This window comes from Cololabis saira, chromosome 12 (genome assembly GCF_033807715.1).
Source record: "Cololabis saira isolate AMF1-May2022 chromosome 12, fColSai1.1, whole genome shotgun sequence".
Classification (NCBI taxonomy): domain Eukaryota; kingdom Metazoa; phylum Chordata; class Actinopteri; order Beloniformes; family Belonidae; genus Cololabis; species Cololabis saira.
Window position 1 is genome coordinate 44,326,405 of NC_084598.1, and position 144,179 is coordinate 44,470,583.

General features: G+C 42.0%; 4 protein-coding genes and 1 non-coding gene across 5 annotated transcripts; 4 read left to right on the top strand and 1 right to left on the bottom strand.

Moving 5' to 3' along the window:
• Positions 1-3,964: 3,964 nt before the first annotated feature.
• LOC133457516 (collagen alpha-1(XX) chain) lies at positions 3,965-76,240 on the top strand. The gene is made up of 42 exons (XM_061736861.1): positions 3,965-4,099; positions 15,881-15,981; positions 19,731-19,835; positions 23,066-23,209; positions 31,621-31,782; positions 34,342-34,488; positions 36,466-36,633; positions 37,526-37,645; positions 38,939-39,103; positions 39,388-39,540; positions 41,565-41,737; positions 42,463-42,592; positions 45,672-45,817; positions 45,905-46,034; positions 46,790-46,929; positions 48,215-48,341; positions 48,430-48,569; positions 50,022-50,154; positions 52,220-52,365; positions 52,478-52,607; positions 54,428-54,544; positions 54,710-54,856; positions 55,021-55,077; positions 56,266-56,304; positions 57,186-57,324; positions 57,682-57,824; positions 58,603-58,712; positions 60,239-60,397; positions 60,472-60,549; positions 61,426-61,512; positions 61,618-61,671; positions 62,055-62,150; positions 62,244-62,297; positions 65,460-65,513; positions 65,598-65,651; positions 68,121-68,192; positions 68,292-68,327; positions 71,289-71,355; positions 71,453-71,641; positions 71,713-71,790; positions 71,890-72,051; positions 73,677-76,240. The coding sequence occupies exons 2-42, from the start codon at positions 15,885-15,887 to the stop codon at positions 73,703-73,705; spliced, it is 4,677 nt and encodes a 1,558-aa protein (XP_061592845.1). The 5' UTR covers positions 3,965-4,099; positions 15,881-15,884; the 3' UTR covers positions 73,706-76,240.
• Positions 76,241-95,123: 18,883 nt separating this feature from the next.
• Positions 95,124-96,548, bottom strand: LOC133456442 (E3 ubiquitin-protein ligase TRIM35-like). The gene has a single exon (XM_061734918.1). It carries the CDS (start codon positions 96,546-96,548, stop codon positions 95,124-95,126), a length of 1,425 nt encoding a protein of 474 aa, XP_061590902.1.
• Positions 96,549-99,826: 3,278 nt separating this feature from the next.
• Positions 99,827-107,596, top strand: dpm1 (dolichyl-phosphate mannosyltransferase subunit 1, catalytic). The gene is made up of 8 exons (XM_061735096.1): positions 99,827-99,993; positions 101,969-102,068; positions 102,355-102,388; positions 102,601-102,677; positions 103,729-103,754; positions 104,360-104,455; positions 105,201-105,384; positions 107,183-107,596. Exons 1-8 carry the CDS (start codon positions 99,854-99,856, stop codon positions 107,285-107,287), a joined length of 762 nt encoding a protein of 253 aa, XP_061591080.1. The 5' UTR covers positions 99,827-99,853; the 3' UTR covers positions 107,288-107,596.
• Positions 107,597-113,842: 6,246 nt separating this feature from the next.
• Positions 113,843-130,984, top strand: adnpb (activity-dependent neuroprotector homeobox b). Its single transcript, XM_061736874.1, has 4 exons — positions 113,843-113,972; positions 122,223-122,339; positions 123,586-123,678; positions 127,432-130,984. The coding sequence occupies exons 2-4, from the start codon at positions 122,232-122,234 to the stop codon at positions 130,366-130,368; spliced, it is 3,138 nt and encodes a 1,045-aa protein (XP_061592858.1). The 5' UTR covers positions 113,843-113,972; positions 122,223-122,231; the 3' UTR covers positions 130,369-130,984.
• Positions 130,985-138,104: 7,120 nt separating this feature from the next.
• On the top strand, positions 138,105-138,295 carry LOC133457582 (U2 spliceosomal RNA). Its single transcript, XR_009783871.1, has one exon. It is a non-coding gene; the product is annotated as a U2 spliceosomal RNA (small nuclear RNA).
• Positions 138,296-144,179: the final 5,884 nt, after the last annotated feature.

Here is a 144,179-nt window from a genome sequence, read left to right on the forward strand (position 1 = left end):
TTTTTTTTCTCCAAAACTGATAATGTAATACTTGACAAATAATGTAATATATATGTTCATTTTCAGTCCAGAGTTCTACATTTTGTGTTTTAAGTATCTAAGAATGTTATATACGCTGGATTTGAAACACCAGAATGAATATTGGGTTAAATTGCAGACTTTGAGTAGGATGTAATAAATTCCCAATAATGTAATAAGGTATTACATTATTGGTAAAAATGTTATTACAATATCCGTCAGGATATTTTATTACATTATTGGTGAAGTTATTACTTTATTGGGTTTTATTACATTTTTGATTGAGTTAAGTGCAAATGTTATTACATTTTCAGGAAATTATTACATTATAGGAAATTATTACATTATAGGAAATTATTACATTATAGGGTGGAAATGATTACATTAAAGGGTGGAAATGATTACATTATAGGGGGCTACAAGAATCTGTAGCCTCCCAAATTATGTTTAAATATCTTAAATTATGTCTCAGATGTGACCATTTGTGTTGTGGTTTGAAGGTGAAGGTTTTGTCACAAATATGAGATAAATAAATTCTTAAACTCCCCCTCATTGACCAACCTGTGTTCTCTTAAAAAGTGTTAAAATTCGTGTATAAGTTGTTATTTATCCACATTTATTTTGCTTGTTCAACTTGAGCTTTAGGTGACGAGTTCAGGGCGTGAAAATGACTCTACAGACCACTAGGGTCCAGATCCAGACCTGCAGGTCCTCTACAGACCACTAGGGTCCAGATCCAGACCTGCAGGTCCTCTACAGACCACTAGGGTCCAGATCCAGACCTGCAGGTCCTCTACAGACCACTAGGGTCCAGATCCAGACCTGCAGGTCCTCTACAGACCACTAGGGTCCAGATCCAGACCTGCAGGTCCTCTACAGACCACTAGGGTCCAGATCCAGACCTGCAGGTCCTCTACAGACCACCAGGGTCCAGATCCAGACCTGCAGGTCCTCTATAGACCACTAGGGTCCAGATCCAGGTCCTCTACAGACCACTAGGGTCCAGATCCAGACCTGCAGGTCCTCTATAGACCACTAGGGTCCAGATCCAGACCTGCAGGTCCTCTACAGACCACTAGGGTCCAGATCCAGACCTGCAGGTCCTCTACAGACCACTAGGGTCCAGATCCAGACCTGCAGGTCCTCTACAGACCACTAGGGTCCAGATCCAGACCTGCAGGTCCTCTACAGACCACTAGGGTCCAGATCCAGACCTGCAGGTCCTCTACAGACCACTAGGGTGCAGATCCAGACCTGCAGGTCCTCTACAGACCACTAGGGTCCAGATCCAGACCTGCAGGTCCTCTACAGACCACTAGGGTCCAGATCCAGACCTGCAGGTCCTCTACAGACCACTAGGGGCTGGATCATATAGATATGCTATACAAGACTCTCTCAGAAAATGAGAATATTGTGATAAAGTCCTTTATTTTCTGTAATGCAAAAATGTCATACATTCTGGATTCATTACAAATCAACTGAAATATTGCAAGCCTTTTATTATTTTAATATTGTTGATTATGGCTTACAGTTTAAGAAAACTCAAATATCCTATCTAAAAAAATTAGAATATTCTAGAATCTTAATCTTAAACTGTAAGCCATAATCAGCAATATTAAAATAATAAAAGGCTTTCAATATTTCAGTTGATTTGTAATGAATCCAGAATGTATGACATTTTTGTTTTTTTAATTGCATTACAGAAAATAAAGAACTTTATCACAATATTCTAATTTTCTGAGACAGTCCTGTAAAAAACAAAAAAAAAATGTTTAAGTTAGGAAAGGCAGATTTACTGGAGTTATGACCCCCTACATAACACAATAACTGCTGCTATCAAAGTTGTGAAAGATATTATTGAGGCACTGGATTGCAAAAAATACTGTGCAGCTCTATTTATTGACGATTGGCCAATCTCAGCATACTGTTAATTGGTTTTCTAACTTCCTGTCTGACGGATCCCACTGCGTCCATTTTGCTGGATCTTCTTCCTCGTTCCGCCCTGTATGAAAAGGCGTTCCTCAGGGCTCAATATTGGGACCGTTGCTGTTTTCCATTTATGTAAACAATCTACGTGACAATGTATCCAATGCTGCATTCCATTTTTATGCAGATGATACGCTCATATATCGTTCATCCCCTTCTGTAGTGCAAACCCTTGAATTCTTGCAGTCTGATGTTGTTCAGTCCCATCTGACTCAGTTCAGACTGGTACTAAATGCAGGTAAAAGTCAAAAGTGATGGTATTTTCAAATGGCAAACGGTTCCCATTGAACATTCCTAAAGTATTAACGACTCATGGAATTGAACTTGAAATGGTCACAACATATAAGTACTTAGGAATTGTCATTGATGAGAACTTGTCTTTTAAACCACATAGAAAAACTTGTATCCAAACTTAAAATGAAATTGGGTTTCCTCTTTAGCAACAAGTCTGGTTTTTCCTTGTAAATTAGGAAATATTTGATATCAACCACTTCCGTTTCTTTACTGGATTATGGAGACTTGTTGTTCATGAACGCACCTTTTATTTGAAAAAGCTGGACACTGTTTATCATTTATATCATTGTGCCGTACGTTTTATTACAGGATAAATCTTGTTCACCACTGCACTTTGTATGCAACTGCAAATTGTCCTAATCTTTATCTGCCCGCAGACTTTCTCCATGGTTAGTTTTTATATATAAATCTCTTCTTGGGCTGGTTCCTACTTATCTATGTTCATACATGTGTAGAGACGCTAATCCTTACGACCTCCGCTCACAGGAAGTTCCTCCATGTTGGTTCCTCGAGCCGACACTGAACTTGGGAAGAAAGCCTTCAGATTTGCTGCTCCTGGTGCTGCTACTGTACCTTCAGAATGACCTTCAGAATGACCTTCAGAATGACCTTCAGAATGACCTTCAGAATGACCTTCAGAATGACCTGAACCTGAACTCATCACTCTGGGGGAATTTACTTGCATTTTAAAGGATCCAGAAACTAGTTCTCTTGGTCAATGTGATTGTTTTTAATGGAATAGAACTGAAACGTTTTCCATTATACAGACCTGTCGTGTTCCTGGGTTTATGTTGTATGTTATTTGTGTCCCTGACCAGGCCAGCTGACAGTCCTGCCGGGGCCCCGCACAGAATAATCTAAGATGGGCCCCCCTGCGCCCGGATCTCTTCCTCTCCTCTCCCTCTCCTCTCCCTCTGCTCTTCAGGTTTTTCTACAAGCTAATGGACGTTAACATTAGAGCTAGCCAGTTAGGTTAAGTTACAAGGTTGGTAAACGTTGTAACTGTGTCTTACCTTGCTCTACACTGACTTTATTAATTCCAGCTTCACCGTCACCACCTTTTTAAAATATTTGTGTAGAGAATCTCTGAGGCCTCTATTTTCTTCTTCTCTTCTTCTCTTTTCTCTTCTTTTCTGAGCACCGGACTTGTGCTGGCCGGACATTTTGACCATTCTAATGGTTGAATTAAATGATAACGTCAAATTTTGATCAGCGGCCGAACCATTTTTGTGTTGGGGGTTCTTGACCACAAGGAGAATTTTATGTAACTTAAATATTACATATTTTTTCCACAAATAGGCATATTTTGAAACATTTTGAAAAATAATTCCATAATCTAATGAGAATTGAAGAAAAATAAAAATAAATTATTATTATAATTTTTTTTTTTTTTTTCCAGTTCTGGGCCCCCAGTTAACTTTTTTAACAATAAACACTGGACTTTAACAAGATACCAGCCACCCCCCCCCCCCCCCCCCCCTAAATAAGGACCTTAGAAAAGCTGGAGACGCCCCTGTCTTAGCCACGCCCCCATGGTGAGCAGGCCACGCCCCCTCTCGTCCCAGTGACTCCAGTTTCCTCCCAGAGATGGAAGATCTGCTCCCACAGTCGAGCTGGAGACCCGAGGACCCCCCAGCACTGGACCCCCCAGCCGTGGACCCCCCAGCACAGTTCTCGCGAGAGTAGCTGCCAGGTAGGAGCTCACCTGGCCGGAGCCGCTGCGAGGGTTAGGGTTCCTCTCAGGTTCCAGTTGTGGAGGATTGTGCTCCGGAGGATCCAGCTCTGCGACCTCAGACTCCAGGTGAGGAGCCGGGAACACTTTAGAAGCAGATTGGGGAGAGAAAAGAGAGGAAAACACACCTGAGAACACCTGAGACCACGTGACCAGGAGAAGCTGCGATCCGACTCTTTGAACTTTTGTGGTTAAAAACCAAAACGTCAGAGTGAAACTATGTTCATGTCGTTACCAGATAATAATTCCTGCTTCTTTAAACTTTAAAGAATGTAGTTTTTCTATTGATAAAAAATCTTGTGTGGTTTATTAAGTGACGTTTAGACATCACTGAGGCCGCACCTTTAATAAAACTAAAACCTGAACCACAAACCCTTTGATTTGATTTGAAGATTTTATTTCGAATATGCATAAAAAAGTGTACAAAAAAGTGAAAAAACAGAATACAAATATTTGTATATGTGTGTATATATATATATATATATATATATATATATATATATATATATATATATATATATATATATATATATATATATATATATATATATATATGGCACATATATAAACAGAACTTAACTGTCCTAAAAACGGGGTAGAATTCTGACACGGTGCGTTGTTGTTGTCTTTGTTTGAATACATTTATTTAATTTCATTGTTGGTTTATAAATGTGAAGATTTCATTCAACGTGTTAAAATATATATTATTTGTTTATGTTTGCAGTTTTTTCACGTTGTCTGTTGGAAAAAAATACCTTCAGATGTCAGTGTGTATACAGTATATCTACCATTTAAGAAGCTTTAGGAACAGTTATAATATATATATATATATATATATATATATATATATATATATATATATATATATATATATATATATATACATATACACAGCACTTCATATAATATTAATTCACCAACATGCTCGAAATGGAGTAGGAATGAAGTAAACACTTATCCAGTCCTACCCCTGAATCTTATGTACATTCTTACATATAATAAGACGAGTTTCAATAACTGTTCAATACAGTGATAAAATACTCAATTATATGTAAATATAAATATAGTCAAAATCAAGGCAAACAAAAGAAAACAAAACAAACGCCCAGCATTTAGTTGTGCTACTATGTATGTAATAATAGAAGTAATTATAATATACAGTATTACATTATCATTACTTCACTATAATACTACAATATAATAGAGAACAATAGACAGCAATGATACTTGAATAACTATATAAGAGTAGATATGCTATATACTGTATATACACACTGGTTCATATATTTACCTCTAATTATATACATAAAAATTACTATAAATTTATATCGACATATCTACATTTAACTATAAATCAGTATATATTAATAGAAATATAGATACACAAATACTGTACGTATAATAAAACTCAATATATCCATATACATACCTACATATAACATATCTATATCCATAATATACATCTATGTATCTACATATATTAATAAATGTACACATCTACATGTTTATTCACATCTTTATTTTGAATTGAATGTTTCTTTGTATCTTTTTTTAAATTGTGATATGTTTTGACTTTTTTTTTTAATAACAGTTATCCGACTTGAATTCAGACCTTATGCCACTTTTATTTCCTTTTATTCCTCCCTCGATCCCTCTGAGCGAGGAGGAGGTGAAAGTGTATTTATTATTTATTTGACAGGGACAATGCAGTCAAACATCGATACAAACTTGCAGCTGATTTGATGCATGTAGAGTTTATAGCTAGTGCTAATTCTCTTCCACAACATTATTTCAGAACAATATAAAATTCATATCCATCAATTAAAAACACCATACAATTCAATAATGCAATATTGCATTTACATGATATAAAACCTTCCCTCACTCACTCTCCCACACAAATATACACACTATTTACAGATGAGTAAAGTTTACATTTTTCTTTAAGCAGGTTTTAGTTTTGGTGATGAACATGTTAAACTCTGAGATGGATTTAATTTCTGAAGGCAGTGAGTTCCAGAGTTTACAGCTGACTGTCCCAAAGTCGTTCCTGCAGGACGGGATTTAGTGGTTTGAGAGGTTTTCTGGTCAATCTGCTGCTGTTTTGTCTCTCAACAAATCGACAAAGTGGCTCAGCTGCAAAGTTGTTTATACACTTAAAAATTAATTTAAGAATACATAAATCACTAAAGTACAGAACAGTATTTGGGCCAGCCAGGAGAAAAATTAAAATAATATTTTAGAGTAGAGGAAGATTTTTTATTCATTATGCACTTTGAGAAAAAAGTCTAAATGTCGAGAAAAAAGTCTAAATGTCGAGATTAACGTTGAAATACAATTTCAAGAATAAAGTCGAATTTTTTTTGAATAAAGTCAAAATTTCGCCTTTTTTCTCAACATTTTAACTTTATTCATGAAATTTTTACTTTTTTCTGGACATTTCAACTTTTTTCTCGACATTTCGACTTTATTCACAAAATTTTTTCTCAAAGTGCATAATAAAAAAAAAATCATCCTAAATATCCAAAATATGATTTTTATTTTTCTGCTGCCTGGCCCTAACACTCTTCCGTACTAAAGCTTTCAAAGCTTAGTCAGTTATATTTTTTGAGGATGTGCAGTGGTGGTACCAGTTAAAGTTTGATTATTCAGAGAACAGATGTGTTTGGCCGCTGGAGCTGCTGGAGCTGCTGGAGCCCAAACTGTCCTACAGCAAGAGATGTGTGAGAGAATCCCAGCATGTAGAGCAGAGGGAACTGGTGAGGTATGAACTGTCTGAGTAATTTACAGCAGTTTAAATGACTCTGTATTGATCTAAGGACCTTTCTGAGGTGTGATCTCATACCAAAGGGCTCCCGGGGCCCCGGCCCTCGAACTGCAGCCGCTCCCGGTTCCTCCCACCGCTGGAGACGTCCAAGCTGCAAATAAATCAGGCATCTATGCAGCCGCCGCTGCTGACGGTGCACCCTGGTCCAGCGCTGACGGTGCACCGCCCCGGTGCTGACGGTGCACCGGCCCGGTGCTGACGGTGCACCGGCCCGGTGCTGACGGTGCACCCTGGTCCAGTTCTGGTCCAGCGCTGACAGTGCACCCTGGTCCAGTTCTGGTCCAGCGCTGACTCAGCACCGGCCCGGTGTTCTGTCAGTCCATGCTACCCGTCCAGAACCAAGAACTGCTACTTTGTGGTTCTGCACACAGTGGATTTTCAAAGTTTGATTGCCACTCCCATCATTTCTTGTATTCCTTCTGTCTACACTGCAATTTGTTTGTTTGTGTGCCTTTACTTTTTATTTTTTATTTATTTATTTATTGGCTTTGTCTCGAACACAACAAAACCCAATCAAATTAAAAGCATCAGAATAAAAAAAAATAAAAATAAAAGCAAAACAATTTAACAGTCTCATTCAAAAATAAAACACACAGCAAAACAATGTGTTTGAGAGGGAACAGGAGGAAGCAGAACGCTTATTTAGTCCTGTCCCTTCCTCACAATATCATATATAAACTATAAAAATTAAATAAAATTAAAAGAAAAGAAAAAGAAGAAAAGAAAAGAAAGGAAAAAACAAAATAACAAAAAATAAATAAATACAACACAAACAATCAATAAGCAATATCAGTAATTATAATCATAATTGAACCGGTCTCCTCAATATCCTAAATTCCAGAGTCCAATCTCCCAGTCACCTCTACAATGATCCACGAACAGCCTTGAATGCAGGCAGTTATATTTGTATCATATATAATCCATTCACAATAAAACAAAATAATAATCAAAGAAATACATATGTAATGTAAATTACTTTCCTTAGAGGTCCCCATTATTATACTTGTCAAGAATTGCTTTCTTGTATGTGTTTTTAAACTGTATAGAGTTAGTGCTATGTTTGATTTCATCATCCAGATCATTCCACAAAGTTACCCCACAAACTGATATGCACATAGTTTTAAGAGTAGTGCGTACACATGGTTGTTTAAAATGTAATTTTCCTCTTAGAAAATATTGTCCTTCTTTAGCTTGAAACATTTTTAGAATGTTTTCAGGCAGTGTATTATTTCTTGATTTGAACATTATTATTGCTGTTCTAATTTTCACTAAGTCCATAAATTTCAAAGTCTGTAATTTAAGAAATAGAGGATTGGTGTGATGGAGATACCCAGCATGATTTATTATCCTTACTGCTCTTTTTTGCAATGTGCATATCCTTTGTAAGGTGCTCTTGTAAGTATTACCCCAGATTTCAACACAATAGATCAGATATGGTAATATGAGTGCACAGTACAGATTGTATAGTGTTGTTTGGTTCAAGATGTGTCTACATTTATTCAGCACTCCAATACTCCTTGCCATCTTAGAACACAGATACCTAATGTGGGCCTTCCAGCATAACTTGTGGTCTATTAAGACACCCAAAAATTTGTTTTCATAAACTCTTTCTAATACAACATTATTCATTTCTATTTGAACATCTTCATTCATTTTACGATTTCCAAATAACATAAATTTTGTTTTCTTCAAATTCAAAGATATTTCAAAGATCAAAGATAAAGAAATAATAAGAAATACTTTTATTTCTTATTATTTTATACTTATTACCAATCCAAAAACAGTGATTACAAAATGGATAAATTGAGGTATAAGTCTGGTCTGGGGATCCATTCAAATGTCAAGATTCGATTCAATTCCAGTTCTTAAGATTCAGAATCCATTATCAAGATTTTATTCCGATATTGATTTGGGTTAGTGTTATTAAAACAGTTTTTTTTTTCTCAAACATATTTTTATTGAATTTTCCCACAAAAATAGATGCACATACAAAGACACGGCAGAACTGTGAAATGCTCAGGCATCCAAGCCCCCATTTTAGCCCTCCCACCACTCCCCCACATACAACAATAAGTCAGGTTGCACAAAGGTAAATGCTGTGTAACAGTAGATGGTCCATCATTCCTGGAGCAATAAAAAACAAAAACCGTAGCTGGAAGTCAGGTTTCAGTTTAAGGCGAATAATGAAGTGAGCAGCAGAAAATACATATGAAGGGGAGAAAACTTATCTCCAAACATACCCTAAATCATTTATTTAAAGAAGGAAACCATAATAATGTTAATACTAAGGGGATTTAAGTAGGGATGGTATTAAAACAGTTTTTTGAGCTGTTGCATGAATTATATGACTGTAGTTCTGCAACATATTAATACTAGTATTACATTGAGATTCAACAGCAAGTATTGCAGCTAATGATGCTGTAAGGACCAATCAGCTCCCAGAATGCTGATAGAACTGAAACAGAAACATCGTGGGGCAGAATTACCAAACAGATCCAGGGAGGAAACAGAGACGGATGAAATCAGTTTTATTTTTTCCCACATTCCGTTTTAATTTGTTCCATTTTTGGTCTATTTTGGTTTTACATTTTTGAGAATTTGGTTTTTAGCATTTTATGCAAATGTAACCCCAAGACTATATAAAGTAATGAAATATAGACAATTTATGCAATTATAACTGAAAACTTGAATGTTTTCAAACCTTTAAACATATTTAAAGGCAAAAACATGGTAGTAGTTATTCTGGTGTCCAAAAAAACATTCCTTTTTTGGGCATAAACAAAAAAATACCAAAAGTTGTAATGATAAAAAAAAATTGATCTTTAGACATACGAATCGAATTTTAGGAATTAATATAAGAATCGATTTAGAATCGGAAAAATGACGGCCTGGTAAGAGACAAGGAAGTTGTTTAGGGAGTAAAACGCAGTAAAGGAAGTGGTTTAGGGAGTAAAACACAGTAAAGGAAGTGGTTTAGGGAGTAAAACAGTAAAGGAAGTGGTTTAGGGAGTAAAACGCAGTAAAAGAAGTGGTTTAGGGAGTAAAACGCAGTAAAGGAAGTGGTTTAGGGAGTAAAACGCAGTAAAGGAAGTGGTTTAGGGAGTAAAACGCAGTAAAGGAAGTGGTTTAGGGAGTAAAACGCAGTAAAGGAAGTGGTTTAGGGAGTAAAACGCAGTAAAGGAAGTGGTTTAGGGAGTAAAACGCAGTAAAGGAAGTGGTTTAGGGAGTAAAACAGTAAAGGAAGTGGTTTAGGGAGTAAAAAACAGTAAAGGAAGTGGTTTAGGGAGTAAAACGCAGTAAAGGAAGTGGTATAGGGAGTAAAACACAGTAAAGGAAGTGGTTTAGGGAGTAAAACAGTAAAGGAAGTGGTTTAGGGAGTAAAACGCAGTAAAGGAAGTGGTTTAGAGAGTAAAACACAGTAAAGGAAGCGGTTTAGGGAGTAAAACACAGTAAAGGAAGTGGTTTAGGGAGTAAAACACAGTAAAGGAAGTGGTTTAGGGAGTAAAACACAGTAAAGGAAGCGGTTTAGGGAGTAAAACACAGTAAAGGAAGTGGTTTAGGGAGTAAAACACAGTACAATTGTAGCTCTACAAAGGTAGAAAACCATTAGGGAGCATTTTTTGATAGGGTAGAAAAAAATCGACAGACAGACGCTATCGGTTTATGCAGCGTTAGCATTTTTGGACAAAGGCAAACTCCATGTTGTCTGATTCTCACATCCCTTAATAAACAGTTTCAGTTTCTTCCATCAGTTACTGCTCAGACTCCCTTTAGCAAAGACTAACCGATACAAACACTCCTTTGTTCCTCCGCTATTGTTCTTTTAAATGCCAGAAGGAAAAGGTAGTGGGTGAAAAAGCCTTCCCTCTTAAGCTTAGGTCTGTACTGTGATGTGTAACCTATTGTAACTTATTATGTATATTTTATGTATATTTAACATTGTGTGCTTCTCCTGTCGCGAAATTAATCGCCCCGTTGGGGACAAATAATGTAATTGATTGATTGATTGAAAGCAGCAGAACTGGACAGAACAGCGGTGCCGGTCCAGCTCTGGCTCTTCTGCAGCTCTGGCTCCTCTGCAGCTCTGGCTCCTCTGCAGCTCTGGCTCCTCTGCAGCTCTGGCTCTTCTGCAGCTCTGGCTCTTCTGCAGCTCTGGCTCCTCTGCAGCTCTGGCTCCTCTGCAGCTCTGGCTCTTCTGCAGCTCTGCCTCTTCTGCAGCTCTGGCTCCTCTGCAGCTCTGGCTCTTCTGCAGCTCTGGCTCTTCTGCAGCTCTGGCTCTTCTGCAGCTCTGGCTCTTCTGCAGCTCTGGCTCTTCTGCAGCTCTGGCTCCTCTGCAGCTCTGCATTCATACTGTTTTTTACCCGGAGCCCCAGAAAGCAGATACAGTAACATTCAGAACAAGTTATCTGCTGTTTGTCCTCGGGGAAGTTTGAAGGTCAAACAGAGTTCAAGTTGTTTCATGTCGTGTTTCCTCGATGAGGTCACGCCGACGATGGAAGAGGCAGAAACGCAGGAGGGAGAAAATATCTGAATGAAATATCTGAATGGAAATATCGGTTCAGTTGAAACAACACAGAAATGCAGTGCTGATGAGTCACAACCAAGATTTACAGGCGTGAAGATGTCGCTCAGATCTTCTTCAGATCGTTCTCAGATCTTCATCAGATCTTCCTTAAATCTTCCTTAAATCCTCCTCAGATCTTCCTCAGATCTTCCTCGGATCCTCCTCAGATCTTCCTCGGATCCTCCTCAGATCTTCCTCAGATCTTCCTCAGATCTTCCCCAGATCTTCCTCAGATTTTCCTCAGATCTTCCTCGGATCTTCATCAGATCTTCCTCAGATCTTCCTCAGATCTTCCTCAGATCTTCCTCAGATCTTCCTCAGATCTTCCTCAGATCTTCCTCAGATCTTCCTCAGATCTTCCTCGGATCTTCCTCGGATCTTCCTCAGATCTTCCTAAAATTAGTGTTGTCCCGATCACGGCATTTTCAAAACATTGGTATCGGCCAAAAAAGTATCGGGACATACCTAGTTATTAATGTTTTTAATATATATTTAATCGTTTTATATATCGTTGCATTTAACGTCACTTCCGGCCGGCGTCCGGAAGTGGCGAAGTAAGCGAAACCAACATGGTTTCCATGTTTGAATTGTGAAATGTTCTATCTGTTCATGTTCATTAAGATGCTGCTATTCATTTCATCCATTCAGAATGTTGCACTAAGGTTAATTTAAAAAGTGTTTTAATTTCCTTGTGTTTGTGAGTTTGACTGGATCTCATTCAACTACCTCTTTTGGAGTTAAATTTATTTATTTTTGTTATTGCACTATTCTGCACTTTTTGTTTTAGTTTACAATTTCATGTTTTTACATTTTGTGGCACCAGAGCTTTGTTGAAATAAATGTCCATGTTGTTTCCAATGGACAATAAAAGAAACTTGGGATAATTTAGTTTTAGTCCTCTTTTTTTTTTCTTTTTTTTTTTTAATTCATTGCCAAAATGTATCTGATCGGGAAAAAGTATTGGAAATGTATCGGGAGCCAAAAAAAGTGATCGGATCTGGAAAAATCAGGGCCGGCAGATACTCAAACTCAAGTGATCGGGAGCTAAAACATCCTCATCGGGACAAACCTACCTAAGATTGTTTGAAAGCGGAGCAGAGTGCTGATCTGCTGATCTGCAGGAAGAAACCATCTCTGTGACGGCGGTTTTGCTGAGCGTCTCTGCGGCTCCGACCAGAACCAGAACTGTAAATAGTTTGGATGTAGAACAGTTTTAGTTCATATTAGAGTCTGCAACCCAACCCTGAGCTGATGAAACCGGACTCCTTACCGCAGGTTCAAACCGGGTCAGGCTTAGTTTAAAGACATAATTAGAGGTTCTGCTGGGTCCCACTCTTTTCCCTGTTTATTCCTGTTCGTTGTCGTTTACGTGGCATCTGGTGGAGAAGGAAAATAAACTGCTATTCTAGCAGCATTATTTATGATATTTGAACATTATTATTATTATTACTATAATTATTTCTAGCAGTAGTAGTAGTATTATTATTACTATTGTTATTATTATTACTACCATTATTATTGTTACTATTATTATTACTATTATCATTATTATTAGCAGTATTATTATTATTATTATTGCTACTATTATTATTGTTACTATATTATTATTATTATTATTATTATTATTATTATTATTATTATTATTATTATTATTATTATTATTATTATTATTATTATTATTATTATCACTAGTATTATTACTATAATAATTATTATTAGCAGTATTATTATTATTATTATTATTAGCACTATTATTATTATTATTATTATTGCTACTATTATTATTGTTACTATATTATTATTATTATTAGTAGTAGTAGTATTATTATTTCTATTATTATTATTATTATTATTATAACTTCTATTATTATTATTGTTATTATTACTACCATTATTTTTATTATTATCATCATCATCAGACCTGCTGTGTTCTGTTTTCTTTTTTACTGTGGAAAAGATCCTCCTGCTCCCTTTACACAAACTTGCTCCATTTAAGTTTTTATTTTTCTAAAACTACTCTGTGCAGCTCCGGGTTCTGACTGTGTTACTTGTTGATATTTAGATTGTATTCTCCGTTCCCGCCCTAATAGTTTCCTTGATTCCCGTCTCAGACTCATAAATCGGAGCTCCAGCTGCTGGAGCGACGGCTAGAGCAGCTTCACACGGAGCAGGTTTCACCCTCTCATCTTCACTTCCTGGGCCGAGCCGCCGCTAACATCTGTCAGACGGAGCCGCTAACATCTGTCAGACAGAGCCGCTAACATCTGTCAGACGGAGCCGCTAACATCTGTCAGACGGAGGCGTGTTTCCTTTACGGCCTCTTGAACCCGGTCCTCCGTGTCATTAGTCGTGTCGGTCTGTGATGCAGATCTGCAGATCTGCAGAGCTGCAGGCGGGTGTAACGCCGTTCCCACGGGAAAACCGGACGGGTTAAACTGCCTGTACATTTATGTGTGTGAGTGTTTGAACTATAATTTTGTTACAAAAATCTGCATTTTTACTGGAAAACATGAAAAAAACACACGTTTTCTGTGTTTAAGGGCATTAATCACTCGTTCAGTTCTGCAGACTAACGTCAGAGACGCCGGGTTGTTATTCGCGTCTTTGTCCGTCTTTAGAAGAAAGGGGTGTTTCCTGCGTCGTTAACAAAACATTAAGGGTTATTATATAGTTATTATAAGTTATTAGCAGGATGTCCAAGTAATTTGCTGAATAGGCTCCAGCTGATCCAAAATGCAGCAGCACGAGTACTGACAGGAATTAGCAGGAGAGACCACGTCTCTCCAGTGTTAGCGTGCTACCTGTAAAATTCAGAATCCAATTTAAAATTTTATTACTTGCATATAAAGCCCAAAACGGCTTAGCTCCGCATTATTTGCAAGACCTGATAGTGCCTTTTGTTCCTGGCAGAGCTCTCCGCTCTCAGAGTGGCGGGCGTTCTGCTATCAGGCACCACTACTATGGAACCAACTTCCAATCTGGGTTAAGGAGGCTGACACCACCTCCACCTTTAAAACTAAACTTAAAACCTTTCTGTTTAGTAAAGCCTATAGTTAGTGTTTAGTAAACCTCTAGCTGGTGTTGGTAAATCTCTAGTTAGTGTAAACTCTAGTGTGTTAGAGTCAGTAGTCATAGTTGCAGCTATAGAACAAGACTATAATAGTTAGTCTCAAATATAGCTTCGCGGTAGATATGCTGCTATAGGCCTATGCTGCAGGGGGGACCGACATAAATATCTCATAGCTATCGTTTTTGTCCATCGTCCCCCCCCCCCCCCCCCCCCCCCCCGGGTCATCCTGTTGCTGCTTACACCTGCCTGCAGTGTCCATCTGTACGTCAACATCTGTACTTTAACATCTGTATGTCTGCATCTGTATGTCTGCATTTGTACATCAGCATCTGTACGTCAACATCTGTACTTTAACATCTGTATGTCTGCATCTGTATGTCTGCATTTGTACATCAGCATCTGTACGTCAACATCTGTACTTTAACATCTGTATGTCTGCATTTGTACATCAGCATCTGTACGTCAACTTCTGGACAATAACATATATGTACGTCAACATCTGTACATCAACATCTGTACGTCAGCATCTGTATATTCACATCTGTAGCTCAACATCTGTACGTCAGCATCTGTACGTCAGCGTCTGTACGTCAACATCTGTACGTCAGCGTCTGTACGTCAACATCTGTACGTCAGCGTCTGTACGTCAGCATCTGTACGTCAACATCTGTATGTCAGCATCTGTACATCAACATCTGTACGTCAACATCTGTACGTCAACATCTGCACATTAACATCTGTACATCAACTTCTGTATGTTAACATCTGTACGTCAGCATCTGTACATCAACATCTGTACGTCAGCATCTGTAGCTCAACATCTGTATGTCAGCATCTGTACATCAGCATCTGTACGTCAACATCTGTACGTCAGCATCTGTACGTCAACATCTGTACGTCAACATCTGTACGTCAGCATCTGTAGCTCAACATTTGTACGTCAGCATCTGTACGTCAGCATCTGTACGTCAACATCTGTACGTCAGCAGCTGAGCCAGTTGTCCAGTTCTTCTTCTACGGTCTGTAGTTGGAACTTGGTATAAGTCGCATGCAGCTGCTGAAATGAAAGGAAACCATGGCAACGGACAGGAAAACAAACATGAGCTTAATCTAAAAACAATCATTTCTTGGACTTCAGGATCAACGGGTGACGTTACGGACGGTTTCTCCGGTGATTTACAACCTATAAGCAACCCTAAGGAAAGGGGTGGGGTTAGTTACTGGCCCCGCCCCCTAAAAACCGGCTGCTGTAAAGACGTTGTTGAACCAGATTTTCAGCCCCTTCATGTGTTATTGAACCTGTCAATGACTGATAATCACATTGATTACCGTCATAAGAACGAGTGAGTAAATGAAACGCAGCATTGATGATCTGTTCTCTCCGTCCAGGCTCATGTCCCCCCCCCTCCTCTCCTGGACGCCGCCCCCCCTCCGGCTGATGCTGCTGCTGCTCGCCGTCCTGCTGCTGTCCTCAGGGGTCCATGGACAAGGTACCGGGTCTCCACCTACACCTTTACCTGTGACGGTCGTGCGGTAGCAGAAGGGATTGATTCAAATGTCAAGGATCGAATCTGATTCTTAAGAATCGTGTTGTTACACGTGTTACAGCTGTAGTTACACATGTTACACCTGTTGTTACACATGTTACACCTGTTGTTACATGTGATGTTACACCTGTTGTCACACATGTTGTTACACATGCTGTTACACCTGTTGTTACACCTGCTGTTACACATGTTGTCACACATGTTGTTACACTTGTTGTTACACATGATGTTACACCTGTTGTTACACATGTTGTTACACATTGTTACACTTGATGTTACACCTGCTGTTACACATGTTGTCACACATGTTGTTACACATGTTGACATGTTGTTACACATGTTGTCACACATGTTGTTACACTTGTTGTTACACATGATGTTACACATGTTGTTACACATTGTTACACCTGCTGTTACACATGTTGTCACACATGTTGTTACACCTGTTGTTACACTTGTTGTTACACATGATGTTACACATGTTGTTACACATTGTTACACCTGCTGTTACACCTGTTGTTACACATGTTGTCACACATGTTGTTACACTTGTTGTTACACATGGTGTTCCACCTGTTGTTACACTTGATGTTACACCTGCTGTTACACATGTTGTCACACATGTTGTTACACATGTTGTTACACATGTTGTCACACATGCTGTTACACATGTTGTCACACATTTTGTTACACTTGTTGTTACACATGTTGTTACACATTGTTACACTTGATGTTACACCTGCTGTTACACATGTTGTCACACATGTTGTTACACCTGTTGTTACACATGTTGACATGTTGTTACACATGTTGACATGTTGTTACACATGTTGTCACACATGCTGTTACACCTGTTGTTACACATGTTGTAACACCTGTTGTTACACATGCTGTTACACCTGTTGTTCCACCTGTTACACATGTTGTTCCACCTGCTGTTACACATGGTGTTACACCTGCTTTTACACATGTTGTTACACGTGCTATTCCACATGTTACACATGGTGTTACACCTGTTACACTTGTTGTTCCACCTGTTGTAACACCTGTTGTTACACCTGTTGTTACACCTGTTACACATGGTGTTACACCTGTTGTTATACATGATGTTACACCTGTGGTTACACATGTTGTTACGGATCTTGTTACACCTAATGTTACACCGGTTGTTCCACCTGTTGTTACACCTGTTGTTACGCCTGTTGTTACACCTGTTGTTCCACCTGTTACACATGTTGTTCCACCTGCTGTTACACATGTTGTTACACATGCTGTTACACCTGTTGTTACACATGATGTTACACCTGTTGTTACACATGTTATACATGATGTTACACATGGTGTTACACCTGCTTTTACACATGTTGTTACACGTGCTATTCCACATGTTACACATGGTGTTACACCTGTTACACTTGTTGTTCCACCTGTTGTAACACCTGTTGTTACACCTGTTGTTACACCTGTTACACATGGTGTTACACCTGTTGTAACACCTGTTGTTACACCTGTTGTTACACCTGTTACACATGGTGTTACACCTGTTGTTATACATGATGTTACACCTGTGGTTACACATGTTGTTACGGATCTTGTTACACCTAATGTTACACCGGTTGTTCCACCTGTTGTTACACCTGTTGTTACGCCTGATGTTACACCTGTTGTTACACATTGTTACGCCTGATGTTACACCTGTTGTTACACATTGTTACACCTGATGTTACACCTGTTGTTACACCTGTTGTTACGCCTGTTGTTACACCTGTTGTTACGCCTGGCCCCACGTCTGAGGGGGACTGATCGGCTCCCTGGTTTACTACGTTTCCTGGAGGACCGGCTCAGCCATCGCTGAGCTAAAAATAAAGTTCAGAAGCTGCTGTTTTCTCCTCCGATCTCAGAGACAACAGAGACTCTGTCCGTCCGTCTGGAACTGCTGCTACTGCTAGGAAGTCTGTCGGACCCCGAGCCTTTAGCTTCAGATCTTCTGAAGACCCCCCAGACCCCGGAGACCCCCGGACCCCCAGAGAACCCCGGACCCCCCGGTCGTCTCAGACACACACTTTCACACACAGAAGTGATGAAAGCGGCGTTCTGTGGTTGGTGACGGTCATTGCTTCCGTTTACGCCCCCCCTCCATGCATACAAGCCCCGTCTCACTGTAACTGACTCGACCTTTGGCTCCGGGGCCTCAAACCGCCGTCCTGTTCCGGACAGGGCCGGCTTTGACGGGCACGGGGGCAGAGGACGGGGGGACGGGGACATGAAAGAACGCGCTTGTTGGGCAACTAAAACTGGAAATTATGTAAATGAGGTCGGAACAAGAGCCGGACTTGACTGGAGGAAGAGGAAGTGAGCGGTGAGACCTCCGCTCGTCTCCAGAACTCCCACGACGGCGGTTCCACCTCCTCATGTAAAGCCCCAGGGACCACGAGTCCTCCAAGGCCCTGTCCCAATACTCCCCCTACCCCTAGTTTTCATCCCTACCCCTAAATTTTGCGCATTCCCGTGAGGGTAGTGGTGTCGCAATTCCTCTTTCCACCTAGGGGGAGTGACGAAAAGTAGTGTAGTGGCTATGAATCTGTCCCTACGGATCAAGTGTTTTCGGATGCACACTAGTTGACCTAGGGCCAGAAACATTTCCCAGAATGCTTTTCGTCGTCATTGGACTGAATCAAAAAAAAACATGGCAGACATTTCTTATTTTTTAGTGAATAAAATCAATATTTTGAGTTAGTTTCTGCATAAAAATGCATTTTGATTACATTTCTAGCGAGAAATATATATTTTACCTTCATAATATTCACTCAGTGAATGTGTATAATCACTCGTTTGCCCGTTGTTACGAAGTCTTTTTCAAACCTCGCCAGAATAAAGGCTGATTTATGGTTGCGCGTTACACCACGCAGAGCCTACGACGTAGGTTACGCGGCGACGCAAACCGTACCCTACGCCGTAGGCTCTGCGTCGATTTAACGCGGAACCATAAATCAGCTCCAGAGCCGGCAGAAATCCCGAAATTTTCGGAGCAAATTTTTTAACAGGCGCAGCTACAACTGTTAGATTTCATCTATTAAACCAACATTTATCTTCCTAAATGATTTATTTCAGCTAGTGGTAATTCTCCACAGAGCTGCAGGTTTCTCCGACGGTGCAGGTTGACCCGGCGATCACGTTTGTACTCCGGCTGCTGCTGCTGTTACCATGGTAACAGCTGCTGCTGCTGCGCCCCGGACCGGCGGCTCTTCTCATCTCCGAAAACATCGGGTCAAATTTCTTAACAGGCGTTATTTGGATAAACTGAGCCCAGGTTGGGGATCTTAACGGTTACTTTTACGCCTGAAAAAATATTAAAACTTAATAAAGTGGCATATTAACAGCGCTACAGCGGAAATTAAAACAGCTTTTGGCTCTCAGCTTCCTGATTTTAGGGGTTGTGCTGAAAGTAGGATTAGTGGGAGTTTTGGGACAGACCTGGGAAGATTTCAAGGGCCCCAAAATCTGTCACTTCTTTTTTAGGGCTAGTGAAAGAAAGTAGGGGGAGTATTGGGATTGGGCCCAAGTCCTCTGAGTCCTCCCAGTCCCCTGACTGTCCTCTCCTCTTTGACACCCAGGTCGCCTGAAGCTGACGGTGGTCTCCCAGTCCCCCCAGTCCCCCCAGTCCCCTGACTGTCCTCTCCTCTCCTCCCCAGGTCGCCTGAAGCTGACGGTGGTCTCCGAGGACCGGCTGCAGATGAAGTGGAAAGAGGCCGACGGACCCGTCCAGGGATACAAGGTCCGGGTCCGAGCAGTTTCAGGTGGGACCGTCGTGTAAAAACCTCCAACTGTCCTTATTAACGTCCATATATATATATATATATATATATATATATATATATATATATATATATATACATATTATAACCTACATATAGATACAACCTAATATAAACCTAATGTGTGTGTGTGTGTGTGTGTGTGTGTGTGTGTGTGTGTGTGTGTGTGTGTGTGTGTGTGTGTGTGTGTGTGTGTGTGTGTGTGTGTGTGTGTGTGTGTGTGTGTGTGTGTGTGTGTGTGTGTGTGTGTGTGTGTGTGTGTGTGTGTGTGTATATGTATATTAATTAAGTAATTATATACATGTAAATATATTAATTCAGTAATGATTTAATAAAGTTCATTTTGTCCATGACTATATATATATATAGATATATATATATTGGATATATATATATATATATAAATACCGTATTTTCTGGACTATAAGCCGCTACTTTTTTCATCATCTCTAACCGGAATTACAATCAAAACTAAGACAAAATAAATGCAAAGAAGAATCTGCTACTTCTTCTTCAGCAGATAGAAGTAGAAGCAGATTTCAAACAGATAAATAAATAAACAAATAGCGGTTATTTTCTCTTGTTTCTGTCCCGTTTTAATCAGCAAAGTTGCTGCCGTGTTAAAAGACACTGTTAGGAAAGATCTATTTAGGTACAAACATGTACATCATTTACAGTTCAAAATCCTTCTGTACATGTAGTAAATATCTAATCTAACAACGTATATATCTGCGGCTAAATATCTTCTTTTTTTTTTTTAATAGGGCGGATGCGGATTATAGTCCAGAAAATACGGTATATATATATATATATATATATATATATATATATATATATATATATATATATATATATATATATATAGACAATCTAGATAGCGTATATAGACAGCTGGAAGTGCCCGTGAGTGTTTGGGTTAAACACCTGTTGCCTAGCAACAGGTGATGGGAGGGGCTTCCACTTCCTGTAAAACTCCACCAACTGTTGCTGTTGAATTTTAATATAAAAACTGAAAATCTCATCATCTGCAAAACATAATATCAAAGGAATAAAGATCCAGATCTTCTGAAGGAATCTCTGTCTGCAGGAGACGTGTGTGGTTTTTAACAATGATCTGTTTTTAACTGGTGTTTAGATTTGGTTGTCTGTTCATCTAAAAAAGTGTTTGTTGAAGTGTTTTCCTTCCTCTCGCGACGCTCCCTGTTTTCCAGATGATTACTCTGATAAAATGTCACTCCTCCTCCTCCTCTCGTCTTCCTCTCCATCTCTCATTCCTGCCTCCTCTGTACCGTCTTTGTTCGTATTGTTTTCTGTCTGTCACGCTCTTATCTTCATTCCTCCCGCCGGAGCTCGGCCCGGGCAGGTCGGAGAGAGGGAGAGAGGGAGAGAGAAGGAGGGAGAGAGAAGGAGAATCCAGACCTGATGCCTGAAGGCGAAGAGCAGGGCACAGAACGATGTGGGAGGTTTGCTGAGATAAAAGTGCAGGTTTCAGATGAGGATCTTTCAGATCAGGGGTCGGCAACCCAAAATGTTGAAAGAGCCATATTGGACAAACATGGATTGGAAAAACACAAAAAACAAATATGTCTGGAGCTGCAAAAAATGAAGAGTCTTGTATCAGCCTTAGAATGAAGACAAATGGCGAAAGTTGAAATGTCGAGAAAAAAGTCGAAATGTCGAGATTAATGTTGAAGTACAATGTCGTGAAAAAAGTCGAAATGTCGAGAAAAAAGTCAAAATGTCAAAAAAAAGAAGAAAAAAAGGAGAAAAAAAGGTCAAACATTTTTGAAAAAGCTCCAGGAGCCACTAGGGCGGCGCTAAAGAGCTGCATGCGGCTCTAGAGCCGCGGGTTGCCGACCCCTGTTTTAGGGGATGTGGACCCAGAAGAGCCCGGAGACCCGGCCCACCCCAGAACCAGATGTGGGGGGGGTATCAAATTTAATTACTCTATTTTTGTAAATGATATTCCTTATATAAAACCCCACCTTTTTAAAAAAGCCTTTTCCTGTTGATTTTATTCATGGTTGATTTTAACTTGTAGCACTTTGAGATTTGTTTTTAATGAAGAGTGCACTAGAAATAAAATGTATTATTATTATTATTAGGGCAGTGCGAAGGCCCTATTGTATCTGTAGGAATTCTAGTTCTCGTTCTCGTTTTTATTTTTTCGACGAAATGAAGGTCTTTTTTCCCCCTAAACGTGCCCCAAAAGTCACCAAATTTTGCACCAAGCCAGGCCTGGTGATAAATGTGATATTTATTGGTTTGCATTAATGGGCGTGGCCTAACGGCTCAACAGCGCCCCCTAGAAAACTTTGTGCCTCAAGCCCCACGATACGGTTTGACGTACATGCACGAAAATCGGTACAAACCTGTATCATGTCGCAACTTAAAGAAAAGTCTCTTGGCGCCATGGCCGAAACCCAACAGGAAGTCGGCCATTTTGAATGAATCGTTTAATGTTGGCGCAATTTATGCCATTCCTTCGGCAGTTAATACGGCCCGAACCGTAACGTGCACCCAGGTGTGTTATACATCAAAATGTGCGTCTCCATCCTGCGACGACGCACATTACTTTTTGGTGCAAATTAGCCCCGCCCCTTCTTCTGATTGGTCGATATTTGATAGTTCCTATTTTCTGCCATATTTTTTGAATGGTTTGACATAAAGAATCATGGGTGGTGTCATCGGACTTAGTTTTGAGTCCTTGATCTTTATGGGTGAAAATTGCATGCGCGAGGGCCCGTTCATCGCTGCTTGCAGCTTTAATTATTATTATTATTATTACTACTCATTTTCGTGACTATGTTACCAATATGAGACGTCCAGGACAGAGTTTCATCTGTAGTAACCCTGTACAGTTTAGCCTCCCTGACCTGTTCAATATCAGTATCATTTAGTGAGAGAGAAAGTTTATGATCCGATCTTAAGGCATATTTCGAACATAGCATTAAACATTTGGTTTTAGAAACATTCTATTTCAATTAGTTTTCATGAACCCATTCTGAAACCAACATCATTTCCTTTTGAAGTTTATTGACCTGTTCAGAGTTTAAGCCTGATGCAAAAATGGTGGTGTCATCAGCATAAATCACCCTGGAACCAGGTTCCAGAACCAGGTTCTTGGTTCCAGAACCAGGTCCTGGTTCCAGAACCTGGTTCCTGGTTCCAGGTCCCAGTTCCAGCCTCTCACCCTCCTCTTCTCCCCCCAGAACTCCCCCAGCCGGAGCTGATGCTGACCACCCTGCGGGGCCGGGCCACCGTGGCGGGTCTGGACTCCAGCCAGGAGTACTGGCTGCAGGTGTTCGTGCTGAACGGAACCACGGAGAAGCTGCTGGCCAAACGCCGCTTCACCAGTAAGAACCCGGGCCGGGGGGACGGGGGTTCTGCTGGACCGGTCAGATTTTTAAGGCTTCCTCCTGTCTTAACATTTAAACCAGAACAATGAACAAAGACCTATATCCAATCATAATAAAATGATTCTACATTATTTGCATTTCATAACCACAATGTGTGTAAAATTAGGAACACTGACTACGTTTACATGCAGTCAAAATTCAGGTTATTGCTAATATTCTGGTTACTGAAACATTCAGAATATTCCGTTTACATGTTAATTAATCATTCAGGATATCTGGATCAAACCAGCGACGCACGGAGAACGTGATGACGCAATTACCTTCATTTCCGCTTCTTCTTCCTGTATCCAAATTCAAAACTACAACAATAACAGCATCACGGTGGATAATCAACAGCTCAGTAGAAGTTGTTGTGTTTCTCGGCCCTGTAGTTCTCCAGCGGAGCTTGATCTGGTCTGGGTTTCCTACAAATGCTGCTTCGCGCAACTTTTCTCTCTCCTTCTTGTAAATCTTCTATCCCGGTACTTTCTACCGTCTACAAATGCAGAAATGTTCATATCCTTCATTACATTTATGAAGTGATTAGTCTCCTCCTGGTCTTGGTTTCTCCGTGTTTAGAAGAACTTCCTGGACTCAAAAGACCAGGATTCCTTGTGAAGAAAACAGATTCCTGTTCCGTTTGATGGGGATATTCCGTTTGGTGTTTACATGACCCAATATTCAGGTTTTAAAAGGAGTAACCCAGGGGTCATATTGGGGTTTTTAAAAACCCCAATATGAGCAAATTCGGGTTATTCAAAGGGGTTATTGGTGTTTACATGGCCGTGCAAATTCGGGTTATTGCCAATATTCGGGTTAGAAAAGGGTTATTGATGCTGGAAACACAGTCAGTGACTGCGTTTAGTATTAATATGTACTAGTACTAATATAGTATTAATATGTTGCAGAACTACAGTCATATCATTCATGCAACAGCTCAAAAAACTGTTTTAATAACACTAACCCAAATCAATATCAGAATCGGATTGAATCAAATCTTGATAATCGATTCTGAATCTTAAGAATCGGAATCGAATCGATTCTTAACATTTGAATTGATTCTTAACATTTGAATTGATTCTTAACATTTGAATTGATTCTTAACATTTGAATTGATTCTTAACATTTGAATTGATTCTTAACATTTGAATCGATTCTTAACATTTGAATTGATTCTTAACATTTGAATTGATTCTTAACATTTGAATTGATTCTTAACATTTGAATTGATTCTTAACATTTGAATTGATTCTTAACATTTGAATCGATTCTTAACATTTGAATCGATTCTTAACATTTGAATTGATTCTTAACATTTGAATTGATTCTTAACATTTGAATGGATCCCCAGCCCTGGTTTTCAGCGCATGAACCCAGAGCGAGGTGAACTCTAAATCTGCTGCGTTTACGTTTCCATGTAGCAGCCGGGATCGTAGGAGGAACCAGAAATACCTCCGGGGCTCGATTACAGGCTGCTTCTGGTTCTGGTTGTGGTCGTGGCCAACTGCACCCACGGGAGCCCGATTTAGAGGCCCGGCGGGGCACGGAGGGACCGGGACCGGGGCCACGCCCCCTCCCGGTGGGCCCAGAATCAATTTAAACCTGAACCAATACCAGTACTCGAGTTGTAAAAACAATCAGGGGGGATGGAGGATTTTATCATATGGGGACAGATAATTTGTGCTGATTACAAATAATATAATATATTACAAATAATAGCAGTGACCAAAACAGCTGCAGAAATACTGCAGGAATGACATAGCAGCAGTTAAATGCAGCCTTCTGTAAGCTTTAAATATCCACTGGGCTTACATCAAATACATCAAAACACAACAATAAAAAACACTTTTCTGAACTTATCAATATGACTCTGTCCTTCACAGGATAAGTAACATGGATCACTGCAAAAACTCACAATCTTAACAAGAATATTTGTCTTATTTCTAGTTAAAATGTCTCATTTTAGTCAAAAAATCTCATTACACTTAAAACAAGACTCATCACTGGAAAAAACAACAACTTTCACCTGTTTCAAGTAGATTTTCACTTGAGATAAGTAGAAAAATCTGCCAGTGGAACAAGATTTTTTTGCTTGTAATAAGAAGATAAATCTTGTTCCACTGGCAGATTTTCCTACTTATTTCAAGTGAAAATTTAATTGAAACAGGTGAAAATTGTCAAATAAGTTATTTTTCTGGTGTTATTTTTCTGGTGATGACTCTAAATGTTGAAATAGCAGTAAAACCATTTATTTAATTTTTATAGGTTATATAGGATATGATATTGTGAGGAAGGGACAGGACTAAATAAGCGTTCTGCTTCCTCCTGTTCCCTCTCGAACACATTGTTTTGCTGTGTGTTTTATTTTTGAATGAGACTGTTAAATTGTTTTACTTTTTTTATATTTTGATGCTTTTAATTTGATTGGGTTTTGTTGTGTTCGAGACAAAGCCAATAAAAATAAATTTTTTTTTTTTTTTAAAATAGCAGTAAAACCACATTCATTGATGAAATGAAATAAGGGATGGAAAGGAGGGATGGAAGTTTTACAGGGGGGATGATTTGGACCGTTTTTATTTCAGGGGGGATGATTTGGACCGTTTTTATTTCAGGGGGGATGATTTGGACCGTTTTTATTTCAGGGGGGATGCCACCCCCCCTCATCCACCCTCATCCCCCCTCATCCTCCCTCAACTCCAGTACTGACTAATACTGACATTGAATGTAAATAATATTTCCGTTGAACAGGTTTATGAGACAAATGTGTTGGGTGTAATTTTAAATCATAATCTGGTCCAAACAAACTGATTCTGTAGTTTGTAAAATGGTAAGAGGCTCTAGTCACTAGTGAGAAGAATCTCTAAATGTTTATCTCTAAATGTTAGGAGACATGGAGGTTTTGAATGCTTTGGTTTCTTCACAACTGGATTATTGTTTTGTAGTTTGATCAAATACTTCAGTTAAGAATGTGAAGAAATTACAAGTGGCACAAAATAAAGCTGCACGTTGTGCTTTAATGTGTCTTTATAGTTCTAATGTTTCCAGCAGCAGAAGAATCTAGGCTGGTTATCTAGAAGACAAAGGTTTACTTATACTTTATACTTTATACTTACATTTTCTGAGAAATATACTGGTGACACGATCTCCTAAACAACTGTATGACAGATTATACTCTCATTTTATCACCATGGTTACAGTAGAACTAGATTATACTCTCATTTTATCACCATGGTTACAGTAGAACTAGATTATACTATCATTTTATCACCATGGTTACAGTAGAACTAGATTATACTCTCATTTTATCACCATGGTTACAGTAGAACTAGATTATACCATCATTTTATCACCATGGTTACAGTAGAACTAGATCATACTATCGTTTTATCACCATGGTTACAGTAGAACTAGATTATACTATCATTTTATCACCATGGTTACAGTAGAACTAGATTATACTATCGTTTTATCACCATGGTTACAGTAGAACTAGATTATACCATCATTTTATCACCATGGTTACAGTAGAACTAGATTATACTATCGTTTTATCACCATGGTTACAGTAATGACATCAGAAAGGAGGTTCATACCGAGGGTTTGATACAGAGAACTTTGGTGGAACTCTACACCGGTTCATATTCCTCATGCAGCAAAGATTGGTTTAAGTTTCAGTTGAAACTATATCTTTTAAAATGTAATGAATTATGATTTTACATTTAGAAGGAACAGAATTAAGTTTGAATAGAATTACAGGTAGTGTAAACCAATCACAATAAAGGTGAAAAGTGGTCAAAGAATTCTAAGATAAGGTCATTTCAGGCAGGTATTGGTTATAAAGGTGTTTTATTTGATTTAATTTCTATGTATTTATGTCTGAGAATGATGGTGATTTAGTTTTATCCTCTGTGTTGTTTGTGACTAAGGGAGTTGTGTCTATTATTGTTGTGTTTGTCATGTACAGGACTGTCTCAGAAAATTAGAATATTGTGATAAAGTTCTTTATTTTCTGTAATACAATTTAAAAAACAAAAATGTCATACATTCTGGATTCATTACAAATCAACTGAAATATTACAAGCCTTTTATTATTTTAATATTGCTGATCATGGCCTGCAGCTTAAAAGGAACCCTGGCTATTAAGACATGTAGTCCCTAATTAGCCACAATTGTTCTATTATACTAAAATATGTTGTTAGAAACACATAAAATAATCTAATTGCTTTAAAAATCTACAATGTTTATCACATATTTTGACCTTTTGACCTGCGGGAGGCGCCATGTTTTACCTGCGCAATGCATTCTGGGGGCGATGACGTAGAGCGGTGGCTCTGGGAAGATAAGCCGCGTTAGTTTAACTGGGACAGGTATCTAAAACATAGATGAGCAGCTCTCTCCCGGCCGTGGAGGCTGACGAGGGAGCCCATAAGACGTCTCGGTTCAGGCAAACTGGATCAAAGTTCTGTGATGCACGGGAGATCTGCAAAAATGATCAAAGTCGTGCGCATCTTACCAGTGCATTAGCCTACGGCGTAGACGGCGTTGCCTACGGCGTAGACGGCGTAGACGGCGTAGGCTACGGCGTAGACGGCGTAGCCGGGGCTGCGCCTGCAGCGCACTGCCATCCGCTCTCCGCTCTCGCCGGGATGGAGACGCCGGTGGGCAGGATGCACGTTTGGGTGGGCATAGCCCACCCCTGCCCCCCCTAAAACCGACTTTGACGAAACGGGAGGCGCAGACTTCGCTTCAAATAGGCAAGAACATCTTTATTTAATTTAATGACGCCAGATCTGGCTGGGGTTTTTATTGTAGCATCGGTTATCTGCTGGTTGAAACGTGTGGTCTGTTAGTCTATCTGAGTTTTATGGTGTTTTTATAGTTCATGCTTTATGGTGCGGCACTTTTTTTTTCTTTTTTTTTACTTTTTTGTAGGTGCGCCGTCCCCTTAATGTTTAGCTGTGTTTTGATCTGTGTTTCTGGTGCTCCGTCACCTGTTTAGCTGTGTTTTCATCTGTTTCTGGGTGTCAGAACAGTGTACGGGGGTTAGCAGGAGCCACCGTCTGACGTACTACCCAGAATGTAAACAACAATGGCGACCTACATGTTAAATTATATTTTCAAATTTTATAAAAACGAAGACATCTTAAAGGTTTTTTATATCACATTGTTATAATTGATACCAACATTTATCTTTTAAGACCTACATGTCTTAATAGCCAGGGTTCCTTTTAAGAAAACTCAAATATCCTATCTCAAAATATTACAATTACAATTTTCAGCTGTTTCAAGTAAATTTTCACTTGAAATAAGTAGAAAATCTGCCAGTGGGACAAGATTTATCTTCTTATTACAAGCTAAAAAATCTTTTCTACTTATTTCAAGTTTACAATTTAAGATTAAGATTTCCAGAATATTCTAATTTTTTGAGATAGGATATTTGAGTTTTCTTAAGCTGTAAACCATGATCAGCAATATTAAAATAATAAAAGGCTTGCAATATTTCAGTTGATTTGTAATGAATCCAGAATGTATGACATTTTTGTTTTTTTAATTGCATTACAGAAAATAAAGAACTTTATCACAATATTCTAATTTTCTGAGACAGTCCTGTATAATGTGTGTCTGTTATGTATTAAGTGTTAATTTGTGTGTTGTGTGTATGTTGGACCCCGGGAAGAATAGCTGATGCTGTTGCTAATGCTAATGGGGATCCTGAATAAAACATGTGTGGGCGTTGCCGCGGTTACGTGAGCCGTGTGAGGGATGACTGCATCGGGCCCGCGTGTCCGGACCCGCCACCAGAACTCCCGGGGAGTCTGTCAGCAGGAGTTATAGCGGTCTGGGAATTCCTCGCTGATGCGTCGCCCTCCACCGCCGCCCCGCCCCCCCCGGGGGCCGGGACCCGGTCCAGACCGCAGCACGCCGGGAACGCCGGCCACGCCCCCCTCTCTGAACCATCAGGTGGATCTGGAGCCGGCGGCGTCTCCAACACAAACAAATAGAGACTCGTGCTTCTGATTCATCAGCAGCTGAGCAGCCTGGGGGAATGTTTTCTGATTAGTGGGACGGTTTCTGGGCCCCTAGTGGTCACACGATGAACTGCAGGTTCTTCTCTTCTTCTCTTCCGGGTAGAGATGCACCGATCAGGATTATTGCTGCATGAAATCCATAAATTCGTCAATAGTGTTGTCTCATGTACAACACTGACATTGTATTATTAGGTATAAAAATGAGGAAATGAGAAAGTATCATGAATTGTTTTATTGCAGGCTGATGTCTAATATTTCACTCTAGAGACTCTTAGAGACGACTTAGGAAGCTTTCACCTCTGTCCCGTTTGCACAATTGTTCCGAAACAGGAAGCGTTTCCCCCTAAAGATCGGATCGTTTGGTATATGTGAACACAGCAATCGCGCTTGGATGCGGCACAAAGCAAGCGAGCCGAGATCCTAGGAGAGGTTAGGGTTCGGTTCTCGGCCCGATTCCATTCCAGACCTGGAGCGGTTCGTTTGCACTGAGAACAGAATCCACACAGCACACAGAAACAAACTAGCCACACTCGCTAAAGCTGCTTTCACATAGAGCGCAGGGCCCAAAGTCGGAGCAGAGCAAGGCGCTTATCCCTCACATATTTGTTGCAAGTTGCTAGGCGACCAAAAACAGTTTTTCCATGTTTTCCCACTCCTTTGGACGTACAGTAGCCTACAGCTCGGTTTGAAACATGCATCTGTCCCTGCTTCAAAGAAAAACCCTGGCTTTAGTTCTTCTGAGGAGGAGGAGGAGACGAGCAGCAGCAGCAAGGAGGGGATGGGTCCATGAAATCCCCATGAAGACAGGATTTGGGGGAATACAGGCTCGTTCGGGAGCTACAGCTCCATGATGAAGGTCTACTTCAGTTTTTTTTCACCCTCCACCACCTTCTCTCCTATTTGACGCGCCGAGATGTCGTCACAGCGCGGCACGGTGAAATTAAAAAATGCGCCCTCTCTGTGAAAGGGGTTTTACGATGGTCCATAGTTGTTGTCCCGGGGTACGAAAGAGGAAACTCCTTCCGCCTTCATTTCTGACCAATGAGAGAGAGAACAGTTGGTTCGCGCATGGCATTTGTTAACAGCTTTGAACCTCTACAGACAGCGGCCTGTGAACACAAACCCCACAAACGAGAAACGAAAAAACTGTATCGATTTATCCCCTGAATCGGAACAAAACAAACGGACCACAGGTCTGAAAGCTCCCTTACAGTTGATACAAGTTGTAAACTAAACCTTAGTTTTCCTGTGAAAAAAGAATTAAATCTTAAAATAAAAATTGATAATGAAAGCTTAGCGAAAGCTTAAGCGATAGCATCCGCCGCGTGTGAGGAAACTCTTAGTGAAGCAAAATCTTCACACTAGAGCTCCAAATGTCACTCGTGAAGTGACTGACATGATTGTCGTCCTGCATATATACATATATATATGTACGTATGTGTGTATATGTACATATATATATATATATATATATATATACATATATATATATATATGTACATGTGTGTGTATATATATATATATATATATATATATATATATATATATATATATATATATATATATATATATATATATATGTACGTAGGGGTGTAACGGTATTTGTATTCGTCCCGTCCCGTCACGGTACGGGGGTCACGGTTCGGTTCACGCAGTCATACGGCGAATACGTCTGACTGAGTTAAAAAAAAACAAAAAAAAAAATCAATCATCGTTTTTTTTCCCCCTTATAAATATCAACAGTCACGTTCCATTACATACCTAAATGTGTGCTAGTCTGTGCATATCAATAAATATATGTGCAATTCATATATCATCATAAATTGTAGGCTATAATAACGATAAAATGTTCTAATTCTTAATTTACAACTGTCCTGAACGCATCAGGGCCGTGTGCCAACGCGGATTGGCACACGGTGCTTTGTAGAGATGACCACGCCCCCTCTAGAGAGGCCACACCCCCTCTAGAGACAGTCACGCCCCCCTTAGGAAACCTGTTTCTGAGGTTTGGGAACGCTAGCGCGGGCGGCGGTTTGTTGTTGTAAACGTCATCAGATCGGCTGCTTTGAACGATTATTTTCCGATCTCCGATCAAAACCGATTATCGGCCGATACCAATGAGTTCAGATCGATCGGTGCATCTCTCCTTCCGGGGCCCTAGTGGTCATACGATGAACTGCAGGTTCTTCTTTTGCAGCCGGTTTTACCGTCTTTCACTGATTGGCGTCTGTAGCTCCGCCTACGTGGCCTGATCCAGGCCTCTGTTTGGCTGCTGGTCCGTCCAGCTGCCGTGATGCTGATCAGCTGATCAATCATCAATCACATCTCTCCTCCCCCCAGTGGCCGTCCTGCGGCAGGAGGAGATGATCCGCAGCGGCAGCCGGGACCAGAAGAAGAAGGTCCTGCCGGGGGGGTCGGGGTCCGGGGACCCGGAGGAGACGGAGACCCTGCTGGAACCGACGGTGCTGTACCCGGATCACACGACCACCACCGCTGCTGCAGGTGCTGCCAACACACATGAACACACACACACACACACACACACACAAACACACTCATCTCTCAGCTGTCCATCGTGTACGATGACGACATTCCAGGGCAGGGAAGGGGGGCGGGGGGGTTCAGCACTGTTGTCGCTGGTAAGTAAGTAAGTAAGTAAGTAAATTTTATTTGTACAGCGCCCTTCACGGACCATGGTCACAGAGCGCTTCACAGTTACAATCAAAACAAACACAGTTAAAAGATACATACAAATTTAAGTTTAAAAGGCCAAGACAACACATTGGCAGTCATAACAGCCCCAAGACAATTAGGCAAAAGCCTGCACAAATAAATAGGTCTTAAGTTGCCTTTTGAAGGAGTCAACAAACTCCATTGAACGCAGAGAGAGCGGAAGATCGTTCCAAAGCACTTGATGTGGCTGTCGAGGCCGATGCGTGAGCCGCACATCCTTCCACAGGCGGGGCAGGGGAGCCCGGACGTTGGGGGAACGTAGGGGAGCAGGACGTTGGGGGAATGCAGGGGAGCAGGACGTTGGGGGAATGTAGGGGAACGTTGGGGGAATGTAGGGGAGCAGGACGTTGGGGGAATGCAGGGGAGCTGGACGTTGGGGGAATGTAGGGGAGCAGGACATTGGGGGAATGTAGGGGAGCAGGACGTTGAGGGAACGTAGGGGAGCAGGACGTTGGGGGAATGTAGGGGAGCAGGACGTTGGGGGAATGTAGGAGAACGTTGGGGGAATGCAGGGGAGCTGGACGTTGGGGGAATGTAGGGGAGCAGGACGTTGGGGGAATGCAGGGGAGCAGGACGTTGGGGAATGTAGGGGAGTGGGACGTTGGGGGAATGCAGGGGAGCTGGACGTTGGGGGAATGTAGGGGAGCAGGACGTTGGGGGAATGCAGGGGAGCAGAACGTTGGGGGAATGCAGGGGAGTGGGACGTTGGGGGAATGCAGGGGAGCTGGACGTTGGGGGAATGTAGGGGAGCAGGACGTTGGGGGAATGCAGGGGAGCAGGACGTTGGGGGAATGTAGGGGAGCAGGACGTTGGGGGAATGCAGGGGAGCAGGACGTTGGGGAATGCAGGGGAGTAGGACGTTGGGGGAATGCAGGGGAGCAGGACATTGGGGGAATGTAGGGGAGTAGGACGTTGGGGGAATGCAGGGGAGCTTGATGTTGGGGGAATTTAGGGGAGCAGGACGTTGGGGGAATGTAGGGGAGCTGGACGTTGGGGGAATGCAGGGGAGTAGGACGTTGGGGGAATGCAGGGGAGCAGGACATTGGGGGAATGTAAGGGAGCAGGACGTTGGGGGAATGCAGGGGAGTAGGACGTTGGGGGAATGCAGGGGAGCAGGACGTTGGGGGAATGTAAGGGAGCAGGACGTTGGGGGAATGCAGGGGAGAAGGACGTTGCGGGAATGCAGGGGAGCAGGTCGTTGGGGGAATGCAGGGGAGCAGGACGTTGGGGGAATGCAGGGGAGTGGGACGTTGGGGGAATGCAGGGGAGCTGGACGTTGGGGGAATGTAGGAGAGCAGGACGTTGGGGGAATGTAGGAGAGCAGGATGTTGGGGGAATGCAGGGGAGCAGGACGTTGGGGGAATGTAGGGGAGCAGGACGTTGGGGGAATGTAGGGGAGCAGGACGTTGGGGGAATGTAGGGGAGCAGGACGTTGGGGGAATGTAGGAGAGCAGGACGTTGGGAGAATGTAGGAGAGCAGGACGTTGGGGGAATGTAGGAGAGCAGGACGTTGGGGGAATGCAGGGGAGCAGGACGTTGGAATGCAGGGGAGCAGGACGTTGGGGGAATGCAGGGGAGCTGGACGTTGGGGGAATGCAGGGGAGCAGGACGTTGGGGGAATGCAGGGGAGCTGGACGTTGGGGGAATGCAGGGGAGCAGGACGTTGGGGGAATGTAGGGGAGCAGGACGTTGGGGGAATGCAGGGGAGCAGGACGTTGGGGGAATGTAGGGGAGCAGGACGTTGGGGGAATGCAGGGGAGCAGGACGTTGGGGGAATGTAGGGGAGCAGGACGTTGGGGGAATGTAGGAGAGCAGGACGTTGGGGGAATGTAGGGGAGCAGGACGTTGGGGGAATGCAGGGGAGCTGGACGTTGGGGGAATGCAGGGGAGCAGGACGTTGGGGGAATGTAGGGGAGCAGGACGTTGGGGGAATGCAGGGGAGTAGGACGTTGGGGGAATGTAGGAGAGCAGGACGTTGGGGGAATGTAGGGGAGCAGGACGTTGGGGGAATGCAGGGGAGCTGGACGTTGGGGGAATGTAGGAGAGCAGGACGTTGGGGGAATGTAGGGGAGCAGGACGTTGGCGGAATGTAGGAGAGCAGGACGTTGGGGGAATGTAGGAGAGCAGGACGTTGGGGGAATGCAGGGGAGCTGGACGTTGGGGGAATGTAGGAGAGCAGGACGTTGGGGGAATGCAGGGGAGCTGGACGTTAGGGGAATGCAGGGGAGCAGGAAGGTTCATGCTCTTATTTTGTAAAGACTAACACATTTTGAGATAAGGTTATAATAAATGTCCTTATCTGACTTTGCCCCCCCCATCTCCCCTCAGACCCCCCCACCGAGGAAACCCCCTTCCAGCTGGAGGACAGGACCAGGAAGGACAAGAGGAAGAGGAAGAAGGAGAGAGAGGGGGGGAAGGAGGAGAAGGAGGAGGAGAAACCCCAGAGGACCCCGGCCCCGACTCGGACCGATACAGGTGACCCAAGACCTGCAGGTCCTCTACAGACCACTAGGGTCCAGATCCAGACCTGCAGGTCCTCTACAGACCACTAGGGTCCAGATCCAGACCTGCAGGTCCTCTACAGACCACTAGGGTCCAGATCCAGACCTGCAGGTTAGGGTCCAGATCCAGACCTGCAGGTCCTCTACAGACCACTAGGGTCCAGATCCAGACCTGCAGGTCCTCTACAGACCACTAGGGTCCAGATCCAGACCTGCAGGTCCTCTAAAGTTCATCGTTTAATGACGCCAGCTGCAAATACCAGGACTGAATCCTGAAACCACCAAACCCGAGTCCCTTCAGTTCTTGGATCTAGAGGTTCAGTCCAAGTCCTGGTTCGGTTCTCGTCGCTTGAAAATCAAAACAAATCACAGAACAAAAATTCATCATCCGTAAACCATCTTTTGCATGTTATTGTTGGCAAAATAGCAGCTTTATGACCAAACTTCATCATATGTGTCGTTTTGAGCTCGTCATCTGTGTGTGTGTGTGTGTGTGTGTGTGTGTGTGTGTGTGTGTGTGTGTGTGTGTGTGTGTGTGTGTGTGTGTGTGTGTGTGTGTGTGTGTGTGTGTGTGTGTGTGTGTGTGTGTGTGTGTGTGTGTGTGTGTGTGTGTGTGTGTGTGTGTGTGTGTGTGTGTGTGTGTGTGTGTGTGTGTTGGGGTGCTGGGTGTCAAACTATGCAGTTTCTGCTTGTTTCAACTGGTAAACTGTTGATTTGAAGTCGACACAAAGAAGCGACCGCAGACATTCCTGTCTGGAGGGCTGAAGGAGGAGAAGGAGAATAATAAAACTAAACTACTTATGAAGAGAAAACCTGGCAACGCGTCCAAAGATTCCTCCGTGTGACTTGATATTCTTCTTCTGCGAGCCTTTTATGGCAGTAATCATGCAGCCGGACCGATGACCTCAGGTCAGGCAGCGATGCAGCAGGATTGATTTGAGGGGGATTATAAATAATAATTATAAAATAATCATAAATAATAAAACATAATAATATAAATAATAAATAGTAAAACATAATAATTATAAATAATAATAATAATAAAACGTAATAATATCAATAATAATTATAGATAATACAACATAATAATATAAATAATAATAATAAATAGTAAAACATAATAATTATAAATAATAATAATAATAATAAAAATAATAAAACGTAATAATATCAATAATAATTATAGATAATACAACATAAAAATATAAATAACAATTATGAATAATAATAATAATAATAATAATAAAACATAATAATTATAAATCAAACATAATAATGTAAATCATAATTATAAATAACAAAACATAATAATATAAATAATAATTATAAATAATAATAAAACATAATAATTATAAATAATAAAACATAATAATGATACATAGTAAAACATAATAATTGTAAATAATAAAAAAAAATAATATAAATAATAATTACAAATAATTACAAATAATATTCTAAATAATAATTAGAAATAATAATAATAGATCATTAGAAATCATAAAACATAATAATATACATAATTATAAATAATAATAAACAATAATATAAATAATAACTATAAATAATAATAATAATAATAATAATAATATAAATAATAATATAAATAATAATAATAAATAAAACATAATAATTATAAATAATATAAATAATAATTATAAATAATAATTATAAATAATAATAATAATAAATAATGATTATTATAAATAATAGTGTCTCTTTTCCTCGCTGGTTTGTGTGAACGTTGCTCTGAAAGACGTCACCTGGAGCTGCAGGTGTGACTGAGATCTGATGATGGTGTTTACCTGGGCCAGGAAGGGGGGGTGTTAATGACAGGCCTGTTCACCTGCAGGGCTCATGTGTCTCCGGAGCCTCAGACCTTCACGTGCACGGATACCCACGTGCGTTCACGTCCCATAAAGGTCAGACTGTAAAACTGTGTCCTGGTCTCCAGGGGCGTCTCCACGGCGACCGTACGAGTGCCGCAGCGACGCGGCGGCCGACGTCGTGCTGCTGGTGGACGGATCCTGGAGCATCGGACGCACCAACTTCAGGCGGGTCCGGGACTTCCTGGAGGGGCTGGTGACGCCGTTCCGCATCGGGCCGGACCACGTCCAGATCGGTGAGGAGGGGCGAGGCGGGCACCCCGGGTCCCCCCCGGTTCCCCCGCGGGATTAATGCATTCAGGATGTTACGGAGTTATAATCTAATTATTTATAACGTATTTCAGCTGATTTTGACACAAGTAGATGCATCACTTAACATATCTGTTTTCTAAATTTACATTTTTATATATTTTTATTTGAACATTTTCTCTCAATTTACCAAAAATAATTTTTTTTCTAGCTTTTTTCTTTTTTTGGAATTATAAATATACTAAAAATATGTTGTTCTTGTATTTTTTTTTCTTTTTAAAATATTTTTCTCAGTTTTGTAGATTAACATAACTTTCTTTCATAGATTTACTTTTTTGTGTTTCTGACTTCACATTTTCTTTTTTGAATCAACACTTTATATTTTCTTATTTTCTAATTTATATAAATTTCTTCTTAAAACATTTTTCTTTTTTTCTTTATTAATTAATTGTTTTATTTTTTATTAACAAATATTTTCTTTGATGTTTTTTATGAATTAAGTTCATTTTCTTTTTGAATGTTTTTTTGATTTCCTGAATTAACTTAATTTTTTTTTTAAATTAAATTATTCAAGTTTTGATGACTAAAAACCTAAAAGTGAGCTGATGAGCCAAAACAACTGCAGCAAGTTTCTTGTTTTTGTGACTAATTTTGACAAAATACAGCCAAAAATAATGTTTTAAAGACATAAAATGACTTTTAGCAAATTAAATGACTAATTACAAATAAAAAATGGGCTTTTTTAAAAGAAAATCTTTTAAATCCCCAGTTCTTCAAGTGAAAGCACCTTCTCTGTCATGTCTTGTGATTTTACACCATTGACACTTTCAGGATCTGGAAGTAAACGACATCATTCTAACACTGAGCTGATGTTTCCAGGTCTGACCCAGTACAGCGGAGACCCGCGGACCGAGTGGCAGCTCGGAAACTTCAGCAGCAAAGAGCAGCTGCTGGAGGCCGTGAGGAGCTTCAGATACAAGGGAGGGAACACCTTCACAGGTAGATGCATAACCCCGCCCCCTCATAAACCCCGCCCCCTCACACCCTCACCTGGGGCCTCATGTACGAATCGTGCGGCGCACAAAAAATATGCGTACGCCCTTTTCTACGCTCACGGTCGGATGTCCACAAAGGCCGGTCTCTCCTCCTGCAGCTAAAACACTCCGAGTTACAGCGACTTTTCTCTTTATTTCTCACGTTTGCACCTCGATAATCCCGTTGGAACAACTTGTCTTTCTGCAGCAGAGGAATCAGATCGTGATGCTTCATGTTTTAAATATAAGTTCATGTTGTTCACATTGTAGAGGTGATCACGGACATCCACAATGTGTAGAACTCAATAAACGTGTACATTGAGCTTAATCCGTCAGTATTTAATACGCGTGACAATAAAGCAGAACGAGGAGCCGTTTTTCATCCCAACTTATGTTCTGGTGTCGGTTCTTAAAATACAAACAAGAAAAGGACAGTGTAATGATGCAGTAACGCTAAATATTGACATTCACAAACCCGTACAATCATAATAAAACCACAACTCTTCACGGAACGCACCACAAAGCAAAGAACAGCAATACCCATAATGCAATGCAGCTGAAATCGGAAGAAATGCCCCCAAATAAATTATTTTTTCCAGGCCTCAACTTTTGACAGGACTGTCTCCAGCTCACACTTTTTTTTGTACAGGACTGTCTCAGAAAATTAGAATATTGTGATTTTCTGTAATGCAATTACAAAAACAAAAATAAAGAAACAAAAATAAGAAAACTCAAATATCCTATCTCAAAAAATTTGAATATTCTGGGAATCTTAATCTTAAACTGTAATCCATAATCAGCAATATTAAAATAATAAAAGGCTTGCAATATTTCAGTTGATTTGTAATGAATCCAGAATGTATGACATTTTTGTTTTTTTAATTGCATTACAGAAAATAAAGAACTTTATCACAATATTTAAATTTTCTGAGACAGTCCTGTATTTGTTTTTACTTGTTTTTGCAAGTTCCCTGTTAAAATGAGTGGTTTTTAATGGATAATTATCCTCATTGTCATATTCAAATATATCTACTTGAGGGAGGAGACGGGGCGGAGTGTTGTGCTCCCCCATGTGCGTTGAAATCCACGTTGGATTTGAGCGTACGCACAGTTTTGAGAATCTGAAAAAAACATTTTCATGTCAAAATCCACGCACTTTTGTACATTCGGCCCCTGATCTGGATCATCACCAACTGTACTAGGAATGAAACGTCACCTGAACCGCGGCCCCTGCAGATTACCAGCTGTTCTGTTGCAGGACAGGCGCTGATCCACGTCATGCAGCAGAACCTGCAGGCTGAAGGAGGAGCCAGACCCGACACGCCGTCGTTCCTGGTCCTGCTGACCGACGGGAAATCTCAGGACGACGCCATCGGCGCGGCCAGCCGCCTGAAGAACGCCGGCGTGGAGATCATCGCAGTAGGTGAGCCGGGGGTTTATCTCCAACAACAACAAATCACCATCAAATTAAAAAGCGTCAAAATATCAAAATAAAGAAACAATTTAACAGTCTCATCCAGAAATAAAGAACAACATCAAAATAATGTGTTGGAGAGGAAACAAGAGGAGGCAGAACACTGTATATATCAGATCATATGCCATAGAAAATATACAAATTAAAAATTAAAAGTAATAACAAAAAATAAATAAATACAACACAAACAAAAGCATGATTTCTTATCCTGCTCTCTTTTTTGTGTTTTCCAGGCGTGAAGAACGCGGACGAGGCCGAGCTGCGTCAGGTTGCCTCCGAGCCGCTGGACCTGAACGTCTACAACGTCAACGACTTCCCTCTGCTGAGCCGGCTGGTGGGACGGCTGGTGCACATCCTGTGTGGGAAGATCCAGGACCGCGGAAAACGTAGGGCTCAACGATCCTTTCTGGGCCCCTTACTATTTCTTATTTACCTAAATGATCTATACATGGTATCATCTAAAACAGTTTTTATTCTGTTTGCAGATGACTCCAATATTTTTTATCTTTTAACAATGGTCATAAACTAATATCTGAAATGAACAAGGAATTGGTCAAGGTGCACTCCTGATTCAAGGCCAACAAATTATCACGTAATATAAAGAAAAGTTCATACATGTTATTTTCCCCTAGAAACCAACAAGCTACTAACACCCTTCCAAATGTTCATATTTCCAATAACATTTTGGAAAGAGTTACGGTAACTAAATTTATGATTGATGAAAATCTCACTTGGAAAAATCATATTGCACTCATCTCCAACAAGATTGCAAAGAATGTTGGAATAATCTGACGTATATGGCATCTATTATCAAGAAAAATCTGTATTCATTTATATTATACTATGATTTATCCTTATATTTCATACTGCAATGTCAAGTACCTTCATGAGCAACCTCAATTGTATCTTTATCCTGCAAAAACGTTTTATCTAAATGATTCCATTTTCCAATAGACTCACTAGATCCATGGAGCCAAATCAGGGCCAAAAGTTTTGCTAATTTGAAAATAAAATTTGAACCTGAAAATTTTTTTTACAGTTTCAATTTTATTTTTTTCAGTTTCAAATCTTTTTATTTCAGTTTCAAATCTTTTTTTCAGTTTCAAATCTTTTTTTTCAGACCGTACTTGGTAGTATGTGGAAGTGGGAAATGTCAAACTTTAAAGTGTGGCTGTTGAACTGTAGAGTCTGGCATAGTTTATTGCTTTTATACTGCGATTGGTGCCAAATACGGTCTAAAACAGCTTTTTAAACAGAAATGTGTCACTAATATCAGTTTTTTCCACTGCCAATCACGTGAATATGGTGTATATACAGTGTTGAATCAACTTCTACTGATAACTTCTGCAACCTACGTTTCCTGAAGGCAACATGACTGAGGACCGTCCCCCGCCTTCTCTGTTCTGCTGTCACTCATGATGCCACGCCCCTCTCAGTTGATGCCACGCCCCCCACGCCAGATCGGGGCCAAAAGTCTGAACCTGAAAAAATAATTTGTAACTGAAAAAAAAAGACGTGAAACTGAAAAAAAAAGATTTGAAACTAAAAAAAAGATTTGAAACTGAAATAAAAAGATTTGAAACTGAAAAAAAGATCTGATACTGAAAAAAATAAAATTGAAACTGTAAAAAAAAAAATTTCAGGTTAAAATTTTATTTTCAAATTAGCAAAACTTTTGGCCCTGATTTGGCTCCATATAGATCCACCCCATTGTACCAATCCTTAAGTATTCTCCCTATTTTTGCTGTAAATGTTTTTCAGATTTGTCTTTTTGTCTATCAATCCCCTTCACAAACTGCTTCCAACCTGTTTTCATTCTTTATTTCAATTCAATTCCCAAATTCATCACTTCAATACCAGGTCTGCAAACAATCTCCATCCCACCTTTTTCAGGACGACTTTTTCCCAATTTTCAGTTAGATTCAGAGTTTCCTCTTTATTGGAACATCTTACCACCGTATTAGAGAACGCTCGAGTACAAATACTTTCAAAAAACAAATCACAACATTCTTACTAGCCCAAGTTAGCAAAGCCTAACGATTAATTACCCCGGTACTTCTCTGCACTCCCTCATTATATTCCTGTTTTTTATTTTCTAGCAATTTAGCTAATTTCCTTAGTTGTCCTATGTTTTACATATATCCGTAGATATTGTTTGTTTCATTATAGGAGGAACCATCAGCAAGCCCTTATGGGTTTTTTTGGTTCCTCCCACATATTTTCTGATATATTGTATTTCTTTTTTATTTCCTTTTTTTCTATATACTGTTCGTCTGTACTTTTTAAAACTGTTGTATAATAAACTAACTAACAAACGTAGCCCCCCCTCAACCCGGCCCCCACCCCCCCGTCACGGTGCTGCCGGTCCCCCAGACCCCCGTCCTCCTCACCCTCTCCTGCTCTGTTCCAGGTCCGGCCCCGGCCCCCACCCCGGACCCCGCCCTCTCCTACCCCAGTCCCTCGGACCTGCGGTTCTCCCGGCTCGGGTCCAGGGAGGTGACGCTGCACTGGACCAACCCGCCCAAGCCCGTGCAGCAGTACCGGGTCGTGTTCCACAGCGCCGAGGGCCAGAGTCCGCAGGAGGTGAGAGACGGCTCGTCTGCAGTTTCACGACCCGCCAGGTTTCCCGTCTGACTCCATCAGCGTCTCTCATGGTCGTGGTTCTGGTCCAGTCCTGTCACATGACCAAGAATCAGCCAGTCAGCCCAGACCAGTATCTCTCCACCTCCGTGCTTGACAATTCTGCTGGTTTCCTCCTAACATGACCGTGTGTGTGTGGTGTCTCCCTGCAGCTGTTTCTGAGCTGGTTCTGAGCTGGTTCTGGTTCTGAGCTGGTTCTGAGCTGGTCCTGAGCTGGTTCTGGTTCTGAGCTAGTTCTGGTTCTGAGCTGGTTCTGAGCTGGTTCTGGTTCTGAGCTGGTTCTGAGCTGGTCCTGAGCTGGTTCTGGTTCTGAGCTAGTTCTGGTTCTGAGCTGGTTCTGAGCTGGTTCTGGTTCTGAGCTGGTTCTGAGCTGGTCCTGAGCTGGTTCTGGTTCTGAGCTAGTTCTGGTTCTGAGCTGGTTCTGAGCTGGTTCTGGTTCTGAGCTGGTTCTGAGCTGGTCCTGAGCTGGTTCTGGTTCTGAGCTAGTTCTGGTTCTGAGCTGGTTCTGAGCTGGTTCTGGTTCTGAGCTGGTTCTGAGCTGGTCCTGAGCTGGTTCTGGTTCTGAGCTGGTTCTGAGCTGGTCCTGAGCTGGTTCTGGTTCTGAGCTAGTTCTGGTTCTGAGCTGGTCCTGAGCTGGTTCTGATGGTGTGCATGTCGTCTCCCTGCAGGTGGTCCTGGCCGGGTCCGAGTCCTCGGTGCGGCTGGACGGCCTCTCGTCCCAGACGCTCTACCACGTCTCCATCTTCCCCGTGTTCTCCGCCAACGTGGGCGTGGCGCTGCGCGGAACCGTCACCACACGTGAGCCGCCGCACAGCTTTTTTTAAAATTGTTATTTATTTATTTATAATTTTTCCTTATTTATTTATTTTATTTATGCTCTTTATTTATTTATGTATTTATTTCTTTTTATTTATTTATTATTTGCTGCTGTCTCTCTCTTAAAATAACCATAAATATAGAAAACCATCATACTCGTACATATACAGAGGTGGACTTGTTGCAGCTCTGTCTTGACTTGTTGACTCTGTCTTGACTTGTTGCAGCTCTGTCTCGACTTGTTGCGGCTCTGTCTTGACTTGTTGCGGCTCTGTCTTGACTTGTTGCAGCTCTGTCTTGACTTGTTGCAGCTCTGTCTTGACTTGTTGCAGCTCTGTCTTGACTTGTTGCAGCTCTGTCTTGACTTGTTGACTCTGTCTTGACTTGTTGCAGCTCTGTCTTGACTTGTTGCAGCTCTGTCTTGACTTGTTGCAGCTCTGTCTTGACTTGTTGACTCTGTCTTGACTTGTTGCAGCTCTGTCTTGACTTGTTGCAGCTCTGTCTTGACTTGTTGCAGCTCTGTCTTGACTTGTTGACTCTGTCTTGACTTGTTGACTCTGTCTTGACTTGTTGACTCTGTCTTGACTTGTTGCAGCTCTGTCTTGACTTGTTGCAGCTCTGTCTTGACTTGTTACAGCTCTGTCTTGACTTGTTGACTCTGTCTTGACTTGTTGACTCTGTCTTGACTTGTTGACTCTGTCTTGACTTGTTGCAGCTCTGTCTTGACTTGTTGCAGCTCTGTCTTGACTTGTTGCAGCTCTGTCTTGACTTGTTGACTCTGTCTTGACTTGTTGCGGCTCTGTCTTGACTTGTTGACTCTGTCTTGACTTGTTGCAGCTCTGTCTTGACTTGTTGCAGCTCTGTCTTGACTTGTTGCAGCTCTGTCTTGACTTGTTGCAGCTCTGTCTTGACTTGTTGCAGCTCTGTCTTGACTTGTTACAGCTCTGTCTTGACTTGTTGCAGCTCTGTCTTGACTTGTTGCAGCTCTGTCTTGACTTGTTGCAGCTCTGTCTTGACTTGTTGTGGCTCTGTCTTGACTTGTTGCAGCTCTGTCTTGACTTGTTGCAGCTCTGTCTTGACTTGTTGACTCTGTCTTGACTTGTTGACTCTGTCTTGACTTGTTGCAGCTCTGTCTTGACTTGTTGCAGCTCTGTCTTGACTTGTTGCAGCTCTGTCTTGACTTGTTACAGCTCTGTCTTGACTTGTTGACTCTGTCTTGACTTGTTGACTCTGTCTTGACTTGTTGACTCTGTCTTGACTTGTTGCAGCTCTGTCTTGACTTGTTGCAGCTCTGTCTTGACTTGTTGCAGCTCTGTCTTGACTTGTTGACTCTGTCTTGACTTGTTGCGGCTCTGTCTTGACTTGTTGACTCTGTCTTGACTTGTTGCAGCTCTGTCTTGACTTGTTGCAGCTCTGTCTTGACTTGTTGCAGCTCTGTCTTGACTTGTTGCAGCTCTGTCTTGACTTGTTGCAGCTCTGTCTTGACTTGTTGCAGCTCTGTCTTGACTTGTTGCGGCTCTGTCTTGACTTGTTGCAGCTCTGTCTTGACTTGTTGCAGCTCTGTCTTGACTTGTTGCGGCTCTGTCTTGACTTGTTGCAGCTCTGTCTTGACTTGTTGCAGCTCTGTCTTGACTTGTTACAGCTCTGTCTTGACTTGTTGCAGCTCTGTCTTGACTTGTTGCGGCTCTGTCTTGACTTGTTGCAGCTCTGTCTTGACTTGTTGCAGCTCTGTCTTGACTTGTTGCAGCTCTGTCTTGACTTGTTGACTCTGTCTTGACTTGTTGACTCTGTCTTGACTTGTTGCGGCTCTGTCTTGACTTGTTGACTCTGTCTTGACTTGTTGCAGCTCTGTCTTAACTTGTTGCAGCTCTGTCTTGACTTGTTGCAGCTCTGTCTTGACTTGTTGCAGCTCTGTCTTGACTTGTTGACTCTGTCTTGACTTGTTGACTCTGTCTTGACTTGTTGCAGCTCTGTCTTGACTTGTTGACTCTGTCTTGACTTGTTGCAGCTCTGTCTTGACTTGTTGCAGCTCTGTCTTGACTTGTTACAGCTCTGTCTTGACTTGTTGCAGCTCTGTCTTGACTTGTTGACTCTGTCTTGACTTGTTGACTCTGTCTTGACTTGTTGCAGCTCTGTCTTGACTTGTTGACTCTGTCTTGACTTGTTGACTCTGTCTTGACTTGTTGCGGCTCTGTCTTGACTTGTTGACTCTGTCTTGACTTGTTGCAGCTCTGTCTTGACTTGTTGCAGCTCTGTCTTGACTTGTTGCAGCTCTGTCTTGACTTGTTGCAGCTCTGTCTTGACAAACGCAGGCTACTTTGGCGGTATGGTTTTGAGGAGGCTTGACGTATTTCCGCTTTACGTACATCCCAGTGGAGAGCGTGCACTGTGATAGGTCTCCTCCTCTGACAAAAACAGCTTGTGTCCAATTGGATTCTAGGGAAGAAGAAAAAAGAGCAGACCTGAAAGTAACGAGTACTTTTCAGCCTTCCTAGAAATTTACTCGAGTAAAAGTAAAAATATTTGTCTTGGAAATGTATTCAAGTAAGAGTAATAAGTACCAAATAAATCTAATACTCAAGTAAAGTACAAATCCTCTGAATATGTACTTAAGTACAGTACTCAAGTAAATTTACTCCGTTACTGTCCACCACTGTGTATATATATATATATATATATATATATATATATATATATATATATATATATATATATATATATATATATATATATACATATATATATATATACATATAAGAAGAAATCTGAGCAAAAACATGGATTTTGTCATTTTGTTTTTGTACTGCTTTTTGTCTGTTTGTAAAAAAATAAATAATAAAATATATATATATAATATATATATATAAATATATATATATACAGACAATGGAAAAAATAAAATAAAAAAGAATCCTGGTAAAGAATGGTACCCTAGTTCTGCCCCCTGGCCACGCCCACTCCCCAAAGCACATTCGGTGCAGTTTTAATAAGTTTAGAGTTTTAATTTATTGATTAAAGCAGCTGATTTTTACTAAAACCAGTAACTCTGTTCCCCCCTCAGTGCCGCTGGCCGTGCCGGCCGACCTGGCCGTGGTTCCTTCGTCCTACGGCTCTCTGAGCGTCAGCTGGAGCTCTGCCCCCGGGGCCGACCAGTACCTGGTCCTGTACTCGGCGCTGAGCCACGGGGAGCCCGACGACGCCAAGGAGGTGAGACCGGGGCCGGGGGGCCCGCTGGGGGGGCCACTGGGGGGTCCACCGGGCTCCACCCGTCCTCACGTCCCTCCCTCTCTGCAGGACAAGTTCGGGCCGGACCAGACCCGGGTGGAGCTGGACGGGCTGCTGCCGGAGACCGACTACTCCGTCACGCTGTACGCCCTGTACGACGATGACCCCAGTGACCCCGTCACCGCCGTGGCCACCACATGTAGGACCCGTCCCCTGGGACCGGCCCGGGTCGCCCTAACCGCCCGTCCCTCCTGACACAAATGCATGCATCACTTAAAATATCTGTTCTCTAAATTAACATTTTTATTCATTTTTTTAATTTTTTTTCTCAATTTTCCAAATATACATTTTTTTTAAACTTTTTTCTTTTTTCGGAATTATAAATATACTAAAAACATTTTGTTCTTGTTTTTTTTTCTTTTTAAAATATTTTTTCTGTTTTTTGAATTAACATAATTCTTATAATTTTTTATTTTAATTTTCCCAGATAAATATAGATTGTCTTTTTTTTTTGTGTTTATGACTTTCTGACATTACATTTACTTCTTTTTTCAATCAACATTTTTTCTTTTCTTATTATTTTAATTTATATACATTTCATTGTGCGCTTTGAGCAAAAAGTCGAAATGTCGAGATCAATGTTGAAATACAATTTTGAGAAAAAAGTCGAAATTTCGCCTTTTTTCTCAACATTTCAACTTTATTCTCGAAATTGTACTTCAACATTAATCTCGACATTTCGACTTTTTTCTTGACATTTCGACTTTTTTCTCGAAGTGCATAATGAAAAAAAAAATCTTCCTCCTCCTCCTATAAATATTATTTTTATTTTTCTCCTGCCTGGCCCTAATACTCTTCCGTACATTTCTTCTTAAAACATTTTTCTGTTTTTCATAATTAATGAATGTAATTCTTTTTTTTATAAACACATATATTCTCTGATATTTATCTCAGTACCTCTGCCGGCGCCGCTGGGGCTGCAGTTCCCTGTGGTTTCCCACAGCGTGATGCGGGTCAGCTGGACTCCCGGCGCCGCCGACGTGCCGGGTCACCGGATCACCTACAGCACCAACCACGGCAGCGACGTCAAGCAGGTACCGCCCCGCGTCCAAAAAAAGTCAACATTTCGTGAATAAAGTCTAAATGCTGAGAAAAAAGGCAAAATTTCGACTTTATTCTTGAAATTGTATTTCAACATTAATCTCAACATTTCGACTTTTTTCTCGACATTTTGACTTCTTTCTCGAAGTGCAAAATAAAAAAAAATCTTCCCCCCTCAAATATTTTTTCTCCTGCCTGGCCCTGATACTCTTCCGTATGTATCTGATTGAGTGAGATCAATACATCAAATTATATATGATTTGTATAATATTTTTCTTTATTAGGGCCCGAGCACTGACAGTGCGAAGGCCCTATTGTATCTGTAGGAATTTTTCTTGTTTTTATTTTCCTTATCCGACGAAATGAGGGCCTTTTTTTCCCCCTAAACGTGCCCCAAAAGTCACCAAATTTTGCACCAAGCCAGGCATAGCGAAACATGTGATATTTAATGGTTTACATTAATGGGCGTGGCCTAACGGCTCAACAGCGCCCCCTAGAAAACTTCGTGCGTCAAGCCCCACAATACGGTTTGACGTACATGCACGAAAATCGGTACACACCTGTATCATGTCACAACTTAAAGAAAAGTCTCTTGGCTCCATGGCCCAAACCAAACAGGTCGGCCATTTTGAATTAATCGTGTCATTTTGGCGCAATTTATGCCATTTCTTCGGCCGTTAATACGGCCGAACCATAACGTGCACCCAGGTGTGTTATACATCAAAATGTGCGTCTCCATCCTGCGACGACACGCATACCGTGGCGACGATCTTCATCTGATTGGTCCGTATTTGATAGTTCCTGCTTTCTGCCATAACTTTTGAACGGGCTGTGATAAAGACTCGTGGGTGGTGTTATCGGACTCGGTTTTGAGTCCTTGAACATAATTGGTGCAAATTAGCCCCGCCCCTTCATCTGATTGGTCCATATCTGATAGTTCCTACTTTCTGCCATAACTTTTGAATGGTTTGATATAGAGAGTCGTGGCTGGTGTCATCCTCTAAATGTCCAGGCCTGAAGAATCTACATCAAGTCATACAAGCTTCCACTGCAGCCTGAACGTTACAAGGGTGGAGGACCGTTCATCGCTGCTTGCAGCTTTAATTTCTTATTTGTGATTTTTTTTAATTTTTTTTTTACTTTATGAATTGAGATTGTATGTTTGATTTTGTATTTTATTGTCTGGACCCCAGGAAGACTAGCTTTCGTTTTGGCGTCAGCTAACGGGGATCTTTTTAAATAAACAATAAAGAAATAAAGCTCCCGTTGTGTGTCCAGGTGGAGGTGACGGGGCTGAACTCGGCGCTGGTCCAGAACCTCTCGTCCCTGTCCAGATACCTGGTGTCGGTCCAGTCCCACTACCCAGAAGGCCTTTCTGCAGCCGTCACCAACAACGTGACCACACGTAAGACGCGGGTGGTGGGCGTGGCCGGGGGGCGTGGCCTTGTGGCCGCGGGTCCGGCGTCGTCATGACGATGTCTTGTCTCCCCCAGTCAAGGTTCCGTCTCCGTCCGACCTGAGAGTCACCAACTTCTCCGGCGGTGACATCACCGTCCGCTGGGCGGCGGCGGCCGACGACGTCGACTTCTACCTCATCAAGTGGATCTCACTGGGCGGGGGAGATCTGAGACAGGTAGGGGGCGGGGCCTGAGACAGGTAGGGGGCGGGGCCTGAGACAGGTAGGGGCGGGGCCTGAGACCGGTAGGGGCGGGGCCTGAGACAGGTAGGGGGCGGGGCCTGAGACAGGTAGGGGTAGAATATTACCAATTCTAATAATTATTCTTGGCATTATTATGAGAATATTGTTTTATAGTGTATTCTTATATTATGTTATGCGATCTCATGTGATGTTATATTATAGTATTATTATATTGGTATATATTATAGTATATATCCCGGCACAGTACATCCAAGTGATCGCCACGGCTTCGTGGCGCTCGAAACCCGGAGACTGCGTTGGGGGGGGATGATAAGAGGGGGGGCCGGGAAGGCGTTGAGTTGAGGGAGGTGTGGTTATAAGCAAGTGTGTGTGTGAGCGGTAAGTCTGTGAACTTCGCTCAGAGCTGCTCCTCAGCCAATGTCCTTGATGTTATCAGACGGCTCGGTACAGTCCTGAAACAGGTCCACAGATGTTCCTGGGAGAGGGGAGGGTTAGTGGGGGCAGAGTCCCTTGTTTACATTCCACCAGGGAGATTGTGACCAGGAGCGATCGGCCAAACCGCCCTGTCAAGGCCAGATTATAGAATCAACAATTATATTGAAAACAGACATACTCAGTAATTTTCCATCTGCCTTCAGTCTCTGGTTCATCAATGGCGACTCCAAACAGACAAATTTGTGATCAATTCCCGCCAAGCCGAGCTTCCAACTTCTCCAGGGTCTTCTCCATCTTGCCAATGAGCTCAAAGACCGCCGCCAGCCTGTGATTCTGTTCAAGAATCGCATCCAGCTTGCGGGTTTGCTCCCCCAGCGTTAGAGTCTGAGTGTTGATCGCCTTGCTTATCCCTTCAGCCACGTCCGGCAGCTCTGAAAGAGCCAGAACAGCTCCTCCTCCAATTAGAAGAAATCCTGCTATCATAAATCCAATTATGAAGGCATCTTCAACGTCCTCGACAGACAGGATCACAAAACACAACGGTTTCCAATGTTTCCAGGAATCCATTGTGTATCCAGCAAAAAATGTCCCATCGGGGCAAGAGGGCTCCCTTGTCCCCTGACTTCTCGTCACAAAAATTTGGTAAATTGTGCTGAGAGACCAGTTAATCAATTCGATGATTGTAGAATTTCGGAGGAGTGAAAAGGAGAGACTCTGAAGACGAGACAGGACAAAAGCAGTAGCAGGGCAGATAGATAAGGGAGAGGAGCAGAAAAGCGTCCGCCTTCGCAGAGAGCCGGAAGAAGAGACGTATTTGTATTATGTCCACTTGGTTTAATAATAAAAAAGGTAGGGAGCGGGGCTTGAGACAGGTAGGGGGCGGGGCTTGAGACAGGTAGGGGGCGGGGCTTGAGACAGGTAGGGGGCGGGGCTTGGCCACGTCTCCAGCGTCCAGGGCGTCTCTCTGACGGCCAGATGTTTGTGTTCCAGCTGCGGGTGGGCGGCGACGGCGAGGGAGCGACTCTGGAGGGCGTGGAGGACGAGAAGGAGTACCAGATCTCTCTGTCGGCGCTCTACGGGGACGGAGCTCAGAGCGAAGCCGTGGCGACGCGATACAGCACCCGTGAGTTGCAGCCCGGCGCCAATGTAGACGCCATAGATTATGTGTTTCTGCAGGCGTTATTCTAGAGGTGTGACTGGAGGTGTGGTTATGTAGGAGTGATTCTGGAGGTGTGATTCTAGAGGCTTGTTTCTGGATTTGTGATTCTGGATGCCTGATTCTTGAGGCGTGATTCTAGAGTGATTCTACTGGTGTGATTCTGGAGGTGTGAGTCTAGAGATGTGATTCCAAAGGAGGGATTCTGGATATTTGATTCTAGATGCGTGATTGTACAGGCGTGATTCTAAAAGTGTGATTTTGGATTTGTGATCCTGGAAGTGTGATCCTAGATGCCTGATTCTTGAGGTGTGATTCTAGAGTGATTCTACAGGCGTGATTCTGGATTTGTGATTCTAGAGGAGTGATTCTACTGGAGTGATTTTAGAGGTGTGATTCTGGAGATGGGATTCAAGATGCGTGATTCTAGATGCCTAATTCTAGCGTGATTGTAGAGGTGTGATTGTAGAGGCGTGATTCTGGAGACCTGATTCTGGAGGTGTGATTCTGGAGACCTGATTCTAGAGGTTTGATTCTGGAGGTTATATTCTAGAGGTGTGATTCTGGAGATGGGATTGTGAATTTGTGATTCTGGAGGCGTGATTCTAGAGTGATTGTACAGGCGTGATTCTAGAGGCGTGATTCTGGATGCATGATTCTGGAGGTTTGATTCTGGATTTGTGATCCTAAATGCCTGATTCTTGAGGTGTGATTCTAGAGTGATTGTAGAGGTGTGATTGTAGAGGTGTGATTCTGAATTTGTGATTCTAGAGGCATGATTCAAGATTTGTGATTCTAGAGGAGTGATTCTACTGGAGTGATTCTAGAGGTGTGATTCTGGAGATGGGATTCAAGATGCGTGATTCTAGATGCCTAATTCTAGCGTGATTGTAGAGGCGTGATTGTAGTGGCGTGATTCTGAATTTGTGATTCTTGAGGTGTGATTCAAGATGCGTGATTCTAGATGCGTGATTCTGGAGGTGCTATTCTGGAGGTGTGATTCTGGATTTGTGATTCTAGAGGAGTGATTTTACTGGCGTGATTCTGGAGGCGTGATTCTAGAGTGATTGTAGAGTCGTGATTCTGGATTTGTTATTCTGGAGGTGTGAGTCTAGAGATGTAATTCTAAAGGAGGGATTCTGGATATTTGATTCTAGATGCGTGATTGTACAGGCGTGATTGTGCAGGCGTGATTCTAGAGGTTTGATTCTGGATTTGTGATCCTAGATGCCTGATTCTTGAGGTGTGATTCTAGAGTGATTGTAGAGGTGTGATTCTGGAGGTGTGATTCTGGATTTGTGATTCTAGAGGCATGATTCTGGATTTGTGATTCTAGAGGAGTGATTCTACTGGAGTGATTCTAGAGGTGTGATTCTGGAGATGGGATTCAAGATGCGTGATTCTAGATGCCTAATTCTAGCGTGATTGTAGAGGTGTGATTGTAGAGGCGTGATTCTGGAGACCTGATTCTAGAGGTTTGATTCTGGAGGTGTGATTCTAGTGGTGTGATTCTGAATTTGTGATTCTTGAGGTGTGATTCTAGAGTGATTGTAGAGGCGTGATTCTGGATTTGTTATTCTGGAGGTGTGAGTCTAGAGGAATGATTCTTGAGGTGTAATTCTAGAGATGTGATTCTAAAGGAGGGATTCTGGATATTTGATTCTAAAGGTGTGATTTTGGATTTGTGATCCTGGAAGTGTGATTCTAGAGGCCTAATTCTAGCGTGATTGTAGAGGTGTCATTGTAGAGGCGTAATTCTGGAGACCTGATTCTGAATTTGTGATTCTAGAGTCTGATTCAAGATGCATGATTCTAGAGATGTGATTCTAGATGCGTGATTCTGGATTTGTGATTCTAGAGTGATTCTAGAGGTTTGATTTTACTGGCGTGATTCTGGAGGTGGGATTCAAGATGCATGATTCTGGAGACCTGATTCTGCAGGTGTGATTCTAGTTCTAGTAGTGATTCAAGATGCATGAGTCTGGATGAGTGATTCTGGAAGTGTGACTCTGCTCATCGTTTGTTGTCTCAGTGTCGGGCGGAGGACCGTCCAGCATCACGGTTTCCGAGGAGACGCCGGTCAGCCTGCTGGTCAGCTGGGTTCCTCCCAACGCTCACGTCCTGCAGTACCGAGTGTCGTACACGGCGCTGACCGGAGCCGAGGCCCAGGACAGCATGGTGAGCAGCGGTGCAGCCTGCTAGCTACAGGCTAGTGAGGACCGGTGAGCAGCGGTGCAGCCTGCTAGCTACAGGTTAGCAGGAGCTTTAACACTGGGCCCGTTGTCTCCAGGTGGTGGTACCAGGAGGCCGCCAGCAGGTGGCGCTGCAGGCGCTGCAGCCGGATACCCGCTACAGCATCCTGGTCACCGCCGAGTACCGGAACAGGGAGGGAGGCAGCGGCTCGGCTCAAGGGAAAACCAGTGAGTCAAACACTGATTAATCTCTTCTTCCGGCTCTCAACGAAGGCGAACGCTTTTTTGCTCCTCCCCCTTATCTGTCTGCCCGCTTCTGCTTTTGCTTGTCTCGTCTTCAGAGTTCTCTTCTTTTCACTCCTCCGAAATTTACAATTATGGAATTGATTAACTGGTCTCTCAGCACAATTGACCAAATTTTTGCAACAAGAAGACAGGGGGTTAGGGAGCCCTCTTGGCCGGATGGGACATTTTTTGCTGGATACACAATGGATTCCTACAAATACTGGAAGCCTTTGTGCATGGCAATCATGTCCATCGAGGACGTAAAAGATGCCTTCATATTTGGATTTATGATAGCAGGATTTCTCCTGATTATCCTCATGATCGGGGATGGGGATTTCCTGATGTATCGACAAACGCGTAAGTCGTCGACAGCTGTTTTGGCTCTTTCAGAGCTGCCGGACGTGGCTGAAGGATCAAGCAAAGCGATCAACGCTCTGACTTTTACGTTTGGGGAGCAGGCCCGTAAGCTGGATGCGATTCTCGAACAGAACCGCAGGCTGGCGGGGGTCTTTGAGCTCATTAACAAGATTGATAACAACCTGGAGAAGTTGGGAGCTCAGCTTGGCCGGAATTGATCACAATTCGTCTGATTGGAGTTGCCGCTGATGAACCATAGACTGAAAGGCAGACGGAAAATTACTGAGGCTGCCTGTTTTCAAAATAATTGCTGATTCTGTAATCTGCCCTCGACAGAGCGGTCTTAGGCCGATCGCTCCTGGTCACAATCTTCCTGGTGGAATGTAAACAAGATGACTCTGCCCCCACTAACCCTCCCCTCTCCCACGAACACCTGCAGATCCCTGTTGCAGAACTGTACTGAGCCGCCTGATAACATCAAGGACATTTGGCTGAGAGCAGCTTTGGGAGAAGGTTCACGGACGGACTCATCGCTTCACAGACAGACACTTACTGATAAGCACACACAATTCCCTCAATTCAACGCCTTCCTCTGCTCCTCCCTCTTATCAGCCCCCCCCAACAGTCTCCGGGTTTCGAGCGCCAGACGGCGATCACTTGGATGTACTGTGCGGGGACCCCCACAAATCCCCCACAAAAAAGTGAAACCAGGTCTAGCAGGTCTGAAAGCAGAACTAAACGTGCACGTAAGCCTTTTACAGATGCACGTCTCTATTTTCTGGATTTAAAGTCATCAATGGTTAAAGTTTGTAGCTTATATACGACCAACTGGTCATTTTACCGCTCCTTTTCAACAGAGGTGAATGCAGAGGGCGTTAACAAGGCGTTCAATAAATGTTCATCAGAGTCGCTGGGAAAAAAAATGTCTCCAGTCTGGACAGAGATTCCTATCTAATGAGTGGCAGCTCCGGTGTTTGTTCTACGTTTTATTTCAACATCATCCCCACCTTCAAGTGAAGCACAAGAGTTTCCTGGTGTTTTGCCTTTTTCTTTCTCTTGCTCCTGACTCGTGATGTCTTTTGGACGACATGTCGACATCTCCTCACCTTCTGCAGCTCTGCAAGAGCCTGCCTGCAGGGCAGCCCTCTGATTGGTCAGGTGTCGAGTGCTGTCAATCATTGAACGATCAGATTACAGGTCTCTTCTCTCTCCTCCGCTTCACGGTAGCGCATAGGCGCATCCATTGCGCAAAATGTGGCCCCCCTTGTAAGATGAGGCCCTACACACAGCGCGTGTTCTGCGTTTAGGGAGATTAAAGTAGTCAAATGATCATTTTCTTTCTGCTCATGATTCTGTTTCCCCTCTTTCTAAACCTGTTTCCGTCTCTCTGTTTCCGTGTGTTACAGCCAGCCTGCGGGTCAGCAGCGTCAGCGTGGTCCGGTCCGACCACTCCAGCATCTGTGTGTCCTGGAGACCCGTCTCTGCCGTGGACGGATACCGCCTCGTCATCCAGGGGGTCAAAGGTCACATGACTCAACATGACTCAACATGACCCAACATCTGCAGCAGCTGCAGCATCAGTGACCCGCACTGATCAATGACCCGCACTGATCAGTGACCCGCACTGCTGCTGATTTAACATGAGAGTGTGTGTGTGTGTGTGTGTATCTCTGTATATGTGTGTGTAGACAAGCTGGTGAAGCAGGAAGTGGTGGACGAGTCCAGCAGCAGCTTCTGCTTCAGCGACCTGCAGCCGGAGACTCTGTACCGCATCAGCGTTCACTCCCTGCTGGGGTCAGCAGAGGGCGCCGCCGTGTCCATCCTACACCCCACAGGTACCAGGTGACCCAGGGAGGGTCCAGGTGACCCGGGGAGGGTCCGTGCTGGTTCACCCGGGTCACAAACCTCCTCCTGAAGCCTCTCTCTTCCTCTACTGAGCTGTTAACGTTGTAAATGAGCAGGAAGAGTTTATTCTAACCTGTTGTTGTTTGTTTTGCAGCCACGGCTCCGGCCAGGTCTTCCCTGCACCCGAACCTTTACCCCATCCACAACGAAGGTGACCCCCACCTACTCTCTGTTTATCACCCCACACCTGTAGAGCAGCTGCCATTCTAAATCCATTCTCATATTAATTCCTAAAAATTCATTTTGTATATCTAAAGATCGATCTTTTTTATCATTACATTTTTGCCCGGTGAACTTTAATCCCAGTAGTCATTTAATTCACAATTGCGCTGTTGAGCTTTTCAATTTCTTTCTTTTTTTTGCACTTTAAATGGATATTGAAAGACATATTTGAGTTATTTATTTATTAGTTATTTATTTCATACAAATAACTTGTGGACATGAGAATAACTACTGCCATGTTTCTGCCTTTAATTATGTTTAAAAGTATGAAAACATTAAAGTTTTCAGTTATTATTGGTTTTTATAGTTTCTTGGTGGTCACATTTGCATAAAATGCTAAAAATCTAATTCTCAAAAATTAAAAACCGAAAAACACAGAAAATGGAAAAAAATAAAAACGGAATGTGATAAAAAATAAAACCAATTTCATACGGCCTCTGATTGCTACGGAAGAGGAGAAAAAATATTTGAGAGGGAGAGAGATTTTTTTTCTTTCTTATTGTGCACTTCGAGAAAAAAGTCAAAATTTTGCCTTTTTTCTCACCATTTCAACTTTATTCACGAAATATTGACTTTTTTCTCGAAATTGTACTTCAACATTAATCTCGACATTTCGACTTTTTTCTCGACATTTCGACTTCTTTCTCGAAGTGCATAATGAAAAAAAAATCTTCCTCCTCTAAAATATTATTTTTCTTTTTCTCCTGCCTGGCCCTAATACTCTTCTGTAGTTTCCTCCCTGGATCTGTTTGGTAATTCTGCCCCACAATGTTTCTGAAAGCAGTTCTATCAGCATTCTGGGAGCTGATTGGTCCTTACAGCATCATTAGCCGCTAATACTTGCTGTTGAATCTCAATATAATACTAGTAGTAATATTTTGCAGAACTACAGTCATATAATTCATGCAACAGCTCAAAAAACAGTTTTAACAACACTAACACAAATCAATATCAGAATCAAATCAAATCAGATCTAATCAAATCCTGATAATCGATTCTGAATCTTAAGAATCAGAATTGAATCGATTCTTGACGTTTGAACCGATCCCCAGCCCTGGTCCTCCGGTTGTTTCTCTGAGGTTTTCTAAGCTTGTGTTTCCCGTCTCTTGTGTTGCAGTCTGTCCCGAGGTGAAGATCAGGAACAGCCTGGTGAAAGGTGAGCTGCATCGCCGTGCAGGGCCGGTTCTAGAAAATGATGACTCAGATCAGAGGGGGTGCACATGCCTGGCATGTTATTCAACACTAAATTATGCATTTTCCCATAATTTCAAGCGGAATGATATTAGCAAAACAAGAATATTTAAGGTGTATTTCAAATGCTTTATTGCAGCAATATCGCTGCAGAACAAAGAAAATGCTACATTTAGTCTGGGCTACCTCACCCATCAGACAATCTAGCAACAGATGTTTCTTACCCTGAAGATAAAACATAGAAATTCAAACTAATTGTATCTATACAGCTCAAAACCATCACTAAACATGACAGTCATTTCAAGTGGAACGATACCAGTCAAACAATAATATTTAAAGTGTCTTTCAAGTGCATTTTTGCAGCAATATCGCTGCAGAACAAAGAAATGCTACATTTAGTCTGGGCTACCTCACCCATCAATCTAGCAACAGAAAATAAAACATAGAAAAATAAATAACAAAAATAAATATTAACTTGCTGGCGTCGTTGTGCTTGAACCACTTCTGAATATCCATCGTTACTTTGTGTTAACGGAGCAGCAGAGAGCAGCGTCTTGCTGGTGCAGGAAACGCAGATGAGTGACGGACACTGGCTGATTTATGGTTCCGCGTATGGTGCGCGTCGCTGCGTTCCCTACGCTGTAGGCTACGCCGTCGATTTAACGCGGAACCATAAATGAGGCTTAACGCGCGCGCATTTGTCAGTTTTCTTTTCGTCTTTTCAACTGAGCATGCAAACACATAAACTGAGGGTGCAATGCTTATGCACCCTCGTAGAACCGGGCCTGTCGCTGTGGCGACGCCCATCCCCCCCAGGTTCCGGTGACAGCAGGTGTTTGTGTCCAGGGTTCGACATGATGGAGGCCTTCGGCCTGACGCCCAGCGCTCACTCGTCGGTGGACGGCGTGGCGGCCGAGCCCTTCGTCTTCAACGTGCTGCCCACGTACACCGTGTTCAGGGACGTGCAGCTGACGCAGAGTACCAGGTGAGGGGGGGGGGGGTTGGGGGGGCACCAGGTGAAGATCCATCCACCCACCCACCCATCCATCCGTCCATCCATCCATCCATCCATCCATCCATCCATCCGTCCATCCATCCATCCATCCATCCATCCGTCCATCCATCCATCCATCTGTCCATTGATCTATCCATCTCTCTCTATCCATCCGTCCATCCTTCTCTTTCCATTTATCCGTAGATCTGTGACTGTAGTTACTAGATTTTCCAGAGCTGGTAACTCGTGAACCAGCTGTTATCTCTGTCGTTACCATGGTTACCAGCTGTTATCTCTGTCGTTACCATGGTTACCAGCTGTTGTCTCTGTCGTTACCATGGTTACCAGGTTCATCCACCCGGCGGGTTTCTCCCCGGAACACACCATCAGCATCTCCTTCCGGCTGCTGCAGGACACGCCCCGGGAGGCCTTCGCCCTCTGGCAGCTGACGGACAACGACTTCCAGCCCCGGATGGGCGTGGTGATCGACCGTGAGTAGCCCCGCCCTGACCCGCCGTAGCCCCGCCCCCAAACCACCCAGGTGGGTCAGGTAGATCAGCGGTGCGTCCGAAATGCCATACTAAACAATAAATAATAAACAAAAAGTATACTTAAGTTTGGCACACTTTTGAGTAAATATCAGTAGTGTGCAATAATTCAGACGTACTACTCAGAGCCACACGTCACTTCCTGCCGTTGGGAGGGGGAGCTGTTACCATGGTAACAGCAGCAGTAGCAGCACCGCTCCACTCTTTCCCGTTTATCCTGGCCCAAACAAGATGAAATTATATCATATTATTATATACGAATATTATAATATTAATATTATATAATAATATTATTATACTTAATATTATACTTATACGTATCACTTAGCAACCAAACACTGCTGCATTGCATTTTGGGAAGTTTCTGCTTAGCTAGTGTCCATCAGTCCACACTAATACATTTCTCCAGAATGAGTATTGATAGTACATACTATTGATATGGATAGTACATACTATTGAGTATGGATAGTACATACTATTGTGTACATACTAATGGTTCAGACGCAGTAAAAAATCTCACTTACTGTTTTTGCTACTCGTTAGGGTGGAAGGATGAAATTTCGGACGCAGCCCAGGTAGGTCGGGTTAGGGTTAGATCAGGTAGATCAGGTACATCAGGTATGGCACCGGTTCCAGGGGGCTGGACTTCCTCTGTGGGAGGAGTTAAGTCACCTGGAGACACCTGAGGACAGGTATGATGATATGACGTCTGTGTCCTCAGCCTCCACCAAGCAGCTGCTGTACTTCAGCCTGGACTACCGCGGGGAGGTGCAGGAGCTCACCTTCGACCAGCCGCAGGTGCACCGGCTGTTCTACGGCAGCTTCCACAAGGTGAGCCGGTCCCAACCGGTTAGATTAGACCCGGCCCGGTCAGGAGGTCCGACCCGGTCCAGAACCAGATCTAGGCAAGGCAAGTTTATTTGTGTAGCACAATTGAACACAAGGTAATTCAAAGTGCTTTACATCAACATTAAAAGTGGCAAGACACAATTAAACAGTAAATAACAAATAAAATGAAATAAAATGATAAGAAAAGAGGTAAAATAATAAAAGCAGCAGTTGTTACAAAGTAAGGACAGTAGATCCAGCAGGTTCATCTCATATTTTCAATGGCAAGAATTACGTTTCTATACATACGTTTCTATACGGTGAAAATGTACAAAGACCGGGTCAAATACAGTATTAGAAAAGTAATCTGTAACAATTCGTACGGTGAATTAAACCAATTTGACAATTCTATGTCACAATGCCTTATTTCACCCAACTGACGAGAATTACGTTTCTATACGTCAAAACGTACAAAGACCGGGTCAAATACAGTATACTCTAGCAGGGGTCTTCAACCTTCTTTAGCCCAGGGCCCCCTTGGAGGAGAGAAATTAAGGCCTTTTTTCCCCCTAAACGTGCCCAAAAGTCACCAAATTTTGCACGCAAGCCAGGCCTGGTGAAAAATGTGATATTTAATAGTTTACATTAATGGGCGTGGCAAAATGGCTCTGTAGCGCCCCCTTGAAAATGTATACAGTTATACAATTGAGCCCGTCGCCCCAGATTGACGTAGAAAAACGAAATTGGCTACACATGTACAACATGTCAAGACGCACCAAAAAGTCTCTTGGACCAATACCCTAACACCAACACCAACAAACATTTTGAATTAATCGTGTAATTTTGGCGCAATTTATGCCATTTTCACGTGTCGTACTTTAACGAACTCCTATGTCCGTTGGACATAAAACTCGCTCAGGAGACACAAAAGACGTTAACTATGAAAAGTCATAAAAATCGTGAGTTTTTGTGAAATAGCGTGGCCGTGGCGCCGCGTCAAACTTCAACGTTAAACAGGAAGTGATACTAGTAGCTGATTGGTCGATATCTGCCATAACTTTTGAATGGTTTGACATAAAGACCCGTAGGTGGTGTCATCGGACTCGGTATTCGGACATCGGTATTGAGTACTTGACCTAAATTGGCCTGACTTAGCCCCGCCCCTTCTTCTGATTGGTTGTCCCTATTTTCTGCTATAACTTTTGAATGGTTTGACATACAGACTTGTGGGTGGTGTCATTCAATTCAATTCAATTTTATTTATATAGCGTCTAATACAACAAAAGTTGTCTCTAGGTGCTTTCCAGAGATCCAGAACTGAAGTCATCTGACTTGGTTTTGACTCCTTCACCTTAATTGGTGCAAATTAGCCCTGCCCCTTCTTCTGATTGGTCGATATGTGATTTTTCCTATTTTCTGCTATAACTTTTGAAATGGTTTGACATAAAGATTCATGGGTGGTGTCATCGGACTTAGTTTTGAGTCCTTGACCCTTATTGGTGAAAATTGCACTCTCTCCCCCCCGACAGGTGCACCTGTCCGTCAGCCAGGTGGGCGTGGCCCTGTCCGTGGACTGCCAGCATGTGGGCGAGAGGCCGGCCCGGCCGCTGGGGAACCTGCCCACCGACGGGTTCGAGATGCTGGGGAAGCTGGTGAAGACCCGCGGGCCCAACAGCGGATCAGCGCCGGTACGTTCAGAACCCGCCGGGTTTCCCCGGGTCGCCTGCCGAACCTCTGACCCGTGTTTCTCTCCCGGTTCCAGTTCCAGCTGCAGTCCTTCGAGATCGTGTGCAACATCACGTGGGCGTCGGACGACACCTGCTGCGACCTGCCGGGCCTGGTTGGTACCGCTGCTCCGTCTGGTCACTTCACTTTATTTATTTGTTGAACAGGGACTGTACTTATTAATGGACACGTGTAAATATTCACGGTTGTAGCCAGTAATTTCCACCATTCATCCCCGCGGCAAATTAATGCCAGACACAGAACTGGACACCAGAAGACAAAGGAAACAAGATACGACATCCATATTAAAAACACAACGTTAAAAAACACAACTGAGCTAGATAAAAAACATTAACCAATAAAACATGTTACCATTGATAAACCAGTCATTAGGTGACCATAAAGTTAAAGTGCTAGGTGCTTAAATGCTAGAGTTTGTAAAGTGCTGATGCATATTGCACATTTGTATGGGCTCAAATTAATGCCATTAATATTTTGTATCTGTAAATAAACTTTTTACTTGTAGAAATATTTTGTGCGTGTGCAAAAAATATTTGTAGCTTTTGTAAAAAAGTTTGTAGCTTTGTATCTACAAGTACAAATATTTTTTGCACACGCACAAAATATTTCTACAAGTAAAAATATTTTTTGCAAGTACAAATATTTTTTTCACACGCACAAAATATTTCTACAAGTACAAAGTTTATTTACGGATACAAAATATTTATGGCATTAATTTGAGCCCATACATTTGCCCTATTGCACACTGACATGTAAGTGCTGATGTTATTGCACAAATTAGCATTATAGCATACATATTTGTAAATATATATGAACCATTGTACATTTGTATACATACTAAATGCATGTAATCATACAGCGGTCCGGGTGGGCTCTGCCCCTGGTACCGGTGCCTGAGTCTGCTCCTGGTACCGGTGCCTGAGTCTGCTCCGGGCCCGGTTACCGTAGTAACACCTGTGTCTGTCCCCAGAGAGACGAGGAGAGCTGCCCCGCCCCGGCCCACACCTGCACCTGCACCTCCGACGTCCCCGGAGCCGCCGGAGACCCCGGACCAAACGTAGCCGCCGCCGCGACCCGACGGGCCTTTCTGACACCTGATTCAGCTCATTACAACCTTCAAATATCTAATTATATATAAATATATACGTCCTTATCTCTGCAGGGGAAGCCCGGCCCTCGAGGAGAGAAGGGGGAGAAGGGCGAGCAAGGACATAAGGTGAGATGATCTCGGGTCGGACTAGACTTGTAGTTCTGGAGACCGGTCCACTTTCTGTGGTCCTGGTCTTGTCTCGGCCTCGGGTCTCTGGGTCTCTCCAGGTCTAAGACTCGGATAATTGAGAGTCCGTTTCACACCAAGGTGAAATAATCTGGTGATCAGCAGTTCTCCATTGTAATCTGATTACTATAATGGTAAATAATGTAATTTCAAGTTGATAATTGTATCTTTAATATTTAAAATTCAGGTTTCATCTCCAAATTATGTCCAATTTTTTACTTTAGGTTTCTAAACACTAACTAGAAACTTTACAAAACACTAACTAGAGGTTTATTAAACTAACTAGTGAAATATTGCCGTCTGATGCCTGTCCATCATTCCAGGGGGAGACGGGACCCCCAGGGAAGCCCGGATTCGGAGGCGGTCTCGGACCGGTGGGCGGCATCGGGCCCCGGGGGATGACGGTGCAGGGCAAAGTGGTGCGTAGCTTTACCTTTACCGGTGGTGCCGGTACCGGCTCGGTTAGGGTAGAAAACACTCACCTGTCTTCTGTTTCTATATCGTCCCATCAGGGTCCACCGGGGGCCAGGGGGGGCAAGGGGGAACCGGGCCGACCCGGACTACAGGTGAGTTTAAACCTTCTCTACACTCATAGGTAAGCCCCGCCCCCTCAGACCCAGACCAGTACCACAGGAACTAGAACCTGGACCTCTGCAGTTCCCAGCTCCACAGGAAACTCTGGATCCTGAACTCTCTTCTGTTTGATGGAGCTTGGACCGGTGTGTCCGGTTCCTGATCCGCGGTTCCTGATCTCGGGTTCCAGAGCGGGTATCAGAGCCAGCAGGGCCGCCCCTCCCTAAACACAGAACACGCGCTGTGCGTAGGGTCTTTCTTCCAACGGGGGCCACGTTTTGCCCGAGGGAACGCATTTGCACGGTAACCAGTGTTGGGACTAACGCGTTATTTAAAAACGCGTTACAGTAACGCCTTTAGTTTTGCGGTAACTAATACTCTAACGCATTACTTTTAAAATTCAGTAACGCAGTTACCGTTACCAAACGGTGCGTTACTCCGTTATTCCTGGCTACAGTGAAGCTTTTTTTCCTCACAAGCGGAGACCGGAGGAAACGGAGTGTGTGTTTATTCAAAAACATGACGGTCATGAGCCAAGAGAAGGAGAGTTTCTCAACGTGGAGATATTGTCATTAAAGCAATCCCTGGTTTTTCGCAGGGGTTACGTTCCAAAAAGAACCTGTGATAAGTGAAATTCTTTTTAGAATTATTATAAAAGGCTTCAAATTGCAGAGATCAGCCCCGCCTCGCACGTATTCCACTGCTCTTCTGAGCCGCTGCATCCCGACTCTGTAGCGTCTTTTTCTCCTAAAGCCGCGGTGCAGGTGTGTTTTTACCAGAGAAGAAAATAGTTATGGGTCGTTTTGTTGCTGTTTTTTCTTCTGGGCAAAAAGATTCTTATAAACCGACATGCCACCATTGATTATATCTGAGACTGTGATGAACGATTCATCAAAGGCTCCCGTTCTTGAGCTGCTGCTGAAGCTCATTGGCCGTTCTCAGCTTGTTGCTAAGCAACCAACGTTATTGACACAGGAAGTGAAGAAGCGGGGAGACTGTTTAGCCAATCAGAATGCAGAACATGATGCACAATGTAAATCCATACAGAACCTGCTGAAATGAAGGCTAGAGGGGATTAATGGGAGCATTTAAAATAATGTTTTTTTTTAAAGTAACTAAATAGTTAATTTTCATAGTAACGCATTACTTTTTGGTCTAAGTAACTGAGCTACTAACTGAGTTACTTTTTTAATGAAGTAACTAGTAACGGTAACTAGTTACTATTTTTCAGTAACTAGCACAACACTGACGGTATGTGCTACTGTGAGGCGGAGGAGAAAGGAGACCTCTAATCTGACCGTACAATGATTGGCAGCATCTAACATCTGACCAATCAGAGGTGGTGCACGTGCACGCAGGCTCCTGCAGAGCTGCAGAAAGTGAGATTTCAACATGTCGTTCAAAAGACATCACGAAAGAATCAGGAGCGAGCAAGAGGGAAAAAAATACAAAACACTTGGAAACTCGTGCTTCACTTGAAGATGGGTATGCTGTTGAAATAATACTCTGTTGCACAAACACCTGAGCTGCCACTCAGATAGGAATCTCTGTCTAGACTGGAGAACTTTGTTTTTGCAGCAGCCCTGATGAACATTTAGTGAATGCCTTGTTAACGCCCTCTGCATTCACGTTTGGTGAAAAAGAGTGGTCACATGACCAGTTGGTCGTATATAGGTGACACATTTGAACATATTGGCTGTAGTTTTATATCAATTGATGTTGTTAAGATGTTTTCGACCTCATTGATGACTTTAAATCCATAAAATGCAGACGTGCATCTGTAAAAGGCACTTGTGCGTGTTTGGTTCTGATTTCAGACCTGCTAGACCTGCTTTCAGTTTTTTGTGGGGGATTGAGGTGGAAGTTACTTTCTTTTGATGAGTAATTGATGGCTATTTGTGACTCGGATTTGTTAAGATAAGATAAGATAAGATAATCTGTATTGTCTCCCTTGAGAGAAATTTGTCTTGGACAAAACTAGAGACTCCAGGCGCCACATATATAACAAAACATAAAATCACAATAAACAAATAAAACATCGTCATATCCCCCCGCTCTTTGCATGCCCCCCCGCAATGTCCTGAAAACACCTCTACACAAAAAAAAAAAAAAATTGAAGAAAAAATTTTAAATGTATTTATTGAAGTTTTAAGTTTTTTATTTAATATTTATTTATTGATTTCAGGTTGAAGATTTTAATTCAATACTTGTTTATTTCATGTTGAATTTATTTAATATTTATTTAAATTAGTTAAATGGCATTTTATTTAAAGGAGCTTGAGGCTCCTTTTAAGAAATGAGACTCTCTAGCGCCACCCTTCACCACGATGGCCGTTGGGGGTACTGCAGCCAACAGTGAAGCCGGCACGGGAGAACGGGGAGAACGTTACGTGCATGCAGCGTCATGTGACGTCACATCTGCAGGACAGCGCGGGAAATTCAGGCCCAGAATTGCAGCACATTTTGCAGCAACAGCCTGTTCAAGGCAACGGAGAGATACACTAGAGGATCATTCTTTTGGGTTTGGAACGCTTCATCTGACATTATTACTAGAAAAATTAAAACGTATGCGAATTTTTTTCATAAATCCTGCCACAATCCGGCCTCAAGCTCCTTTAATATTTATTTATTTATTTATTTCAGGTTGAAGATTTTAATTCAATACTTATTTATTTCATGTTGAAGTTTATTTAATATTTATTTAAGTTAGTTAAATGGCATGTTGATATATGGCCATATGATATATTTGGGATGAGGAGAGGTGCGGGGGCAGGGGGGCCTCCAAATTACATTTCGCTTAGGGCCCCAATTCGGTCAGGGACGGCCCTGGTACCAGACCCGGGTACCAGAGCGGGACGTCCACACCGGTTCTACGGGGAACCGGACCAGGTGAACCCGTCCTGAAGGAACGGACCTGAGGATCTTCCAGAGTTTCCTGCGGACCTGAAGGTCGGCCGAGGTCGCGGCTGACGGTGCCGTTACTCTGGGTCACAAACGTCTGGGGTCCGGTAGGAAGTGAAACCCCGGACCGCCAGCCGTCTACCCAGAATTCCCATCACTGCAGGTTTTATGTCAGTCATGGTGCAACACGCCCCAGCAGGGCGCCGCAAAGCACCATGGGAGTTCATCCCCCTCACAGCCTTGTCTCTCTGCAGGGTTTACAGGGAGATCCGGGTCCGAAGGGGGACGAAGGTTTCCCCGGTTCCAAGGTGAGTGGACGGGTGGAGGGGTGGGGGGTTGGGGGGGTTGGGGGTTCGACGCCGACCTTCACGTCTCCTGGTTCTGCTCCACAGGGCATCAGAGGTCCGGAAGGAAACATGGGCCCCCCCGGGGAGACGGGCCCCCGGGTAAGACTCAGTCCATCTGTCATGTTTTACTAAGAAAGAAATCTACATTTAAACAAAGTGTTGGTGATCTGAGCCGTGCCCCCCCCCCCCCCCCCACGTCACATGACCAAGAACCAGAAAACGTTCTCACCTGATCAGCTGAATTGAATTGAATTGAATTGAAATTTTATTTCAAACATAAAACAGTAGCGAATACTACGGAAGAGTATCAGGGCCGTGCAGGAGAAAAAATATTTGAGAGGGGAAGATTTTTTTTTTTAATGTGCACTTCGAGAAAAAAGTCAAAATGTTGAGAAATAAGTCGAAACGTCGAGAATAATGTTGAAATACAATTTCAAGAATAAAGTCAAAATTTCGTGAATAAAGTCGAAATACATTCCGACTTTTTTCTCGAAATTGTACTTCAACATTATTCTCGACATTTCAACTTTTTTCTCAACATTTTGACTTTTTTCTCGAAATTGTACTTCAACATTAATCTCAACATTTTGACTTTTTTCTCGACATTTTGACTTTTTTCTCGAAGTGCATAATGAAAAAAAAATCTTCCTCCTCTAAAATATTATTTGTATTTTTCTCCTGTCTGGCCCTAATACTCTTCCGTAGAATACAAAACCAAACAATAATAATCAATAATAAATAAATGTAAATAAGAAAAAATAAATAAACAAAAATATAAATAAAAACATCCATCCATCATAATTAACATGCTCGAAAAGGAGTAGGAAGAAGTAAAAACCTTTTAAATCCTACCCCCTAAACTCTATTTCCTTATAATCAAAATTAATTGAATTTCTATACAATTTAATTTCTGTACAAAAAACTAAAGATATCTATACATATATATATATATATATATATATATATATATATATATATATATATATATATATATATATATATATATATATATGTGTGTGTGTGTATATATATATATATATATATATATATATATATATATATATATATATATATATATATATATATACATATACATATATACATATAGATACAGCTGGACGACATCAAAGTGACGGACAAGGAATCGTCTCTAACGTGGAGACAACGACGCTGCTCCTGCTCCACCTGACAGTTAATTTTAGGATTTATGAAGTACAATTTAAAGAAAGATTCTGATCATATTTTTATATAATGCAAAATATCATTTTAAGTCAAAGTCAAAGTCATTTTTATTGTAAATTTTTCATAAAATACAAGAAATCGAAAGTACGTTCCTCCTCTTGTCCGACATAAAATAAATAAAAATAAAATAAAATTAGTAAGCCTAAATGCTGAGCCTAAATGTGTCCAGATTTGATAAAATAAGAGCTTAAGAAGGTTTAATATTTATTATAATCTACAAATACTTTCTGATGCATTAACACCATGTTTTGAATATAAATACACAAAAATATTGTTTGTACAATGTAAATAGTCTTAAAATGGGATGTCAACCCTCCACACTTTAGATTCACTTCATGTTTCTGTTGCTGTTCTGGCTGGATAAATGTCGCCCCCTGGTGTTCGTCTCTTGAAATTACAGCTGTCAACAGGAAATGTCAAATGTCGTTTTATTTGTCTAGTTTTCTGAAAAGATGCACAGCGCATTCAGAAGAAACCAAGCCAATCAGAATAAATAATGACCCTGATATATCAAAATGAATTAAGTTCTTCAATATAATTAAGTTTGACTCAGTTTTTAAGAGAAAGTAATTATTTTGGTGGGTCAGTTTCCACTTGGGAGCTGGGGGGTCAGGGTTGGGTAGGGTCGCCACCCGTCCCGTAAAATACGGAATTGTCCTTTATTTGAGAAAAAAATGTTGCGTCCTGTATTGAACTAATACGGGACACGATTTGTACCGTATTTTCATTAACTTTTACACCATATTCTAGTTGAATTATTGAAATAAGTTAACTTTTACACCATATTCTAGTTGAATTATTGAAATAAATTAACTTTTACACCATATTCTAGTTGAATTATTGAAATAAGTTAACTTTTACACCATATTCTAGTTGAATTATAGAAATAAATTAACTTTTACACCATATTCTAGTTGAATTATTGAAATAAGTTAACTTTTACACCATATTCTAGTTGAATTATTGAAATAAATTAACTTTTACACCATATTCTTCACCTGTAGGCTATATTACATCTGGGCTGATGTGGACATACAGAATAGGAGGATATTTCAGTTACTAGTATGGTTGTCTGTCTGTACAGTCATGAAAGTTCAATGCTATTAAAGCTCTTTAAACTTTAAATCAAAGCATTTTGTTTTTTCATATAAAATTATATATATATAATATAAAAAACACATTTTTATTCAGTTTAGAAATTTTTTGGCTTTTTTTTGGCTCCTGCGCTGCTGAAATCAGGGCGTCCCTTATTTCTATTTCTGAAAGGTGGTGACCCTAGGGTTGGGGTTAATCAGCTCTCCTCATTCATCCACCTGTATCTCGTAGGGTTTCCAGGGAATGCCGGGACACCCGGGCCCAGGGGCCGACAAGGGCCCCCCAGGACCAGTCGGACCTACGGTAAGACCACAGAGACCGGAGAGACCGGAGAGACAGTTGAAGCCGTCAGGTCAGTCCTCACCTCTGGTGACCGATCCTCACATGTGTGTCACTTCACAGGGTCTGCCGGGAAACAAAGGAGAACGAGGGGAAAAGGTGCCGTATATCTTAATTATTTTCCTTTTTTAATGTGTTTTAATATATTTTGTCAAATATAGTTAAATGGGTTGCTTATTACTACATTGTTAAAGGAGCAAAACAGAGAGTTTTACTTCTGTTTTACCTTCATTTAACATTAAAAAGTTAGATAACAAACAGGATGTGATGTAATTTACAGCGGAGGCTGTAGTGAACCCCTACTTTTTAGATTTAATGACTTGTACAGCTGGACATCAGCAGCATCGCAATGAGAAGAGACGTGTTCCCTAATGGACCCCAGGGGCAACATAAATAATAAAAAATAGGGTAGGGCCCAAAGCAGAACCCTGTGGAACACCACATTCGATTGCAGCTGAAGAACAATCCCCCTGGTGGACAGAAAAACTCCTGTCCGACAAATGAGACCGTATACATTTAAAGCTGTTCCCTTGTTCTCCACATTGATCCCTACATTGTTCCCCACATTGTACCCTAGATTGTTCTCTACATGGTCTTCTACATTGTTCCTTGCATTGTTACCCACGTTCTCCACATTGTTCTCTATATTGTTCCCCACATTGTTCCCCACATTATTCCCCACATTGTTCCCCACATTGTTCCCCACATTGTTCCCCACATTATTCCCCACATTGTTCCCAACATTGTTCCCAACATTGTTCTCCACATTGTTCCCCACATTGTTCTCTACATTCTTCCCCACATTGTTCTCTACATTGTTCCCCACATTGTTCTCTACATTGTTCCCAACATTGTTCTCTACATTGTTCCCCACATTGTTCTATACATTATCCCCCACATTGTTCCCCACGTCGTTCCCTGCATTGTTCCCCACACTGTTCCCCACAATGTTCCCCACATTGTTCTCTACATTGTTCCCCACGTTGTTCTCTACAATGTTCCCAACATTGTTCTCTACATTGTTCTCTACATTGTTCTCTACAATGTTCCCCACATTGTTCCCCACATTGTTCCCCACATTGTTCCCAACATTGTTCCCAACATTGTTCTCTACATTGTTCCCAACGTTGTTCTCTACATTGTTCCCCACATTGTTCTCTACATTCTTCCCCACATTGTTCTCTACATTGTTCCCCACATTGTTCTCTACATTGTTCCCAACATTGTTCTCTACATTGTTCCCAACATTGTTCTCTACATTGTTCCCCACATTGTTCTATACATTGTCCCCCACATTGTTCCCCACGTTGTTCTCTACATTGTTCCCCACATTGTCCCCCACATTGTTCCCCACATTGTTCCCCACATTGTTCCCCACATTGTTCTCCACATTGTTCCCCACATTGTTCTCTACATTGTTCCCCACATTGTTCTATACATTGTCCCCCACAATGTTCCCCACATTGTTCTTTACATTGTCCCCCACAATGTTCTCCACATTGTTCCCCACATTGTTCTCCACATTGTTCCCCACATTGTTCTCTACATTGTTCCCCACATTGTTCCCCACATTGTTCTCCACATTGTTCCCCACATTGTTCTCTACATTGTTCCCCACATTGTTCTATACATTGTCCCCCACAATGTTCCCCACATTGTTCCCCACATTGTTCCCCACATTGTTCTCCACATTATTCCCCACCTTGTTCCCCACATTGTTCCCCACATTGTTCCCCATATTGTTCTCTACATTGTTCCCCACATTGTTCTATACATTGTCCCCCACAATGTTCCCCACATTGTTCTTTACATTGTTCCCCACGTTGTTCTCTACATTGTTCCCCACATTGTTCTCTACATTGTTCCCCACATTGTTCCCCACATTGTTCTCCACATTATTATCCACATTGTTCCCCACCTTGTTCCCCACATTGTTCCCCATATTGTTCTCTACATTGTTCTCTACATTGTTCCCCACATTGTTCTCCACATTGTTGTCCACATTGTTCTCGGCATTGTTCCCCACCTTGTTCCCCACCTTGTTCCCCACATTGTTCCCCACCTTGTTCCCCACATTGTTCCCCATATTGTTCTCTACATTGTTCTCTACATTGTTCCCCACATTGTTCTCCACATTGTTGTCCACATTGTTCTCAGCATTGTTCCCCACCTTGTTCCCCACATTGTTCCCCATATTGTTCTCTACATTGTTCTCTACATTGTTCCCCACATTGTTCTCCACCTTGTTCCCCACATTGTTCCCCACATTGTTCTCTACATTGTTCTCCACATTGTTCTCCACATTGTTCCCCACGTCGTTCCCCACATTGATCCCTGCATTGTTGTCCACATTGTTCTCCACATTGTTCTCTACATTGTTCCCCACATTGTTCTATACATTGTCCCCCACAATGTTCCCCACATTGTTCTTTACATTGTTCTCCACATTGTTCTCCACATTTTTCCCCACATTGTTCTCCATGTCGTTCCCCACATTGTTCTCTACATTGTTCCCCACGATGTTCCCCACATTGTTCCCCACATTCTTCACATTGATCGCCACATTGTTCCTAGCATTGTTTGTTCACATTGTTCCCCACATTGTCCTTCACATTGATAACCACATTGTTCCCAACATTGTTCCCTAGATTCTCCACATTGTTCCCCACATTGTTCCCAACATTGTTCCCCAGTTGTTCTCTACATTGTTCCGCACATTGTTCTCCACATTGTTCCCCACATTGTTCCCCACATTGTTCCCAAGATTCTCCACATTGTTCCCCACATTGTTCCCAAGATTGTTCCCCAGTTGTTCTCTACAATGTTCCCCACATTGTTCTCTACATTGTTCCCCACGTTCCTTGATAGCCACATTGATCACCACATTGTTCCCAGCATTGTTTATTCACATTGATCCCTGCATTATTCCCTACATTGTTCTCTACATTGTTCCCCACATTGTGGGGACTCCACCCCCCAACTCTCCGTGCCCCCCAGATATCACCTCGGGGAACATCTGGATCATTCCATCAAGTGTTTACAGCTGTTGGTGTTTTGCAGGGGGATCAGCAGTCGATGGCGGCGATCTACCAGCTGGTCACTCAGGCCTGCGAGCAGCTGATCCACAGTAGGTGCTCCGTTACCGCGAGAGACGCCGCTACCGCAGGGTATTGTGGGAGTTCAAACCTACGAAAACCTTCTGTGGCTCTTCTCCTTCTCTTCAGAGGAGGTGTTGAAGCTGGACATGTTCATCAACGACATCGGCCGTAAACCGGTTCCCGTGGAGGAGCCCGTGGGCCCCCCAGGAGAGCCGGGGGTACCAGGGGCGATGGGCCCCCCGGGGGGCCGGGGCACCCAGGGCAAGGTCGGCACCAGGGGCCGGTCCGGGAGGCCTGGCTATCCCGGAGAGCAGGGTAGGACATCATCTAGAGGTTAGAGGGTGTTTCAAGGTGCCGTGTTGATGTAGCAACCTGCTTGTGTCCAGGACGGAGAGGGTTCCACGGCCAGAAAGGGGATTCTGGGAAGAAAGCTCAAGGGCCTCCTGGGATCAAAGGATTCGCAGGTCACAAGTCGCCGAGACGATGTCGTCAACGTTCACCTGTTGATATTATTATTAGCGTCGTCTGCCGTGTGTTTACAGTCGTCTGCCGTGTGTTTACAGGTCTTCCGGGGGAGTCCGTGCTCGGGGCCGCAGGTTCTACAGGAGACGATGGAAAACCTGGACCTCCGGGGGTCCCCGGGCCTCTGGGTCAGCAGGGCGAGATCGGACCGCCAGGGGTTTGTGACAGCAGTGGGGGCTGCCAGCCGGGCCCCCCGCTAACAGGTTAGCCGCCGGGGGTCGGGCTAATATCCATCCATCATCCATTATCATTCAATTCAATTCAATTCAATTTTATTTATATAGCGTCTAATACAACAGATGTTATCTCTAGACGCTTTCCAGAGATCCAGAACATGAACATAAACATAAACATAAACCCCCGAGCCATTATTACAAAAACAATGGCAGGTAAAAACTCCCCTAGTGGGGGGGGCGGGCCGGGAACGCAGGCCAGAACGCAGCTCCCGAAGCTCCGGCCTGCAAACATGCACAAAAGAGAAAAAAGGGGAACCGGCACAAGAAACTACAGGCACGATGGACAAAAATGATAGCTATGAGATATTTATAATAAATAAAAATGGAAATGGAGAAGAGAGGAAGAGAAAAGGAGAGGAGAAGAAGGGTGTCCACCGCCCAGTAGATCATGTCGGTGCCCCCTGCAGCATAGGCCTATAGCAGCATATCTACCACCAAGCTATATTTGAGACTAACTATTATAGTCTTGTTCTATAGCTGCAACTATGACTACTGACTCTAACACACTAGAGTTTACACTACCTAGAGATTTACCAACACCAGCTAGAGGTTTACTTAACACTAACTATAGGCTTTACTAAACAGAAAGGTTTTAAGTTTAGTTTTAAAGGTGGAGGTGGTGTCAGCCTCCTTAACCCAGATTGGAAGTTGGTTCCATAGTAATGGTGCCTGATAGCAGAACGCCCGCCCTCCAAATCTACATTACTCTAGGAACTACGAGTAAACCTACACTCTGAGAGCGGAGAGCTCTGCCAGGAACATAAGGCACTATCAAATCCTGTAAATAATGCGGAGCTAAGCCGTTTTGGGCTTTATACGCAAGTAATAAAATTTTAAATTGGATTCTGAATTTTACGGGTAACCAATGGAGCGACGCTAACACTGGAGAGACGTGGTCTCTCCTGCTAATTCCTGTCAGCACTCGTGCTGCTGCATTCTGGATCAGCTGGAGCCTATTCAGCAAATTACTTGGACATCCTGCTAATAACACATTACAGTAATCCAGTCTAGAAGATACAAATGCATGAACTAGTTTTTCTGCATCACTCTGCGAGAGGATTTTCCTAATTTTTGCAATATTACGGAGATGGAAAAACGCTATTTTACAAACCTGATTAACATATGGTTTAAACGACAAATCCTGATCGAAAACAACACCAAGGTTTCTCACAGTTGCACTGGAAGCCATCGCAACACCATCTAGTCCCTTCCTAAGATGCTCTGGACCAAGAATGATAACCTCTGTTTTATCTGAATTTAGAAGCAAGAAATTTCTGGACATCCAGTCTTTGATGTCCCTAAGACATGCCTGAAGTTTAACCAACGGTTCTGTCTCATCCGGCTTCATAGACAAGTAGAGCTGCGTATCATCAGCATAACAATGAAAGTGTATGCCGTGATTCTGGATTATACTTCCCAACGGCTGCATGTATAAACTGAACAAGATTGGCCCTAGCACTGAACCCTGCGGAACACCATAACAGACCCTTGACTGTTCTGAAGAAACCTCATGTACATGAACAAACTGGAACCGGTCAGATAGATATGATTTAAACCATCCATGGTTTCTCTTCTCTGTTCTCTCCATCCAGATGATCCTTACTACGGCTATGAGCCGTGACTGGAGGTCGTCATGGCGACGGCGGCCGACGGGAGACGACCATCGTTGTTGGAGCTGAACGACTGACGACGGCACTGAAACCACTGAAGGAACCCGGCGACCCGAGACCCAAGACCGTTGGAACAGGACACAACCCCCCGTCTTCTTCTTCTTCCCTTTAACACCTGCAGACGCGGGTTCAGGAGCTGATACCAGGGTAACGGTGGCGTCAGTAGAGACGACATCGTTACTGCAGCCGGACACGAGCTGCTCACACTGGCCACGGTTACATGAGGTTTTTTAATTCGGAATTAAATAATTCAGAATTAAACTATTTTGCTTCCAGTACATGGAAATAGTAATTCTGAATTGAGGTTTCCATGGAAACACGTTTGATGGTCTTTCTCCAATTCCTCTCCAGGTCTGGGGGTTGGGAAGGTTCTGATTGGATAGGGGGGGGACCGGAAGTTAAACTACCGGAAGAAAAACTAACTTAGCCGCTACAACTTTGAAAAGCTCACCATTTTTATGTTTCCTGTTTCCATCTGTTCTTTTAATGATTTCTATTTATTAAATAAATGGTCTCTGCTCTTGACCAGCGTTTACTGCTGCTGCATCTTGAAACTTTGTTTCCCAGCGTGGAATATAAGATCATGGAGACAGACGGGCGAGGGAACGAGCAGAAAGAAAGACCGGGATTAATTTAAAGAGGAATGAGTGGATACATGATCAGGAATTATTCTATTCGGATTTAAAATCAGAATAAACCAGCCACTTACTTCGGAATTAAGTTTAATTCGGAATGGCCATTTTCATTCAGAATTAGGTGTTTACATGGTAATTTTTACTAATTTTAAATCAGATTTAATTTTAATTCTGAATTAAAGAGGAATTAAACTTCCCATGTAAACACACTCACTGTGAAGTAAATCTGCCGGACAAACCCAGCCTCAAACCGGAGGACTGCAGCAGTCAGAGGTCCCTCATGGATCTGTCCTGGGACCCCGTCTTTACACCTCAAACTGGCCGGATGGCCGACGATTCAGTCAGCGTCCAATCAGACGGAGGATGGTTTCATTGGTGCGGGTCACGAGAGTGAAGAAGAACTTTAAATCCACTCTAGAAATACTCCTTCTGACCACACGGGGGTGTAACGGTCCGACTAGTCCGGTGGAAACACCTCGTCCCACTACAGGTTTCACGTTGTCGTCCCCGGCACCAATATTTAAAAATAAAGAGGTTCAAATTGAAAGTTACCTGACGCGGTTCCAGTTGCCGAAAAGGCTCTTGGCCGCCCCCTGGTGGCAGCAGCGAGGCTAGCAGGATCTCTGATGATGACTGTCTTTGGTCCACCCAGAACTAAAGTTGCTTTCGTCAACGAAAATTATGACTAAATATCGTCGTCAACAAACCTTTATCACAGACGAGACGCAACGAAAATGCTGGTCATGTGACGATAACGATAATTAAATATATAATGCAAATATCGTAGAGGAATAAAAACGAGACTAAAATGTAGATTACAAATTCAAAACTCTGCTAAAATGTGTCGTCATTTTCGTTGATCAAAAACAAGACGAAATGTTCTAACAAAGATGCTTAATATACAAGTTTTTTCCTCTCGTTTAGTCTTTAAACCAGTTTAGTCTTCACTTTCCTACATAGACGTGGAAAAGAAAATCCAATGTGTCGTCAAAAAAGAAAAAGACTGGGAGAAATGCGGAAAAATAAATATGTTGTAAACTCAAATTAGAGACTTCTGTATCTGGAATGAATGTATTGAGTCTATAAGGTAACAATAATATAATAATAAGATAACCTTGTTTGAATTGTAAAATGGGTTTGGCTAAATACAATCTTTGACTAAAACTAGACTAAAATGGACAATTCTGACTAAAATAAGACTAAAATGCTCAGACTTTTAGTCGACGGAAACTTGACACGACTAAAAGGAGAATGAACGAGACTAGAAACTAATAAAAACTAAAATGATAGCTGGACCCAAAGACTAGACTAAAACTAAAACTGAAACAGGCTGACAGAAACAACACTAGCCAGAACTAGGACCTGCCAAAAAAACATCTTAATGACTTTATTTACAGCTCAAAAGTGAACTTTCATGGGACAAGCCCCCCCGTGTGGTCGGAGGTGGTTTTGCTACACGGTGGATTTTAAATCCCGTTTATCTCGTCAGCTTCACGTTGGGACCTGCAGCAGAGCTGAAGGAAAGGAGGCCGTCGGCCGTCTGATTGGACGGCTGGATCTGAGACCCAGATTTCTCTGGAGGTGTAAAGACGAGCTCCTACGGAAGAGTATTAGGGCAATGCAAGAGAAAAAAAACTTTTTTTTATTGTGCACTTCGAGAAAAAAGTCGAAATGTCGAGAAAAATGTCGAAATGTGGAGATCTTTTTTCTCAACATTTCAACTTTATTCACGAAATTTTGACTTTTTTTCTCAACATTTCGACTTTTTTCTTTAAATTGTACTTTAACATTAATCTCGACTTTTCGACTTTTTTCTCGTCATTTTGACTTTTTTCTCGACATTTCGACTTTTTTCTCGACATTTCGGCTTTTTTCTCGAAATTATACTTCAAAATTATTCTCGACATTTCGACTTATTTCTCAACATTTAGACTTTTTTCTCGAAATTGTACTTTAACATTAATCTCGACTTTTCGACTTTTTTCTCGACATTTCGGCTTTTTCCTCAAAGTGCTTAATGAAAAAAAAATCTTCCTCCTCTAAAACATTATTTTTATTTTTTCTCCTGCCTGGCCCTAATACTCTTCCGTAGGCTCCAGACAGCATTTATGCTGCATTTATTCTGCATTTATCTGCACATAAACGTAGTGGATTCTCCAGGGCAGATTTACTTCACAGATGACGAGTCTCGATGCAAAGCTCTGATTATTAGTGAGCCTGAATTTACCACCTCGAACCGTATCAGCTCTAGATTTCTATGATGTAGTTGGATCATCAGAAGATAAAATCCTGCCCCGCCGGGTCGAGTCAGGTGTCATCTTTCTATTCGCACTGAAACCCTTTTTATTCCTTCCTTCACGTATCATGCACTGCAGCCGTTGGTGTTTCCTCGTATTTACTCACATCTTAACCTCAACTGCCTCAACGATCATGAAAACTTCAGCTTCTTATCTTGTTCCATGATATAAACGATACTGTGAGATTGCTTGTTGTGTATAAGATAATATGTATATTTTATTGTATTTGCATATTTTATTCGTGCACATTTTATACGGTATGTAATACATGTTTACATTTCCAGATTGATTTGGGTGATGAGGATTACTACATGTGAGGGAGAATGATGGATGTTTTCTATTATTATTATTATTTTACTATTAAAATACTATACTTATCGTGTTCTCGTCGGTTTTTATTCATTTATGTTTCACACTAAAGTGATTATTTTATGTTCTAAATGCCGTCAGGTAGTATTACCACCTCTGACCACATGGGGGCGTACAGATCACATGACCAAGCATATATTACATTTAAACAGCAACAAAATTACCCAGATTAAGGTGATAAACAATAGTTAAAAAAAAAAGTCAGAGAATTTACCTGGAATTAAAGTAATTGAACCTTCATATACAGGACTGTCTCAGAAAATTAGAATATTGTGATTTTCTGTAATGCAATTACAAAAACAAAAATGTCATACATGCTGGATTCATTACAAATCAACTGAAATATTGCAAGCCTTTTATTATTTTAATATTGCTGATCATGGCTTACAGCTTAAGAAAACTCAAATATCCGATCTAAAAAATTTTGAATATTCTGGGAATCTTAATCTTAAACTGTAAGCCATAATCAGCAATATTAAAATAATAAACCTCCTCTTCACCCACCGCTTCCAACCGTAGAGTGACTGAGGACAGAACAAATGAGTGCCGGGCCACTCTATGGAGCCCCTAAAGGGACTCAGATTTTTTTTGATATATATATATATAATGAGTTTCACGTGCGCGTGAAACCTTTACGCGCACGCGTAAGCCTAAATTATGGTTCCACGTTAAAACGATGCAGAGCCGGAGTCACGTGAGGCGATCAGCTAGTATGGCAGCCTGAAAGGGAGCTCCGGCGATGGAAGCAGTATAATACGCGAATACGTGAGATATGGGAACTTATTGAACTTTCTGTAATTGTAACATCGACAAATAACCCAACAAGATGCCTAACCAAACAAAGTTAACTTGCGTCTCTACAAGGAACAGCTCAAACGCGACATCCAGATCCGGACTAGCTCACAGTGCTAATGCTAACCAGCCTGCAGAGCCCAGCGAACCCGACATTGGCAATGCCTCGCTATCTGCGGATATTGCTAAAATATATGCACTGCTCAAAGAAACATCAGGGAAACAAGAGGAAAAACTCAGCATCATAGAGCGAACAACCACAGCTGTTGAAAGCAAGATAGCAGAGCTGACGACACGGATCGGTGATGTGGAGGGCAGACTGGACTTTCTGGAGGATGCTAATAAGGCGTTGGTAAACGACCCCCCGGCCACCAAGACCGAAGTTGATCAACTCCGCCGCAAAATTGACGACCTAGAAAACAGGAGCAGGCGTAACAACTTACGGTTTGTCGGTTTCCCTGAGGGAAGTGAAGGCCGCGACATTCTGCATTTTTTGCGCCAAACCATCCCACAACTCCTGCATTTGGACTTTCCCGGAGGAGTTGAGATCGACCGGGCGCACAGGACCGCCGCCAGACGCCGACCAGACGGGGGACTCCTTCCGCGGCCCATCATCGCCAGGTTTCTCCGGTTCCAGGACAGAGAGAGGATTGCTACAGCAGCGCGTAAGGCAGGGAGAGTGACATGGAACGGTCACCACATCATGGTCTTCCCATATTATTCCAGATCGGTGGTGGAGATGCGCTCCAAGTTTAATCAATGCAAGCAGCTTCTGCACGACCGAGGCGTCAAATTCTCACTCATGTATCCCGCCGTGCTGGTAATAAAAACAACTGACGGCCGACGCGAGTTTGAAGACCCGAAGAAAGCTGCCAACTTCATCCACTCTCTCCCAGCAACCGCGGGTTCCTCATAGAAGATCTAACCAGCGGTGGTGAGGTCTCACTCTGATGTACTTTATCCATTCTGTTTGGCTGAACTCTTACAGCATCTTACTGAGCAAGATCGTTCAGAGATTGCTGCATGTTATTCTATCAGAAACGTTTCCTTTGATCATTTTTTGAGGTTATCCCAGTCTCACTTAAATATTGTAATGAGATTTACTGCTACACAGCCGTCTTTCTGGAAAGCTGTGGCTGTCAGTGCTCATGGACCTAAGTGGGTTTTTTTTTCTTGTTGTGGTCGCGCAGCTTAAGCGCACCGGGGTGAAGTTTTCTTTTGATCACCCGAATTTTGCTTTTGTGTTCTTTGAGCAGCCCCTCCTGGACACTTTAAGTTATATTTCTTCTTTTTTATTTGTTTATAATCATATGGAGATACACATGCCACTCACTTGGCACATATTTGGATGGTTCTATTATTTAAAGATTATCTTCAATATCTTTTAAAATGGCAGGAGACAATAGACATGGATTGAATTTTATGACATGGAATATAAGGGGAATACACCATCCTATAAAGAAAAAGAAAATTATGTCATTCATTAAGTCCCAGAAATGTGATGTGGTGCTCTTACAGGAGACTCACTTGTTGCCAGAGGAGGTTAAAAAGCTGTGCTGGGGCTGGGTGGGTCAAGTTTTTGCTTCGTGCGGGAGCAGCAGAAGTAGGGGAGTCGTGACTTTACTCAACAAACGATTACAATTTAAGTGTCTTAAAGAACTAAGAGATGAAGCTGGTCGTTATGTACTGTTACTATCTGTGGTTCAAGGTCAAACATTAATCATAGCGAATGTGTACGCTCCAAATATATATGACCCTGCTTTCTTCGGAAAACTTGAATTTGATCTAAACAGTCTTGGGAATTATCCAATTATCATGGGGGGAGATTTTAACTTAGTATTAGATCATGTGTTAGACCGGAGCCCTCCTGCCTCTCAGGCAGATAGGGCTGCTCGGGTGCTATGGGATATGTGCAGAGACTATGGGTTTGTAGATGTTTGGCGGTTACTACATCCTTCCGAGAAAGATTATACCTTTTACTCATCCCCCCATGGTACTTTATCAAGAATAGACTTCTTTCTTATCTCCAATTCTATCACTTCCTCTATAGTTTCCTCCACTATTGGTAACATACTCCTCTCGGACCATGCTCCTGTATTTTTCCGCTTGCTTCCCGTTAAAAAAACTCTGCTTGCCTCTAGATGGCGACTTAACTCTAGCCTTCTATTGGATTTGGATTTTAAAGAATATCTAACAGCTCAAATTATCTTTTACAAGGAGACTAACTTGCCCTCTGCGCCCTCTGCTGGCATAATATGGGAAACCCTTAAGGCTTTCATCAGGGGCTGCATCATACGGCATGCTTCCTTTAAAAAAAGACAAGCATTATCAAGCAGAAGGAGCTGGAAAATAAACTTAACATAGCAGAGAGAGCGTTTAAACAAAACACATCCTCTGCCCATCTAACTACCCTTACCAGGCTCAAATATGAATTGAACACCATTCTAACACGTAAAGCCGAATTTGCATTGTTCAGGGCTCGACAAAAATTTTTTGAGGAGGGGGACAAAGCTGGTCGTTTGCTGGCTAGATACATTAAGCAGAAAGAGGCACTAAGCTCCATATCAGCTTTAAGAGTTCAAGGTGATTTGCTGATAACAGACCCAGAGGAGATAAATAAAGCGTTTAGGGATTTCTATATCAAACTCTACTCTTCTGAAACCCAAGCAGGTGCGCAGGAGATAGGCGCTTTTCTCACTCCTCTTGGCCTTCCCACACTGTCAAAGGACCAGATGACTTTGCTTGATCAGCCTATTACATTGGAGGAAATAGCGGCTGCGATTAAAAACCTCCCTTCTGGCAAGGCCCCTGGCCCTGACGGCTACACAGCCGAGTTTTATAAAATCTATGTAGAGGAACTTTCCCCACTATTACTAGATATGTATAACGAGGCTAAAGACAGGGGCAGACTACCGCCCACTCTATCTGTCGCTGTCATATCCCTAATACTTAAAAAGGATAAGGACCCTCTTGACTGTAAAAACTACAGACCAATTAGTCTGATTGGGTGCGATAGTAAAATTTTAGCTAAAATCCTTGCAGCCCGTCTCACCAAAGTGATCACCACATTGGTACACCCAGATCAAGTGGGCTTTATACGCTCCCGGAGCTCAGCTGACAACTTCAGACGTTTAATTAATATAATGTGGTCCTCAGGTAGCGAACTCTCCCCTGCAGCTGCTCTTTCCATTGATGCGCAGAAAGCTTTTGACAGGGTGGAATGGCAGTTTCTGTTCTACATCCTAGAATCCTTTGGCTTCGGCACTGAATTCCTGGGATGGATTAAGCTTTTGTACACTCAACCCAGAGCATCAGTTCTGACTAACAGCACTCTCTCCCAACCATTTGAACTCGGCAGGGGCACAAGACAGGGCTGCCCGCTCAGCCCTCTTCTCTTCGCATTAGCACTCGAGCCCCTCGCTGCAGCTTTACGCAAAGACCCTAACTTCCCTGGCATTCACATAGGTGATTCCTCACACAAATTAATGATGTATGCAGATGACACATTAGTCTTTATAACTGAACCTGAGCGCTCTCTCCCATGTCTACTTTCTACTATTGACCGTTTCTCTAAATTGTCAGGATACAAGGTGAATTGGGAGAAATCTGAAGCACTCCCTCTTTCAGATTACTGCCCCAAGAATCTGTTCACACCTGGAAATTTTATATGGCCCACTGAAGGCATTAAATATCTGGGTCTTATCTTCCCTCCACAGTTATCTGATCTGGTACGTGTCAACATCGAACCTCTACTAGAAAAATTAAAAATCAACATAGAGCGGTGGAGTCCTCTCCATCTCTCCTTATGGGGTAAAGCTAACGTCATCAAAATGAACTGTGTAACAAAATTTAATTATCTATTGCAATCACTTCCAATCCACATTCCCCTCAAGTATTTTAAACAATTTGATAGATTATGTAATGTCTTTCTCTGGAGTGGCAAACGCCCCAGGCTGAACTTGAAGAAGCTACAGAGACCCGTGGATCAGGGGGGTCTGGGTATTCCGAACCTTTTCCTATACCACCTGGCCTTTGGCCTACGACACTTGCTTCACTGGTCGTTACCACCAGAGCGTGCCCCTCCCTGGTTCACCATAGAGAGCTCCCTGTGTAAACCACTTCAACCTATTCATTTGGTTACAACTAAATTGCCAGTTAAAGAACAGACTCACCCAATTTTGTCTCATATGCAATGGCTATGGAGGAGGGTTGCAGGTATATGTAATTTTGACCCACACCGTCACCTCGCCGCATCCATATGGCTAAACCCCAAGCTGTGTATTGGGAACTCACCTGTGTTTTGGAAACTATGGCATGACAGAGGAATTAAGGTGCTGGGTGACTTGTACTGTTAGGTTAAAAAGTCATCAACATACATTAATTAACTTAGAAAAAGACACCGGAGACTTATGGAATGATTTTCAATGGCCTTCTGCAGAAGGTTGGAGAGGAATCCTGAGAAGCTTTAGGCAACACGGCCCTTCTCTTAGCTCGTCAGAACTTCTCTCAACTGGCTCTCTGCAGAACTGGCGCTTTTATTAAGCACGGAGGACAGGAAAAACCATATTTGGTAGATAACAGACGTTGGGGGTGAAAGACACCCAATAGTAAATAGTTGAATGGACAATAGACAGAAACAGATGGTCAAATAGATCAGATGATGGTTGAAAGGTCACACATGTGAAACTTAAACTTTAAAGAAACACAAAAGGTCAAAAGGGTCAAATGCCTCGCGGAACTAAAACAGGACCTCTTTTAGAGGTTTGAACAGATGGTTCTAAAGACAATGGGGTATTTGTTGGACATCTCAAACTCAGGAAGGGCTTCGCTGTCATCTGTTAACATGTGATAACCAACAGTCAGCTTAAAGTAAACCTCGGACAGATGTGTCCATCTGACAATGGTTCAGTTGACCAACCAGGAAGTCAGCAGTTTTAACCTCCTGAGTATCAAAGCATGTCACGATGAACAGGCAGTTTTCTGATTCTGATTCTGGCAGTTTTTACAATGATAAACTTGGATTAATCCCACATTTCCCTCCTTTTTTATCATTTTGAAACTTCAACAGTAAACAAAATAAAACACTCCAGTGTCATCGTAAACATACAGGTAATGAAAACACAGAACAGTACAAAGACAGTAATAGTCGGAATCGGAATCGTAATCTCAGTCATTATGTCAGCATGACTCAGTAATGAAAAAGTCTCTTCCATTCCTCGGACTCCTCTCCTAGTTTGTTGTCGCAAGTCAGTTTGGCTAGTCATATTCTTCAGGCTGGGCTGGCGAGATAGGCATCAGATGTTTACTTCGGCGAGCAAAGGTTGTGAAACCGCTCGACTTCCCGCACTACTCGAGCCTGGCACGTTTGTCCGCTAGCTTTCACTGCAACTGGTGAACGCAGTAGATCATTCAGCAACCTTTACTGCTGCCGGTGTCCTGATCTGGACAGCAAAAAGGACCCGTCCTGACGGAGTGATGACATTTCACCACTCGACTCAGGATCCGGTTACCCAGTTTCAGCAGTTCCTGCTTTAGGAGAGGGAAGAGGAAGAAAACAGCAGCGTACAAGAAGACGATTCTCATGTACAGTTCGACTAATGGCCGGCATTCAGGCCATGGCTTTCTTGAGCCTTAACTTAACAGGCCATTAGTTCACTCCAAGAATGAAATCCATATGAACAACTTCAAAATGGATAGGTCCTTTCATGTTGTATCTGCAACATGTCGGAAAGCTCCTACTAAAAAATTTTTAAAAGGTTATTTAGTATTTAATCCTCATGATGTATCATATACCCCTACTCCCTCCTGTTGAGCCATAAAAACTTCCTATGGCTCAACTTAGCCACCAGGGGGAACAACTTCCTTGGAAGCACTGGTCTGCTTCACAGCATTATTTTGCATGCCAACAGGGGTGGGGGTTTCGTGTCATCAGACCCCCTCCTTGTTGACTTCTCCCCGGAAGAGTCAGGCTGCCAGAGTCAGGCTCCCCAGATAAGTGGCCCTCCCACTTCTTGACCTTCGCACCCTGGCAAGTCTGCAGGTCTGACTTAATGATTCTCTAGGGTTGGATATCTATGTCCCTCAGAGATCCCCCCTCCCATCACCAGATTAGATGGGGCAAAACCTTTAAAATTCTGTCTCCCACCGTAGATTAGACTACAGAATTTCTCATTGAAAAACGTTGTGGGTTATGATCTTATTAAAGTAACACCACATAAAAACTGTCAGTGCAGCAACTCTCCTGCAACGTAAACAGTAGTCTTCAGTGAACTTATATATATATATAAATAATAATAATAAGTCATAGTCACAAAATGTCGGACTGAAAGGAGCATTCTATCAAATAATGTCTTCTCAACTGTTGTTGAGCTCTATTTTCCCCAAATCAAAAAAGAAATGCCAGAAAATTGTCAGAAAATTGTCAGAAAATTATCTCCAGATTAATCATATAGTCTTCAGGAGATTCCTAATCTTCTGTTTGCATGCTGCAACGCAAATGCATGCTCTTCTTATGAAGACTCATAGAAGTCTTAAGAAAATTATGGGATAAATTCCCATGCGTAAACTACACATAGACAAAAACCCACTAACATTAAATACAACTTCAGATCATCTGCATGTGGGTTTGTGTATCACTGCAAATGTGTAAATTATTTATCCTCCAACTAAACTAACCAAACTCAATTGGTGCATTTCAAATTAACTCCAAAACTAAATGGTAACAACACTGATCACAAATGTACACATTTTCAGTGTGAATAGCTAATATGCACTCAGAGTTCTTCTTTTCTAAAAAGATTGTACAACGGGTTTGTTACTCCTGCATACACCCCTTTCTGTGTAAAATGTCACTGACATACAAATGAGAGTAGGCTCATGAACACACCCTTCCACTGTATTCTAAAAATATAGTGGCACTAATTTCATTGTACGAAACCCATCCTCTGAAGCTGTCAATCATCAGTAGTGATTTCACAATAGACAGAGTAAGGACAAATGATTGATTTGTTTTACATTCATGTCACAAACAACCCAATCATTTTATCTCATGCTCGCAAATTGCAGGAATCCCATTTCCATACAATCCAAGTCAAATACAGTGTTACAAAAGTAATCTGCAAATTAAATGGTGAATTAACCCAATTTAAAACTTCTATGATTCTATGCCTTCATTCAGGGCTTAGAATGATAGAAATACTATATTATTCCACATCTCTACGTCTCCTCCAAAAGGAGAGCTCACTTCATTTCTCTTCACCACTGAAAACCCCCCTTTTCCCAGCGAAAAGTTCTCTCCTTCAGACACAGACTGCAGCCGCTCGTAAAGCGCTGCACCTACTGCTAGAGCACGCTTTCACACACACACTCTCTCTGCAGCTTGGCCCTGTAGACTCTGCAGCTGTTTCACAAGGTCTCATGAATACACACACACAAAGACAGTGTCTCTCACATACACACACACACACACAGAGAGTCACACACAGACACAGACTTCCTCATGCTGCAGCCTGCAGCAGCCCCCACTTCTCCCAAAATCCATCCTCTCCTCACAAGTTCGCAATTTTCTTGTTTCTTCTTCTAGTCTTAAATTAGTCCATTTACTTCTTTTTAAGTTCCCTATATTATTATTTTGCAAGATTTGTCTCCATTTTCTTAAGTTTGAGGACGTCTCCCCATCAATTAAGCATCTTTTGAGATTCTTTAAGCATAAATTTCAGCTTAACCACGCCTCTGCTATTTTTCGTCAGTTATTTTCTTTCTTAAGTTTCTCTCAGAACACAAGTTTCCTTTTTCAACAGTTTGGTTTTAGCCTGATATTTTAGTGAACAATTTAAATTTTTCCTCTCAATTTTGAAAACCCCAAACATTGAACACACAGTTTCCCTCTCAATTTTGGAAACCCCACATTGAACACAGTTTCCCTCTCAATTTTGGAAACCCCACATTGAACACAGTTTCCCTCTCAATTTTGGAAACCCCACATTGACATCAGACAAACATTAGACAGGACGAACATAAAACAAACATTAGACAAACATAAAACACAACCATTAAAAATCATTTCCAAGAAACCTCCTCTTGTTATTCTGTCGGGTCCGAAACCCCCGTGTTGGCCTTACGCACTGCCCCAGGCATAGTATTTTTAGAGGCCCCTATGCCTTCTTATAAAAATCGTGTCCCCGACCTGCTGCCAATCACCTCTTTCACTAACCTTCTTGTTAGCACACAGAATTTCACTCGTATTTTACACAAAAATACTTCAATACCCCAGGTATTAAGTAAGAGGAGTTTTCTCACCAGTCTCCAAGTGCTTTCCCCTGGCTGGGAAATCTCGTCGTCTGGACTCTGGAACAGCGCAAGATCAACCTGGCCCCGTCCCTGAAGTCGGAACGCTGTCGACAGATTTTGGATGGCCCGTTGAATCTTACGCCACCCCAATTGTCGCAGCTCGAGAGATCCTGCGGTTTCGGCACCAAAATGTTAGGTTAAAAAGTCATCAACATACATTAATTAACTTAGAAAAAGACACCGGAGACTTATGGAATGATTTTCAATGGCCTTCTGCAGAAGGTTGGAGAGGAATCCTGAGAAGCTTTAGGCAACACGGCCCTTCTCTTAGCTCGTCAGAACTTCTCTCAACTGGCTCTCTGCAGAACTGGCGCTTTTATTAAGCACGGAGGACAGGAAAAACCATATTTGGTAGATAACAGACGTTGGGGGTGAAAGACACCCAATAGTAAATAGTTGAATGGACAATAGACAGAAACAGATGGTCAAATAGATCAGATGATGGTTGAAAGGTCACACATGTGAAACTTAAACTTTAAAGAAACACAAAAGGTCAAAAGGGTCAAATGCCTCCCGGAACTAAAACAGGACCTCTTTTAGAGGTTTGAACAGATGGTTCTAAAGACAATGGGGTATTTGTTGGACATCTCAAACTCAGGAAGGGCTTCGCTGTCATCTGTTAACATGTGATAACCAACAGTCAGCTTAAAGTAAACCTCGGACAGATGTGTCCATCTGACAATGGTTCAGTTGACCAACCAGGAAGTCAGCAGTTTTAACCTCCTGAGTATCAAAGCATGTCACGATGAACAGGCAGTTTTCTGATTCTGATTCTGGCAGTTTTTACAATGATAAACTTGGATTAATCCCACAGTACCAGGGTGGCACTTTTGTGTCTTTTAAAAACCTGAAGGAGTCTTTCACATTACCTCAGCATCAGTTTTGGCGTTATCTACAAATTAGGCATCTCCTTGTCCAAACATTTGGTTCCCCCTCTACACCACCCATCACTGCGGGTGCCCTCTCTGACATGATTAAGCTGTTTGGATTGGGGCATGAGGCATCGCGTTTCTACTCAATGCTCTTACACCGCTCAAATAATTCAATCAATGCTCTCAAAACAGTGTGGGAAAATGATCTGACCATAAAATTTACAGAGGAGGCATGGAATCGGCTGTTAAGAAATGTCAAAAAGATGTCCAGAGATCTTAAAACCAGGCTTATCCAATTCAAGATTCTGAATAGAGTCTACTGGACACCCTCTAAATTACATAGGGTTAAGCTGAGGGACAGCCCTCTTTGTTGGAGATGCCGGGTGACAGAGGGCACTCTGCTGCACATGCTATGGGACTGCCCTAAAATTCAGAAATTTTGGATAGAAATTAGCACTCAAATTGAACGTATTGTAAACTACAAAATCCCCTTCTCCCCAAATCTAATTATCTTGGGTGACTCTTCATCTCTCCATGGCGTCTGCCCTTCAGATGCGGAATGGATCCAGACAGTCCTTATGCTGGGGCGCAAACTAATCATGTGTGAATGGAAGGCCTCGGAGGCTCCCTCTGTCAGTCTCTGGTCTAGCCAGATCGGTCACTTGGCAGCTTTGGAAAAGCTGACGTTCAGACTTATGAACAATGTAGACCTATATATGTCTAAATGGAATAAGTGGATAACCTATATTGAGAGATTAGACAGAAGTCCAATTCATACATAGCCTTGTGTACCATTGCCATATATGTTAACCATCTCAATTTTATTTGTTATCTATTTCTTATTATTATCCTTTTTTTTTTTTTTTTTTTTTTAAATCTGTTTTACTTTTATTTTTTTTTTATTTATTTATTTTATTTACTTACTTAATTTATTTTTTGTTTGTTTTCACATATTCATAGCTCAGTTATAGTCTTTCTTCATTCTATCTTTCATTGGATTTGGAATTGAGCTGATGTAATTTCCTAAGGGGTTGCTCTTTCTGTTGGTGTGATGTTGTTCCTTGCTGTTTGTCTTGATGAAAAATGATAATAAAACTATGAATCTCAAAAAAAAAAAAACGATGCAGAGCCTACGCCGTAGGGTACGCGGCGACGCCCACCTACGCCGTAGGCTCTGCGTTGGTGTGATGCAGAACCATAAATAAAAGGTAAATAAAAGGTTTCACGCGCGCACGTAAAACTCATATAAAAAACATCTATGTCCCTTTAGGGGCTCCGTACCTCTTGGCCTCCACCTTCAAATCACACCACTTCTTTTTTTTTCTGCACCATCTGTCCGTGGCACTAATGGCGTTTAGCGCAGCAACGACGTGCTGCCATTCACTCACTTTATTTTATACTATCTATATACTTTTTCTACTTTTACTGTGAACACCAAATAATGTCGTTTTCCTGCCTCCACCTCATCCACAACATCTCGATCTCAGTCTCCGTGAAATTCGGTTGCACGGTGGCTCGACACGTCTCAGAACAGAAACAAGCTGCAGGTGGCGCTACGCATGCTCAGCAGGCTCATTCATATGCAAATACTACTTTGCATTGACTATTTATGGTAGGAAGTGGGCGTGTAGAGGGTGGGATATGAGGCAAATTCACGTGCACAACATTCCAGCTGGACTGTGATTTATAAAGCGAACATTGCGTGCAAGTGTGCGTGCACGCAGTTTTATAAATCTTAATAAATTTTTCCGCGCCCGCCATTTACGGCTTTTGGGTTTACGTGCACTTTTAGTATGAATCCTACACACTCTTTTATAAATGAGGCCCCAGATATCTTGTACTCAAAATGGAATCTCTACGCTGTCCTTTTGATTGACACCTCCTTCGACCATACCGGAGCTTGCCTGTCCCCTCCACCGCCTACAATAGCCAATGAGCACCTGTATGCAAATGAAGCCCATGTCCCTCTTTTGTCATGAAAAAAAATTGCCAATTGGAACCAATCATGCTGATGACTGGCACATTGTATAGCCAATGAAATGCTGAAAACAACAATATGCCGCTTCAGGGGGTGGGAATAAAGCCCACAGCTGGGAAGTCAATGCAATCCAGTGAAATCACTGCAGCGAATGGAACGAGGGTCCGTGTTTTGACTCTTTTATATGCAAAGTTTTCAGTAACTTTTGCCCATGGTTATCCAAGTGTCTTTTTGGCATCTCCAAATGGCCATTTTTGGAAAGGTCTAGACATAATCTTAAAAAAACGTGTAAAATACTAATTTTTTGTGGTATTGTTATCAAATTTGAAATTGCACTAGATAAGGCTTCAGGCTGTGGTCTCAATATGTTTTCCAGCTACACTCATCTCCAGACATCTGATTACAAAAAAAATAAAAACCTTCTATTTCAGTGTGTTCAAACTTCCATTATCTCCATTATCTATACCCGCTTTATCCTTTGCAGGGTCTGCTGGAGCCTATCCCAGCTCATTTCAGGTGAGAGGCAGGGATTACACCCTGGACAGGTCACCAGTCCATCACAGGGCATATACAGACTGTGATGGCCTGTTATATTGTGTCTCAGTCCCTCTCTCTCTGTTTTCCTCTTCGAGGTGGAGCCAGCTGATTGTTAGATCTGGAGCACCTGGGCTGGGTGCTCCTCAGGAAGAGAAAAGGCTGGGGCTTCAGTCTCTCTTTCTCTCTCTTTTCATCCTGGCAGAACTCCTTTTGGTTTTGTTGAGCCTTTTGCACACACAACACCATACAGCACATTTACACACATCCACATGCATACTACTGATTTTACTGACTTTACACATCCCATTCCTTATTTTATTTGTGATTATTGATTTACCCTAATAAATATCTTAATTTACTAGTACGTTGTATCCTTTCCCCTTCTTTTGTCATGGCCTTTGAGCCAGGGTTATGACACAGACAAACAACCATGCACACTCACGCTCACACCTACGGGCAATTTAGAATCACCAATTAACCTAATATGCATGTTTTTGGACTGTGGGAGGAAGCCGGAGTACCCGGAGAGAACCCACGCAAGCACGGGGAGAACATGCAAACTCCACACAGAAAGACCCTGCTGGGCCTGGCAGTCGAACCGGGGACCTTCTTGCTGTGAGGCAACAGTGCTAACCACTAAGCCACCGTGCTGCATGTTCAAACTTAGATTACTCAATGCTATTAGTAGTTACAGTGAGTCTGACAGTTGGGGGGAAAACCTTCTGTGTTACCTTTCAAAAGAGACCAAAACCATCCACGTACGTCAAACGGTTCAAGAACAGCTGAGTGGTATGAGGTTAAAAGATTGATTGTTTTAAAAAGGAATTTAGAATTTTTGTTTTGTGTGATGAGGTTTGAAAAATGGAGGGTTCTTGCCTGTTTTACTGCGTTGTTGTAAATGTCTAGTAGTTATTCCTTGAAAATATCCAAGTCAATGGTTAATTTTGTTTTTCTCCATTTTCTTTCTGCAGTTTTTTTTTTTATTTTTTTATCGTCTCATTTCTCCATGGTGGTATAGTTCTAGCTTTTAATGTATTATTTTTAAATGGAGCTGCAGCATCAATGGCTGACTTCAGTTTGCTGTTAAAATGATCAACAACAAAATCAGCAACATGTCACACAGCCGACCCACAGCAGAGGGCGCACCCTGGACCTGGTCATAACCTACGGCCTGTCCCTGGGTGCGTGCTCTGTTGTGGACCTGGCTGTGTCTGACCATTTTTGCGTGTTTTTTAACATCACCAGTTTTAACCAGCGGGAGGCCCCGGTGAGAACGGTGAGGAAACGTAACCTAACTCCTGAAGTGGCTGCAAATTTTATCCAGATTTTACAGAACACTCCTGCAGAAATTTTACCAGCTCCCTGTGATTTTATCGTTGACAATTTTAACAAAATACTCAAAACAACGCTGGACTCAGTGGCTCCGATTTTAACTAAAAGAATTAGCATAAAACCTACACCCCCATGGAGAACTGAGGAAATAAAGAAACTAAAAAGAAACTGCAGGAGTGCCGAAAGAAGATGGAGGAAATCAAAATTAACAGTTCATTATGACATTTTTTGCCAACACCTTAAGTACTACAATAACAGTATTAAAAAAGCAAGAACCGCCCATTTCAAAAACCTAATTCTAAATAACAAAAACAATTCCAAATTCCTTTTCTCCACAATAGATCTTCTAACAAATGGAAACCTGAACAGATCCCATAAGACAGCAACAGATGCCCTCTGTGAGGATTTTGCAGACCACTTCAGGGGTAAAATTGACGACATTAGATCCAGTCTTTTATCTCAACAGATTTTAACTCTTAACACACCTGGATCAATGCTTTTACCTGAGGAAACACTGGAGAGTTTTGCCTTGGTTGATGCGGGGACACTTTGTAGAGTTTTCTCCAAGGTAAAGCCCACAACCTGCCTTTTAGACCCCATTCCCACACCGTTTTTTAAAACACTCTATGGGTTCTTTGAGGAACAGCTTTTGTATTTGGTCAACTGTTCTCTTCAGACGGGTGCCTTCCCCGCCGCCTTTAAAACGGCGGTGGTGAAGCCCCTTCTGAAGAAGAGTGGGTTGGACCCCAATGTTTTAAATAACTACCGGCCTGTATCCAACTTACCGTTTTTAAGTAAAATTTTAGAAAAACTTGTTTTTAATCAAGTGAATGAATTTTTAAACTCAACACACATTTTAGAGGCTCATCAGTCCGGTTTTAGGATGAACCACAGTACAGAGACAGCACTTTTAAAAATTTTAAATGACATCAGGTGCAATTTAGATAACCAAAAACTCACAGTCTTGGTTCTGCTGGATCTAACCGCCGCCTTCGATACAGTAGACCATCACATTTTATTAAACAGACTGAAGCACCTGGTCGGCCTCTCTGGTACTGTTCTTAAATGGTTCACGTCCTACCTCACTGATCGAAGTTTCTTCGTAAGTATGGATACATGTTCCTCAGGAACCTATAAGATAAAGTGTGGGGTTCCCCAAGGGTCAATTTTAGGTCCAACTCTTTTTAATCTGTACATGCTTCCCTTGGGGACGTCATCAGGAGACACGGCATCAGCTTCCACAGCTACGCTGACGATACGCAACTGTACATCGCCGTGTCTCCTGATGACACTGGGCCAATTGATGCCCTTTTTAACTGTATTTTAGACATCAAGTCATGGATGGCAGAAAACTTCCTACAGCTCAACCAGGGCAAAACAGAGGTTTTACTCATCGGTCCCGAAGGCCAGAGAGAGAAACTTTTACCAAAGTTACAGGATTTTAAACCCTCAAAATCAGTTAAAAATCTGGGCGTGATTTTTGACTCTGAGCTCACTTTTATTCCACATATTAAAAACATAACAAAGATCGGTTTTTACCATCTTAAGAACATAGCCAGAGTCCGCCCGTTTCTCTCTCAGGCCAGTACGGAGGTGCTAATGCATGCTTTTATCTCATGTCGTTTAGATTATTGTAACGCCCTGCTCTCTGGTCTTCCTAAAAAGAACATGTACAATCTACAATTATTACAGAACTCAGACGCATGCGTGCTGACGAGGACCAGAGGGCGGGAGCACATTACACCTGTTTTAAAATCGCTGCATTGGCTCCCCGTGCGCTTCAGGATCGATTTTAAGGTTCTTTTACTAGTTTTTAAGTGTCTTAATGGTCTTGGGCCTTCTTATTTGTCTGCACTACTTTTACCCTATCGACCCTCACGGACCCTGAGGTCCTCCGGTGCTGGCCTTTTAACCATACCAAAAGTTAGAACCAGGACACACGGGGAGGCGGCATTCAGTTTTTATGGTCCCCGATTGTGGAACAGCCTCCCGGAGAACCTCAGGGCCGCAGAGACTGTTGATGTTTTTAAAAAGAGGCTCAAGACCCATCTCTTTAATCAGGCTTTTAACTGACTCATTTAACTCTTTTACATTTCTTATGCTCACCCTTATCTTTATTGAATCTTACTGCTCTGTTTTATATTTAGTTTATCCTTTCTTATCGTATTTTATTTTTGTTTAATCTCAATGTTTTATCTAAATATTTTAGTTGTTATTTATGGTCTATTTTATACATTTTACTGTTTTATTATTTTAGTTTTTAATGTCTTACTTTCTAGACATACTTTTAGGATTTTATGTTTGTATGTTTTATGTTTTTTATAAACTCCTTTAGTGTATTTTATCCTGTTTTCTTGTAGCTTTTATCTCCAGTGTTTCCTCATAGGGAGTCTCCATGCTGGGAGTGACTCTGGCCTGCAGGGGGTCGTCCTGGGGGTGGTTCTGGCCTGGATGGTTGTGGAGCTCTGCACCACGGCTTCACCGCTGTGGTGTGGACTCCTCTATCCGTCCGGGCCGGGATGGTCTCTGTGGGCCCCCCCCCCCCTTGTAGCTGCGGGCTATGAGACCTCCTGGCGTGGACAGCTCCCTGTTACCGTTTCCTCACCTGGATCCTCTGTGCCTAGCCATGTCTACACCATGTGTCTGCGTGCGTGTCTGTGTGTGTAATTTAGGAATTTAGGTGAATTGTAGTGTGCTTTTGTCTGCGGGGAGGGGGGGGGGCATTAATAAGTTTTATGTTTATTTGTTTTTTCTTGTTTTTTTTTTTCCCTGTTAAGCACTTTGTGTTTCATTATTTGTAGGAAAAGTGCTATATAAATAAAGTTTGATTTGATTTGATTTGAACAAAATCACACCATGCAGCTAAAAACTGTGCAGGGGTGGGATGTAAAATGTCAAATATTTGCAGCCACTTCAAAAGTTATATTCCGTTTCCTCATAGTTCTCACTGGGGCTTCCCATTGGATAAAACTGGTGATATTAAAAAATACACCATAGTAGTCTGACACAGCCAGGTCAACAACAGAGGACACACCAGTAGACAGGCCATAGGTTATGACCAAATCTAAGGTGTGTCCACTGTTGTGGGTAGGCTGTGTGACATGTTGTTTAAAATCCATACTGTTAAGATTTAAAAACGCATTTGCATTATAATCCATGTTGTCATCGATGTGCAGGTTAAAATCACCAGTTATTCAAATGGTATTTATTTGGAATACATTGACGTTAAAAATTCTGAAAACTCTTGAATAAAACAGGAAGGAGGCTTGGGTGGCCTGTAGACTGTGATACATAAAACAGGTGGATTGCTACAAAAAAAATAATGATGCTCAAATAAAGAATAATTGTCTTAGTTACAATTGAGCTATTAACACATGTGAAGTCAGTTATCAGTTGTTATTATCTGGATAGTTGAAGATAATCAACATACTCCTGATCAAGATGTTTCCATTTATTTTATTTCATCCACAACCTTTATAAATCACTGCAAAAACAATTAGCTCCAAATACCAAATATATATGTATATATATAACTCTCTGCTGTCCAAAGTCAAAGTGAATTTCACCTCACAAAAAAGGTAAATTATATCAAAGGCAAATTATATTATTATGGCAGTTTTAAAAGAGCATACAACTTTTATGTTTAAAAAATAAAAAAATTGTATATTTTTATTTTATTTCCCTCAACCACCAAGTTTTACCGGCACCATTTAAGACTCTTCTTGTAGCAGTACCACATCTGACCACATCTAGATCTACTGGTGAGTGGGGATCAATCAGCCGATCAGCTGATCATTTCAGTACACTTCCAGCCAATCGGCCGCTGGGAGGCGGACCCGACTGCAACCCAACCTTTGTCCCATGGTAGGAAAAAAGGAAACGAGGAAACAAGAAAATGAGGAAATAAGGAAACAGGCTTTTCAAGCTCTTGTCTGGACCGACCTGTCTTGTAACACGACTTTGTCTCGTGATCGTTGCACCCATGAGTCAGACGTGGTATTTCTACATAGAGTGGCTTTGATTGTTTATCACACATCATTCATCAGTATTTACAGGATTGTCTGATTCAACAATCCTGTCACCAGTCACATGATCAATCATCATTATCAACAACACTGAGTTACTGTCAGATCATCATCCAGGAGCATCATGGTCCTGAGACGGCGTTGGAACTGATTTGGAACTGATCCAGGGGATGTTGACTTGCCTCAGGGTTCAGGGTCTGGTCCCGCCTCCCAATCTGCCCAACTCAGTGTCGTCACGGTAAAGTTGACTGGCAGGATCTTGAGTGGGACTGAGCTCCGGGTGTACATGTAAGGAAAGATCAAGCCTGTGAACCTGTGCTTGAAAGTGTGCACGACTGTTTCTGCTTCAATATCATCGAACCATAACTCCCCCTCCTTGAAGTCCAGATGAACTATGATCTTCCGGGGCGCCCACACCTGCAGGTCTTGCTCCGAGCCCGATCCAGCCAACGCCTTGTATCTACCGTCCTTGAGTGAAATCCTCCACAGCCGCGGCTTCGCTGTGTCACCACCATTGGCTTCCAGCATTCCCAGCTCCCAGTCGGCATTGCCTTCAACATCCACGGCCCAAGTGTAGGTCCCTGACTTCACCACCTCGGAGCCCAGGGCGGTGCGGGGGAACCTGGTCCTCTCCGGGTTGCTCGGCAGATCTCGCGACCCACCGAATGTGACGCTCAGCAGGTTGGGCGACACGACAAGCTCCGGGTCGGCGGTGTTCGGATCCAGGATCATGTAACTGTAGGACGCCATGCCCTTCATCTTATTCCAGATGTTGTAGGTCAGGTTTCCCAGATGTTTGGCCACATCTATCAAAGCCCCTGGAACCGGCTCCAGGTCCTGCAGAACCGGGCCCTGCTTGACCTTCCCGGTCGCCACCTTGTGGTTGAGCAGCAGCGAGACGTCTCCAGCTCTCAGCTCCGTCTCCATCGCTGTGATTGTGTCTGAAAGAGCGTCCATGTCCCGGGTCAGAGCCTCCACCTTCTCCTTCACCAGCCGACTCTTCTGCTCCTCCTCCTCCCTCAGCGCCTTCATCCGCGCCTTCTCTTCCTGATCCAGGAACTGGTGAAGCTTCCAAAACTGCTGCCGGATCTTGTTCTCGGTGTCCCGGGCCTGGACCCGGAGGTATTCTGCCGTGTGGATGCAGTCCCGCCTCACCTGCTTGAAAAGCGTCAGCTTCTCCCGGAGGGGTGTCAGGTCTTTCTGCAGCTCCTGGCGGAGGTCCTGGGCCGCCTCATCGATGGGGCTGAACTGGTGGTCTCTGTGAGTCCTGGAGTCCCGGCAGACCAAGCAGACCAGCTCCTGGTGGTCCAGGCAGAAGATCTTGAGCTTCTCGCCGTGCAGGCTGCACATGTGCTCGGGCCCCGCTGCCGCCCGCTGCGCCTCTTCCTGCAGAAAGGCCTCGCACAGGTTCTTCAGCGCCAGGTTGCGAGGAGGCTCGCTCTTCGATGAACTCTTCTTGCAATACGGACACTGTCGTGTTTTCTGCTGCACCCACCACCTCTGGATGCAGGCCCGGCAGAAGCTGTGGCTGCACGACAGGACGACCGGGTCTTTGAAAATGTCCTGGCAAACGGGACACGAAAGGTTGTTCTCCAAGCTGGAGGCCATGTTCTCTCCGGTCGATGCTGATGGTTCAGACTGTCAGTTACGACTGTCACTTACTTTCACTTCTGAGGATTTCTGATGTCTGAGGGCGTCATCAGTCAAGAATCCGGACCAACTGGTTTCTTTTTTTTTTAATTTACTTTATTATTATTATCCACATCTTAGATTACACAGCTGGTGTACAATTGGTTTACAGTTATTGAAAGAAAAACATCAGCATGTCAAAACATAGCTGTTGCCCTATAGTTGAGTAATGTTGAAAGAAACAAAACCTGCGTACATTTATATTTTTTAAGGTAAAACGAACAGAACTAACTAAAGACAAACACACAAAAAAAAAAAAAAAGGGGGGAACAATGATGAATCAAAACAGGATGTATGGGCATGTAACAGTAACTTAATTCAGTTGCAGGGAGACCAAACTACAATATTATAAGGGTTTGGATATACACACACATAAAATTATGTACGTATAAAACGCATGAAACCTGGCAGTTCAAACCAACAGAGAAATGATCGAGAAAGTAAGTGAGTGGAGACAAGTAATTTAGTTTCTACATAATTGTGACTTTTGTATATAGGAGACCCATTTTGACCATGACCTTGTGAATTTATCCATTTGTAGCCGAAGTGAGAAAGTAATCCTTTCCATTTTATACATTTCGTTAACAATATCAGTCCATTCCTCCATTGTGGGGGAGTCAGGACGCAGCCAGTGACGTGTGATGGTTTTCTTGCCAGCAGAAATCAGAGCACCATGTGTGTTATGTCCGGCTCGCAGGCCACAACAAATAAGGGAGATGCACGGAAATTAAGATGTAACAAATGGAAGTTTATTCAAGGAAAATGCAAAAATGGTGGTGATGGCAGAGGGAACCAGCCACACTCCCATTAAGGCCTAAGTAATGTGGGAGCACTGGCCAGGTGCTCCCAATCACTCATAAATCCTGCATCAAAATAAACCTGTATACCTCCCATCTAGCCTTAGCAACTGGATCCTGGAAGCTGATTTAAGAGAACAGAGAGAGATTACAGGAAAATGGAACAGAGCAGAGAGCAAAATACATTCACAGAAAATATTCACATGGAGCACGGGACAAAGCGTCTGCGACCACATTGTCCAGTCCCTTAATATGGCGAATGTCCAGACTATAGGTCTATAGGTCTATAGGTCCGAGTTCAGGCCGCCACCGTTAGCACCCCGCATTTTTGTAAACTACATCATTTGTATACTACGTTTGTATATTACGTCATTTGTATACTATATCATTTGTATACTACTTTCTTATACTACATCCTTTGTATACTACATCCTTTGTATACTATATCATTTGTATTTTTGTATACTACATAATTCGTATACTACATAATTTGTATACTACATCATCTGTATACTGCATCATTCGTATACTACATTTGTATACTACATCATTCGTATAATACATCATTTGTATACTACATCATTTTTATTTTTTGTAAACTATATCCTTCATATACTTCCACCTGGGTCCAGGTCAGTGGTGCATTGTAGGTGTTTTTGTCTGAACAGGTCCCGGAGTGCTGCCCAGGATTTTTCGGTCCGGACTGCAAACCCTGCACCGGAGGGTTCCAGCACCCGTGCTACGACCGGGGAATGGTGAGACCCGTCCAGGCGTCTCGGTGTCCGGAGGTTTTCCTCCGCCCAGTTTTCATGTCTGTCTTCTCGTCCCGCAGTGCTTCGACGGTATCCACGGCAACGGCTCGTGCAGCTGTCACTCTTGTGTGATAAAGTGATGACAGCTAGATTGGCTTGGCTCTACCGGCTGCCAATCAACAGTTAACGCCCCTAAAGGCCACTAAACCAACAAATTCTTTAAAAAATGTAATAAATAAAAAATAAATAAAGCTAACCCTCCCAAAAGCCATTAGAGCCACAAAATCTTTACAAAAATAAAGAAATAATAGTTAACGCCCCTAAAGGCCACTAAAACCACAAAATCTTTTCAAAAATGAATAAATACAAAATAAATAAAAGTTAATACCCCTAAAGGCCACTAGAGCCACAAAATCTTTACAAAAATAAAGAAAAAATAAAGAAATAAAAGTTAACGCCCCTAAAGGCCACTAGAACCACAAAATCTTTACAAAAAGAAATAAATAAAAGTTAACGCCCCTAAAGGCCACTAGAACCACAAAATCTTTACAAAAAGAAATAAGTAAAAAATAAACAAAAGTTAATGCCACTAAAGGTCACTAGAGCCACAAAATCTTTACAAAAATTAAAGAATAAAAAATGTATAAAAGTTAACGCCCCTAAAGGCCAATAGAACCACAAACACGCAACTTCCTGTAGACCCGAGGTCTGCTAAAACTGTCAGCTCCTTTAAATCAGGCCTAAAAACATTACTGTTTAATTAAATACTTACCTGCTGGATCTACTGCCCTTACTGCCTAACAACTTGTGCTTTTTATTATTTTACCTCTTTTCTTATCATTTTATTTCATTGTATTTGTCATTTAGCCTACTGTTTAACTGTGTCTTGCCGCTTTTAATGTTGATGTAAATTACCTCGTGTTGAATTGTGCTATACAAATAAACTTGCCTTGCCTTAAACACGCTAAATAATATTGAAACTAACCAAAACAATTAACACAACACAGTGGACATCATTACAACATAAAATATACAGTATATCCGTAAACTATATATATATATATATATATATATATAATACACAGGACTGTCTCAGAAAATTAGAATATTGTGATTTTGTGTAATGCAATTACAAAAACAAAAATGTCATACATTCTGGATTCATTACAAATCAACTGAAATATTGCAAGCCTTTTATTATTTTAATATTGCTGATCATGGCTTACAGCTTAAGAAAACTCAAATATCCTATCTCAAAAAATTTGAATATTCTGGGAATCTTAATCTTAAACTGTAAACCATAATCAGCAATATTAAAATAATAAAAGGCTTGCAATATTTCAGTTGATTTGTAATGAATCCAGAATGTGTATATGTGTGAATGTATATATATATATATATATATATATATATATATATATATATATATATATATATATATATATAGGGGTGTGTACAATATATATATATATATATATATATATATATATATATATATATATATATATATATATATATATATATATATATATATATATATATATATATATATATATATATATATATATATATGTATAGTTTATTTTTGTGGGTGAATTTATTTTGAAACAGCCTCGCCGGAAACTGCGTGAAGCCGCTTCCGCTGTGGGCGGGGCTTCGGCGGTGTCGCGTCACCATGGCGAGCAGGAAAACTCCAGCTAAACCGGAGCCTAAACCGCTGAGCGGGGACAAATACTCCATCCTGCTGCCGACCTACAACGAGAGGGAGAACCTGCCGCTGATCGTCTGGCTGCTGGTGAAGTATTTCGGGGAAAGGTGAGTTTTCCGGGGGTTATTCTGTAAGTGGTGAGCTGTCACTCCTACAAGTCCCTGTTATTAACATGTCTGTTCTGGTCAGTAAAGACGGTGGCCGACAAGGGCCAAACACACAATCAATACACATTGATATAAAGCACCCGTTTTAATAGTACATTAAGAAGCCCTCTCGTCACAGTCTTCCATAACATAAACCCTGTCCTTTTTTCCTTTCTGTCATTAACAAGGATAACATGTAATGTGTATGTTATGGAAGTGATAAAAGGGCTTTTTAATGTACTATATGTAACGTTAACAGGTGCTTTATGTCAATCTCTAATCATGATCTTATCTTATTAATATTATGTGCAGCCTTGTATCGTATGGAGGATTTTTTGTGCCAAAATTAAATAAATAAATACATCATTAATTAATTAAAATGGGAATTAAATATACCATTAATTAATTAAATGTGTCATTAATTAATTAAAAATAGAATGAAATATGTCATTAATTCATTAATTAATTAAAATTAGAATGAAATATGTCATTAATTCATTAAAATACAATTCATTTTAAGTAAAAATATAGCATTTAATTAATTAATGACACATTTAATTAATGATTTCGTGTTGCTGAATCATGAAATGTAAATGTAAAACTGTCAGTTTCACTCGTCAAACGATGTATTTATTTATTTAATTTTGGCACAAAAAATCGTCCATAGTATCGTCTGGTGTAACGTTAAAATATAATAAAGAAACGTCTCGTAATGTACAGCGTTGTACAGTGATATAAACATTGTATATAAATATAGTCAGATAAAAATCACATTACCGTTCCCGCTGTATGTTTAAACCATGGATGTAAACACTGGTTCAGTCAGAGCGCCCCCTGCAGGTTTGAAGCACTTCCTGTTGTAGTGACCGGTTATGAAGCGTTTTTCTTTTGAAGATGGTTTCTTGTTTTATATCGTTTTGTGCTTTGCATCGTTTCTCTATTTGCAGCGTTTGATGATGCTGTATTTGTCTTTGTTTTTTGCAGCAGGTTTTTTCATTTGCAACACGTTCCTCTTTTTGAGTTTGTGAATTTGAATCGTTGCTGTACTTGAAGCCGTTTTCCTTAACTGAGACGCATTAGGCCGTTGCAGTGCGTTTGGCCCTTGTCGCCCACCGTAGTAAAGCTCTGATAAACATGTCGGTGTGACCTGCCAGCTGCAGCTGCTGCTGTAGTGTTTAAAGTTATTCTATGCAACTTCCTAGAGCTAGCAAGATTTGAAAGTGGCACCTCCTCTAAGCCCTGCCCCCTCCTCCCCCTCCCATCAGCGCTCCGTCCAAAGCCACGCCCCCACAAACTTTGGGGAACGTGCATTTGCAGGAGTAGAGTTTTCCAGGACATTTTGGACAGCACATTTTCAACAAAACTACCCCATGTCTCTTTCACCTGTAAGAGAGGCTGGTTTTAGGGGGGGCAGGAGGGGGGGCTGTGCCCATCCAAACGTGCATCCTGCCCACCGGCGTCTCCATCCCGGAGAGTGCCTGTGCGGCTGGCGGAGCGCTGCCGTGCCGTGCAGGCTCTAGAGCCACGGCTACGGCGTAGGGTACGGCGTGCCCTACGGCGTAGCTGTGGCAACAGAGCACATGAAGGCATCTGATTGGTTCTTTCCCCCCCTGCCAAGCCTCTGGTCCTGGACCAATCCGTTTCATTCGGACCGAATGAAACAGATTGGTTAGAGTTTTTACATGATTTAAGCTGGGAGGGGGAGGAGGGGGCGGGGCTTAGAGGAGGTGCCACTTTCAAATCTTGCTAGCTCTCCAAAATCAAGGACCCTGCCTTTAACTGAGACGCATTAGGCCGTTGCAGTGCGTTTGGCCCTTGTGGGCCACCGTAAGTATCGCTCTGATAAACATGTCGGTGTGTCCTGCCTGCTGCAGCTGCTGCTGTGGTGTTTAATGAACCCTCAGGGACGTTTATAGTCGGTGTGTTTGTGTTCCAGCGGACTCCAGTACGAGGTCATCGTGGTGGACGATGGAAGTCCGGACGGAACGCAGGAGGTGGCGAAGCAGCTGCAGCGGATCTACGGGGAGGACACGCTGGTACAGACCTGGGGTCACGTGGGGTCACGATACACTCACCTGGGGTCACCTGGGGTCACCTGGGGTCACGTTACACTCACCTGGGGTCACGTTACACTCACCTGGGGGCACATTACACTCACCTGGGGTCACGTTACACTCACCTGGGGTCACCTGGGGTCACGTTACACACACCTGGGACCAAACTAGGATGTGTGGGGGATTTACATCTGAGAATAAAGTGTTTATATGTAGATAAACTGTGGATCTGTTTCCTACTTTGACCCGTGAATGTTTTGTGTTTCAGCTTCTGCGACCGAGAGAGAAAAAGTTAGGACTTGGTAAGAAAGATTTAAAATAAACAAACATAACACGCAAAACAAGAATGAAGTGGAATATATGTGAAGGAACTTTCTAGGACGTTTAAAAGTAGAGGGACACCTGGGTCCTTGTGGGTCCTCGTTGGTCCTCCTGGGTCCTCCTGGGTCCCTACTGGTCTCCAGTTCCTAAACCGTCCCTGGTTCTGACGTGTTCTGGTTCTGATCTCCTCCAGGAACCGCCTACATCCACGGCCTGAAACACGCCACGGGGAACTTCATCATCATCATGGATGCAGATCTCTCTCATCATGTGAGTCAACATGTGTTTGTTTGTTTCAAACCCCCGGGTTTGTTTGACGTCTCCTCGTCTGGAAACAGGAGACGCCTCCGACCCGGGGAGGAGATCCTGCAGTTACTGGATCAGAACCAACGTGGTGTAATAATCACGATGCAGTGATTGGCTAATAATCCCATAAACCAAGATTTAATTCACCATAAAACATAGAAAACATAACAGATGTTCAAACCAGGATATTTTACCACTTCATGAACAATATTACTATCATTATTACAGGACTGTCTCAGAAAATTAGAATATTGTGATAAAGTTCTTTATTTTCTGTAATGCAATTTAAAAAAAAAAAAAAAAAATAAATAAATAAATAAATAAATAAATAATAATAATATGTCATACATTCTGGATTCATTACAAATCAACTGAAATATTGCAAGCCTTTTATTATTTAAATATTGCTGATTATGGTTTACAGCTTAATATTAAGATTCCCAGATTATTCAAATTTTTTGAGATAGGATATTTGAGTTTTCTTAAACTGTAAACCATGATCAGCAATATTAAAATAATAAAAGTCTTGCAATATTTGAGTTGATTTGTAATGAATCCAGAATGTATGACATTTTTGTTTTTTTAATTGCATTATAGAAAATCACAATATTCTAATTTTCTGAGACAGTCCTGTATATTATATAATATTATTATCAGATCAATTATATCTGATTATCTCCATTCTGCCGGCTACTTAACGCTGCTAAAGTTCGGCATTTCCTCTGTTTTGGTGCCGTTTCTGGAAAATCAGGTCAATTTTCAAAATAAAAGACCATGAGCAAACTCGTACGTTACGTTAACCTGTAGAATTTGAAGTAAATAATTCAGAAAACGCTTTGACCACATGCAGGTTAATTTAAGACGTCTTAAAAAACTTCATTTGACACCTTCATAGAAATAGCCTCGTACTGTTTTTGTCTGAAAAAGTAAAACATGAATTCATGAAACATGAGTGTAATATTTATCTTCATACATCGTGATATTTTATTGTTCTACTGTTTTTTTTTCATTTCAGCCCAAATTTATTCCTGAATTCATCGAGTAAGTATCCCTTATGGCACAGCACTTTATATTTTTATTTTTAAAATCTTTGTATCTTTATATGGGTGTTTGGTTTCTGGGGTGTTTTATTTGTAAATGACAGTGCTGAGTGAGTGAGATGGAGATGTCAATTTCCCCGAGGGAACCTCCCAAAGGGATTAATAAAGCTGTCTGAATCTGAATCTAAGCTTCACATATCGTAAAGTTAGATCCAGTAATATTTATCAGGGTGCTGCAGTAGTGATGAGGAAGTCTAGGATGGTTCAGGTGTGCAGAAGGAGTAACGGAGGGGTTTCAGGTGCAGGTGGGACTGCATCAAGCACTGGCCCTGAGCCCCTTCTTGTTGCCATGGTGATGGACAGTTTCATCTCCAGGAGACGATACTGTGATGTCTCGACCTTTGAGCAGGGAATGAGGAGTCTGGTAATAAGGAGCAGATTTCTGTGGTGATGGCAGTAAAATAAAAGGTTTACAAGATGAAGAAGAAAAAAGTCAAAAGAAGAATAAAATAACATTTTTAGATATCCGTTCATTAAGGTGACATGTAGGAGGGGCTTACGTGTTTATCCTCAAGTAAAAAAAATACAACGTTTCTGTCTCAACAGGAAGCAGAAGGAGGGTAACTACGATGTGGTGTCTGGTACCCGTTACCGCGGCAACGGCGGCGTGTACGGCTGGGACCTGCGCAGGAAGCTGATCAGGTAACGACCAATCAGCTGAGCCGTGAGACGCTGGTCAAGCGGTGAGAGGAGGAAGATAAACTTAAAAAAATAAAATAAATAAAAGTACTGCACGCAGCGTTTTAGTTTTTAACATTAACAGGCGATAATAATGTACTTTTGACAATAACTATTTAGTCTACAACTCTACATAAATGATTTCTATGTGACTAATGTCAACTTTAGAGCGGAAAAACCAGCTAGCTAGCTGTTTAAGAAAAGAAAATTAGCTGCTAAATTGACTTGTCTATTTCCTATTTAACGCTAGTTAGACCTGATGGATAAATTAGTGAGAATAACGAAGCCTAAAGCTGGAGATTGTAACGTTCCAGCTCGGCCTAACGTTACTCCTTCCACGTCTGACGAGGACAAAGTTTCATCAACCGTAAATACATGTAGCTAATAACCCAGTCAGGAACTGGATAATAAGGTGATATAAGCAGAATAAAACACATTCAAAAGTTATTATAAGCCAGGCTTAAAACTTGACACAATAAAAAAAAAAGGGGGGGAAAAAAATCTGAATTCCAAGCGGGTCCTGCTCTGTTTTTCTCTCATCCAAGGGATAAAAAAGGTTGAAGATCCTGAATTAGTGTTTAGAGTTTTTAGTGTTTTAATTGTTTTTATTGCTTGCTTTGAATTAAATTTCATCCACTTGTACTTGGACTTTTGGAATGACAATAAAGTGAACCTTGAACCTTGAAAAGTGTTTCTGTCTCCGTTTCAGCCGAGGGGCCAACTTCCTGACCCAGGTCCTGCTGAGACCCGGGGCCTCGGACCTGACCGGCAGCTTCAGGTTGTACAAGAGGGAGGTTCTGGAGAACCTGGTGCAGCGCTGCGTCTCCAAGGGCTACGTGTTCCAGATGGAGATGGTGGTTCGAGCCCGGCAGCTCAACTACACCATCGGAGAGGTGAAACCCCCCACCTTCCTCTGGTTAGGATGCTGGGGAGACCCCCCCCCCCCCCCACATTCCTCCGGGTTAGAGTCCGGCTCTAGAGCCCTGGTGAGACGCATTTTGTAATAAACATCCAAAATGTAATAACTTTTTCATTTCATTTTGTAATAAAGCCGCATTTTGTAATACATTTTGTTATTGCAGATTTGAGAAGATTATTATAAAAGGCACTTGCAACTTTTTTATTTTCTAGGAAATGTAAGAACATGGTGCGTTATGTAATAATACCTATTATTGTTGTTTTTTTAACTATGAATTTATACAGAGTGACTTTTGTTGTTTTTTATGCAATTTCCATTCGAGCTATATAGCCCAATAAATCTATGTATAAAACTCCAAATATAACTTTAGTTTCCTATTTGAAGTTTGAAATTATATAGGCCAATAACAAACAAATAAACTATGCTTTAGAATTGTTATTACATAATGCACCATGTTATTACATTTTCTATAGAATAAAAAAGTTGCAAGTGCATTTTGTAATAATCTTCTCAAAATGTAATAACTTATTACATAATGCGGCAAAATTTATTACAAAATGCGTTGGGGCAGTTTATTACAAAATGCAGCAGTTTATTACAAAAGTTCTTACATTTTGGACGTTTATCACAAAATGCGGCTCAACACGCCCCCTGAGGAGATCCAGGATGGAAAAAAGAGAAAGTAATTCCTGTCATCCATCCAGAACACACTTGGATGTTTTCCAAAAGTACATTAAATAAAGTCATTGTTCAGGTTCTGCTTAGTCATGATTTAAGTTGGTACCAACCCGACTTTTAGTGACATGTTAGACTTCAAACAGACCATTTAGGATTCTATTAGAGAATCAGCTCTTTAATGTTTCCTTATTCAGACAGAGTTTAGTTAAATGTTATACACGTGGATGTCTTCAGGATCAGTCCGCTTCATGTGGCCGGTGATGTCCGACCAGCTCCTGCTCAGACTCCTGTTGCCATGGCAACAGTGTTGTGGATGATGACAGGCCTGAACAAGTGCCCTCTCTTTGTTGAAGATTTAATAAACATAAGTTCTTCAGAAAACATGATTGGCCACGCTTACATGATGTTTTTTCATTCGGAATTAATAATTCTGAATGAAATAATTCAGAATTAAACTATTTTCCTTCCAGTTTACATGGAAATAGTAATTCCGAATTGAGGTTTCCATGGAAACACGTTTGATGGTCTTTCTCCAATTCCTCTCCAGGTCTGGGGGTTGGGAAGGTTCTGATTGGATAGGGGGTGGACCGGAAGTTAAACTACCGGAAGAAAAACTAACTTAGCCGCTACAACTTTGAAAAGCTCACAATGTTGACGTTTCCTGTTTCCATCTGTTCTTTTAATGATGTATATTTATTAAATAAATGTTCTCTGCTCTTGACCAGCGTTTACTGCTGCTGCATCTTGAAACTTTGTTAGGAAAACCAGCCCAGTGGAATATAAGATCATGGAGACAGACGGGGAGGGAACGAGCAGAAAGAAAGACCGGGATTAATTTAAAGAGGAATGAGTGGATACATGATCTGGAATTATTCTATTTGGATTTAAAATCAGAATAAACCAGACACTTACTTCGGAATTAAGTTTAATTCAGAATAGCCATTTTCATTCAGAATTATGTGTTTACATGGTCATTTTTACTAATTTTAAATCTGATTTAATTTTAATATCCTAATTAAAGAAGAATTAAACTTCCCGTGTAAATGCACTCACTGAGTTTGATTTGACGCTGTGGAAACGTGGTGTTCCTGCAGGTCCCCATCTCCTTCGTGGACCGGGTCTACGGAGAGTCCAAGCTGGGCGGAAACGAGATCCTGTCGTTTGTGAAGGGACTGATCACGCTCTTCGCCACCACGTGATCCGCCGCCGTCTCCGTGTGACCCCACCCTCCCGGTCCTGGGTCCAAACCCAGGACCTACACATGTAGAACTCCTCCACTACTGACAGAGCCCCCCCCCCTACCGAAGACACGTAGCGACATGAGACCTCCGACCCCCCTGCAGTAAAATAGTTCCCTGGCTGAAGGAGGACGCTGCTCTACATTCCCATCATCCTCTCTGATCAGCCGGGCCTCCCATCATTCCCAGCCCGGCACCGTCCTGGACTCTGGATCGACGATGGTTGTCGCTTTTGAATGTTTGTATGAAATTAAACAGTTTGTTTCTGGCTCCGTTTTGTCATTTTTCTTCGTCTTTTGGAATTATGAGTCAAATTTCCAATCCAATTTTATTTGTTAAGCACGTTTAAAATAACCACAGCTGACCAAAGTGCCGTACAGAATAAATAACAAGACAAAACAGCTCAAGACATAAAATGTTAAATGTAATAAGTTAAAAGACATAAAATAAAGGTAACAGTCATACAATCAATCAATAAAATAAAGAATAAAAGGATAAAATAAAGTCAACTGTCTTGCTAAGTGTTAAAAGCCGAGGAGAAAAGGTGGGTTTTGACAAGGGATTTAACAACAGACAGAGAGGAGGCCTGTTTAAATAAAAAATGTAAAGATTAAATGAATGCCGGCGACCCTTGATGAAGTTAACGCGTGCAAGAGGTCTGTGTGATCATTATTGATTGATTATCTTCTATTTTGAACACAATCACACAAAAAAATAAATAAAACAGCAGAACAATAAATCAATAACATAAAAAAGAACAATAATAATCACTAAATAATAAATGTACCATCGTAAACAAAGACAAGAATATAATAGCAAATGTGTTATGAATTTGAATTGAATTCAAATTTTATTTCGAACATGAAACAGTAGTGAAAACAAAACCAATCAATAATAAAAAAATGTAAATAAGAAAAAAAAAGACAAAAATATAAATAAAAAAATGCATCCATCATAATTAACATGCTCGAAAAGGAGTAGGAAGAAGTAAAAACGTATTAAATCCTACCCCCTAAACTCTATTTCATTATAATCAAAATTAATTTAATTTCTATACAAAAAACAAAAGATTTATTAAAAGTTAACTGTGTTTGTTGGTTCTGCACACGAAAAACCAAACATGTGCACATTGGTCTCAGGTTTATGGAAATCAGCTGAGCTTCAACCGTCTTTTTAGACGGACAAGGGTTGTTTTTTTTGTTATTAAATTTTTGAAAAGGGAAAGAAGGGAGATGGAAAAAATAAATATACATATATATGTATATATCTAAGATAAAAGGCAACTGTCAACTCCCAAATGAGGGAAAACGATAGTGATAGTTAAAGTATAACCATAAGAGTGGTTATAATGGAATATTTATCTGCCCCATGTTCCCCATCTTTCATCTAGGATTTCTCCCTCAAGCAGGATCTTATGATGGGCTGGTAGACGGACGAGGTTTTATCCTGAAAACTAGTGATGTGCGGATCAATACCGAAATATCGATACTTCCAATACCAGGTCTATATGCTCCAAAAACCATTCTCAAACTAAAATATCGATGCTTTTGATACTTCAGTCATTAGTGGTGATGTACATCATTAAGAGGAATACGGTGGAAAGTAACTAAACTATTCAGATTTTGTCTAAATGACACGCTGCTGGTAGGAACTACTTTACTTTTATAGTAGTTATCTTTGTTTATTATTCTCTTATTTATTTTAATGGTTTTATTATTTTACTTAGGATCATTTTTAGTGATGGAAACACCTTTTTCAAACACTTTCTATCGTGAATGAGGCCTCAGTTTACTTCTGACTTTAAAACAAAGAGCTAAGTGACTCCGATCTCTTAAACTATCTAAAATACACTTATTTTATGTCGAATCAGTATCACCGATACCAGCCTGAACTTTAATCAATATCGGATTGGACAGGAAATCGGTGGTATTGAACTCTACTGAAAACCCTTCCAGTCGACTCGAACTTGATTGATGATATTGATTATAGTTAATTCTGGGTGTTGTGTTAACCCACACCTGAGCTCTAACTAATCCCACAGAGAAGTAAAGGGGAACTTAGTACTTAATTCATGTCACATAAACAGTGACAATAAGAAAAATGTGACTGGAAACATTTAAGATTCACTCATGAAAAAGAAAACAGAAGCCTCATGAGGAAGGCTGGTGGAATATGGAACTAGTTAACCAAACCTAAAGTCTTTTACCATCAATTTAAAGCATTTTATTTTTATTTTTTTTGCCATAAAATACTTTTATTATCTAGCCTGCAGGTCATGATACAGCGACATCAAATACAGATGATCTATTAAATTAAGTTTCATTTCTGGGTTCCTATAAGTGCAACCACAAAAACGTCAAATGAATATTTCAACATTTGAACATGCCAGACGTCTAAATGTTTAAGGTAAAGCCTCTAACTTCTGTCATGTCCATACATCTAATCAGTCTTGTAGCTTTAGTTTTATCTGACATCAATCTGATCAGTTTTTACACCTGATTGATCCTTAAATGTCTAAAAGGGTTTCTCATTTTCTTTTTTTTTCTTCTTTTTATTAGTTTTTTTATCATTATAACAGGACCATACAGTCAAACAGAAAAGAGAAACAAAAACAAAAAAAAAACAAGAAAAATAACCCCCAAAAACCAGACATTAAAACATAAAATAAATAACATATATTGCCAGATAATCATCAGACACAGGGCCAATATAAATGAAAATGAATGAAAACCTTATTATATTATCAGCATCCATACCCTCCACAAAGTTCAGGAAAGGCTGCCAGATCCTATAAAATGTCTCAGTGGATCCCCGAGCATTGGACCTGATCTTTTCCAGTTTTGCCAGATAAAAGTTAAATATAATTGTTCAGTTTGGAGAAGAAAGATTTTGTCAAAAAAAGGAAGGCATTGGAAGACATATAAACATTCAATTTAAAGTAGTAGTAGTAGTAGTAGTAGTAGTAGTGTTTATTTCGAATATGAATCATAAAAAAGAAAGAAAATAAGACAATCGTCTTAACATGAGACATAACAAAGTACATATTCGAAAGGGAGTGAGAAGTAAGACTTATAAACTCTCACCCCCTCTCCTTAAATATGACTAGCTAACACATGCGAACATAACATTATGCAAACATAATAAAAAAATATATATATATAAATAAAAATGAAGCATTTTAGGTTATAATGTTGAATGTGTTTGTGTGCGCCCCTACCCTCACCTATGGTCATGAACTTTGGGTAGTGACCGAAAGGACAAGATCGCGGATACAAGCGGCCGAGATGAGTTTCCTCCGCAGGGTGGCTGGACGCTCCCTTAGAGATAGGGTGAGGAGTTCGGTCACCCGGGAGGAGCTCGGAGTCGAGCCGCTACTCCTCCACATTGAGAGGAGTCAGCTGAGGTGGCTTGGGCATCTGTACCGGATGCCTCCTGGACGCCTCCCTAGGGAGGTGTTCCAGGCATGTCCCTCCTCCCTAGGGAGGTGTTCCAGGCATGTCCCACCGGGAGGAGACCCCGGGGAAGACCCAGGACACGCTGGAGAGACTATGTCTCTCGGCTGGCCTGGGAACGCCTCGGACTCCCCCCGGAAGAGCTGGAGGAAGTGTCTGGGGTGAGGGAAGTCTGGGCATCCCTGCTGAGGCTGCTGCCCCCGCGACCCGGTAACTGATAAAGCGGGAGAAGATGAGTGAGTGAGTGAGAGTGTTTGTGTGTGTGGGGGGGTATTATTAATTAAGTTAATTCATTTATATAACTTAATCAATTAACTGATATTAAACATATCTGCTGGGACTTTAACAGGAACACAGTCCTCAGTAGCAGCACGGGAAAGTAGTCCCGGCCGTGATTGGCCTTTAACAGCCGGGCGGATTACAGCGCCACCTAGCAGCCGAGTGCTGAGGCTCTGTATCCCTCCGACCCTACAGGGAGGAGGGAGCGGAGGGCGCCAAAACCCAGCCGGGCTGCACATGCGCCGCTCCGCGGGAGGACGCCCTCTGGTGGCCGGTGACCGCAACAACTAGTCCGGGTTGTTGGCAAACTATCTGAAACAAAAGCACAAAAAATATATGAAGTGTTAAGACATTTTCCCACTGATTTAGAAGACTAATATCATTACTTACCCCTTGTATGATGGACCTTGTTGTATTATTTTACTTAAATGTCATGTATTTCATTTATTTATTATTGTTTGTAACTTATTTTCATATTATATTACTGTATAATTGTCACGGGAAATTCAATCTCTACACACTTTATTCTCATGTTTACATACAGTTTCCAATCTACTGTTCCCTTTATCAACATCGTTTCTATTACAAATGTATTTGTATGGAATGTATATTTGCCATGTTTGTTTTATAATGAACCTTTGACACGAATAAAAGAATTGAAAGAAAAAAAAAGAACTTCCATCCCAACAGCCACATTTTTTTAGGTCAATTTCGTGACAGATATTGAGTGGACAAAAGTTTGGTCGTTACCACAAAGATTCTTTCTAACAAATAAAGTCAAAGAGATATCTTTTAAATTGATACACAAATTCTATCCTGCAAAACAATTTATCAAAATTTAAGATTGATATAGATGTTAATTGTTCTTTTTGACAAAGGCATCTTGAAATATATTCTCACTTATTCTGCTCATGGGAATTCATTATAAATTCTGGAGGGATTTCCACAAGTATATGGCTGATTCTGTCTTTTCTGATTTTCATCTTTATTATAAGAATGTTATTTTTGGCTTTCATAACTGTAATCACAAAGATAGTGACGCTTTCTTTTTTTATAAATCTGTCTTTATTTTTTAGAAAAGTTTCACATACATAAGTGCAAATTCATCCACAGAAAACCTGAACTCTTTATACTCAAAAAAGAACTTGAACAATATATGAGGACGATCTGCTCATGAAAAACACAAAGGCACAAAAGACCATTGGCATCTGTAAATCGCTGAATTTGTTAACATGATACTTACTCTCGCACATTATGCTGTTTTTATTTTTTATTAATTTATCTTTTTAATTTACATTCAACTGTCTTGTCCTTTTTATATATATTTTTTTGTTTATTTCTTTTCAATTTGGTGTTGGAATCTATCTGTATTTTGCCTTTGATCTTTTTTTTTGATAAAGTAAAGCTTGCTGTTGTATTTTTTTAATTTTTATTCGAGTAAAATTGAAATTGGGGTAGGACCTCATAAGTTTTTACTTCCTCCTACTCCCTTTTGCGCATGAAGGTTTATTTCTTTTTTATTTTGTTTAATGACTGTTTATTTGTATTCTTTTTCTGATGTTTTGTGTAATTGTTTTCTGTTTTTATAATTATTTTATGCTCGAAATAAAGATTTCAATTCAAATTCAATTCAATCCAATTCAAGGCAAGGCAAGGGAAGTTTATTTATATAGCACAATTCAACACAAGGTAATTCAAAGTGCTTTACATCGACATTAAAAGCTGAAAGACATAATTAGTCAGTAAATAACAAATAAAATGAAATGAAATTATGAGAAAAGAAAGTAAAAAATAAAAAGCACAAGTTGCTGATTTAAGAGTACAAAGAGGCAAAATTAATAGGCTATTCTAATTGAAATGAAATTGCCATTTTATGGATATTTTTTGTTTGTGTGTGTTTATTGTTTTTTTCTTTGTTTCTTTTACCTTTTCTTTTTTCCTTTCTTTTCTTTTTCTATTGATTTATTTTTTTTGTGATTTTTGTATTGACGGGGAGGATTTTTTATAAGCCCTTCGGGCTTCTTTTCCTCTCCTGCACAATTATTTGTCCTTGTATTGTTAATATAATTACTGTTTTATCATTGTGCATATGAATAAAATAAACTCAAATTCAATTCAATTCAATTCAACCTTAATCTTTCTTTCTTTCTTTCTTTCTCTTTTCTTTCTTTCTTTCTTTCTTTCTTTCTTTCTTTCTTTCTTTCTTTCTTTCTTTCTTTCTTTCTTTCTTTCTTTCTTTCTTTCTTTCTTTCTTCTTTTTTTCTTTCTTTCTTTCTTTCTTTCTTTCTTTCTTTCTTTCTTTCTTCTTTCTTTCTTTCTTTCTTTCTTCTTCTTTCTTCTTTCTTTCTTTCTTTCTTTTTTTTTCTTTCTTTCTTTCTTTCTTTCTTTCTTTCTTTCTTCTTTTCTTCTTCTTTCTTTCTTCTTCTTTCTTTCTTCTTTCTTCTTTCTTCTTCAATTCAATTCAATTCAATTCAATTCAATTCAATTCAATTCAATTCAATTCAATTCAATTCAATTCAACCTTAATCTTTCATTGTATTTCAAGATTTAAATAAAGAAATAAAAACAAAACAAAACAAAAAAAACTAGTCCGGGTTGTTTACTCACGACGAACCTAAAGCATATGCATTTTTGATATAAAATGTATATGATATATTTTTAAATATGTCACATATATTTATTTTATTTATACATACCCATTTTTATTTGATTTTATTTATTATTTTAAATATATGCTAACGAGGACGACGTCACGTCCGGCGTGTTATTTCCGCCATTTTGGGTCCGGCAGTTTCCCGGCTGGAGGTGTATTGTCTGTCCGGGAGAGAGAATGGGCACCACCTGGGAGCAGATCACCACAAACGGTGCACCTTAGTCGCCCCGCGGCCCGGAGGGAGCAGCGCAGGTGATCGCAGGTAAAGCCGGGGGGGTTTCGGGGGTTCGGGAGGTTTTGGGGGTCGGGATTCGAGCCGTCGACCGTCGGCCGGGTGTTGTGATGGGAGGCGGTGCAGCCGCGGCTGAAGTTGGTTTCAGGTTGGAGGGACGGACTCCACTCCGCTCTGCTGGTGCAGTGGTTCTGTTTTTATTTTTATTTTTAATATTAACCAATTGGCAGGAAAAATAAATGGAAAAAATAAAATAAACAAATATTTACAAGTTGTTTTCAGGTAAATTTTGCACTTTCATCTGTCATAATGTTCATATATGGAGCAGTATTTAATTTAAAATTTTTATTTTAATAGATACCAGACCACGTGACCAGGGGACCCCACAACTGTAGTATAAAGAGAAATATTTTTTTTTCCCAACAATATGTTAATTGTCGTTTTTTATTTATTTTTTTCAAACATAACTTATTCTCAATACAAACATAAATAATTATATTGGATATATTCAATATATATTCAATATATATTCAATTGGGAGGAAAGATAAAATAAATAAATGAAAAAATAATAATAAATAAATATTTACAAGTTGTTTTAAGGTAAATCTTGCACTTTCATCTGTCATAATGTTCATATATGGTGCAGTATTTTTATTTTAATAGATACCTAAGCAGGTGACCAGGGGACTCTACACCTGTAGTTAGTTATGTGTCTTGATTTTATTCCTTTTTGTTTATTTTGTTTGCTGGTTTCTGTAGCACTTTGAGATTATTTTTTGAAAAGTGCTTTACAAATAAAATGTATTATTATTATTATTATTAGTAGTAGTAGTAGTAGTAGTAGTTTAAAGAGACATCGTTTTTTTTTGTCGTTTTTAAATTTTTTTTCAAATATAACTTAACCTATGCTCAATACAAACATCAATAATTATATTGGATTAACCAATTGGGAGGAAAAATAAAATAAATAAATGAAAAAATAAATAAATATTTACAAGTTGTTTTCAGGTAAATCTTGCAATTTCATCTGTCATAATGTTCATATATGGTGCAGTATTTTTTTTATTTAGATTTTTTAAATAGATACCAAACCACGTGACCAGGTGACCCCACAACTGTAGTATAAAGAGGCATAGTGTTTTTATTCCACAATATGTTAATTGTCGTTTTTACATTTTTTTAAATTTAATTCAACTTTACTTGCACCATTCTCGATACAAACATCAATAATTATATTGGAATAACCAATTGGGATGAAAAATAAATGTAAATATTGTGGAGAATATCATTTTTATTTATTTTATTTTTTAATTTCATATTTAAAGTTTTCAGATACATTTTTCACTTTCATCTGTCATAATGTTCATATATGGTACAGTATCTTTTTATTTTATTTTTTTTTAATCGATACCAAACCACTTGACCCCACAACTGTAGTATGAAAAGGCATAGTTTATTAAAAAAAAATCAAACATAGTTTAACTTGTACCATTTTCAATACAAACATAAATAAATATATTGAATTAACCAATTGGGAGGAAAAATAAAATAAATAAATGAAATATAATATAAAATAAATAAAAGTGATATTCTCCACAATATTTACAAGTTGTTTTCAGGTAAATCTTGCACTTTCATTCGTCATAATGTTCTTATATGGTTCCCAGAGTTTGACAAAATCTTTCGTTAGTCCTTCCAGTCCATTATAAAGAGGCATAGTGACTTTAAAACCTATTTTGATAACTTTCACCTTGATGCCTACCTGCATTGTGGTGGTGTTTTGACTCTGGAACCCTGTGACTCCGAACAAGTTTGGTCGAGTTAAAACCCCAGAGACTCGTCACACCTGAGTTTACATCCTTCCAGTGGCAAAGTTTGAAAATTAACCTCCATAAACACAAGATTAGCTGTGGTGCTACCAGCCAATCCTGGCATTTTTTTCCCAACATAGCAGCGTGTTTTGAAAACACTGTTACGAGTATCTTAATGTGGATTTAAAAGAAGAGAACTGCCATGAACAGTGAGATTAAGTGACATTAGTAGCAGCTATCTTTATATTCTCAGGCGTGTAAGTAGGTCTGGTTTCTCTGTCAGAATTTAAATGTCTGTATAGGAACTAGAACTACAATTTATCTCAGGTTTGGACTCACTGGATCACGTGGTTTCTGGTCTACAGGTGAAAAACTAATATCTATAAATACATCTATATGAACATCTGTTTAAAAATGTGAGCTTTTTTCAGTGGAAACAGTTTATAGAAAAGCTGAATAAGCCCTTTTTTAATGCATTAAATGCAGGTGTAGCTTATGTGACTGGTAGGATTCGGGTTGGTTCTGGAGTCGGTGGGTTTGTGTGTATTTGGGGGCATTTTGGTATATTCAGGGGTGTATTTTGGGGCAGTTTGGGGTATTCGGGTATATTTTGGGGTACATATGTGGGTATTTTAGGGTATTTTGGGTATATTTGGGGGTATATATGTGGGTATTTGGGGGCATTTTGGGGTATTTGGGTATATTCAGGAGTATATTTGGGGGCATTTTGGGGTATTTGGGTATATTCAGGGGTATATTGGGGTATTTTGGGTATATTCAGGGGTATATTTTGGGGGTATTTGGGTATATTCAGGGGTGTATTTGGGTATATTCAGGGGTATATTGTGGGGTATTTGGGTATATTTTGGGATATATTGGGGCATTTTGGGGTATTTGGGTATATTTTGGGGTATATATGTGGGTATTTTGGGGCATTTGGGGGTATTTGGGTATATTTTGGGGTATATTGGGGCATTTTGGGGTATTTGGGTATATTTTGGGGTATATTGGGGCATTTTGGGGTATTTTTATATATTCAGGGGTATATTTGGGGTATATATGTAGGTATTTTGGGGAATTTTGGGGTATTTGGGTATATTTGGGGGTATTTGGGTATATTTGGGGTATATATGTGGGTATTTTGGGGCATTTTGGGGTATTTGGGTATATTCAGGGGTATATTTGGGTATATTTGGGGGCATTTTGGGGTATTTGGGTATATTTTGGGGTATATATGTGGGTATTTGGGTATATTTGGGGGTATATATGTGGGTATGTTGGCGATTCTAACGCTTTCTAACAAAAAACACCGCAAAAAGAATCAAATCCGGCTGTCAAACATCGAGGCACAAACCAACTTCGCCGCCGGAGCGACGGCTAAGGCAACTTGGTCGCTTCATGTTTTCTATGAAAAACAGGCTGAATGTGACAGAAATGTCCCGCAGCTCGTTTACACATGTCTAAAAAAGCCCCGGGTTTATATTCAGGGGGATAATAAAACACATAAAAGGGGGGTTCTGGTTCTAGTGGACCCCCCTGTGGTGGGCTGGTTTAGCCCAGCGTGCTACGTTAGCTGCTAGCTGTCGGTCTTTGTCAACGGACCTGTCACAGATATTGATCCGGATCGATCTGGAGCTGAACCGGTCACAGATATCGATCTGGAGCTGAACCTGTCAGACCGATGGATCCGGATCCATCCAGATGTGGGTGAACTGGAACTGACGTGGACCTGGACCCCCTGAAGGAGAGGAGGATGTGGGATCGGGGTGGTGGTGGAACTGGGGGGGCTGGAGGGGTTAGATGGGGTTAGATGGGGGTATTAGGGTTGTTAAGACCCCCCTACATCCATGGATCCTTATCGATTATTGATCGTAGCATCAGAGGAGTCACGGGGAGCTGGGAGGGTTCAGAGGTGACACCTGGGCCAGGTGTGTGACCCGTTCTGGGGGGTTGTTGACGTCATCTCCACCTGTCCTCACCTGTGGTCGTGGAGGTGTGGACCCCCCCTCCCGTATTAGGTCAAATTATCCCCCAGTCACCCCCCCGGGAGCGTCTATTCCCCCCCGTTTAGGTGTAAACACGAGCATTCTGGGTAAAAACCGGCGGTTGGAGGGTGGAGGTTTGAGCCCCCCACCCCCCCACTGCAGATGGAGGAACCAGTTTCAGCCTCCGCCGGGAGGGAGGGAGGGAGGGAGAGGCCTCCTCCTCCTCCACCATTTCCTCCCTCTCCTCTTCCTCCTCTTCCTCCTTCCTTTCTCTCAGCCTCTCCTTGGCTGCTCTTACCCCCCCTCCTCTTTCTCACCCTCTTCCATTTTCTCTCCCTACCCCCCTCCGACCTCTTCCCTGCCTTTCCTCACCCTCCCTCCCTCCCTCCCTCCCTCCTTCTCCTCTTCTTCCTTGCCCTCCTTCCTTTCTCTCAGCCTCTCCTTAGCTGCCCCCCCTCCCTCGCCTCTTTCCCACCCCCCTTTCTTTCTCACCCTCTTCCATTTTCTCTCCCTACCCCCCTCCGACCTCTTCTCCGCCTTTCCTCTCCCTCCCTCCCTCCCTCTGTCCGGACTCCCCCCCACTTCCGTTGCTGTCCTCTCCCCTTTTCCTCTCATCTCTCCCCCTCCAGCTCTCCCTCGTCCTCCCTGCTCTTTCTCCCTCCCTGGTCTCTCTCTCTGTTCTCTTGTCCCTCCTCTTCCTCCCTTCCTCCCATCCCTCCCCCCTCCACTGCAGACCTATTGTAGGAGCTGCTTACTCAATAGGAGGCGCCATCCTCCCTGCCCTCTGCGTCGGTAGGGAGGGAGGGAGAAAGAGAGAGATGGGGGGGCAGCAGCGTATAGGCAGCTTACATAATGGAGTTCTCTCCAGCGCCATCTACGAGCGAGGGAGGGAGGAGGAGGAGAGGAGAGGAGAGGGGAGGGGAGGTGGGTCTGGTTTTCACCCTCTCCGGTCGTCTTCCATGTTTCTTCAGGGGGGTGGCGGGATGGAGGGATGGAGGGATGGAGGGATGATGGAGGGATGGCGGCCCCCCGCCGGCCTCCACCTCCCTCGTTCCTCCTGTTTCTAGACGGGCCAGAGTCCAGGTGTTTGACCTCAGGACGGTTAACGAGCCGCCGGGCTGTGATTGGTTGATGGGATGATTGGAGGAGCCGGACCAGGAACTAAACCAGATCTGCATCTTCGGCTGGTCGTTTCCTCGCAGCTGGAAACGTTTAGCTCCTTCCTCTCGGCCTTTTGCATCTTTGCATGTTTTCCTCAGAGATCCTGGTCCAGATTCCTCCTGCCGTCCACGGCCCCCTGGCTTGATTGCTGGTTCTGAGTGACCCCGTAGGGCTGGAAAGACTATTTTAATAGTCGACTAGTCACCGACTATTGAAACGATTAAGGCTGAATTAAGGTTCTGCGTCACACCAACGCAGAGCACACGCCGTCCCCGTGACGCCGTCGTGAACCTTCAGACTTCTCCGTCACTCCAGTTCTCCGTGGTGCAGTACCCCCCGCGACCGCTAGTTAGCGATCTTTTCCTGAATGGTTTATCCAACTTTTTCCGGTCACATTGAATCAAAGAGATATGAAAGACCTGGGGTCCATCCTTTAAGTAAACACAATAGAGTTGCCATGTTCACTGATGTTCAATTTTTTTTTTGATTCATTCATTAATTTATTTAATTGACAAACCTTTTCCATTTGCAGCAAGTTTGGTTGTTGGAGCAAGTTAAGCCCTGACGGGGGCTGTTGCCGTCACAGAATCTTCTTAAGCGATTTCAGTTTGTTATTCTCTGATTAGCTTGTGTTGATGGAGATTACAACCACATCACTTGTGGACGTCTGCGTCAGTCGTCTGCGGTTCCTCTCCAGCTTCAGCCAGCGCCGGTTCTTTCTAGGTTTTTCAGCGTTTATTTAAGTCACCGCAACACATGTTGACGACGTGGTGGACACCCGACTGGGATCAGGACCCAACATGTTTTAAAGGTCTTTAACCCCGGTGTGCTGGGCCTTCAACAGTTCAGATAGACCCCCTCGAGGACCAAACAGAGATGGGGCTGAACGATTTTTGAAAATAATCTAATTGCGATTTTTTTCCTCAATATTTCGATTGCGATTTAACATGCGATTATTTTTTTCAAGGTCCTGTTCTCATGTATTTTTCAACTAAACAAGCAATAAATCAGGGTGTTTTATAATAAATAATGTCAGATTTATTTAACACGTCTAGACACGTCTGTACACACGGGTGTTTTGGGTCGAATCGACCCAAAACACAGGGAACAAAAAAACCTTCCTCGACCTCACAGGAAACTCAGAACTTCTTCACAAGTAACTCAGAAATCCCCGGGAGAAAAAAAACCACCAGCAAACTAACACAAACCAACAAAACGAACCAGCAATGAACAACTGGCAGCCCCGCTCTTTAACCTCCTCCTGATGAGCTGCAGGTTCAGGCTCACAGCGACTCCACTGTCCGCCAGCGCACGCCCGGCTCGTGCTCCTCGCCACGCCGACTCCACGCTCATATATTTCCTCCTCGCCCGATCCCAGCGCGAGCTGCGGAGGAAAGCCCCGCCCAGCCGAGCCCTAACACTGAGGCCGTGGTAGATTTAGGTTACGCTCTTCCCGCTCTGCTCACTCGCACATTACGTGATCTGGTCGAATCGCAGCCTTTGCGGTTAGAAAATCTCGTTTTATCACATCGCGATATTATCGCAAATGCAATTAATCGCTCAGCCCTAGATGCAACCGTAATAATTTCCTTTGCTCGTTACAATTCTCTGAAATCTCTGACAGATTGTGTCCGGTTCTGATGTGTCTCGGACCTCAGAGAGCCGCGTACTTCTGCTCCATCAACGATGGAGGAAGCAGAGTTTGCAGGCTCTGAGCTCAACTAGCTTTCTTTGTAGCTCCAGCCTTCGCTAGGTTCATGACACTGAGCATGCTCAGTAGAGTGAAGCTGGTCGGAGGTGATTGGATGGATGGAAGAGGTTTTTTTCCCTCTGGAAAATGTGAATTTTCAGCCATCAATCGGCTCTCGATTGATGTAGAATCACATTAAGTGTTTCCTGGTTCTTGAGGATGTTTCAGGTTCACCAGCTGGTGTTGGAGTCACTAACCCGCCCTGCCCTCCGCTGGCACCGTCATCACCCATTTGTTTATTCACCCGCTCAACACATGAAATGTTTGATCAGGGTGGGTCAAACACTCATTCTTACCCCTTTTCCACCAAACCAAGGTGTCAAAAGGAACACTGGTCTTATTTGACAGAAATCTAGAATATATTTTGTAGTAGAATTTCCTTTTTTCTTTTCTATGTTTCTTTTCTTTTTCTTCTACTACCTCTTTAGGTTTGCTTTTCATTTTTGTCTTGTATTGTATATTATGTGTCGGACCCCAGGAAGAATAGCTGCAGTTTTGCTGCAGCTAATGGGGATCCAAATAAAACTATAAACTATAAAACCGGTTCCAGGACTGGTTCTGGTTCTGGAACTGGGCTTTCTGTTTCCACTGACGGAGAACTGGTTCAGGGCCAGAAGAACCGGTTCCAAAGTAGCACCAACTCTTTGCTGGTCTAGAGGAAAGAACCTCTTAGTAAGCGGAGGTGAGGAGTTATTTAGACCAACGGCAACAGCAAGACTGGGAGACGGAGACATTTTTAAATAAGAATGAATCTGGATGCAGCAAAGCATCATGGGAGGAGGAGGAGACAACCTGTCTTGTAGAGATGTGTCCACGGAGGAGCTACGTGGACCAAGTCCTGTTAGAGCAGATACCTGGTTGTTGCTGCAACTTTCACGCAAACGCAGAGACGTAACTGACGTTTGCAGAGACGTAACTGGCGTTAGCGGAGACGTAACTGGCGTTAGCGGAGACGTAACTGGCGTTAGCGGAGACGTAACTGGCGTTAGTGGAGACGTAACTGGCGTTAGCGGAGACGTAACTGGCGTTAGCGGAGACGTAACTGGCGTTAGCGGAGACGTAACTGGCGTTAGCGGAGACGTAACTGGCGTTAGCGGAGACGTAACTGGCGTTAGCGGAGACGTAACTGACGTTAGCGGAGACGTAACTGGCGTTAGCGGAGACGTAACTGACGTTAGCGGAGACGTAACTGGCGTTAGCGGAGACGTAACTGGCGTTAGCGGAGACGTAACTGATGTTAGCGGAGACGTAACTGACGTTAGCAGAGACGTAACTGACGTTAGCAGAGACGTAACTGACGTTAGCGGAGACGTAACTGACGTGGCTCCTCTTAGCACCCGATCTGTGGAAAAACAACCCGGTTCTCAGCTGGTTTCTAAGTTGAAGGAGTTGTGAACCAGCACTGGAACTGGTTTGGTGGAAAAGGGGAACGCGTTCTACTCCAAGTGGAGCCGTTTCAGGGGAGAAAGGGACGAGGCATCGCCGGGTTTGGACTCTGTACCGGTCAGCTGTTGTGATGAGAGTTGAAGGCCGGATCTGTTGAAAGCGCGTTGTGTGTGTTTCCTTTTCAGGCTGGCAGGATGTTCCAGCTCCCCGTCAACAACCTCAGCAGCCTGCGGAAAGCCAGGAAAAATGTCAAGAAGGTCCTGGGAGACATCGGCCTGGAGTTCTGCAGAGATCACATCGAGGTGAGCACGATCGGAGTCTGAAGACTGGAAACTTCACCGCTCCGGTTCCTCGTGGTTTGATCGTCAGGAGGTTCCTGGTTCATCTCACCTTGAGTTGCACTGCTCATCTTAAATTAGTACTAAACCCATCGCTGCTTTAGGGTTTCACTTTTTTTTTTTTTTTTTATAAACTTTGTTTATTGGTTTTTAATACACAAATTGACAATGATAAAGTGCATGTAAATAACTAAAGAGAAAGAAGAAGGAGAAGAAGATAAGAATAATAATAATAATAATAATAATAAGAGCCAAAAAACAATGCCAAAAAAAACGAGAAAGAAAACGTCGTTTCGGCCATATTTCACATATTACAGTGACAATAACCTCACTTTTCAAGTCAAAATATAAATAAATAAACGACAAAAGGTGAATAAAAATAAAGTGGAATCTTATTCCGGTGTAACTGGGAAGGGACTTTCTCTGCATAGGCAAAGAAAGGTCCCCACATTTCACTAAATCTTCTGGAAGAACCTCTCAGTATCAGATTTTTTCAAGCCTCAAATTGTTGAAAATCTCTTTTATCCACAGCAGGGTTTCACTTTTGAAGACGTGCTGCCAAGAATTACCTGGTTCCTCCGGGTTTGACCCTGATTTCCAGGGTTGAACCGGTGACAGCTGGTTCTGGGAACCGAATGTCAATGAAAGACTGACGACGGTTTTACAGTAAAAGTGTTTTTAGCAATTCTGCTGTTTGTTCGTTTTTTAAATATCCACTTCATAACGTCAAATCACAACAAATCTCACTTTAATAGTTGGTTTCTCTATCTAAGTCGGGGAATGACGCCCACCTTCACCCGGTTGGGATCGTCTCGGTACGTTCTGTACCGGGTAAATATTGTTGAATAACTTCAAAATAAGGATTAAAAAAAAAACCTCAATCTGTGAATATTTTTTTATGTCACATTCACTTCACAGAAGTTCTCATGTAACAGGCGTTAGACTCCTCCCATTCACAGCCATTTCCACTGGTACAAAACGTACCAAGCCAGACTAATTCTTGACTTCTTTACCGGCCAGCTAAGTTATAAAGTCACCTGGCCGGTTTTACCTAACGTTCAACTAAAGAGGAGGTTGTTCTGAGCCCGGCGTCATCAGATCTGCGCTACGTGAACCTTCTTGCCGCCCGTGTCACCTGTTTCCACGTGGTTGTCCGTCCTCCCCTGCTGCATCATGATCGTGTGTTAACCTGAGCGTATTTCTTCTCCAGGACTTCAAGGATTTCGTCCCTCCAGACGTTTACATCAAACACACCAGCTGGGAAGATGTGTGCATGTGGGAGCCGTCGCATACCAAACCCCAGGTGAGACCACAGTCGTGTGTGTGTTTGTTTTTGGGGGGGATCCGTATGAAATATTGGACACCTTTCTTCTACTTGTATGAAACTGAAGATCATAATGCAAACCTGACATTTACTTCTAGTTCAGTTTGTGGAAAATGGTTGGCCTGGTTTTCTCTTTAAAACTTAAACAGTTATAAAGCATTACAAACTGTAACAATAGGGCAAACGTACAGTATTGTTTTGTATTTTGTGTCTTTCAAATAAAAGACAATTTTTTCCAGTCATATGTTCCTCATTCAAGGTTGTTAAAAAAAATACTGCTATAATATCGTGTATCGTACCGTATCGTGAGATTAGTGTATCGTTACAACCCTGTTATCAAGGTAAAACTGCCCAATTTATTGTAATATTACTTTGAGGTCATGTCGTACGGCCCTAGAACGCACCCACCTTGTGTCAATCAACGGTAGCCGTGGCAACAAGCTCCGTCAGCTGAATATTTACGAACATTTAAAATTTTACGGCAGAAAATCCTGTTTCAAATGTGGTTTTGGTGGTGAAAGTAGAGACAATGCTGCGTTTAGGCGGCGCTGGGTTGCTACCGGCGACCACAAGGTCCCGATTACATCACTGGGGGGCACAGCCGGACCACGACTGATGAAGATGTGGTGACGGCTCGCCGTTGGCTCAGCCGGCTGCCAATCAAGAGGCCACACCCTATAATATTAACACATTTATTGCTTCATATGAACTCATCTGAAGGGGTACTAGTCTTATTGGCTGTGACACGTGAATTTATGTAAAAAAAAAAACTATAAAAATTAACCTGACGATGTAAAAAGTAATAATAATAATTAAAAAAAATATATATGTATGTATGTATATGTATATGTGTATGTATGTATGTTAGGGCTGCAACGATTCGTCGACGTTGTCGACAAAAATCGCTAATCAAAATTGTCGACAATGAATTCCATTGTCGACAATAGTCGCCAGACGTGTTTTTCCAATGGAGTGAGGCGTCTCACTTCAATACAATCTCTGCCGAGAGTCGCGCATGCACGATAGCGTCTCTGCCGAGCGGTAGCGGGTAAACAATAATGACGGCGTCCCGTCCTGTAGAGCCGCTGCATGTAACAAAACTTCTAAAGTTTTGGAGCCTTTTAGCCTGGATACGGTAAATAAAAAGATGACTTGCAAGGTTTGCAAAGCAGACCTTGCTTATCACGGGAGCACGTTGGTAACGCACGAGCATTTGAAGAGAAAGCACGTCGGGGCTGGGTGACGGGTTTCAACAAATGATACACCAGTTCAACCCAGAGAACGTCCTGCCATCCAGAACCGATTTCACCCACTTGATACAGAAAAAATATGAGACGTTTTATTTTATTTTTTATATAACACATTTGCCTGTCCTTAAAAAATGAAAAATAATGGATAGATGTTTATTTATTCATGGATTTATGTCTGACTGATCACTGTCCTTGGTTTTAAATAGGACATTTTATTAACTTTTTGTATGAACAAAGGGGCAAAGTTGAATAAAATATCTACAGGACTGTCTCAGAAAATTAGAATATTGTGTTCTTTATTTCTTTATGTTCTGTAATGCAATTAAAACAACAAAAATGTCATACATTCTGGATTCATTACAAATCAACTGAAATATTGCAAGCCTTTTATTATTTTCATATTGCTGATCATGGTTTACAGCTTAAGATTCCCAGAATATTCTATTTTTTTGAGATAGGATATTTGAGTTTTCTTAAGCTGTAAGCCATGATCAGCAAAATTAAAATAATAAAAGGCTTGCAATATTTCAGTTGATTTGTAATGAATCCAGAATGTATGACATTTTTGCATTACAGAAAATAAAGGACTTTATCACAATATTCAAATTTTCTGAGACAGTCCTGTATTTTTCATTGAAGTACCCATCTTTCTCGTGTTTATTATCATTTGCCACATAATTAAAGCGACATACTAAATTTAAGAAAAAATGACTAATTATCCGATTAGTCGACTAATCGTTTCAATAGTCGGTGACTAGTCGACTATTAAAATAGTCGTTAGTTGCAGCCCTAATGTATGTGTATATATATATATATATATATATGTATGTATGTGTATATATATATATATATATATATATATATATATAAAAATGTCCAAAAGCACACAGGGAAGGTGCTTCGGAGCACTTCCAGCAGCACAGAAGGAGTTACAGATCACTCCGATCACAGTTATTGATCCAGCCCAGTTATAAAGCCGAGGTTTACAGCCTCCTGTTACTGTAAAATCGGCTTCAGGCGACAGAAACAAAAATTAATGTCCCGGTGCATTTTGGGTCAACTTCCCTTTTTATATGTCGGGATTTTCCTGGATTTACCAACAGTTGTAGAAGTGAGAAGTTTACAAGTTTTCCTGTTTTTAAAACGAGTGAATTAAAGACGTGACTATGATATAAATAAAAAAGTCATGACTTTTTTAAAAACCCGCCTATTGGACCCCTTTTAAGGAGTAACATGATCTTTGACGTCTGCTGGTCCGATTCTGTATGGGCAGGTTGGACCTGGTTCTGGAGGTGCTGATGTCTCTCGTCCTCTGGACAGAAACTAAACTCGCGCTCCACTTCGGTCAACATGACGGCAAAGTGGGTCGGTCTATAACAGCGGTCGTCAACCCAAAATGTTTTAGAGGCATATTGGACCAAAAACACAAAAAACAAATATGTCTGGAGCCGCAAAAAATGAAAAGTCTTGTATCAGCCTTAGAATGAAGGCAAATGGCGAAATGCAAAATGTCGAGAAAAATGTCAAAATTTCAAGAAAAAAGTCGAGATGTTGAGAAAAAAGTTGAAATGTCGAGATTAATGTTGAAATACAATCTCGATAAAAAGGAAATAAGTCGAAATGTCGTAGAAAAAAAGAAGAAAAAAGGAAGAAAAAAAAAGGTCAAACATTTTGAAAAAGCTCCAGGAGCCACTAGGGCGGTGCTAAAGAGCGCATGCGGCTCTACAGCCGCGGGTTGCCGACCCCTGGTCCCTGGCGACGTACGCCGTAGGCTCTGCGTCGATTTAACGCGGACCCATAAATCAGCTCCCGAGCCGGCAGGCATCATCCTGAAATTTTCGGCGCAAATTTCTTAACAGGCATAGCTACAACTGTTAGATTTCATCTATTAAACCGACATTTATCTTCCTAAATGATTTATTTCAGCCAGCGGTAATTCTCCACAGAGCTGCAGGTTTCTCCCCGGGACGGCGGCTCTTCTCCGAAAACATCAGATCAAATTTCTTAGCAGGCGTTATTTGGATAAACTGAGCCTAGGTTGGGGATCTTAACGGTTACTTTTACGCCTGAAAAAACAGCTTTTATCTCTGGGCTTCCTGATATGGTGTGACGTTTGTGCAAACGTAACTACGCAGTCGCTTACATACCCGAACGTAAACCACGCAGTGACGTAGCAAGCAAAATTTAGGGGCGGTGCTGAAAAGTAGGAGTAGTGGGAGTATTGGGACTGGGCCCTGGGAAGATTTCAAGTGCCCTAAAATCTGTGGCTTCTTTTTTAGGGCTAGTGGTAGAAAGTAGGGGGTGTATTGGGATTAGCCCTAAAACTAGAATTGAAACAGGCTGACAACAACAACACTAGTGTAGGTGAATGGCAGCGGTGGACAGATCTGGATGTAAATGTAAATGTTATGTAAACTTGTGATTGTGAGGTTACTGAGTGACTCCACTAACTTACCTCGTCCTGTCCCCCCCGTGTCCCCAGGAGTACCGGTCCAAGCCGTTCTGCTGCTCCGGCTGCCTCTTCTCCTCCAAGTACTTCTCGGCCTACAAGAGCCACTTCCGCAACGTCCACAGCGAGAACTTTGAGAGCAACATCCTGCTCAACTGCCCCTACTGCACCTTCAATGGCAACAAGAAAACGCTGGAGACGCACATCAAGCTGTTCCACATGCCCAACAGCGCGTCGCGGCCGGGCCACGGCGGCGCCAGCGCGGCGGCGGGGGCCCTGGGGGCCAAGGACGGGCTCCTGAAGAGGGACAACGTGGAGCAGGCCGTGTACTACTGCAAGAAGTGCACGTACCGGGACCCGCTGTACAACGTGGTGCGCAAGCACATCTACCGAGAACACTTCCAGCAGGTGGCGCACCCCTACATCGCCAAGCCGGGGGACAAGGCGGCCGCCCCCAACGGCGCCGACGCCAGCGCCGCCAGCAACCAGATCCACTGCAAGAAGTGTCTGTTTGTGCCGCGCACCTACGAGGCGCTGGTGCAGCACGTCATCGAGGACCACGAGCGCATCGGCTACCAGGTGACGGCCATGATCGGCCACACCAGCGTCATCGTGCCACGGCCCAAACCGCTGGTCATGTTCCCGCCCAAGAGCCAGGGGGACAAGACGGTGATCGGCATGGGCCCCAAGGGCGCCGTCATGGCCGCGCCGCGCTCGGCGGCGCAGCAGCTGGGCCGCGGCGTCCTGCCGTCCAAGGCGGGCTTCGGCAGCCTGCTGGCGGCGGGCCTGAAGGCACGGCCCTCCCAGCCCTTCGGCGCCGGGGCCCCGCAGGGCCGCGCCGCCCTGCCGGGCAACGCCCAGGTCCACGTGCCGCAGCAGTCGCACGCCGCCAAGCAGCTGCTGTCGGGCGTGAGCCTGCGGGGCCCCCTGCTGGCCGGCGCCTCCTCGGCGCTGCGCTCCCACCCGCTGGGCGCCCGCGTGCAGGCGGCCGCCACCACCGTGGCCTCGGTGTCGGCCAAGAAGGGCGGCGCCGCCTCGCTGCTCGGCACCTCCTACACCCAGAAGTGGAAGATCTGCACCATCTGCAACGAGCTGTTCCCCGAGAACGTCTACAGCGCGCACTTCGAGAAGGAGCACAAGGCGGAGAAGGTGCCGGCGGTGGCCAACTACATCATGAAGATCCACAACTTCACCAGCAAGTGTCTGTACTGCAACCGCTACCTGCCCAGCGACACGCTGCTCAACCACATGCTGATCCACGGCCTGTCCTGCCCGCACTGCCGCGCCACCTTCAACGACGTGGAGAAGATGGTGGCGCACATGCGGCTGTCGCACCCCGACGAGAAGGTGGGGCCGCGCACCGACTCGCCGCTGACCTTCGACCTCACGCTGCAGCAGGGCAACCCCAAGAACGTGCAGCTCATCGTCACCACCTACAACATGCGCGACGCGCCAGAGGAGTCGGTGGCGTTCCACGCCCAGAACCACGCGCCGCCGCCCGCCCTGGCGGCGTCGTCGGGCAAGAGGCTGCCGCCCCAGCAGCCGCCCAGGACCCCGGCCGCCGACGGCCCCGCCAAGGCCTCCCCGCAGGCCTCGGTGCCGTACAAGAGGGACGTGGGCAAGACGCTGTGCCCGCTGTGCTTCTCCATCCTGAAGGGGCCCATCTCGGAGTCGCTGGCGCAGCACCTGCGCGAGCGGCACCAGGTGATCCAGACCGTCCACCCGGTGGAGAAGAAGCTCACGTACAAGTGCATCCACTGCCTGGGCGTGTACACCAGCAACATGACGGCCTCCACCATCACGCTGCACCTGGTGCACTGCCGCGGCGTGGGCAAGACCCACAACGGCCAGGAGGGCCGCGCCGCCGCCGCCCCGGCCCGGGCCGGCCCTCAAGCCCCCGGCGCCGCCGCCCTCAAGCGGCCCGGCGGCCTCGACGGCTCCGACGCCGCCAAGCGCCGGAGGACGGGCCCCCCGGGGGAGCGGGCCCACCCCCGCGACATGAACGCCTTCGTGGAGAACCCGGACGACCCGGTGGTGCTGGCGCTGGACCCCAAGGGCCAGGAGAACCAGCCGTACGAGACGCGCAAGGCGTTTCTGACGCGGTACTTCAACCGGGCGCCGTACGCCACGCAGCGCGAGGTGGCCAAGCTGGCGTCGCGCCTCTGGCTCTGGCGCTCCGACGTGTCCGGCCACTTCGGCGTGCGGCGGCGGCGCTGCGTGCAGGAGTGCGAGCGGCAGCGCGCCAGCGTTCTGCTGGGCTTCAGCATGCACGAGCTCGACGCGCTGACCCACGACCTGGCGCTGGCCGGGGTGGGCGGGGCCGGCGGAGCCACCAACGCGCCGCGCACCTCCAAGACCCGCATGGGCGTGTCGGAGCGGGCGCTGCAGAGGCACCGCGAGCTGGTGGCTAGCGGCGGGCGGCCACCGCCTCGGCTACGGGGGCCGGGCCGGACCGGGGGCGAGGCCGGGGGCGGGGCGGAACCCCTGCCCGCCGCCACCACCGGCGGAGACCCGACAACCAGGGCCACGTCGCCGCAGAACCTCCCACTGGACCTTTCAGAGCCGATCGCCATCGACTCCAGCGAGGAGGAAGACGACGACGAGGAGGAAGAGGAAGAGGAAGAGCAGGGGGGGGACAAGGACCCGGCGGAGGAGGAGGAGGAGGCAGATCGCCACGGCAACCAGCAGCCAACCGGAGCTCCGGAGGGGGAGGAGCCGGCGCCGCAGGGGGAGGAGCCGGCGACGGGAGTTTCAGATCTTGATGACTTATCTGACGACGACGATGACGACGATGATGATGATGATGAGGACGATGATGATGATGATGACGAAGCGGCGCACGTGGAGAACGGCTTCGGCGCGGCCGACGGCTCGGGCGGCGCGCCGTCCCCCATCATCATCCCCAAGTTCGTGCCGTCGGCGGCGCGGAGCGGACGAGACCACGCCCACTTAGGAAAGCAGCAGGTCTGACAAACCAAAAATGACCCTTCAGTCGGACCCCGACCCCCCCATGACCCCTGACCCCTAACCCCCCCTCCGCCCTCGCCCGGACTGGAGGACGCCGGCGGGAAAAACAAGCCATCGGGGGGGCGTCGGGAGGCGGGGCCAGCGGCGTCGCCGTGGAAACCTGAACACAGTTTTAACCTCATTTGTACAGCGGGGGGTTCTGGTGGGGGAACCAAACAGACATTATTGCCTTCTATATCCTGTAACATAAGTGGACGCTGGCCCCGCCCCCTGGCCCCGGGGGGGCGGGGCCTCGGCGAGCACCAGTTTTTCACGCGGGAGGAGGCCGGTGTACATTTGTACAGTCTTTTAGACGTGTTTGGACGGCGCTGCTGCACATGGACCCCTGGATATTTGCTTTTTCGTCGTGCGGGAGGTCGGAGGTCAGAGGTCGACGACGACGACTCCTCCGCTAGACGGCCGTCGTGTTGCTTTGGCGCAGGACTTTTCCCGCCTTTTCCTTCCTTTCTTACCAAAAACCGTTAAGTGAGGTCCAAGTTTCTGCTTCTGATTTGGTCGGATTTGACTTTGGAGACGAGAATCTGGACCGCGGGGGGCGGGGCCTGTACCAGGGGGCGGGGCTGGCGAAGGGGGCGGGGCTAGCATAGACATATATACGTAGACGCCGCCATATTGGATGTTCAAGACTGCGCTGTAAACTAATACAAGTAAATGGACTTATTTTCATAAAGCGTCTTTCTACAAAGAAATGTACGTTTTGCGTCTCATTTATTCATTCACACACGCACTAATATACTTGGGAAACAGTTAGGCACCAAATATAATATATTTAATTTTCCCAGATGTCAAAAATAAGAACTTTATTGATCCCACATAGGAGTAATTCATGTTATATCAGCTCACAAAAAAATAAAGAAAAATCACAAAAATAAGAAAAATAAAGAAACATATTTTCTCATCAACAAAGAAAATAAAAAAAATTTCAAATAAAATAACATATTTGAACCATTTTTCAGATTTTTTCAGTTATTTTATTGTCTGAAAATGGTTCAAATATGTTATTTTGTTATTTGAAAATTTTTTTAATTTTCTTTGTTGGTGAGAAAATATGTTTCTCTATTTTTCTTATTTTTGTGAGGGGGGATATATATTGTTTTTCGGCACTACCTTGTTCTCTATAGCTGATATAACATGAATTACTCCTATGTGGGATCAATAAAGTTCTTATTTTTGCCATCTGAGAAAATCAAATATATTATATTTGGTGCCTAACTGTTTCCCAAGTATATTAGTGCGTGTGTGAATGAATAAATGAGACGTAAAACGTACATTTCTTTGTAGAAAGGCGCTTTATGAAAATAAGTCCATTTACTTGTATTAGTTTACAGTCTTGAACATCCAATATGGCGGCGACGGTGACGTACGGCTCAGCGCTCGATGGGTCGTCTATTTAAGGTCTGAGCCCCCCTGGTGGTCCTGGGGCTCGTTTTTTGGACCCGCGGGTCCGAGCGGTTCTGGATGGTTCCGGATGGTTCCGTGGGTCCAGACGGGTCCAGACAGGGCCCGACGGGCCCCCGTTCCGGCAGAAGTGAGAGGTTTTTTATGTTAAACAGAAGAAGGCGGTTGTTCCACATGTTCCTCTGATTGTGTATCGTTTTGTTTTCATTTTTCACCGAAGCATTTCTGAACAATAAAGTGCTGTAATGTGGTTCACAGAACCGGCCTCCTTACTGGGTTCTGATGGGAGGGACTGGGTTCTGATGGGGGGGACTGGGTTCTGATGGGGGGGGGGGTTCTAGTTACTGTGGTGGGAACCCGGGAACCGCAGGGACCGTGGTTGCTGCTGGACACGCCCCCTAACCTCCGTCACCATGGAGACCAGAAACTGACCCGGTGTTCTGCCAATTTCTGCTGCTTTGCCAAAAAATGCTCCTAATGGTTTTCTACCTTTTGTAGAGCTATAATTTTACTGTTTTTTGGTCCGTGTACTTCACGGACATCCGTTTTTTGTTTTGAAATGACAAAATAAAAATAGAGAAATAATCCGTTTCCCATCTTTTGTTTTGATAATAAAAAACAGAAAACGGACCGTTATCCATTATCCGTTATCCGATTTCATTGATGTTTGAAAATGGAAATTGGGAATTAAAACAGCGAATGGAAAACTCTTTTCTCTATTTCCTATTCGTTTCCAATGGGGGGGCGGTATGTTAGAGTTCAGTTCATGTTATTGATTGGACGCTGCTTTTTTTTGACGCTGCAGCCGAACGGACTGTCACAACATCATGACGGAGGAGAGGGACCTGGCTGCAGGCAAGATGGCCGACAAGGGCGCGGCCATTTTTTCCAGCCATACCGGAATTCCAGACCGGAAGTTGGTCTTCTTCGTGTATATTATTATTCGTCGCGCCGAACCAGACCGGTTTTAATTTGTTTATGATATTTAGTATTGATTAAGTTTATTTTGTTACTTAACCATGTTTTATTTTGAAAGTACTGGGTAGCTGGAGCGCACCAGGTGAGATTATATATATGGGTTGGCAGACACAGGTGAGCCGGGCACCTGGGAGGGCAGATGGTTTTTTACCAGGGCAAGAAAGGCGTCAAAGATCTTTGCTCGTTTATTTGCCAGGAAAATAAACCATGGAAACTATATTTTTTGCCTGGACAATGGACTTTCTGTATCCTGCGTAAATCCACTCCCTAGGTGTCTCAGTGGCCGTTTGATTATTATAGTTTGATACTTTGAGTTGAATATTTTGATTTATTTATTTACTTTGTTATAATTCACCTGGAGGACAAATAGCCACTACAATGATGTTAAACACATGACATCTAAAACTCCACGGCACCGTCGTAACAACTACGACACATCTCTCTCACTGCACGTTTGCTCAAACCTGATGGAGGTCAGTTTTATTGTGAGGTGGGGATCTCACGCCACAAGCTCATTTTGTTAATATTGACCCTCATTTAGTCCCGTGCAGGGCGCTGCCTCCAAATGAAAGAGCAACAGAAGAATACATATTTGAAGTGCGTTAGGTGTGTGTGTGCAGGAGGATCTCAGTGGAAACACCCACACCTGCGCCTCCGCGGAGCCGCGGATGATCTACAGGATCATTAGAATGGTTATGAATGTGGTCGAAAACGCAGATCTTCGGTTATGTGTGGATGCAAATGTTTTTATAAACGGAGGGGGGGAAATATTCGTTTTTAAAAATACCCGGCTACGTGTGGACAGGGTCTTAGACTTGTGTTATTCCTGCCTGATATCTTATTTTCACAAACCATACACCGTTGGCTACAACGGAAATGTTTAAGTACAAGAATGACAAACCATTATTATTCTTGCTATTAAACATTTCTGTTTGGTGCAAATTGGCAATGCAATGTGTTTCTGAGTGATTATTCCGCCGAACGGCTTAGTTTCAGCCATCCTCGTTCCCGAGACACACACGACCGCGCTTTGCGAGTGCACGGCACAGCCGTGACGTCACGCCCAGAAAGAGACTTTTCTTTGACTTTTCTGGCCGTTATAAAACATTTTTGACGGATATAAAGTCCATGACTTAAAAATATAGAATACAAAGATTAGTAATTGGTGGTGATTACAGCTGGAGGTGTCCTGTGAACAGTTTTAGAGGCTTCTCTTTTACTATTGCGGTCTATGGGAAAAAAGAATTCTGGGCCCCATGGGATTTTTTGTTGCAGTACCGCGGCTGGCCACTGGAAAAAATCGGCGTGCCTGCTGAGCGCGAGACTGGGGGCCTGTAATATACACGAAGAAGACCAACTTCCGGTCTGGAATTCCGGTATGGCTGGAAAAAATGGCCGCGCCCTTGTCGGCCATCTTGCCTGCAGCCAGGTACTCTTGGGACGGAGTGAAGACAGATTACAGATTAAACTCATGTTTCACTCCCAAGTTTCATATTTGATTTATTTTCTGTTTCAACATTAAAAAAAATCTAAAACTGTTCATTTTCAATCTGATGAACAAAAGAACCAGTAACAACTTTCTTCATTTATTACTGCGCATGTGCAATTCCCCCCTTTGTCCAATCCTTATTTTCAGTTTCCTTGGAAACTAATAGGAAATAGAGAAAAGAGTTTTCCACTCGCTGTTTTAATTCACAATTTAGATTTTCAAACATCAATGAAATCGGATAACGGATAATGGATAACGATCCGTTTTCCGTTTTTATTATCAAAACAAAAGACGGGAAACTGATTATTTTGAATTATTTCTCTATTTTTATTTTGTCATTTCAAAACAAAAAACGGATGGCAGCGAAGTCCACGGACCTGTTTTACTCCCTAAACCACTTCCTTTACTGTGTTTTACTCCCTAAACCACTTCCTTGTCTCTTACCAGGCCGTCATTGTAAATAAGAATAATAAGAATGTTCTTAATGACCTGGTTAAATAAAGGTGAATAACTGAATGAATATCAAATAAAGCCATAGAATTGTTTTTTTCCTCTTTATCGTATAATGTTCACAAAGTGTAATGCAATTCATGTCATGGGTAGTTTATTTTGAAGGATCAAATACTCAACATCCCATATTATCCATTTTACATCGTGCAAGAAATGATGCAAACTTTGAAAATCGACTGTAGCAGAAACACAAAGTAGCAGTTCTGGGCAGGAGCAAGGATTGGCAGAACACCGGAAACCCCGACTAACTGAAGGAGAGAGAGAAGGGTGGAGGGAAGGAGAGAGAGAGAAGGGTGGAGGAGGAGGAGGAGGGTAGCTAGAGACTGAGATGACCCTGACAGCAGCTTAAAGTGATAAAGAGGCTTTGAGGATGAAGATGATGAAGAGGAGACCTAAAAGAGCTCTGACCATCAGTTCACCTGAGGTGGAGGCCGGGGACGGGTCCAGGACCAGGTCCAGGTCCAGGACCAGAACCAGGTCCAGAACCAGGACCAGGGGGTGGACACAGGTTCTCCTTAAAGGTTCCACAAGTACAAAGCTAGAAGACGAGACAGATATTGATGATCAATACTGACGTCAGAGTCACAGGTGAGCTTCTCTGAATGAATGAATGAATGAATGAAAATATATTTATTTCGGCCAGGTGATTCAGAATTTAGAAACCAATAGAAAGCATTAGTTCACATAATAAAGAGACCTAACTGAAAAGGAATAGGCTGAAGCTATTGCTTATTTACGCCCACCCTTCTCACATGATCAACTTATTCAGATCAAACATACAAAACATCATAAAAATAAATCATATGGTTTACACAATCCCGAACATAATTCCGTAATAGTATCATCTACTGGATCCCTTATATTTTTCAAACACATTAAACTTAAACAAACGTTTGAATGCATGAATCAACCGGCACACCTTCAGTTTTTCATCAAGTGCATTCCATATATTTACACCCCTTACAGTGATACATTGATCTTTAATTTTAGTCCTAGACTTTAGTTTTTCAATCATATGTTTCCCTCGAAGCTCATATCTACTTACCCTTATTTTAAACATGCTTACAATTTTACTAGGTAAAATTCTCTCTCAGGTGACGTTCTCCTCACAGTTGATAGTTTCACACTTTGGTCATATTTTTATTAAAATATCAGCTGGAACCAGACCCAGATCCATCACCCATGAACATGTCACATGGGGCCCATTTCTGGTTCAGGGGGGACACCATGGATGGATGAGAGAGATAGAGAGATAATTAGATGGATGGATAGAGAGAAAATTAGATAGAGAGAGAGAGAGACCACCACCACAACAAAAACACAATCTTCTCTTGTTTCGTAGATTTCAAGAAAGCATTTGACTCAATTTGGCATCATGGCCTGTTTCTGAAATTACTGGAAAGGGGTATTGGAGGAAAAACCTACGACATTATTAGAACAATGTACATAAATAATCATCAGAGACAAAGGAAGAAGTCAAGTCAGATTTACAGGACTGTCTCAGAAAATTAGAATATTGTGATAAAGTTTTTTATTTTCTGTAATGCAATTTAAAAAAAACTAAAATGTCATATATTCTGGATTCATTACAAATCACCTGAAATATTGCAAGCCTTTTATTATTTTAATATTGCTGATTATGGTTTACAGTTTAAGATTAAGATTCCCAGAATATTCTAATTTTTTGAGATAGGATATTTTGAGTTTTCTTAAGCTGTAAGCCATGATCAGCAATATTAAAATAATAAAAGGCTATTTATAATTTATGTGTCGAAGCCCAAACAATGTTGCAGTAATTAAGATGAGGGAAGATTAAGCTATAATAGAGAGTTAGATGAGTGGAAGGAAGAACAAAAGGACAAACTTTTCTCAAAAAAGTCGGCAGTAAATTAAAAGTAGTAAATAAAGGTGCTGTCACAGCATGCTGAAACAAGAGAATTATAGCACATTTATTTATTTTAAATATTTTCTGGGTATATACACAGTCTTCAAGTGAAACATTTACATTTTCTTTTAATTTGTCATTTTCACTCATGTGGCTCTTTGGCATTCACTGACTGACACAGACGCGTTTCTGAGCCCCATGTTGCTCCTCTTTAGAGATATTTACACAAACTCTTGTTTTTTCGGGCAGAAATGTCTTCTCTCTTGTACGACGGAGTACGAGAAAAAAAGTCATAATTTAATGAGAATAAAGTCGCAAAATTACGAGAATAAAGTCATAATGTTGCGAGAATAAAGTCATAATAGAATAAAGTCGTAATATTATGGGAATAAAGTCGTAATATTACGAGAATGAAATTGTAATTTATGAGAATAAAGTCGTAATAGAATAAAGTCGTAATATAATGAGAATAAAGTCATAATGTCGCGAGAATAAAGTCGTAATAGAATAAAGTCGTAATATTACGAGAATAAAGTTGTAATATTACGAGAATAAAGTCGTAATATTACGAGAATAAAGTCGTAATATTACGAGAATAAAGTCGTTATATTATGAGAATAAAGTCATAATGTCGCGAGAATAAAGTCGTAATAGAATAAAGTTGTAATATTACGAGAATAAAGTCGTAATATTACTAAAGTCGTTATATTATGAGAATAAAGTCTTAATATTATGAGAATATAATATTATGACTTTATTCTCAAAATATTACGACTTTATTCTCATAATATTATGACTTTATTCTCGTAATTTTACGACTTTATTTTCATGTTATTGTGACTTTATTATCGTAATTTCCTTTTTTTTGTCTTAGTTTGGCCCTAATACTCCTTCGTACTCTTGTTCCATCCAGAGCAGTGGATAAAACAGAGTGGCGACACACACCGTGTTTCTCCACTAGAGGGCGCTGGAGAAAATGTGTTGTACGCATGCGTCCAGGAGACATCGGTTTCCTCCAAAAGTGCGCATATAATACAACGTAAAGATAAAAAAACGTATATATATATATAATCCTGACATACGTGCAAACCAGGCTGGTATCCACACAGTGATAGTGACAAAGTGATATATAAACATAAACGTGTAGATTTGTTGGTTTTCTGCGTCTCCGCTTCCTATTGGCCCAAACGTGTCACGTGACCGGGAAAATTTGCATTCAGCTTGTTTCTCGTTTCGTTAAAGTAATTATACCGTATTAGTAAAAACACAGGGGAGACATAATTTTATGATATTGATGATTGTACATCGGTAATAATTGTTTAACGAACTTTTAAAAAGAAATGCTTTGTTTAATTTTCGAACCGTGAGTTTAAAGGAGGGTTCCGGGAATGGGGAGGTTTCCTCCGAACCTTTGTCGGTATCGCTTCTCGGCCTTTTGGCTAAGATCAAGTGTAGTATCTGTTCTTATCAGTTTAATATCTGATACGTCCCCTACCCGGGGACCATATATTAAATTGATTTTTGGAACAGGGAGATGGAATAGGGGCTTGCTCCGTCCACTCCACGCATCGACCTGGTATTGCAGTATCTCCAGGAACGGTGCACTCCTCCTGAACTTGTATAACATAACATTTAACTAGAAAACTGAAGTATTATACTTAGATTATATGGGTGATGAGTTGAGTTCCTCATGTATAGGATTGTCTCAGAAAATTAGAATATTGTGATTTTCTGTAATGCAATTACAAAAACTAAAATGTCATACATTCTGGATTCATTACAAATCAACTGAAATATTACAAGCCTTTTATTATTTTAATATTGCTGATCATGATTTACAGCTCAAGAAAACTCAAATATCCTATCTCAAAAAATGTTAATATTCTGGGAATCTTAATCTTAAACTGTAAACCATAATCAGCAATATTAAAATAATAAAACGCTTGTAATATTTCAGTTGATTTGTAATGAATCCAGAATGTTTGACATTTTTGCATTACAGAAATTAAAGGACTTTATCACAATATTCTAATTTTCTGAGACAGTCCTGTATTTGTATAGCACAATTCGTGCACAAAGCAACTCAAAGTGTTTTACAGAAGGGCTTTTTACGCCATAAAGAAATCTACATGCATAAATATACCTGTAAGAATCTGGCTAAAAATATTCCGCTCTGTAATTAAACCGGTTATATTATGGCAGTGAGGTGTGTGGCCCTCTTATTAATCAAGACATTGAAAAATGGGACAAACACCCAATTGAAATGCTGCACACTGAGATTTGTAAGAGCATTCTCAGAGTCCATAGGAACACCCCAGATCAAAACAACAACTAGACGTTCCTATAAATCTGCTTACTGATTTTATGGTCTTACACATACAAAAAAACTCTTTCTGCTGTTTACCAAGCTTTTTTTTTTCTTTAAATGGGTTTTTTGGCACTAGTGGCCTTTTATTTTAAGTAGGTGGACAAGAAATGGGCCGGGGCGAGCAGGAAAGAGCAACAGGCTGGGATCAGAGCAGTGGATAAAAGAGAGCAGTGGAAAAAACACAGCATAGGATAAAACACAGCAGAGGATAAAACACAGCAGAGGATAAAACACAGCAGAGGATAAAACACAGCAGAGGATAAAACACAGCAGAGGATAAAACACAGCAGAGGATAAAACACAGCAGTGGATAAAACACAGCAGTGGATAAAACAGAGCAGAGGATAAAACAGAGCGGTGGATAAAACACAGCAGTGGATAAAACAGAGCAGTGGATAAAACAGAGCAGAGGATAAAACACAGCAGAGGATGAAACACAGCAGTGGATGAAACACAGCAGTGGATAAAACACAGCAGAGCAGTGGATAAAACACAACAGTGGATAAAACACAGCAGTGGATAAAACAGAGCAGTGGATGAAACACAGCAGTGGATAAAACACAGCAGTGGATAAAACAGACAGAGGATAAAACGGAGCAGTGGATAAAACACAGCAGAGGATAAAACACAGCAGTGGATAAAACACAGCAGTGGATAAAACGGAGCAGAGGATAAAACGGAGCAGTGTATAAAACACAGCAGTGGATAAAACACAGCAGTGGATAAAACACAGCAGTGGATTAAACACAGCAGAGCAGTGGATAAAACACAACAGTGGATAAAACACAGCAGTGGATAAAACACAGCAGTGGATAAAACACAGCAGTGGATAAAACACAGCAGTGGATAAAACACAGCAGTGGGTGAAACCCAGCAGTGGATAAAACAGAGTGGTGGATAAAACAGAGTGGTGGATAAAACAAAGCAGTGCATAAAACACAGCAGTGGATAAAACAGAGCAGTGGATAAAACAGAGGAGATGATAAAACACAGCAGTGGATAAAACACAGCAGTGGATAAAACAGAGCAGAGCTGTGGATAAAACAGAGTGGTGGATAAAACACAGCAGAGGATAAAACAGAGCAGTGGATAAAACACAGCAGTGGATAAAACACAGCAGAGGATAAAACACAGCAGTGGATAAAACACAGCAGTGGATGAAACACAGCAGTGGATAAAACAGAGGCGACACTTCCATAGGACTCCTCTGTAAAACTTTGCTGGAGCACTTCCGGGTTATGGAAACTTCCATAGTTCCACAAGTGCCGTTGATTTCAGTGGCCGCACGTCAAGAAACTCCTGAGGTAAGGCGATGAAATATCGATCAATTTTAAGTTATTATGTGTGTTTAATATATCGGAGGTCCTTTTTATGTTAGATATGATTTATTTTTTTATTTAAACATTTAATAGACCAAAACATTGCACATTGGTTTAAACACTGCGACAGTAGATCACCTGTTACCATTGAATTAATTATATTGTTTACGTCTGATTTAAAAAAAAAAAAAACTAAATTACATGTTTATATGTGATGTTGGGTTTAATTATTATTATTTTTCTTTTCAACTTTATGTTTATTGAGCAACATTTTCATACATATCACACGTTTCAGATGTCACACGATATCCTTTTCATTTTTACATTCTACTTTCAAACCAGAAAAGGAAACAATAGCAGTACTGGTTTACAGTTTAAGAAAACTCAAAATAGCCTATCTCAAAGAATTTGAATATTCTGGGAATCTTAATCTTAAACTGTAAGACATAATCAGCAATATTAAAATAATAAAGGGCTTTCAATATTTCAGTTGATTTGTAATGAATCCAGAATGTATGACATTTTTGTTTTTTTAATTGCATTACAGAAAATAAAGAACTTTAACACAATATTCTAATTTTCTGAGACAGTCCTGTACGATCTACAGCAACTATTGGTGACAGCGGTTCACCCAGATTATAATCTAAGTATAAGTAAGGCTTGCAATAAAATAAAGTTGTTTTGTAATAAATCCAGAATGTATGATATTTTAGTTTTTTTAATTGTATTACAGAAAATAAAGAACTTTATCACAATATTCTAATTTTCTGAGACAGTCCTGTATAATCTACCAGAGGGACAGAGCAGTGTTTTATATAGTCTTTCACATTACAGCCAATGTACTTCAGGAGCAGAAAAGATCATCAAAGATAAATATCTATAATTAAAACATTAGTTATTTACGAATTTTAAATGTAACACATGGCAGAAACTACAGGACTGTCTCAGAAAATTAGAATATTGTGATAAAGTTCTTTATTTTCTGTAATGCAATTAAAAAAAAAAAAAAAATGTCCTACATTCTGGATTCATTACAAATCAACTGAAATATTGCCTTTTATTATTTTAATATTGCTGATTATGGTTTACAGTTTAAGATTAAGATTCACAGAATATTCTAATTTTTTGAGATAGGATATTTGAGTTTTCTTAAGCTGTAAACCATGATCAGCAATATTAAAATAATAAAAGGCTTGCAATATTTCAGTTGATTTGTAATGAATCCAGAATGATATGACATTTTAGCATTACAGAAAATAAAGGACTATCACAATATTCTAATTTTCTGAGACAGTCATGTATAGCATTTAACTATACAAGCTGGTGGGCATGTAGATTGTACAATCTTAATCATAAATGAGAGTTTATTCTTGATCCTAAAGTCTGGATACTGGGAGATATCAGTTCATTAAATATGACTTATCATAAAAAGTACTTAATTCTGCTTGCCGGGCAAAAAATTGTATTTTAAAAAACTGGAAATCAGAAACCCCCCCCAGCACCCAAACAGTGGATCAATGAACTTGGATCATATAGCACTCCAGAAAAAATATTGTTTTCCGTTAGAAAAAAAAACTAGAGACTTTGACCTTGTTTGGGGACCTTTTTTGGATTTTTTGCCTTTATTGGAATGATCTGAATCATCTACTATATTAATGAATGTGTCTACACAGGACTTGATTATTTAATTTATTATTCATTTTTGTTCTAGTATTGATAGACATATGTTAAATAATTTTGAATGATGTATTTATTGACCATATGAGGGAGGGAAGGGGAGAGGGTGTGCTGTTGTTTTTTATTATTATTATTTATTTATTTTGATTTAATTAATGTTTTTTTTTTTTTTGTAAAGTATATTTATTCATTTTCAAAGGGTCAGACCGTCAAGAATTAAACAGTATTACAGAAATATGCACCCTCTTTTAAACACCACCCAAAACATGGAACACACTCTCCACACAGACAAATCAAAGTAGAAAAGTAACAAAAAATAACCGTAGAATAAAAAAGGAAAAAATAAGTAAACAAAATTTAACTAAATAAATAAATAAATAAAAATAAAATGAATAAATAAATAAAATAAAAAAAAAAAAATAAATAAATAAAATAAAAATAAAATTAAAAAAAAACGGGGGGTAAAACTTAAAGAGTTAAAAGGCGCACCTACCAAAATTAGTGAACATAAATAAGATAGGTAACAAGTAAATAAGTAGTAACAAAGACAAAAGGGGTAGTCACATGATATGATATCAGGGTAACAGCTTGTTGCATATCAGAACCTGGACATGTACCTTTCAATGTCAGGCCATGCCAGACCATAAAGCCCGCTCCGAAGAGCTTGAGCACCGTTGTCTCCAATATATTCAAGAAAAGGGTCCCAGATGCGAAAAAACAGAAACGGTTTGTCCTTGAGCCAGAAGCTAATAGCTTCCAAAGGGATGAGTTCTATAACTGACCGAATCCATTGCGAGACTGTAGGAACAGAGTCTGAAATCCACTTGAGGAGAACACATCTCCTTGCACTGAACAGCAGCACCTTGAGAAGCTTCATCGAAGAGGGACAGAGGTTCAAAGGCACAGATTGTACTCCCAAAATACAGAATATAGGTTCTAAGGCAAGTGTTTTTTTAAATATAATGTTGATTTCTTTAACTACTTTGGTCCAAAAGTCATTAATAAAAGGACAATCAAAAATACAATGGAAATACAGACCATCAGCAATTTTACATTTGTTACAGTACTTGGAAAGCAATGGATTGAATTTATTACGTTTCATGGGTGTGATTTGAAGCCTATGTATGACCCTAAATTGCAGTTCCCTGGCTTTGTTAGTAAACAGGCAACCTGCGGAGCTTAACCAAACATCGTCCCACTCCTCATCCGTGATAGCCACCCCCAAATCAGTTTCCCAAAGAGACCTGGCCCGAGCTGTGTTTTCACTATTTGGGATTGACAAAGCCCTATAAAACCTGGAAATTAGTTTTCTAGTGTCCGGATTTTGGATGGCCTTCTCCACAGCTGAGAGACAAAACCCTTTAGGATGTGAGTTAATAGCAGAAGTGATAAAGCTGCGTATCTGCAGGTATCTAAAATGATTATTCTGCGGGAGATCGTATTCTTCTCTTAATTGACCAAAGGACATCACAGAGCCGTCCTTTAGCAAATCAGCTACAGTCTTTATACCTCTGCTGGACCACATGGAGAAAGCCTGATCTATCCGGCCAGGAGGGAAGTCCGGGTTCAGGTGGATAGGTGTGCGGAGAGAGATGAAGCCTTCCCGGTTTTCAAGTTTCCTCATAAGTTTCCATGCTTTTAAAGTATTCTGCAACAAAAAGTTGCCTCTTACATTCAGCTGAATCCACTTCTTAGACACGTACAGAATGTTGCGGAGAGGAATAGGGGACACTGGGGCCGCTTCTAAAGTGAGCCACGTCGAGTCTGGGTCCTCTCTAAACCACTGCCATAAATAGTAACCTAAACATGCGATCTGGTAGCGTTTAATATCTGGAACCGCTAATCCCCCTTCCTCGAAAGGGCGCTGTAGCGTAGTGAGTTTTAATCTAGCCCGCTTATTTTTCCAAAGGAAGGAGGACAGTGAACTATTCAGAGCCGAAACTGATTTCCTTGTTAGAAGGGCCGGGATCATTTGGAAGGGGTACAATAACCGCGGAAGAATATTCATTTTAAAGAGGTTTACCCTACCCAGAAGGGACAGTGGCAGAGATGTCCAACGAGCCAAATCTTCTCTGATCCTGCGAATTAGGGGAATAAAGTTAGCTTTGTACAAACCAGAAAGGGATGGGG

What these genes read in the sequence shown, in the direction of transcription:
- LOC133457516 (XM_061736861.1), top strand. Translation starts at nt 15,885, where the DNA reads ATGTCCCCCCCCCTCCTCTCCTGGACGCCGCCCCCCCTCCGGCTGATG. An exon ending in CGTGGAGATCATCGCAGTAG is followed by an intron (nt 39,104 to 39,387) that starts GTGAGCCGGGGG and finishes TGTGTTTTCCAG; the next exon opens with GCGTGAAGAACGCGGACGAG. An exon ending in GATCCAGGACCGCGGAAAAC is followed by an intron (nt 39,541 to 41,564) that starts GTAGGGCTCAAC and finishes GCTCTGTTCCAG; the next exon opens with GTCCGGCCCCGGCCCCCACC.
- LOC133456442 (XM_061734918.1), bottom strand. Translation starts at nt 96,548, where the DNA reads ATGGCCTCCAGCTTGGAGAACAACCTTTCGTGTCCCGTTTGCCAGGAC.
- dpm1 (XM_061735096.1), top strand. Translation starts at nt 99,854, where the DNA reads ATGGCGAGCAGGAAAACTCCAGCTAAACCGGAGCCTAAACCGCTGAGC. An exon ending in TTTATTCCTGAATTCATCGA is followed by an intron (nt 103,755 to 104,359) that starts GTAAGTATCCCT and finishes CTGTCTCAACAG; the next exon opens with GAAGCAGAAGGAGGGTAACT. An exon ending in CTGCGCAGGAAGCTGATCAG is followed by an intron (nt 104,456 to 105,200) that starts GTAACGACCAAT and finishes TCTCCGTTTCAG; the next exon opens with CCGAGGGGCCAACTTCCTGA.
- adnpb (XM_061736874.1), top strand. Translation starts at nt 122,232, where the DNA reads ATGTTCCAGCTCCCCGTCAACAACCTCAGCAGCCTGCGGAAAGCCAGG. An exon ending in TCTGCAGAGATCACATCGAG is followed by an intron (nt 122,340 to 123,585) that starts GTGAGCACGATC and finishes TTTCTTCTCCAG; the next exon opens with GACTTCAAGGATTTCGTCCC. An exon ending in CGTCGCATACCAAACCCCAG is followed by an intron (nt 123,679 to 127,431) that starts GTGAGACCACAG and finishes CCGTGTCCCCAG; the next exon opens with GAGTACCGGTCCAAGCCGTT.